At 35.1% G+C, this 108,751-nt stretch overlaps 9 protein-coding genes, 2 non-coding genes and 1 pseudogene across 13 annotated transcripts; 7 read left to right on the top strand and 5 right to left on the bottom strand.

Annotated features, from left to right (window-relative positions):
* The first annotated feature begins 13,451 nt into the window (after positions 1 to 13,451).
* LOC110705506 lies at positions 13,452 to 15,878 on the top strand. The gene is made up of 7 exons (XM_021883394.1): positions 13,452 to 13,505; positions 13,686 to 13,850; positions 14,159 to 14,339; positions 14,463 to 14,591; positions 14,861 to 15,004; positions 15,131 to 15,334; positions 15,623 to 15,878. Exons 2-7 carry the CDS (start codon positions 13,750 to 13,752, stop codon positions 15,749 to 15,751), a joined length of 888 nt encoding a protein of 295 aa, XP_021739086.1. The 5' UTR covers positions 13,452 to 13,505; positions 13,686 to 13,749; the 3' UTR covers positions 15,752 to 15,878.
* A 798-nt stretch (positions 15,879 to 16,676) lies between these two features.
* Positions 16,677 to 21,212, bottom strand: LOC110705496 (protein FAR1-RELATED SEQUENCE 5-like). Its single transcript, XM_021883382.1, has 6 exons — positions 21,057 to 21,212; positions 20,060 to 20,574; positions 19,646 to 19,959; positions 18,506 to 19,069; positions 17,242 to 18,242; positions 16,677 to 16,759 (listed from the first exon to the last, which is right to left on the bottom strand). Exons 1-5 carry the CDS (start codon positions 21,109 to 21,111, stop codon positions 17,246 to 17,248), a joined length of 2,445 nt encoding a protein of 814 aa, XP_021739074.1. The 5' UTR covers positions 21,112 to 21,212; the 3' UTR covers positions 16,677 to 16,759; positions 17,242 to 17,245.
* A 21,726-nt stretch (positions 21,213 to 42,938) lies between these two features.
* Positions 42,939 to 44,103, top strand: LOC110705478. The gene is made up of 2 exons (XM_021883362.1): positions 42,939 to 43,094; positions 43,406 to 44,103. The coding sequence occupies exons 1-2, from the start codon at positions 43,037 to 43,039 to the stop codon at positions 43,729 to 43,731; spliced, it is 384 nt and encodes a 127-aa protein (XP_021739054.1). The 5' UTR covers positions 42,939 to 43,036; the 3' UTR covers positions 43,732 to 44,103.
* A 1,037-nt stretch (positions 44,104 to 45,140) lies between these two features.
* LOC110705487 lies at positions 45,141 to 49,908 on the top strand (annotated as a pseudogene).
* A 1,078-nt stretch (positions 49,909 to 50,986) lies between these two features.
* TRNAS-UGA lies at positions 50,987 to 51,068 on the top strand. Its single transcript has one exon. It is a non-coding gene; the product is annotated as a tRNA-Ser (tRNA).
* A 1,090-nt stretch (positions 51,069 to 52,158) lies between these two features.
* On the top strand, positions 52,159 to 52,240 carry TRNAS-UGA. The gene has a single exon. It is a non-coding gene; the product is annotated as a tRNA-Ser (tRNA).
* A 993-nt stretch (positions 52,241 to 53,233) lies between these two features.
* LOC110705461 (heparanase-like protein 3) lies at positions 53,234 to 59,840 on the top strand. Of its 2 annotated transcripts, none has more exons than XM_021883351.1 (9): positions 53,234 to 54,087; positions 57,228 to 57,264; positions 57,359 to 57,539; positions 57,699 to 57,847; positions 57,950 to 58,180; positions 58,434 to 58,623; positions 58,718 to 58,843; positions 58,956 to 59,055; positions 59,298 to 59,382. In XM_021883351.1, exons 1-9 carry the CDS (start codon positions 53,812 to 53,814, stop codon positions 59,310 to 59,312), a joined length of 1,305 nt encoding a protein of 434 aa, XP_021739043.1. In that variant the 5' UTR covers positions 53,234 to 53,811; the 3' UTR covers positions 59,313 to 59,382. The 2 variants fall into 2 exon arrangements, with proteins under 2 accessions (XP_021739043.1, XP_021739037.1); XM_021883345.1 differs by having other exon boundaries at positions 53,240 to 54,087; positions 59,380 to 59,840.
* A 259-nt stretch (positions 59,841 to 60,099) lies between these two features.
* Positions 60,100 to 64,956, bottom strand: LOC110705451 (cysteine--tRNA ligase, chloroplastic/mitochondrial-like). Of its 2 annotated transcripts, none has more exons than XM_021883325.1 (9): positions 64,357 to 64,956; positions 63,626 to 63,689; positions 63,186 to 63,347; positions 62,788 to 62,958; positions 61,643 to 61,924; positions 61,387 to 61,512; positions 60,840 to 61,043; positions 60,554 to 60,655; positions 60,100 to 60,468 (listed from the first exon to the last, which is right to left on the bottom strand). In XM_021883325.1, the coding sequence occupies exons 1-9, from the start codon at positions 64,722 to 64,724 to the stop codon at positions 60,232 to 60,234; spliced, it is 1,716 nt and encodes a 571-aa protein (XP_021739017.1). In that variant the 5' UTR covers positions 64,725 to 64,956; the 3' UTR covers positions 60,100 to 60,231. The 2 variants fall into 2 exon arrangements, with proteins under 2 accessions (XP_021739017.1, XP_021739026.1); XM_021883334.1 differs by having other exon boundaries at positions 63,186 to 63,380; positions 64,357 to 64,523.
* Positions 64,957 to 66,166: 1,210 nt separating this feature from the next.
* LOC110704732 lies at positions 66,167 to 75,391 on the top strand. The gene is made up of 8 exons (XM_021882543.1): positions 66,167 to 66,340; positions 67,158 to 67,346; positions 69,951 to 70,124; positions 71,188 to 71,372; positions 72,176 to 72,247; positions 72,977 to 73,022; positions 73,351 to 73,457; positions 73,846 to 75,391. Exons 2-8 carry the CDS (start codon positions 67,160 to 67,162, stop codon positions 75,130 to 75,132), a joined length of 2,058 nt encoding a protein of 685 aa, XP_021738235.1. The 5' UTR covers positions 66,167 to 66,340; positions 67,158 to 67,159; the 3' UTR covers positions 75,133 to 75,391.
* Positions 75,392 to 75,602: 211 nt separating this feature from the next.
* LOC110705440 (hydroxyproline O-galactosyltransferase HPGT3-like) lies at positions 75,603 to 80,493 on the bottom strand. Its single transcript, XM_021883313.1, has 12 exons — positions 80,253 to 80,493; positions 79,489 to 79,552; positions 79,229 to 79,278; positions 78,921 to 79,108; positions 78,064 to 78,124; positions 77,844 to 77,916; positions 77,177 to 77,300; positions 76,985 to 77,072; positions 76,781 to 76,831; positions 76,480 to 76,551; positions 75,938 to 76,050; positions 75,603 to 75,861 (listed from the first exon to the last, which is right to left on the bottom strand). The coding sequence occupies exons 1-12, from the start codon at positions 80,414 to 80,416 to the stop codon at positions 75,839 to 75,841; spliced, it is 1,071 nt and encodes a 356-aa protein (XP_021739005.1). The 5' UTR covers positions 80,417 to 80,493; the 3' UTR covers positions 75,603 to 75,838.
* Positions 80,494 to 83,787: 3,294 nt separating this feature from the next.
* LOC110705434 (ER membrane protein complex subunit 7 homolog) lies at positions 83,788 to 87,747 on the bottom strand. Its single transcript, XM_021883303.1, has 7 exons — positions 87,573 to 87,747; positions 87,399 to 87,442; positions 85,290 to 85,398; positions 84,970 to 85,033; positions 84,760 to 84,876; positions 84,562 to 84,670; positions 83,788 to 84,196 (listed from the first exon to the last, which is right to left on the bottom strand). The coding sequence occupies exons 1-7, from the start codon at positions 87,659 to 87,661 to the stop codon at positions 84,102 to 84,104; spliced, it is 627 nt and encodes a 208-aa protein (XP_021738995.1). The 5' UTR covers positions 87,662 to 87,747; the 3' UTR covers positions 83,788 to 84,101.
* A 904-nt stretch (positions 87,748 to 88,651) lies between these two features.
* On the bottom strand, positions 88,652 to 95,257 carry LOC110705425 (uncharacterized vacuolar membrane protein YML018C-like). Its single transcript, XM_021883292.1, has 8 exons — positions 94,687 to 95,257; positions 92,428 to 92,808; positions 91,541 to 91,758; positions 90,556 to 90,626; positions 90,363 to 90,464; positions 90,041 to 90,158; positions 89,819 to 89,954; positions 88,652 to 89,067 (listed from the first exon to the last, which is right to left on the bottom strand). Exons 1-8 carry the CDS (start codon positions 94,765 to 94,767, stop codon positions 89,005 to 89,007), a joined length of 1,170 nt encoding a protein of 389 aa, XP_021738984.1. The 5' UTR covers positions 94,768 to 95,257; the 3' UTR covers positions 88,652 to 89,004.
* Positions 95,258 to 108,751: the final 13,494 nt, after the last annotated feature.

The following is a 108,751-nucleotide window of genomic DNA, read 5'->3' as shown; positions in this document are numbered from 1 at the left end:
AGTGCCATGATTTCGTCTGATTGTTGGTTTGACACCAGTTTGTGGAGTTTCTGAAATACATGGAGGTTCGGCGCAAGACCATAAAAGAGGCACACCCAGAGGAACGTCATCATCCTTCGGATGCTGGCAGGGGTTAATTGGCACAATGAGATGTTGTACCCGTATAGAACTTCAAAAATAAAGGAGTGCGGAGGGAACCGAAGCCCAAACTGCAACTGTCGAGTATACACCCCGATGTACCAAGGTGGAGGATGGTGAATCCTATCTGGAGTTGGGCAATCGGCACCACTATCCATCTGCCTCCATTATGCCGTAAAAAATTTCAATTTGCTCGGCAAAGCGGTAAAGGGGACTCTTGTCCACCCACCAGTCATAAGGAGGGGTGGTCATCAACCCAAAATTCTCGGGGACGTTGCCCCACTCTCTTGCTCCAGGAGGCGAATCCCAAGGTCTGGGCATCCAGCTCCTGCATTGTTCGGAGGTGCTAGCCTCCCCCGAATCTCGAGGAGGCGCGAATGACAGCCCCACTCCACTAGAAGAAGCTGTTGTCCCAACGCTGGGACGAGGGTTGCGGTCACTCAGAGGCAGCATCATCTCTAGCGAACGACTGTCGCGGAACCAGCTGAGGAACTTCCTCCTCCTCATCGACCACCATAGGTCTCTTTCCTCGGTCTCGAGCCATTCTCGTCAGTGGAAGTTCGAGAAATCGAGAAAGAGGGGGGTGTTCTAAAAATCAAAGAAATCCGAAGAAATTTCGAAGGAAATTACCTTTATCAGAAGCAGAAGTCGCTAATCTGCGAGTTAGGAGCAACGAACTTCGGTTTCAGGTTTCGAATTGCTGAGAATATAAGGAAAAAGGAAAGCGATTTAACAGTGGTGATTAGCGAAGACCGGAAGAGAATTAGCAAAGAAATGAGGAGAGAGAGTGGGATGAATGGATTAAAAAGACTTTTCGGAAGCCGAATTCTGGGAGTTTGCGCCACTAAAACCCCCACTAACTCCATTTCAATGCAACTGTTAAACACTTCCCTAATTAACTACCCACTAAACCTTCCAACTTCCCTAATTACTCTCTAAATAACTGTTATTGCCTCAATAACTACCCAAATTCAAACTCTAATTAAATCATTTACTTCCCTCCATTTTGCAAGTCAAAACCCAGCCCGTCATGCTTCTGAATCGGGTCTGGGGGGAAAGTTGTTTGGGTCCATTTTACTTCAATTGGGCCGGTCCATAAATGATCTAGTTACAAAGCCCAAAGCAAGGTTCAACTCTCCAAACAATTGTCAAGTCAGTCAAGGCCCAGTTGATGTGAATCGAGTCTCCTTTCTTATAACTATTTTTGTTGCTGTATTTAGGTACTCTCTTGGTTTTACCTTACTCTTAAAGTAGGGGTTTTACAAGTGAGTTTTTAATAATGTTTTTATTATTTTCTTCGTAGTAGTTATGGGGCCTTGGGCTTCCAAAGTTGTGTTAATTAATTAGTGGGCTCTCTTGGTTCATTAATTAATTAATTATTAGGGCTTTTATTTAGTTTGCTTGCAGGGAAAGTAGGATAGATTTGCTTATCCTATATATACTAGTTGTATGTCAATTATTTGAGGAGGGCGTTTATGAATTAAAAAGTTGAAATTATTGAGCTTTTGCTTGAAAAAAACTTTGTTAAGGTTCAAACTAGTTGTTAACTAGGGTTTTGGGATCGTAGCTCCTAAGATCAAACTTAGAAGTCGTTACCTTCTAAGACTATTTTTCAAATTTCCACCAATTAAAATCACTCAATTCCTTCCATTAAATATAAACTGTCAAAAATACGCATCAAATTGGTATCAAGAGCAAGGTTTCGGTTGAACATCAAAGAAACTTGTTCGTGTTTCACGTAATCAAGGTAGGTGAACTTGGTCTTCTTTCTTCATAATTAATTCTTGGCGATTATTTAGAACTACTCAAAGACAGTGCCTTTTGTCTTGATCTTGTTTCCATTATATCAATTTTCACTGATTTGGTTTATTTTGTCTTCTTTGACAATATACATCAACGTAGTATGATTGCGGTTTTGGTTGCCGATTTGCGTGTTGCTTTTTGGTTTGATTTGTTGGAGAAATTTTTGGTGATTATTATTTGCGAATATTTACTGCACATAACTTGTGACGATGGCGACACCCTTGACAAAAGAAGATCTTGATACTATGCTCGCTGATATGATGAAAATTTTTAATATGAGTTGTGAACGAATGAATAAGAAAATTGAGAATGGTACACAGGACATTGCTCAAACCAATCAAAGGGTTGAAACCTTGTCTACTCAAGTGGTTGGGGAAGGAAGAATAATCAACAATGAACAACCTAGGGGAATCATGAGAAATTTTCCAATTGACAATGATCGAGATTTGAAGTTGTTGGAACTTCTGGAATTTACAGGTGATGGGGATGCTGAAGACTTTTTAGATTGGGTTCGTTAGATGGAAAAGGTCTTTGACTATAAAGGTTTTGATGAGCAAAAAGCGTACAAGGTTGCAAACCTAAAACTGACGAGATACGCTTCTTTATGGTTTGAGAATTTACTTGCCAAGAGACTGAGAGAAGATGAGCCACGAATTACTACTTGGAGTTAGTTGAAGAGACAATTAATGAAACGGTTCCTACCACGGGTATTTATCCAAGATCAATTCTTGAAGTTGAATCATCTTGAACAAAAGAATCTTAGTGTTGCTGAATACACTAAAGAGTTTAAGAAATTGTGCATGCTTTGTGATTTGCAGGAAAAAGAGGAGATGAAGATTGGACGATACATAAAGGGGTTGACACCTTCGATTTCTCACAAGGTGGAAACATCAAATTATGTGTTCTTTGATGATGTCTTAAGGTTGACAGAGAGATTTGAGAAACAGGAGAAAGAAAAGAAAACTTCTTATTTCAAGGAGAGGAAGTCATTCTTTAATGGTGAGGGTTCGAATATCAACTCTAACAATTCAAACAATGAAAGGAAGATGATTGTTGTTACTCCCGAACAAGCTGCATTGGCGAAAAAAGTTTGTTTCAAGTGCCAAGGCATGGGACACATTGCTAGATATTGTGGTAACAAAGTGACGGTATCCAAGAAGGAACATAGAATGTTGTTGGCTTATCTTGACCAAGAAGAGAAAGAGAAGAAAAGTACATGTTTGCTCAATACAGAGGAAGAGTTTGATTTTGAAGAGTTTGACGGTCAAGAAAAGATTACTCTTGAACCTGAACATCACCATATCGGTATCTTAAGGAGAGTTTTGCATGCTGATTTTGTTCCTCCTACTACACATGAGCAAAGGGAAAATTTGTTCCATACTATATGCAAAGTAGGTGATAGGAGTTGCTCGTTGATCATACGAAATCGTGTACCAATGTTGCATCTACTAAGTTGGTTAACACTATGAATCTTTCTACTAGGGACCATCCCACTCCTTACAAGCTTAATTGGTTACATGATGGAGATGTACTGCAAGTTAAAAGGCAAGCTTTGGTGAACTTTTCCATGGGTTCATATTCTGATAGTGTGTGGTGTGATATTTTACCTATGACTGCTTGTTCTATACTTTTGGGTCGTCCTTGGCAATATGACAGAGGGGTGTTATTTAACGGTGTTACAAATGTTTATTCAGTGAAGGTTGGGGACAAGAGAGTCTCAATTACATCCTTCACCCCCTAAAGCGCCACCTATTCAAGCTCCTACTAGAGAGTTGTTGATTATGCCTAAACTTGACAAAAAGGAAAGAAAGGCTAATATGTTGTCATTGAGAAACCAACATCCTTTTGAGATTGGTGACTATGTTTTCTTATCTTTAAATGCTCAAAAAATCTTTAATAATTCTAGAGGTAAGAATGAACCATTAGAGGAAGGACCTTTCAAGATTGTGCATAGGGAGAATTATGATACTTTTCAAGTACTTCTTGGAGCGGGAATTTGCGCTACTACGAGGGCTAGTGACTTGGTACCTTGTCTTCCGAACGAAACTTGAGGGCAAGGTTTTTTTTAAGAGGGAGGGAATGATGTGAATCGAGTCCCCTTTCTTATAACTATTTTTACTGCTTTATTTAGGTACTATATTGGTTTTACCTTACTCTTAAAGTAGGGGTTTTACAAGTGAGTTTTAATAATGTTTTTATCATTTTCTTCGTAGTAGTTATGGGGCCTTGGGCTCCAAAGTTGTGTTAATTAATTAGTGAGCTCTCTTAGCTTGGTTCATTAATTTGGTTCATTAATTAATTATTAGGGCTTTTTTTAGTTTGCTTGCAGGGCAAGTAGGATAGATTTTCTTTTCCTATATATACTAGTTGTATGTCAATTATTTGAGAAGGACGTTTATGAATTAAAAAGTTGAGATTATTGAGTTTTTGCTTGAAAAGAACTTTGTTAAGGTTCAAACTAGTTGTTAACTAGGGTTTTGGGATCGTAGCTCCTAAGATCAAACTTAGAAGTTGTTGTCTTCTAAGACTATCTTTCAAATTTCCACCAATTAAAATCACTCAAATCCTTCCATTAAATATAAACCGTCAAAAATACGCATCACCAGTCAACGTGGCAAGCCTACTTGATTTAAGGTCCATTTATCTATTGAGCAAAGGTATAAAAGCCTTTAATCTTCTCTCTCTACATTTGTTCAATTCAAGCCTCAAGCAATTGATACTCTTGCATAGCTTTCTCTCTCTAAACACTGTATTGACTTCGGCATCGGAGTCCTCGTACAACCCCCGAGACCAGTTTACATGTTGTTTGTTGTGCAGGAAACCCTCGGCCCAGTCATCACTTAGACCGAGATTAGTCTTCAACCCACAGAAAAGGACCTCGCCGAAGGTCCAATTGTTTTTACCCGAAACAATCTTGATTTTTAATCTCATGATATCAACATCTTAAAACGTTATTCCCAATGTTTTTAATAAGTGTTACACTTTGACCGTCAAATAATTTTAAAAATTTGTAAAAAAATATAATGTGGTTAATAGTTTATTGAAAATTTATGAATGTGAGAGGAAATCAATAATAAAAAAATAGTATTGAGTTTGAGTGAAGACCATGAGAGAAGAAAGATATAGTATTTAAATGTAGCTTTTGCCAAAAAAAAAAGTGTAACTTATTATAACACGGCCGCATATAGTAAGTACAACACTTATTAAAACACGGAGGGAGTATACTAAGTATCATACTAATTAAAGATCTTTTTGAACAAATATAAAATGATACGGAGTAACTAATAAAAGGCTTAAAAGCAAATGTATAGGACACTCTTTTTGAAACATAGGCAATTAAGTTGTGCATGCATGTAAAAATTTGATTTTCACCAATCTGATATCAAAAAAAATCTACAAATATCTACATTCTAGCTTGTATACATACCTTCTTTAATTTCTAATTTTCCATTGCTAAAAGAGAAATTTTTTTTTTTTTTTTTTTTTTTTTTTTTTTTTTTTTTGGAAGGGAAATTTGAATATGTGATATTATCTTACACAAACCTTCATCAAGAAAATAAAACCAAATCAAGGTTTGAATAGCACTTCAAAAGCTCATCATCCTCCCATGATCTCTTTCAAACAACATGTTGGTGACGTAAATAGAGATAGAATTCAATTGAAACAATTCATCATTCTCTTTTACCAAAGTAGGAATTCTTCTCTTTGCCTTTCTATTATCTTTACAAGTTAAGGTCGAAATCGTGGCCGAACTTGCCCTATTATTAGCTTCAAAATAATCCTTAGATTGTAAGGCTTTAAGCCCTCCTTCTAAATCCACAATGACATCCAAATATTGCTCCAAAAATAGTTTCAAAACCCGGATAGTACGCGGGTCGGTATGTGGATTATCCCTTAGGAGATTTTCTATCCTAGATTTTGTAGCAGTGGCTTTTGATATGCCCAAATTAAAGGAAATAGAACCTAGTTGCTCGATTGTGATTGTTGCTTCGGAGCTCCGAATGTTTGACCCGAATACCCGTAAGCAGAAATCATACCTTACATCCGGATCATCCTTTGAAATTTTTTTGCAAGTATCCTGGATTATGCTTGTAGCATTTGTTGAAGAATGTAGTAATAAGGAAAATAAAACAAAAAAGATGAACATTGATGATAATTTGCAAGAATAATGATTCATTTTCTTTTAGAGTAAAACTAATTTAGGCTTTCAAATTTTGATGAATAATATTATAATTATAATTTTTCCTTGTATGTGAATGGTATAGGTATGTTGAATGGTTTAAAAAATTCCAACCTGTCAAAGAGATTAAAATTTTTTCATGGTTCTGTTTTTTTTTGTTTGCTTATTATTATCTCCTTTGGAACACTAACTTATTTTCTTGTTACCAAAAGCAAAATTAGGTAAATTATGTTTGGAATATGAAAAATTGACTTATATAATAGATAAACTAGTATCTGAATTGGGTCAGGTGTTAGTTTAGCTAGGTTCAAATCGTTATCTTTCAAGTCAAATTGTTTAATTAGTCATCTATTAATATCAAGTAGGGTGCAGATTTGTATTTAGGTCATAAAATATTGGGTCAAATAAGTTGTCGGTTAATTTTGGGCCAGGTGATAAGTTATGAATATCTCCTATGTTTGGTTACATGTCAATTCGAATCATTGCCGCTTCAAGTTGATTTTTTGGGTCAGGCCTACTTTTGACATCTCTATGCTCTCTCTAGTATAATAGTACTCACACATATGTTGGTATAAAGTAAAGGCACAAAAGATTAATACTCGATGTAGAGGAGATTTTACGCTAGAATTCGAATATTACCTATATTAACCTACTAATCTAATTGATATACAAAAATGAAGTTTATCATATCATAGTATCATACCAATATACCATACATGTACTAGGTGATAATATATATATATATATATATATATATATATATATATAGGGGAGGGATCCGGTAAGAACCCCTCCTTATATAAGAACCCTAGTTATATAAGAACCAATCTCAGCCGTAGGATTAAGGTAATTTAGACGGTTAAGATTAAAACACGTATTTTTCCTCATACCCCCTACGGCCCTACCACCCGATCAAAATTTTCTCTCTCCTCTAACTTTCTCTCTCTTCGTGCTCATCTCATTCTCTTTTGCAAACCCCCAAAAATCTCCATAGAAATTGCAATTTGAAGGATTTTCGACTCAAGTATGTTTTTTTTTCGATTTTGTTCAAATTTCCATGAACTTAGCATGTTGTTCAAGTAGATTTTGCGATTTTTCGGTTTGCTTTTTGCGATTTTATGTTTTCCGATTTTTTGATTTGATTTTGCGTTTTTTTTTTCGATTTTGTTCAAATTTCCATGAACTTAGCATGTTGTTCAAGTACATTTTGCGATTTATTGTTTTGATTTTTGCGATTTTATGTTTTCCGACTATTTGATTTGATTTTGCGATTTCGTGATTTGATATTTGCGTTTTTATGTTTTTTTAGTTCGATTTTTCGATGATTTTTTCGATTTTAATGGTTTTTCTGTTTTCGATTTTTATGGTTTTTTTGATTTGTTTTTGATATTTCGTGAGTTGATATTTGCGTTTTTTTTAAAATGTCTGCTAAATGCTCGATTTCGTTAGTAAGCGAAATTATAGCTATGAATATGAATGTCCAGTATTTCTTAAAATCACTGTTTTTTTTCTTGTTGATGGATATGTATCTGGTATTTGTTGTTGATGGATATGTGTGATAACACTCTTCCGTCAATGTTATTTAATGGCTTGAAATCGACTTTGAGTTTGATGAGTAGTGAGTCTGAGTCATCTTTTGGATTACCAATGGACACAATACGAGTGACCGGGATTGCTGTACATGTTGCCTTGATTTGGTGGTTGTTGTTGTCATTGAGAGGAGAAGCCATGTTTGTATGAAGATTTTGTTGCATATGGTGGTATGGATGGTGGCTATTGTTGTCATATGGTGGTATGAAGATTAATGAGCAAGCATAGCTTGAACAACTTGGCATTACTTATTCTGCTTGCATCAATTAGTTAGGGGTTGAACAAATTGGTGATGTTGGTGCGATTGCCCCTGTTTGTAGGGGTTGTAGTGTGGTGGTTGATTTATGCAGCAGCAGCTAATTGGTTAGGGGTTGTTGGTAGTGAACTTGTGATTGCAGGGCTGAAAATAAACTTTAGAACATAGGTAGAAAAATTTGGAACATAGGAAAAAATTATAACATAGGTTGAAATAATTTAGAACATGGGCTGAAAATAAACTCAATCAAACCTTATCATGTTTCTGTTTCATTTGTCTTTTAAATTTCTAGTTTACTCATTCTATTTTGGGTTTTTCACTCTCCAGCATGTTCTAAACTCTTTTTTAGCATGTTCTAAACTATTTTTCAGCATATTTTAAATTATTCCTATGTTCAAAAATATAATAATAATGTTGGAATGTTACTAATGTTTTTTATTTCTTAAAATTGCAGCAAAATGCAAGGCCAAAATGAAGAAAAATCAGAAGGAGGAGTTACTAATATACAAGAAGAAGAAATTACTTATGTAAGAAAAAGGTAACTAAACTAATGTTCTAAACTTTACCTATTATGTTTTAAATTTTTTTCTAAAGTTTTTCATTATTTTCTAAAGTTTTCCCTTAAGTTCTAAAGATTTGTATTATGTTCTAAAGTTTTCCATTATGTTCTAAAGTTTTCCATTATGTTCTAAAGTTTTCTCTTATGTTCTGAAGATTTGTATTATGTTCTAAAATGTATCCATTATAGTTTATGTTTATCTTATCCCTTTATATTTGCACTCTATTTAATGTTAATAATATTCTAATTATTTTTGATTGTTTTTAAAGGAAAGTTGAAAACGTTGAAGCGGAAGTAATTGATAGATCGGAATTTGAGAAGCATATTGAAAGTAAAAGTGTTGCTATAAGACATAGAAAACTTCCAACAAGGCTTCAACCACCTCGAAAATTGCAAAAAAAGGAAGGAAGAGAAAAAGATCAAGAAGAAGGAAAAGATCAAAAAGAAGAAGAGGGTAATAATGTAGAGGATGATGACAAGAATAATGATAGTAAAGATGATGGTGAGGATGATAATAAGGGTGATGTAAAGATGAAAGAGAAAGATGAAAAAGAGGAGATGGAAGATGATAGTGAGGAGGAACAAAAAATCAATAAAAAAAAATCAAACTCAGGTAATAATACTCTTTAATCTTTACAATCTTTATTTTTATGTTCTAAAGTGCACGCTTATGTTCTAATTTTGCTTATCTATGTTCTAATTATGTTTATCTATTCATGGTGAGGATGTGAAGAAGAAGAAAAGAAAGATTGAAAAAGAAGAAGATGGTGAGGATGTCCAAGTAGTAGAAGCTAATGAGCAAGATAAACTAGTTAAGAGGCAACCTTATCAAAGAGTACCTCCTACTCAATTCATGAAGGATGTGTTGATAAATCTTTCGGAAAAACAAAAGCAAGCTATTCGGAACATTGGTTTTGGAGGCTTTTTGGAATTGGATTTACCAATCCATATTAATTCTACGTAAGTAGTAGAATGTTATGTTCTAAAATCATATTCTAAAATCATAAGTATTATCAATGTTATGTTCAAAATTATGATTTGTCATGTTTGAATTGCTATACACTAATGTTCTAAATTATAAGATTATGTTCTAAATTAGTTATGCTCTAAATTTTGTGCATATGTTCTAAATAATATGATTATGTTCGAAATTAGCTATGTTCTAAATTATGTGCATATGTTGTAAATTGTATGATTATGTTCTACATTATGTGCATATGTTCTAAATAATATGATTATGTTGTAAATTACTTATGTTTTAAAGTTACTTCTTGTATTCTAAAATTATGAACTCTCATGTTTGAATTGCTATACACTAATGTTCTAAATTAATTTTTTGTTATGTTCTAATGTATGTTTATTATGTTCTAAAATAGACTTTTTTTATTATATAATGTTCTAAATTATGTTCAAAAGTTTAAATATTATACTAAATGTTTTAATCTTCTATGTTCTAAAGATTGACTATTATATTCTAAATATAGCTGTATTGTGCTTTAAATCTTACATTTTTCATTATAATTCTAGGTTGACAGAAAACTTGGTTACGAATTTTGACACGGAGAGATGTTGTTTGATGTTACCAAAGACAAAACAAGAAATCTTTTTGGAGGCAATTGATGTTCATTTGGCTTATGGGTTGCCATTGGGAGGCAAAAGGATTGAGCAACCAAATGATGAGTCAAATCTGAAATGGAGCAAGTTTCTAAAAGCTTGGAGAAGCAAGTTTGGCCTCAAAAAAGTATGATGATATAATGTGGTTATGTTTTAAATTTTATGTTCTAAAGTATGAATTTTATGTTATAAATTGTATGTTTTAAAGTGCTTTGCTTATGTTCTAAAGTGTTTTTTGCTTTAAAATAGATCTATTATCTCCATAGGTTTTAATTTATATGTTTTTTTTTACCTCTAAAAGGGAAGTCCAACCAACAAGAGATTGATTGACAGAATTCAAGAATTGAAGAAGGAAAAATCAGTTTCTGATGAATTTCTTTGGAACTTTGTGGTATGTGTTGTCAATTGTTGCATTCGATCAACAAACAACCCACAACTATACATTAAATTCTTGTATAGTTGTATGGATGTAAAGAAAATTGCTGAATTGGATTGGTGCACATTTGTGATTGAGCACTTGAAAGATTCTGTAAGTGTATGGAAGAAGGGAAATTCTTACTTTACAGGTCCTTTACCTTTTCTAATGGTAAGTTTTAAATTCTTACCATTATGTATATATATTATTCTTGTTATGTTGAAAATGTGTGAAAAATATTCTAATTAATTCTTAACATGTACTAAATAGGTATTTTATTTTGATCGTCTACAAAGAGGAGGGTTAGAAAAACCAAGAAAATGTCCACTAATTTCGGTGTGGACAAAGGAAAGGATTCAAGTGAGATATAAGTTTGAAAAAGATCATGGATTTGGATATGGAAAACTCTTGGAAAGAATGGAATCAATTGTGGTATGATATTTGTATATGTTTATGTTTAAACACTACACTTTATGTTGTTGTTTTCTAAATTTTATAATTTATATACTAGAAGGCACCAAAAGGAAAAAAGAGACAACCAAAACAAAAGGAAAAAGAGAAGAGAATGGAAAAATCATCAATAGGTTCTAGTTCTACAACTTCTCGAAATGACATGATGGTATGATTTAGTTTATATTGTAAATTATATTTTATGCTCCATTTAATCCTTTTCTGTTAAATTATCCATGTTATGTCCTTTATGTTCTAAAATATTTTTGTGTTCTAATGAAGGGCTTTTTGAGCAAATTTGGAGATTTGGCAAAAACACTTGCCTCGAATGTTAAAGAGATGTATGGCATGTTAGAACAAGCAAAAGATCTTTTTGTTGAGGAAGAAACAACAGGAAAAATGCAACATCTCATAGACAACATATGGTGCAAGTACACAACAAAGGTATTATAATTATGTTCTAAAGTATTTTCTGGTTGTGTTCTAAAGTATTTTCAGCTTATGTTCTAAAGTATAATAAATTTATATAAATATTATGCATATTATGTTCTAAATTATAATTTCTTATTTTATAGACATTCGTGAACCAAGAAGAAAAGAAAAGCCCTTCTATACTCAGCCAAGATCAACATGTCTTCGATGAACCGGCATTTATTGAAGAATTGGATATGGTTATGGATAAGGCATGGAAGAAATTCGAGGAAACAAGGTCACCAAAGTCACCGACAGTTGGTAATTTCACATGTACATGCTTAATTTCCAAATTATACTTATGTTCTATATTAGATGCTTATGTTTTAAAGTACTTTTTTATGTTCTAAAACATGCGCTTAAATCACATGCTTATGTTCTAAATTATATGATTATGTTCTAAATTAGTTATGTTCTAAATTAGTTATGTACTAAATTAGTTATGTTCTAATTGTTAAGCAGATTTGAGATCAAAGGAAGAGGAAAAAGATAAGAACAAAGAAGAGAGAAATGAAGAGAATAAAGAAAAAAACTTGTTGATTCCCTCACCAGTAGTTGGTAATTTCACATTATTTTCAAATTCATTTTTTATGTACTAATATTTACTAGATATGTTCTAATATTACTTCTTATGCTCTAAATTTTTTCTGGTTATGCTTTAAAGTTAATTCTTAATTTTTTATATTCTAACTATTTCTAGGTTGTCTCCTAATTGTATATATTTCTTATGTTCTAAAGTTACTTTTTATTTTCTAATTATTTTTTGCTATTTGCTATAATACTTAATTTTTATGGTGTAATTGCTATGAAGATTTGGGATCAAAAGAAGAAGAAAAAGAGCAGTACAGAAAAGAGAGAAACGAGGAGGAAAAAATTGAGAAGAAAGAGAAAAGGAATGAGGAGTCACCAAAAACCCCAATTCCTCCAAAAAAGAAGCAACCTTTTGATATAACTCCTCCAAGTTTCAAGTTATTGACCCCCTCACCAGCAGTTGGTAGTTTTACATTATTTTCAAACTTTTTTCTTTTGAAATAATATTACTAGATTTGTTTTAAAATTACTTCTTATGTTATAAATTTTTTCTGTTATGTTCTAAAGTTATTTCTGATGTTCTAAATTTTTTCTAAATCAGATGCTTATGTTTTAAACTACTTTCTTATGTTCTAAATTATGTGCATATGCTCTAAATTATATGATTATGTACTAAATTATGTGCATATGCTCTAATAATATGATTATGTTCTAAATTATGTGCATATGTTCTAAATAATATGATTATGTTCTAAATTAGTTATGCTCTAAATTATGTGCATATTTTCTAAATAATATGATTATGTTTGAAATTAGTTATGCTCTAAATTATGTGCATATGTTCTAAATTGTATGATTATGTTCTAAATTATGTGCATATGTTCTAAATAATATAATTATGTTGTAAATTAGTTATGTTCTAAAGTTACTTCTTGTGTTCTAAATTTTTCTGGTTATATTCTAGTTATTTCTAATGTTCTAAATTTTTTCCAACTATTTCTATGTTGTGTCCTTATTGTTTCTACTTATGGTTTGATGTCCCAGAAAATCAAGAAGATAATGAAGCAGAACTCACTTACGAAGAAGTGACAGCAAATGTTCTAAATTGTGCTTTTCTAAATCCAGATCATCCACCTACATTGGATGAAGAGGAGAAGCAAGAAGAGGAAAAAGAGGAGAAGAAAGAAGAGGAAAAAGAGGAGAAGAAAGAAGAAAAGGAGAAGAAGAAAGAAGAGGAAAAAGAAGAGAAGCAAGAGGAGAAGAAAGAAGAAAAGGGGAAGAAGAAAGAGGAGGAAAAAAAGGAGATCCAAGAGGAGAAGAGAGAAGAAAAGGGGAAGAAGAAAAAGGAGGAAAAAGAGGAGATCCAAGAGGAGAAGAGAGAAGAAAAGGGGAAGAAGAAAAAGGAGGAAAAAGAGGAGAATCAAGAGGAGAAGAAAGAAAATGAAGGAAGCAAGAATGAAGAGAAGAACAAAGAAGAAAAAAATGAGAACAAGAAAGGGTAATCATTTTGTAAACTTTAAAACAAATGTTGGTTATGGTTTAGTTAAATTTTAATTTAGAACTTGGTAATAATAAATTTTGGTTTGATTTGGTTATGGTTTTTGTTATCAATAAATTTTCGTTTGATTTAGTTATGGTTTTTGTTATCTATGTGATATTTTTTAATTGAATTAAGTAGGAAACAAGGAGAAGAAAAAGGAGAAGAAAAGACACGGAAAAAAAGAGGAAAGGATAAGCTTCCAATGTACTTGCGTTCACCTTTCATGGTTGAACATGAAAAACTTTTCAAGAATGTGGACAATAGAAAGGTAGCTGAGTATGCGTTTGCTCAAGGAGATAATAAGTAAGACTTTAAAACTTTAAAATTATATGCTTATATTCGAAGCTATATGCTTATGTTCTAAGCTATATGCTTATGATCTAAGCTATAAATTATGTTCTAAACTTCATTCTTATGTTCTAAACTGCGTGTTCTAAGCTACGAGATTATGTTATAAAGTACATGTGTAAAACTATATGCTTATGTTCTAAAATAGGTACTTATGTTCTAAACTATATTCTTATGTTTTAAATTATGTGTTTATGTTCTAAACTACATGCTTATGTTCTAAACTACATGCTTATGTTCTGATTTTATTGTTCTGATTTTAGGGAGCTTTTGTATGCTGATAACATGGGGACAACGATTACGAGAGATGAGATTCATAGTCTCATAGAAGATAAGCACATGTTGAACAATGTTGTGGATGCTTATGTTTGCCTATTGAATTTTGAAAATAAAAGACGTGGTGTAGACAAGAAGAGTAGATTCTTTTTCAGTACTGAATGCTATGTATGTTTTCGAACTTAAAATTATAACTATGTTCTAAGAGTAGATTCTTTTTGTTTCTCATATAGATTATACTATGCACCTATGTTCTAATTACTTATGTTTTAATTTCTTTTTCTTTTTCAGCTCATACGTTGTACAGAAAAATACTTCAAATCAAATGAAAGGCAAGATGATAGAATGAAGGCTTTGTTTGATAGAATGCAACAAGAAATGACAACGACCGAAGTAACAAGCTTCAAAAGCATTCAATTGGTAATTTGGTATCTTATTATGTTGTACTTTTTTCTTATTATATGTTCTAATTATTGGTTTTGTTTATGTTCTAATTATTTTTATCTATGTTTTAAAGTATCTACTTATGTTCTAAACTACTTATTTATCTTCTAAACTACTTACTTATGTTCTAAACTACATGTTATAAAAATTATATGCTTGTGTTCTAATCTATATGCTTATGTTCTAAAATGCATGCTTATGTTCTAATTTTGCTTATCTATGTTCTAATTCTGTTTATCTATTAGGTTTTCTTCCCGGTCGTTTTACCAGATCACTACTATTTGCTGTGTGTCAACTTTGTGGAAGGAACATTTGATTTGATTGACAACAGATTTCTTCCACCAAATATTCCTTTTCACAATAAATATGGAAATTACCATAGATTAATGGTAAGACATCAAGTTTACATTTTTTTAATTATACTTTTGTTCTAACTTTTGCCTTATATGTTCTACAGTTTTTCTTTATGTTCTAAAGTTTACCTTATATGTTCTAAAGTTTATCCAATTTTTCAGTTGAATGCATTTGCTGATTTCGTTCACTCAATTGACTCAAATATAAAGAGTGACTTTGTATCCTCCTTCAAAACAAGAAACTTGAGTATGTCATGGAAGAGCAATAAGAACAAACATGATTGTGGAGTGTTCCTGTTGAAGCACATGGAAACATATGAAGGAGAATCTGTAAAACAATGGAATTCGGGACTAGAATTAGACAATGTAAGTTTAAAACATAAGATACATGTTTTAAATTAGTTTCGTTCATGGTTTTGGTGTTATGGTTTTAGTGTTGTGGTTTGGTTTGGTTTGGTTATTGTTTAGATATATTATGGTTTATTATATTTATTTATACTTATATGCTAAATTATATTCATGTTCTAAATTATATGCTTATGTTCTAAAGTATTTCTGTTTATGTTCTAAAAGTTACTCTTTTTTTTTTTTTGCAGTTTGACCAAATGTTTATGTTTATGTTCTAAAAGTTACTCTTTTTTTTTTTTTTTGCAGTTTGACCAAATGAAAAAATTAAGAGTGGAGTATTGTGGGAAGATAATAACAGCAGAAGTAAATGAAGAACGGAACAAAGTGATTAGGAGATCAAAAAAGTGGTCAAAGGAGAACAAAATGGATATATGATTGTTAAGATCTTAAGTTTATATTTGTAGAGAGATATTTGCAAAGAATATAACAGTAATTTTTTATGTTCTATGTATTTACCTGTTACAAGAAATATATTGTTGAATCATATTAAATGCTAAAATTTTAATATAAAATATATCATATAAACTTATATGCTAAATTATATTCATGTTCTAAATTATATGGGTATGTTCTAAAGTATTTTTGATTATGTTTTAATAATTATATGCTTATAAAGTTAGGATATTAGAATATATTATTATATATTAATTTTGACTTAAAACTTAAAGTGTAGAACATTAGAACATAAGAAAATTAAAAAAAAGTAACAAGAAATGACAACAGCCAAAGTAACAAGATTCCAAAGCATTCAATTGGTAACTTGATTCTAATTATATCTTATTATGTTGTACTTTTTTCTTATTACATGTCCAAATTATTGATTTTGCTAATCTTCTAATTATTTTTATCTATGTTCTAAAGTATTTGCTTATGTTCTAAACTGGCTGCTTCTAATCCATTACTTTTGCTTTATTTTTCCTTTTGAATACAATGCATACACTCTTTAGTGCATATCTAAGAAGGCATATGTAAATCAATGTTAAGAAACTTGAATAAATAAAAGTTGATTAAAGCAAGATTCAACTAAATGTTGTTTAATAAAGGTATCTAAAATGCTTGTACTATCATTACTCGTAGTTCAAATTGACTTAATAAAACAACTTATAATTACGAAAAGGGGGGAAGATGAAAAGACAGGAGATGTTATAAAACATTATAATCAACTTTAATTAACATAAAAATTGATAAGAAAAACACTAGTAGAGATACTCTGAATAATAATTGGACAAAAAAGAAATAAAAATATATTGTTTCTAAAAGTAAATAAATTGAGTTCTTATATTTTAAGAATTACATGAATAATATTTTACGTGCTAGTAAATGAGATATTGTTTCTAAATATATAACATCTCATGCAACTGGATTAATAGTATATTCACCAACCTGTAAAGAAAAAAAAATAAAACAATATTAGAACATAAGCACATAATTTAGCATTAAAAAATGTTATAACATGCCATTTCTATTAGTTTAGAACACATGATATTATATAGAGTAAAAACTTTAGAACATTTAAAGAAACCTTTAAAACATATAAAGAAAACTTTAGAACATATAAAGAAAATATTTTGAACATAAAGAGAAAAGTTAAAATATAAAGGAAAACTTTAGAACAAAATGAATAACTTTATATTCTAAACATTAGAGCATATTAAATTACACTAAAACAGAAAGAATAAACATTAGAACATAGAGAAAACACTTTAGAACATAGAAAAGTAACTTTAGAACAAAGAGAAAACACTTTAGAACATATTGAATTACTTTAGAACATATATGAATAACTTTATGTTCTAAACTTGCTTAAAACATAATTACTTTAGAACAAAATAAATATAAGAAAATTAAAAATAAAGTTTACTTACAATATCACTTGACTTTTCCAGGGCAATTACGACTATCATGATAACCAAGCTCCCCACATGCTCTACATAATCTCTTCTTCTTTTGACTTTGTTCAATAGACTTTTCTCTGTCACTCTTCATTCTTTTGTCACTATTTGGAACATGAACCTCATTTGGAACATGGACATCATTTGGAACATGGACATCATTTGGAACATTTACCTGATTTGGAACATGAACCTGATTTGGAACATGGACATCATTTGGAACATTGACCTGATTTGGAACATGAACCCCCGTGCCTTTGTTCTTCGAAATTTTAGGAGGTTTGATTAAAACATTAGAAGGTAGACTAGCTCCAATAAGCATTTCAATGTCTTTAACTTTGCTCGAAAGATTGTTGCTTCCATTTGTTTTCTTCTGTTCCAAATCTGCCCTCATGGCTCGAAGTTTTTTGACAAGATCACTAAGATCATCTTCATTGTTTTGCACTAAACTCACACAAGCATGAATTTCAGACCACAAATCATTTAATAACATTTTCTTATCTACTGCATTAATACATTCCTCCAACACATTACCCTCTAAATCAAAAATGGGCTTCTTATAAGCCATTGTACACCATCTATTTAGAATGTAGGCCTTGGGAATTTTTTCTAACATCCTTGCCTTCCACACCCAAATCATATGCCTACAAGGCACACCATCACGTTCAAATTTTTTACAAAAACACTTGGTATCAAAGGTAGTTGGATCAAAAACAACATCAAAAGTCCTCCTTCTAGTTCCTTCCCTCAAATTGAAAATGTAAAGCTCATTGTCCTTCTTCATCTCCTCAACACCACAATTAAAACATCCAATTTCAAGCTCATATTGAAATTCATAGAAAATTGTTGTTGTAAACAATTCAGAAGCATCTTTCTCTAAAGGAATTGGAGTCTTACACTCCGGACGCTTATTCTTCGAATCATTATCCATTTTATTTTGAGTGTGCCTTTGAGCATCCAATGCACATTCAAACCTATAGAAAATAGAAATTTACTTTAAAACATAGAAGATAATTGTAGAACATAGAGTGAATTACATTAGAACATATAAATATACATGACATGTTTATTATGATCTAAATATTATTAAAACATAAAGAGAAAAAGAAAACATAAAAGAGAATTATAAAATAAATAGTAAAACTATAAAGCATAAAAAGAAAACTTTAGAGCATACAAGGAAAACTTTAGAACATAAAGAGTAACTTTAGAACATATATAGACAATTACTTATTACCTCATGTAGAACTCAATCAAAGTGAGATGGGGATTTGTGAACATAGTGAAAAAATTATTTTCACTTTCTGATCTAGATGTGGTTCTCATAATGCCACCCAAAAATAAATCTCTGAAATACGCTGGAATCCACATATCACGTATGTTGTACATGTATGTCAACCATTCATGATCGTTCAAATGGAATTCTGAAATAACTTTGTTCCACTTTTCTTCAAATTCTGCCGGCTCAATCTCTAAATGCCAAACACATGAACACAGTTTTTTCAAGAAATCAGTGTCTTGGGCAATCGCCCGACCTACTTTTTCAGGCACCTTTTTCATAATATGCCACATACAAAACCTATGTTCTGTAGTTTGAAAAACATTACGAACAGCAACTTTCATTGCAGGGTCTTGATCGGTAATCAAACACACAGGCTCGTTATTTCCCATTGCTTTAAGAAAAGTTTTGAAAACCCATTCAAAAGATGATATATCCTCATGAGCTACAAAAGAAGCCGCAAAAGTAACACATTTTTTATGATGATCAACTCCAGTAAATGGACCAAAGATCATATTATATCTGTAACATACACAAATTATTTATGCAGAAAATAGAGGTAAACTTTAGAACATAGAGGTAAATTGTAGAACATAGTGGTATACTGTAGAACATTAAGGATAAACTTTAGAGGATAGTAATTTAATTTAATTATTAAACGTGGCAGTAATATAGTTGTTTTAAAACATAATGAATTACTCTAAAACATAAACACTAAACTAAAAATATACAATGTAGTTTTAAAAACTTATAAGTAAACTTTAGAACATATAGACATAATGTTTAGAACATGATGGATATTAGTTTAGAACACAAAGAATAAAGTGTAAAACACAAAAGCATAATGTTTAAAGCATAAAAGCATGATGGATATATTTTAAAGCATAAGGTAGAACATTAGCAATATATGTTTAGAACATAAGGCATACATAGTTTAGAACATAAAGAATATTTGTTTAGAACATCAAAACATGATGGATATTTGTTTAGGAACACAAGGCATGATATTTAGAATATAAGAACATATGTTTAAAAAATTAATATGTAAAAGTAAAATATTAATTACATTATGAAAGAAATTTATATTTAAAACATCACCTGTTTGTTTTGAATGTGGTATCAAAAGAAACCATATCACCAAAAAGTGCATAATTTTTTCGACAGATTGGATCAGCCCATAAAGCTCTACAAAGTCTATCTTCTTCATCAACATCATAGGAAAAAAAAAATGCACTCCAGAGCAATTTCTTATTTTGAAAATTATCCACAAACATTTGGGCATCTGATCCATCAATAAAAGCCTTCAAATCTCTATAAAAATTTTTGAAATCTTGTTTAGATGCACCAACATTATCATGTGATCCAGCTAATTCTTTCATCATAGTATAAGACCTCACAGGACCAACATTTACCTGTTAGAAAAAAAAAATATTACTAAGATTAAGAATTAACTTTAGAACATAGTAAATCAAAACAAAAAAAAACATTATTTAGTACATAAAAATAAATCACCTTTGAATTATCAACAATCAACTTTTTATGCATAATATGCATTTTTCTATTATCCTTCTGAAATTTTGCACAACTTGGAGTATATAAAGGATGATTATGTTCTTCTTTGAAATGAGTTACAACATACTTTCCAGCATCATATCTCATACATATGTGAGCATTGCATCCTACACGAGTGACTAAACGTTTCCTAGTAATACGAACTTTTCCTTCTTCATAAACTGTTTGTTGAGCAATAGGTTTTCTTATTGCCCTAAAACCTTCCTTATTGCAAACTCCATATTGAAAAGCAATTATATCTTTGTTATTCTTCTTCCTTTTAGTAGTAGATTTCCTAGAAGTAAACCCAGCGGCATTTGCATATGCTTTATAAAAACTAAGACCCTCTTCAGGATCTTTAAATATCATCCCCAAACTAGGTTTTAACTCCTCGGGAACACTTGGAATCCATTCCTTAGTGGTACCACCAGGGCTAAATGATCCAACAACCTCTAGAGTACGATAAATATCACCAACTGCATTAGAACATGAAAGTAAACATTAGAACATAAAAATAAACTTTATAATATAAAGAGAAAGATACATAAAAAAACTTTAGAACATACAGAGAAAACTTTAGAACATCAAAGATAAACTTTATAACATCAAGGATAAACTTTAGAACATATAAAATCAGGGACATACTTATAACATAGTGAATTACTTTATAACATACATAATAAAATTTACAATAAAGTGAAAAAATTAAACTAGAAGGTTAACTTTAGAACATACAATGAAAGTAAACATTAGAACATAAAAAGTAAAATTTAAAATTAGAAGGTAAACTTTAGAACATAGAATGAAAGTTTTAGAATATAAAGAGAGAGATATATAGAAAACTTCAGAACATACAGAGAAAACTTCAGAACATTACAGATAAATGTTAGAACATAGTAAAGAAACTTTAGAACATGTAAGTAAATTGAAATTAAAACATTGAAAACAATAAAATTACCTGAATGAGTAACACAGGAAGAAGGATAATTAGGTTGCACACCATCTAAATCCATCAATATGCATAAACCTATTTTGAAAAACACAAATTGTAGCAAAAAAGCAACCAGAAATTAAAATCCATTAAAAATCAAAAATCTGGAAAACAAAATAGGATAAAATCGAAAAAGATGTTGAAAAACTCAAGCAAAGGAAAAAAACAGAAAAATCTGGAAATAAAAAATCTGGAAATAAGCAAAGGAAATAAAATCTAGAAATAAAATTTGGAAAAATCTGGAAATTGAAGAAGAAAAAGAAAACTAGAAAACGAAATTGATGAAATTAATGAAAAAACTCAAACAATGCTCTACCCGTTGAGCTAGTAGGCTAATGTATATAAAACACTTGAACTAGAGGAAAAACTACTAACAACTATATGAGATAATCACAAAAGTAATTTTTTTTTGTTTAATCATATCCTTTTGCACTTCTAAACACTATCTTTAGCATCGTTTATTGTAATTTGATGATCGATTACTTGCATTAAGGTGGGTTCATTATATTGGCTATATAATCAATCTATCATTAGTAGTCCTTTAAAGCAAAAGTTATCCCAAGTTAAGACTAGTGCTAATTAAACAAGCTTTGACAAACATGCTAAGATTGTCTACTTTAGAACACAATGAATTACTTTAGAACATAAAGAGTAAACTTAATATATGCTAAATAAAAGTTTAGAACATGCTAAGATAGTTAAATAATAGTTTAGAATATAATGAATTACTTTAGAACACAGTGAATTACTTTAGAACACAAAGAGTAAACTTTATAACATAGATGGAAAATTTTAGAACATAGAAGGAAAACTTTAGAACATCTTGAATTATTTTAGAACATAATGAATTACTTTATGTTCTAAATTTCCTTATAACATAGTGAATTATGTTCTAAATTTGATTTGCTTAGAACGTAGTAAATTACTTTATGTTCTAAATTTGTTTAGAACATAGCTATGTTCTAAATTTGCTTTTGCTTAGAACATAGTGAACTATATAAAATCTAGAAATAATAAAATTAAAAAAAAAAAAGGAAAAGGAAAAACCACCACCACCCTTTTCCTCTTCCCAGCCACCAAATTCGCCGCCGTCGCTACCCTAGCCGCCACCTAACCTTTCTCTACCCAGCCAACCCTAACCTCGCCGGTGAACAGATCCCCTGTGCCGGAAAATTTTGAGAAAAAATCAAAATAAGAACAAACAATTCGAACAATCAAACAATCGAATTGATAAATAATCGAGCAAAATAAATATACATCGAATAGAAAATCGCCAAAAACAAAATCGAATAGAAAATTCGCAAAAAATCGCAAAAATATTGACGAAAACATGAATTAATCAGTAAAAATCGAACATAAATCGCAGCAAAAATTGAGAAATAAACGCATCAAAATCGCAGCATACAAATCGCAAAAATCAGGGAAATATTTGAGAAAAAATCGCATAAAAACGCAACAAAATCACATCAAATTGCAGCAAAAAATCGCATCAAAATCGCATAAAATTCGTAGCAAAATCGCAGCAAAATATTCGCTAAACAATATTGAGAACAATTACATAGAAAATGCTCAAAATAATCGCATGAAATTAATCGCATCAAAATTGCATGAAAAATCATTAAATTTAAAACAAATCTGATTATAAAATTAATAAACTTACAATAATTAATCCAAAATCTGTGAAAATATCGTGATGAATTTGATGAACTTTCGCCAATCTGTTGAACTGAGGAGAGGGAGAAAGCTGAGAATTTTAGAGAGAGAAAAAGAATTTGAAGGAAGAGGAAAAAGAATTTGAATAAACTCCTTCAAATTACAAAAATGTCATTACTAATCATTCATTTTGAGCGGTCAGATCAAGCTAATTCCACGGTCCAGATTAGTTCTTATATATAATGGGTTCTTATATAGAGGAGGGTTCTTATATGAGCCTTCCTCTATATATATATATATATATATATATATATATATATATATATATATATATATATATATATATATATATATATTACTAAAATAGTGTTCACTTTAAAATATTTCTCAAAATAGTTTTCATGTAGGATTGGAAAACTCTAAACCTAATTTTTATTGCTTCGTATTTAAAGTCTCAATAAAAAAATTATTGGAGTCTCAAAACTATTCTCTAAGGGTTTTAATTCACCATTGTTCCAAACGTTGATGTTTCATGTTACATATTTTTTTGACAACTTATATCCATAACAAATATGCTAGAAACGGACTGCAGCAATCTATTCACTTATTTGAAGCAGAGGAAGCAGTAAATGTCTAGCTTTGGTCGTATCATTGTTAGGGACATCCTTAAGCTACTTGCTTTGTGCTCCTTTATTGATTACTCGCAACTCAGCAGATGTGGGAATGTGGCTGCCCACAAACTTGCTCAAAATAGTAGAGGCTATGAGGATTTTAGAGTTTGGGTATTAGCTCTGCTATTTTGCTAGATATTTTTAGCTTAGCTTAATAAAATTCTTAGTTACTAGCTCTGCTATATAGCCTATTTTACTAGATATTTCTAGCTTAGCTTAATAAGAGCAATTCCAATGGCAAGCTAATTTGACATATAGCTTGGCATGCCACATAAGCTTTTAAGCTAATTGTCATTGTAGCTACTTTGAGCTCCAATGACTAGCAATTAACTTAAAATTTAAATGAATCCACAAGAACGGCCACACCACCACTACTTTGACCGTCAACACCCGACCACCATTTTCCTCATCAACCGTCACTGTCGCCTATACCCACACTAAAATTAATCAGACCTACCCCGAAACCACCCTTACCTCTCACTCAAAACAACCCCTACCCACCGAAAAACCACCCTTACCCACCCAAAAACCACCCTTAGAATTCAACCATAAAACCTTAAATTTAACAATGGTAGTGATAGAATAGCTAGAGGAGAAAGGAGGAGAAATGGGGACGGCAGTGCGGTGGTAAAAAGTGTAGCGGCGAGGTGGCTGAATGGGGAGGGGGATGACCACGGAAGGGGAAGTTGAGGGGAAGGGGCTGAACGTGAAAGGGGAAAGGTGGATGGGGAGGGGATTTTTTTTAATTAAGGTTTTTGTTTTTTAATTAAAATTAAAATCATTTATTTTTAAAAGAAAAATGTTAACAGTAGGCAACACATGTCCAGTTTAACCTATAAAACAGGTTACCAGTTTTTTATTCTATTTATGAAGGATGTGTGTCAAAGGTCATTTTATTCTGGAATAATTAAAAGGTCGTTTTATTTTTGGAAAACTGGTGAAAGGTCGTATTATTCTTGACAATTTTTTCTAATAAAATAAAGGAAGTATATACTATGTATAACGATATTTTAGGCAATTTAGGTTACAATAATATACTCCATATATATTTAAATTCGTGATTTAGAAATATAGATTCTAGAATACCAGTCCTATTTAAAAAGGAAAGAAGACAGCACGACATCAACTTGGAGTCTTATTGTACAAAAAAAGCGATAAAACTTACGTACATATCTTTTCCTAGCCTCTATCTAATCTATATATATTCATATCTATCCTATGACAATTCTCACAATATAATTGACCTCTCTTATATCTTAATTCCTAAAATTTTGCACGAAAAATAAAACATCACATACACACTTCAATATATAAACATGTCATCAAGTTTACACCCACAAACAAAGCTCATAAATTTAAGACTCTTTCAATGGAACGACGTCGCTACTAAGAAGCACAAAGCTGTTAGGCATGATGAACGTTTGTTTGCCTTCAACTTCACCGTGAATTCTCAAAGAAAAATCATCAATGTACCATGACCTTTCTCCTATAATCAAAATTTTAAGCTTTGTTATCTTTTTAAAGATAATATACACAATTTAGCAAAACAAATAATTAGTAAGGCTTATGTCTTTGACCCTAAGACAACTAAGTTACTTGCTCAACAAGTCGCCGATTATATGATGAGTTGCTATAGATTTCGCCCTTCGAGGACTAATCCTCGTCGTCCTAGGCTTGTTTTTGTCACGGATCTTGATCTTGATGTTGATGGTGACGAGCAACTCGAAGAGGAGACTATTAAAAATCATAAGGAGGTTGTTCTTAATGGTCTTCATCGTTTGGTTGAACCTTTTATACGAGTTGAACAAGACAATAATATGAATACTAATCATGGATGGCTTTTGCAAGACGTTTCGGTTGAAGAGGTAAAACGACAAGAAGTGAATAGTCATCAAGTGTTGGAAAGCTTAGTTGATAGCTTTAGTCAACCTCATCCATATCTCCGATTCGAGCCGTTTATTAGACCTACTAGGGTTGCACCACCCCGGTTGTTTGTAGAGCCTACTAGCGATGGTTTTCGACCACACACCTTAAATATAGATGTTAATTACACCTTTATTGAAGAACAACCTTGTAACGAGGGTGATGGTAACATAATGTGCACATATTCGGATGTAGAGGAGGTTGATGATAACAATTTAGAAGAATTCAATCATGTTCTTAATATTTTAAAGGTGTAGATTCGAGTAGAAGACGAGAATAGTTGTTCTAATGAGGATGGGAAACGAGCATCCAAACGTGCTAAGAAAGTTGTGCAAAATCATACAACATTATTGAAGAGTTTATCAAAGATCAAACCAACACTAGTAAAATTATTAGCAAAAGAAGAGGAATTAAGTGAAGATAGTATGTGCTCGATTTGCTTTGAGAAGATGTCAAGTGAAGAGGAAATCATAAAGATAATTCGTTGTAAACATGTATTTCACCGTGAATGTTGATTTAATTGGCTTCCGAAGAAACATTCTTGTCCTTATTGTAGATCGAGTAGCTTAGTAGATGTTTATTATTGATTAATTAGGTAATAATTTATTATAGGTTTATTTAAATATATTACCAATTTCCTAGCATAGGTTTCAATAATTAGTATATAGCAATATTCTTCTAATGATTTTTTGGGTGTTATTTTTAGGTTTTGTCATTTCAAAGTATATTAAATTTATTGTTCATATCTATGTCATTAAATTTGTGTATAAGTGAGTATTTTGCATTGCTCTTGAACCATAATCATTCGTATTGCCTGCTATGTTAATAAGGCATAGCATATATATTTCTTTAATTACCCTTGCTTGTTAAATTAATTAAGTTAAAACACAATAACCCTCAGTACCAGATTGTATAAGCTATGAGGTCTTAATCTTGATATATGTTAGGCTAATGATGTAATACGATCATTTTATGAAAAATTACATGTAGTGTAAGATGGAAGAGAAACCTTAATCAATCAAACTAAAAGAGTCAAGGAGATCGAGATAAAAGTAATGATATGATTTATTCAATCAGCAAATGTACGTTTTACATTTTCAAGTGTAAGATATAATCTTGTTCTTTCTAAGAACAAGCAATTTGAGCACTCTTCAAGATGAAGTCAAAAGATTTGTCCCAAGCATAATTGAAACTTAGGGCAGAATTTGGAGTGATAGGATTCCCACCATTGATTGTACAATCTCCACCACCTTGTTTCAAAATCGACTGATCGATAGGTTCTTGAGTTTGAAATCCGTCACAAGCTAATATTATACCCACAAACACACAATCACAAGTGTTTGTAAGGCTGAATTTAAACTCAGGCTACGTTTCCTCCGGTTGGCGCTTGATCAAGTTTCAAGTCTGCATTTGTGCAATCGCTACTTCCTATACGAAAAAATTTCATGTTATAATAAAGGGGGTATTATTTGTGAGATATAAAAAACAGAGGTAGTATATAATAAATTAATGATCATAATTATTAATCGTCATATAATATAAATTTTGCAAGAAAAAAAAGTAATTGTAATGCTTACCTGATAAGTCTATTATATATATATATATATATATATATATATATATATATATATATATATATATATATATATATATATATATATTCCCCGTCCCAATAGTCATAATTATGTTTATTTGAGCTTTACGGAGCTATTTTTATTACTAATATACGTTTTCTAGTGTTTTTGTAGAGTTGGTATTATTTTGTAAGTCGAAGACCTGAGAAGCGTGGTAAATGGATGGGCTCAATCTCCTTGGGTTTTACTCCAGTTGACCGAATTTTGCGCATCATGATATTTTTAATGATTGTGTTTTGCTGGAGATAGGAAGTTGATTTTTAATTAAACTACTTTTCTTTTCCTATATTAGGGGGGAGTAGTAGTACGTAGCAGGGAGTCTTACTTTTAGTTTTTTTTAGTTTTAGTTCAATTTAGTTTTTCCATTAGTTTAGGTTTACGTTTATGATTGCTTTAGTATTAAAATACTTATGTTTACTTCTGTTTAATCTTTTGTTATTATTTTTATTATGCTTAATTTAATTGCTTTGCTTAGTTTAGTTTTAATCATGTACAAGTAGTTTTATTTCTAGGGTTGTGGGGATCCATGAATAATACGAAGGGGTAATTTATTATTGTTAATTATTGATGATTGATTAATTTCCTATTGATTGATTTGATGCTATGCAATTAGATTAGGCATGGTTTAATTGTATGAGTTTTGCAATATTGATTCGAGATTCAAGAGATAAGAATTGATGTTTAGGCTTAGTTTCAATAGGCATGTTAATCTATAAATGGTTAAGTCAAGATTCGAGAGATGCGATTTAATACCGGTAGATTAATTATGTGATTATAATACGTAGCGTCAACCCTTTATAATCTGGTTAATTTATGCATTAATGATTGATTGTTATTTTTACCCTGGAGTATTATTTATTGGTGAACCTATACCCTACATCTTTTATTATTGATTATTCCTGTTTCGGGGTTTTTTGATGTGTCCTGCGGGAGAGTTACAATTCCAAGAATGCCCTTCGACGCCTGTGCCTGCAAAATCACGAAGACTCCTGGGGGTAGGAGCTCCGCCTCCGACGATCAAGTTAGTAAAGATACGGGAGGTAGAATGCACGTAATGTGGAAGTTACTTCTCGCGTAATGGGAGAATTCTGCAATTAATATTGCTCGGGGTAAGTGTTTTTCTTTTTGAGGAGTATTCAATGTGAACAACAAAATGATCCAGCCCCCATAATGAGGGTCCTTCCACTATTTATAGTGGGGAAGGGATGGTTCCCCTTTTAGGGTTTAGAGGACACGTGTCAGCAGAGGATTGGAGCCCTGCTGACCAACGGCTGGATGCCACGTGTCACTAGGCCATTGGGCCATGTGTTTAGGGTATTTTTACCCCAAACATTTGCCCCTCACTGGTGCTGACGTGGCAGGGTGCCACGTGGCGCCGGTGAAAGGTTTTTTTTTTTTTTTTTTTTTTTTTTTTACTCTTCAGATTCCTTTTGAAGGATGGAAAAGCAGAAGGCGAAGAGTCACGACTTTTCACCTTCTGGGAAAAATTCTATAAATAGGAGAAGATGTCCCCCGAGCTCTCATTTACAAACTTTGCCAAATTTCTGAAGATTTGAGAGCAGCCGGCAATTTGAGAGTTGAGAGCATTCAGAGTTGAGATTCGTTGAGAGCAACCGGTCTACAGACCGTCTGGGTCGTTGCAAGCTAGCCAAAGGTTTTCGAGAGGGTAATCAGAGAAACCCAGCCGGATTTTGAACCGCCTGCGTCTTCGCAAGCATCCCAGAGAATTTCCAGATTTTCTTCTAGGTACCGTCTCTATTCTTTCTAGCTTTTTCATGTATTTCCGTTTGAGTCTTTTACTCGCATTTTTGTTCATTGGTCCCATAAGTAGATGGACCCCTTATACCCATACCCGGAACCTAGCTGTGAACTCAGCCGGTTTATTAGTACGGCTGAGTCTAGAACTGGGTCTGCCGCCTCTGTTCTTTGGGACAACCCTTTTTCAACACCCATATCGACCGACTCTGTGTCTGTGCAGGACACAATGGCCAGAATCCGGTCTACTGCCAGAGATCCCAACTACAGAAGTGGGAGCTCAGATGAGCAGCCGCCTGAGGTCCCAGCTTCAGGCGGTGAAGTAGAGCATGGAGAGGTAGAGCAGAGAGGCTCACCCGGGGGCGCTCCTAGCACCCCGGGTGATAGCATTTTAAACGAAGAGAGTGCTCCCCTCCAGGAGACCAGAGAGCAGGTAGGCTCTGATAAGGAGGTCTCCAACTCCCCAGCCGGCTCTGATGCCGGTCACGTTCAAAGTAGCAGTAGCAGCTACTTAACCGAATCTGAGGATAGCGAGGAGGCGGAGAGGCCTTCTTGGGATAATAGGAACGATCCTCTCATGATCGCCGTCTCCTCCAAGGACCGCGAGCTCATGCGGGCTGCGCTGCCAGATTTTATCAAACGGCGGCCGCTGGGTGGTGACTATACAATAAAAGTACCGGTTGCTCTGGGAACAATATGGTGGGAGGATGGACAACCGAACGCGAACGCTTGGTTCGGGTGCTACGAGGCGGCCTTCGTGGCCGGAGTCCGCTTCCCTCTCCACGACACAATAAAAGCCATACTTAGGGGGTATGGCCTAGGTCTCTGACAATTAACCCCCAACTCATGGGTAAATATTTTAGGGTATATCGCCGCCTGCGAGATGCAGGGCCTCAACCCCGGCTGGGAGGCGTTTGCCCACATGCATTACTTGAGTAGGAGCCCAGGCGGCTGGAGAGCCTGGTATACCTTGACCACCCAGCCCAAATACCTTATGACCTTGGACAAGCCATCCAAATGGTCGGACTGGAAGCACCGGTTCTACTTGGTTAAGGCCCCAACTACGGCAGAGAACAGAGAATTCCGGATCTACAACCGGAAACCAGAACTCTTGGGGACCAAGTGCTGCCTGCCCCCTGTCCCGGAGGATGATAGAGAGACCATCCTTGACTCCGGGTTTTTTGAGTTAATTCCTGACACCCTCTCATCCGGAGAGATAGTAAGGGTACCTAGAAACTGGGTGCCCAAACATGAATTTTTTAGGGACGAATGCTTCTTGTCCGCTTGTGGCCTAAGCAGCATGTTTAAAAAACGTATGTATTCGGAACTCAGCCGGTTTCTTTCGTACCGGATGCTTTTATTTCCTTGCTTATTTATTATTCTAACCGTGTGCCTTCCTCTACAGAAGAAGCCAAGAAAATGCTGCCCACCGAGAAGACACCGGCTACGTCGACTGCCGACATTCGGAAAGCAAATCTCGAGAAAAAACTTGCTGCCCAGGCGACGAAGAAGGTATAACCGTCTGATCCTTCTCGTTTACTTCAATCCTTTTATCCCAACTTATATTTTTCTCGTTTACAGGACGGGAAGCAGATGCCCCGGTCCCTTCAAAAACAGGTCAGGCCTCCGCCGACCCAACAAGAGTCTGCATCCAAGGTGCAGAAGACAGCCGACCGGCAAACTACCGGCGGCAAATCAATAAGGGTCCCAGACGGGCCTGGATCTGCGGATGTGCTTTCTGCCATCCCATTGAGGACCGCAACCGGTCCCTCTGAAGGCCGTTCGGGCCGCCAAGGTAACTTCGACCTTACACTACTTGATCTGCCCATGCGGGTCAAGTCTTATTCACAGTCTCGATCGCAGCCGGGGGATTCTCCAATCAGCCGGCAATCTATAGGCAGAGCATATGCGAGTTTCTCACCGTCTGTTTCTGGTGCAGATAATTCTCCCCGCTGGCCGGACGGGGCACAATATGCCCGGGCCATGCTGAAAGCCGTCCCCAGGGACGAGAAGGAGGCGATCCCTGGGATCAACTCCTTTAATGCCGACCGGGTGCTGGTCGACCTGGCCGACGTATGCTCCAACAACCATGCGGTAATTTTCTTGACGTGCATTTTTAAGTATGCAGTATTAACCGGCTGTATTTTTGCAGGCTATGCTGCGCGTAGAGGGGCTCAAACGAGCTTATACCCGCAAGTCTGAGGAGGTAAGGAGAAGCAAACGGGCTGTTGATGACGCCCATAATGTTGCTGACTACTCTTTGTACATGCATGGCTTAGAATCTAAATCTATACGCATGGAACAGGCGGAGAAGACCAAAGCCCTCCAACAGCAGATTGATCAGCTGAAAAACCAAGTTGACCAACTGCAGGCGTCCCTGGATGATGCCAATAAAAAGTTGGAGGAACAGACAGAGCCCCTCCAACGGCTGAGCAAGGCGGAGACTGAAAATGGCCGCCTTGCCAAAGAGAATGAGCGCCTGCGCAAAGAGGCGGCTGCTGCCAATGAGAACTTCAAGGCCACCTTGGAGTCGGAGCAGGAGAGGCTCATTGAAGAGAATGAGCATGACTGTGCAAACCGGATGCAACGGGCGTTTTCCCTCATCCACCCGGAGGCGGACTTCACCGTCTGGGAACTCGCCTTCAAATATTCTGATCTTGCCATTCTGGCCGAGGAGGCGAATGAGCCGGAGCCCGGACCCTATGACGCTTGGGTTAGGGATGAGATTGCGCGACGGCAGGCGGAGGCTGCTGAAGAGGAAGAAGTCGTTCCTGAAGCCGACGCAGCCGCTCACCCTGATCCAACCCAGAACCAACCGGAATAGGACCGGCTCACTGTTCGCCTGGAGTAGCAACTACTTCCCGGCCTGCGTGCCTAGCATTATCTTGTAATAGCGCCGGATGAGATGGGCTAAGCTGTAATAATTTTTATTTTGAATATAAACATTTTCACCGACTGAGCCGGCTTTTGAATGCTTTTTATGTTTCTGCACTTCAATATTAGAATTCTTGTTATTTTTTATACATATTTCTGCGAGGATAACCAAAAGAACCCCGCCGGTAACACTACCGCTTGGGTCTGCGCAAACAGCAAAGAAATTTGCAAAGGTTGCCAAGAAGACCCCACCGGTAACACCGCCGTCTGGGTCTTCGCAAACTAGGCGAAGAAATTTGCAAGGGTTGCCAAGAAGACCCCACCGGTAACACTGCCGTCTGGGTCTTCGCAAACTAGGCGAAGAAATTTGCAAGGGTTGCCAAGAAGACCCCACCGGTAACACTGCCGTCTGGGTCTACGCAAACTAGGCGAAGAAATTTGCAAGGGTTGCCAAGAAGACCCCACCGGTAACATTGCCGTCTGGGTCTTCGCAAACTAGGCGAAGAAATTTGCAAGGGTTGCCAAGACGACCCCACCGGAAACACTGCCGTCTGGGTCTTCGCAAACTAGGCGAAGAAATTTGCAAGGGTTGCCAAGAAGACCCCACCGGTAACACTGCCGTCTGGGTCTTCGCAAACTAGGCGAAGAAATTTCGACCAAAAACCAAACCGGATGGCGTCTGGGTAATTGCCCCTGGATAGCGGTCTGGGTCTTTGCAAGCCAGGCGACTATCCAAATGATATAGCTCGAATATACACTAAGTGCCAACATTAGATTCGGGAGCCAGTCGGTTTATACTGAATTACCGGTCGGGACTTCGCAAAAGAATCACGCCAGATTAGGATGTCCATTCACCGGTTGGGCTTTTGCAAGCATACCCCTGAATGAATTATGGCCTAGACCAAATGTTTAGGCCTGCTCTTAGAGAGTCAGGCGGCGGTACTGAGTACCGGCTGTCCTTCCAAAAAGTGAGTCGGCTGCAAGTTTGGGGTTGCTAGCCTGGCCTTCTTTTTTTTTTGGTGCGAAGGATCGTCAGGCGGATTTGACCGCCTGTGTGATCGCTTAGAACAATTTACCACCCAAATGGGAGATGTTCTCTTCGATGAATTCACCCGTATGGGTGTCACCGGATGATTTTAGGCCTGCTCTTAGAGAGTCAGGCGGCGGTATGATTTTAGGCCTGCTCTTAGAGAGTCAGGCTGCCCTTCCAAAAAGTGAGCCGACTGCAAGTTTGGGGTTGCTAGCCTGGCCTTTTTTTTTTTGGTGCGAAGGATCGTCAGGCGGATTTGTCCGCCTGTGTGATCGCTTAGAACAATTTACCACCCAAATGGGAGATGTTCTCTTCGATGAATTCACCCGTATGGGTGTCACCGGATGAAAAAATTAGTTACTGGTGCCGCTTGTGGTGGGCACAAGACATGGCGGCTGTATACAAAATTGAATGTAATTCTCATTAATCATTTGAAAATTTTCAAAAGATGTACAATACTTAGAAGTAGTATTTTTTGAGGTTATCTACATTCCAAGTTCTAGGCAACTTTCTTCCGTCTGGAGTTTCCAGGCGGTAAGTGTCGTCTCGTACTTCTTCAAAGATCCGGTAGGGTCCCTCCCAATTTGGGGTTAATTTGCCTTGTTCATTGGCCCTACTGGTTGCCTCCATTTTGCGAAGCACAAAATCTCCTTCTTTCAAAGGTCTTTTACGAACCCGCTTGTTGTAGGCTCTAGTCATACGCAGACGGTAGATCTCATGACGCAAGGCAGCATTCCCCCTTCGCTCTGGAAGAGCGTCTAATGCCAACCGCATGGCTTCCCAGTTAGCCTCCTCATCATATAACATAATGCGTAGAGTAGGCTCATAATGTTCAATGGGAAGAACTGCTTCAGTGCCGTATGTCATGAGAAATGGGGTCTCACCGGTTGCCCCCTTTTCGGTTGTCCGGATAGCCCAAAGGACATGAGGTAATTCCTCTGCCCATAGTCCACCGGCTCTTTCTACTTTCTTCTTTATCCCGTCTGAGATCAACTTGTTAAAAGCCTCAACTTGACCGTTTGCCTGAGGACGGCCAACGGATGCAAAACAATGGGAAATTCCTTGGTCTCCCAACCAGGTCTTCAGGACAGGCGTTTCGAACTGCGGTCCGTTGTCGAAAACCATGGACATTGGAACCCCGAACCGGGTGATGACATTTCTCCAGATGAAAGAAATCACGTCTTTCGTTTTAATCCCTTTTACCGCCTCTGCCTCAACCCATTTGGTGAAGTAGTCTACTGCTACAAGAATGTAGCGGCGGCCGCCTGACGCAGGCGTATAAGGTCCCAAAATGTCCATGCCCCATTTAGCAAACGGAACCGGACTATGGATTGCCGTGAGTTCTGTTGCCGGTTGATGTATCAACTTAGCGAATTTTTGGCACTTGTCGCATCTCTTTACTAGATCCATGGCATCCGCTTCAAGAGTGGGCCAGAAGTACCCTTGCCGTCTGGTTCTTCTGGCCAGGGACCTGCCGCCAATATGCGAGGCACAAAACCCCGCGTGCAGATCTTCCAAAACTTCTCTCCCCCTATCCGGGGTTACACATTTCAAAAACGGCTGCAGGTATCCCTTTCGGAGGAGTTCCCCTTGATGCATAACAAAACTTGAAGCACGCTTCTTGAGCGCTGATGCTTCTGAAGGGTCATCCGGCAAGGTACCATCCGTCAAAAAGGACCGGATGGGATCCATCCAGGTAGCAGTTCTGTCCAAGACTCCAATGGGATCATTCTGAATACTTCGTTTTTCAATGACTTCCCAAAAGACCGTCCTAGGAGCATCACCGGAGGCTGATGATGCCAACTTTGAGAGGGCATCCGCCTGATTGTTTTCAGACCGGGGCACCTGTCGCAGATGAAATTCATCGAAGGACCCAGCCTCCTCTTTGACCGCCTGCAAATATTTGATCATAGCCGGATGGGTGGCTTCGTAGTCACCAAGGTATTGGCTAACGATCAGCTGTGAATCTGAGCAGGCGTCGACCTTTCTTGCACCGGCTGCCTTACACATGCGCAATCCGGCTAGCAGGGCTTCATACTCTGCCTCATTGTTGGAGGCTTGGAACTTAAACCGTAGTGAATATTCAAACTTATCCCCTTCCGGGGAATGACAGATAACACCTGCACCACAGCCGTTCACCGTAGAGATGCCGTCTACAAATAACTTCCAGACCTGATCAGGGTTTTCCGGGTGCACCGGCCTAGTCATCTCGACAATAAAGTCGGCAAACGCCTGACCTTTCACTGCCCGCCTGGGTTCAAAAGTTATCTCAAGGCCTTGTATTTCAACAGCCATCGTACGCTTGAGCAGTCATCGTACGCTTGAGCAGCTGATCTGTGTATACCACAACCGGATGTGCCAAAAAATAAGGCTTCAACCGCTTGACTGCTACGAATAAGGCCAACCCAAATTTTTCGATCATGGGGTACCGGAGCTCAGCATTTTTTAAGACATGGCTGATGAAGTACACCGGCAGCTGAATGCCGTCTCTCTCAGCGAGGAGAACGGCACTAAGGGCGTGATCAGAGACGGCTAGGTACATGTACAGAACCTCCCGGGGTAGGGGGCTCACTAGCCTTGGAAAAGAATGCAAGTGCTGCTTAAGCCTCTGGAATGCCGCCTCTGCTTCTTCACCCCATTCAAACCTTGACCTCTTCCTGATTGCCTGAAAGAAATAGAGGCACTTGTCACCTAACCGGCTGAGGAACCTCCCCAATGCCGCCAGACAACCGGTCAACTTCTGGACTTCTTTTACAGTGCGGGGAGACTTCATGTCAATTACCGCCTGTATTTTTTCCGGATTAGCTTCGATGCCTCTTTGGTCAATCAAGAATCCGAGAAACTTCCCAGACTCAACACCAAATACGCATTTCTTTGGGTTAAGCATGACCCGGTGCCGCCTGAGTGTGGTGAAGGTTTCTTGCAGGTCTGCTAGGTGATCCGTCTGTAGCTTGGATTTGACTATCATGTCATCGATATACGCCTCTACATTCCTGCCAATCTGGTTGATAAAAACGGTGTTTATCATGCGCTGGAATGTAGCCGGTGCATTCTTCAACCCAAACGGCATCACCGTATAGCAGAATAACCCCTGATCAGTGACAAAAGCCATCTTCTCCTGATCTTTCTTCCAGAGAGGTATTTTATGGAAGCCGGAATAAGCATCCATAAAGCTCATTAACGCATGGCCGGCTGTTGAGTCGACTAGGCTGTCAATCTTTGGAAGCGGGTAGCTATCTTTTGGGCATGCTTTGTTCAGATCTGTGTAATCCACACACATCCGCCAAGTACCGTTCGGCTTCTTTACTAGAACGACATTTGCCACCCAATCCGGGTAGTAGCATTGCCTAATGAATCCAGCATCCAACAGCTTTTTGACCTCAGCCGCTGCCGCTTGAGATCTTTCTCCACCATGATCCCTCTTTTTCTGCCTAACCGGCTGCTTTTTGGGATCTACGGCTAGCTTGTGGACAGCAAGATCCGGGCTGACGCCTGGCATCTCTCCCACTTCAAAGGCAAAGATGTCTTTGAATTCCTTCAGCAGCTGAAGCAAACCTTCTCCCAACCGTTCGAAGGCTACCGTCCCGACCTTGACTGTTCTTTCAGGACGGCTGTCATCTAGGATGACATCAAGGCAGTCACCAGCCGGCTGAGGTCGTTGGTCATCTGACCTTTCCCCGGCTAGTGATTGCTATTTCTCCTTTTTGACGGGTGCCAGTTGGTCCGCCTTTCTTTTCATACCGGCTGCCCTTGGAGCCGGGACTGCTGGGTCGCAGTTATCAATATCTATGGGCTCGCCCTGGCCGGCTGCACCCATAGTTGTCTTGACGTCAGAGAGATAGCACTCTCTTGCCGTCTTCTGGTCCCCGCTTAGGGCACCGACTGTACCATCATCCTTTTGAAATTTGACCAACATGAGGGACGGGATGATGACAGCCTTAGATGCGTTGAGGGTAGGACGGCCAAATATCATGTTGTAGGCGGACAGCTCCTCCACAACTAAAAACTTGACTATCATGTGGCGTCCTTGCCCCTTTTCACCCAGCCGGATCGGAAGATCTATGCTTCCGACCGGATGCACTACTCCACCCCCAAAACCGACTAGTGGGTGAGGAGCCTGGTGCATGTTACCGGATGTGTACTTGAGCTTGGTCAAGCACTGATAACTGATTAGGTCAGATGAGCTCCCGGTGTCTATTAGGATCCGGCCAACCTTCTGGTTGGCAACCTTGCATTCGATGACGATGGGGTCATCATGAGGCCGCCTGACCTTGCCCCGGTCCTTTTCAGAAATAAGGACCTCAGGGAAGATGTCTTTCGACGCCTGGCCCTCATTCACTGAGTTGACCAGCTTCCTGATGTTGTCTTTGGTGCCCCGGATGGTGGGACCCCCTCCGGCAAAACCGCCTGCTATGGTGAAGATGGTCTCTTCATCCGTCTCGGAGTTTACTGGGCCGGTTTTTGCCGCCTGCCCTTTCTTGGCCTGGGTATTACCCTTAGCCTTGGGTAGATAGGATTTTAGGGCCCCCTCATCTGCCAGACGGTCCAATAGCCGCCTGAGGCTATAGCAGCCATGGGTGTCGTGGCCAACATCCTCGTGGTATTGGCAATACTTGCTCTTGTCCCGTTTATTCACGGGGCTTTTCATTTCAGCCGGTTTGTCGAGAGACATCCGGTCTTTGATTTCCAGGAGGATGGTGGAGCAATCTTTTGTGAACTCGTATTTGGGGACATATGGTTCTGACTTCCGCCTGATCTTCTGGGCCGGCTGTCCTGATCGGTCAGCTGCCCAGACCCCTTTTCTCTTTTCTTCCTTTCTTGCCGGTTGATGCTGTTGCCGGCTCTCTTTTTTGTCAGACTTTTTATAATCTGACGACTGCTTGACAGCACAAAGCTCCGTCGCCTGTATATAGGCTTCAGCTTCAATTAACGCCTCTTGGAGGGTAGCAACCCTCTTCCGGACGAGGTCAAACTTAAAGGTCAACCCCTCCTTCAGACCTCGAAAGAAGTCTGTATAGGCCACTTCGTCTGATAGTCCTGGAATCTGAATTCTCATCAGATTGAACCGTCTGACGTACGACCGGAGGCCCTCCCGGTCGCCCTGCTGTATTGCCCCTAGGTCGAGGCTAGTCTTTTTGGCAGGAATATTCATTGAGAAATTTGACGTAAACAAGTACGCCAAAGTTCGAAAGCTGTTGATGCAACCGGCTGGTAGGTTACCAAACCACCGCTGGGCTATGCCCTTGAGGGTAGCCGGGAAGCATCGACACCAGACGGCATCATCTAACCCCTGGAGGTACATGAGGTTAGAGTAGGCCATTAGATGGTCTTCTGGGTTGGTGGTGCCATCATAGGCCCCCACCAAAACATTCTTGATCTTAGGCGGCTGTGCCGCCTGGGTTATCTCTGGTGAGAACGCCGTTGGCTGTTCCCCCAAATTTAGCAGGCGCAGCTGCCAGTCCGTGGGTTGGAACGGCTGCTGCGCTTGCCCACCGAAAAGACCCGGTGACATGAAAGGGGATCCACCCAACCCATTCGGTGTGCCGAATAGGCAAGGCTGGATCACTTTGGGTCCAGACCGAGCAGAAGCTTCGCCCGTCTGGCTCCTAAGGTTCGTTCCCGTACGCCTGTGTGAGACGTCATGGAAACTGTCCGGGAAGGTCGACGTTGAGGCCGACGCAGACGCCTGACCTCGCTTCTCTTGGAGAAATGTGCGGGCGTCTGAAAATGTTTTCTTGGAGCCATCCGGCTGTACGTGCCGGATGGCCTTTCGCAGCTCCCCTTGAGGAAAACGGAGTCTGCTTGGATCAAACCTTAAGCCCTCCCCCTCCTTTGGCTTGGGATGAGGGGTAGGAACTCGTTCTTTGACCGCCTTCTTTCCAGAAGGCTTCTTGGCCGGCTGACCCTTCTTTGGAGTAGCTGACCGGATGAGGCTCTTGATCTCACCCTTGAAACTATTCATGAAAGACATGAGTTCGTTTCTTGTAACGGGGGCTGAGCCCTCCACCGTTTGGGCAATTCCAGCCGGTTGCCCGGCTGGGTTGTTGGGAGCAGCTTGGCTGATTTCCCGTTCTCTTCTATCTTTAGCACGAGGGTGCTTCGTTCTGAAAGACCCATCCGGGGCCACATATGTTTCAATTTCGTCGCCACTTTCATGGTCCGTCTGGACCTCAGGCTCGACCACAGGCCGTTTGCCCTGATTCGATGACACAGTATCAGAAGTCATCTTAGAAGTACTCTCCCCACAGACGGCGCCAAATGTTTCGGGGTTTTTTGATGTGTCCTGCGGGAGAGTTACAATTCCAAGAATGCCCTTCGACGCCTGTGCCTGCAAAATCACGAAGACTCCTGGGGGTAGGAGCTCCGCCTCCGACGATCAAGTTAGTAAAGATACGGGAGGTAGAATGCACGTAATGTGGAAGTTACTTCTCGCGTAATGGGAGAATTCTGCAATTAATATTGCTCGGGGTAAGTGTTTTTCTTTTTGAGGAGTATTCAATGTGAACAACAAAATGATCCAGCCCCCATTAATGAGGGTCCTTCCACTATTTATAGTGGGGAAGGGATGGTTCCCCTTTTAGGGTTTAGAGGACACGTGTCAGCAGAGGATTGGAGCCCTGCTGACCAACGACTGGATGCCACGTGTCACTAGGCCATTGGGCCATGTGTTTAGGGTATTTTTACCCCAAACAATTCCCTCGTTTAATTTGCTTAGTTTAATCATTAGTATAATTCACACATTAAAAATTGGTTACTCTATAATTTAGATTATAATAATTAATTAGGAGTAAAAGAACATTGTTTCCCTGTGGATTCGACCCTACTTCCCTATCTACTGTAGTTAGAGGACTTAGGAATTATTTTTGATTAGGTGATACGACTAGAGCCTGTCATTACCTCCATGAATTAGAGATACGAAAACGAGAATTGCACCATGGAAATTGACGTATGAAGCCATTAGGAAGAATTTAAACGAGAATTTAAATATAGATGTTTTGTAAATTGTGTTTTCTCTTTGAAAGGGGTTTATGGTTTTGGCTAATGGTGCATGTGTCCTATTTATAGTGAAGCATGCATGCATTGGAATGAGATTTTTTTTTAGAAAATGTTTTTAATTTATTACACAATCCTTATTTGTTTTATTGTAATTAATAGAGAATAAAAATATTTATCCTAAACATAAATTCTATCGATATTCTTTACACTAATTATCATGGAAAAAGATATGGGGATTTAATTCAGAAAGTGTATAATATGATATCTTTCGATGTGTTGGTATCAAAGAAATAATTCTCCGTCTGTTCATAAGATTCCTAACCATACATTCTATTTACATAGTTACACTACCGCAATAAACCAAAATAAAAGCAAAAAACAAATCAATTCAAATACACTACACACCATGTTCCCCCTATTAAAGATATTATCTAGTACTCCGTATCTCATATGATATTATCTCATACATACACTCTCCTGTTTTAGCTACTGTATTGACTATCTTTTATTCTTTGTAATATTTAATTAAGACATTATTTTCTCTTAGCTGTACATAATAGTCTTCTATTGATGATTATTATTATTTTCCTAAGTTAGATTATTTTGTGCACATACTTAGGCTAATCTTGTACTATATATAATGTAAAGGCCTTTATTGAATAATAGCTTAGATCCCGTGCAATGCACGGATTTAACATACAAAATATGTGATGAATTACAACCTTTAGGTTTATAGTTATACAACAATTTTCTGAAAAAAGAAAGAGTTAGGCCCTGTTCAGTTCACCTTAAAAAAATAATATCAAGTAAAATTAATTTCATTACAGTAAAATAATTTTTTAGTTCTGCAAAAATAATTTCAGTTCAGTAAAAATAAGTGCAGTTCAGTAAAAATAATTTCAGTTCACTAAAAATCAGTAAATATAAAGAAGAAATATAACAGAGAATAAGTAAAAATAATTTAGGTTCAGCAAAAATAATTTAAGTTCAGTAAAATTAATGTAAGTTCATTAAAAATAATTTCACTTCAGCAAAAATAATTTCACTTCAGAAAAAATAATTTCAATTCAGCAAAATTAAGGTGAAGTGAACAAGGCCTTATATTTTTTTTAAACAACTTGAATTTTATACTTGTATTTAACAAAGACACCAGGTTGGTATCCATGCAATAACATCTCCTAATTACAATCTTAAGTTAGTTATATGATAATTTAAATAATAATTAAAGATAGGGATGAATTATAAATTTTATAATACACATAAAATAACTTTTGTGACTAAGCTATACTATAACATAGAAATATAGTTTAATACTCATTGTATCTATTTAGTTGACACACTTTGATTAGCACATGATTTAGCTTAGGCAATAATATAATTGAGTTTTTTATATATAACAAATGCACTTAAGAACATTTGAAAAAACCCATTTGGGTAGCTTAACTAAGCTTTATTAGTTTTTAATTAAAAAAGAAGATTTGAAATATATATATATATATATATATATATATATATATATATATATATATATATATATATATAAGAAAAAAAATTGGAGGGAAAATGTTTAACTAGAAAATGTTTAACTAGAAAGTGACACGTGTCATTACTGGTATATGTTATTGTAATATGTTATTGATTGATATACAAAATATTCCTTCTTTTACCCCCTTTGATCTCAAAGATAATTATATACATGTAATACACCCGAATACACGACGTAATTACTCAAATTAACTATTTCATCCTTGGTCGGTGCATCTACCATGCGCATGTGTATAAAAAAATTTATACCCCTCCCTACTCCTATTTATAGTAAAATAAAATTAGTGCATACCAATATACCATCCATACCATCAATGTCTAAATTTAACTGTTATCTAATTAATTGGATTGATTGAATAGATAAAAAAAAATCCTTGAGATTATCCTCCTTTAAAATTTTGAAAGATTCTTTTACTATGAGCTAGCTAGAAAATTTTGATGAAAAAAAAAAGTTTACTGAGTTTATGAATTAGTGTCAATTCAAATACTCAATAGACATCGTTATTTGGTTGGTAATAATTTGAATGTTTAATACTTTATGTAATTATAACAATTTACTCCGTATTAGCTTTCCTTATTCATAAATTCATAATCAAGATTTAAATTACTCTGTAATTAAATCTTAAAAGTAATCAAGTAATGTCTATAATGTTTAAATCGTTTAAAATATAACAAATATAACCATTTAATCATTTTTTTGAAGGAATATCCATTTAATCATTTAGAGAAACAAGATCCTTGAAATTATTATCCTACTATTTATCTAGGATGCACGGACACTTCGTCCAACAACCGTGTCCGTGTCCGATACCGACACTTGTTCGACATACATAAAAACTGCATCCAGTTTTTAAATATATTTAGACACTTTGAGACGAATTGTATCCTACTATGATACGATCCGATTTGCATTTTGATATATCACCTCATCTTTTTAACTTTTTTAATTAGAAAGTTAAGGTAAAGTATGAGAGAAAAAGGTAAGAGTTATAATACGAGCGCCTTCAAAACACATTTCATAGCACATTATTGTATGTGAATTAGGAGAATATTATTTAGCTACGGTAAATGACTTGTTTTAAGGTTAATTGTTTAGTGTTTTGTTGAATCGGTTGTCAAAATCTCGTTTTTTTGATATATTATTTGTCTTGTTATTTGCCGTACCCGTGTCCCCTATTTTTGGATTGCCGTTTTTCCGTGTCCGTATCGTACCCGTGTTCGTGTTCGTGTCCGTATCGGTGCAACCTAGCTATTTACTAGGAATATTTGTAAGACCTTTTTTTTTTTCTTTTTTTTTTTGCTTGAGCTAGAAGTGTAAGACGGCATTTGATCGCAGATTGATATAGGTTTAATATCACCGGTTTTTTTTTTCATGCTTCTCAAGATGCAACTTTATCCCAGTGTTTATTGCATGTGATAGCGGAAATTATAAACGACACATAGTCAAAACAGGCAGCACAAAGCCATAACCAATCAGGTAAAACAGTCGACAATCAACCGCAAATAACTGATTGCCAACAACACTCACTCCAAATTCAACCTAAGTTTCCAAAAGAAGAACAGTAAATTCCAATAATTTTTGAAAGGCTCTAGATTCATCCATTGTCCTTGATTTTTGGCAATTAGTCTATGAGTACATAGTAGAGCTGCTTTCATAATTAAAATCTATCCTCCTTTTTCTTTTGGGATCAAGGATCAATAGACAAGTGTCCCTGTAAAAATATTAGAAATAAAGCATTAGTCTTAGGAGGTCCACTTATTGTTTGTCTCAATAAATTCTCATTAAGTTTTTGTCCATCTATTTTTACATCTATATAGTTCCAAGTTATATTTTCCATTCATCAGAAACAAAGGAAAAGAAAAAATATGGAAGAAAAAGTTAATTTCCTCTTCATTGTTATAATTTTCAGCCTGTTGGTCCAAGGTATGTTTAATTAATGGCATGTATACACATTTTAAATTGCACAATGTAGTTATATTTATGTCGCAATTGTTATGTAATTTGTCGTGCATACATTTTCGATTAAGTTGCTTGAATATTAATGGTACTTACAGCTATTTATATGGAGTACAAGTTAAGTTCGTGTTATATTATGAGTGTTTGGTAGTGGATATCAACTAATTTTAGTACATTTTAAAAGGGTAGTAATGCAGGTGTGGATATCAACTAATCTTGTACGGCATTATTTGTTATAACCCGTTAGAACTAACATTATTGGTTATTTGGTTTTACAGGTATGGGGCAGTGCTCATTGAAGGATATGAGCTTAAAACAAACCAAGGTGAATAAGTTTGTGAAGAATAATAATAGTAATAGGCCAGTATGGAAAGTGACAATTACCAATAATTGTTACTGCTCTCAATCAAACATCAAAATTGCTTGTACCGGGGTTCGAACCCTGAAAGAAGCTGTTGATCCCCCTATTTTGAAGATGGAAAAGGGTAGAGGAGTGGTGAAAAATGGGGAGCCAATTTATCCATATACTTCTGTGAAGTTTACCTATGCTTCTAGTTCACCACTTCAGTTCAAGCTACTTTCTTCTCAAGTTGCATGTTCTTAATTATTTTGGTCATATGGTTTTAAGTTATCTATGTAGGGAGTATTGTTGTTTTCAAGAAAATAGAAGGCTAGTGCAGTTGGCTAGCTCACCGACTACCATGCGTGACTCGTGAGGTTAGGGATCTCACCAAGCTCGACTTTCTTGGATCCTTTATTCCGATGATAGGCCTTCTCATTACCCCCAAAAAAAAATGTATGTTTAGGCTTAGGTAATTAGGTTTCTCTTCCTTGTATTTAATGATTGATACTCGTTTGTGAGTTTCAATTCTACTCGTGTTTGTACTTTGATGTAGGTGATGTACATGTTCATCAATGAATGTTCTTTCCTTTGTTTTTCTTTTAATTTGAGTTAGTGGATATGAACTTTGTTGCATATTGATATATTAGTTGATCAATTGGTAAAGAGCTTGCACATAAAAAAAAATAAAAAAAAAAAATAGAAAAAATTGATGCTAATAATCCCACTCTTTTAACCGGTTCGCTGTTAATAATCCCACCTTTTGATTATTATCTAATAACCACATCTTAATGGTCCCTTATGACCGGTAACTTGTTGTTTGGGTAGGTTTTGTTTTTATTTATTATTTATTTTTTTTTAAATTCCTTGGCCACCAGGAGGTAAGAAATTTTTTTTTTTTTTTTTTTTAAAACGATAAGGAAGAAGGAAAGGGAAAAAAAAATAGTTTTTAAATTTTTTTTTAAAAGAAAAATAAAAAAAAATTGACGAATCACAAAGTGACACGTGGCATGTTAACCCATTATACAGGTTACCAACAGGTTAGGAACCATCAGAAGCGAATGCCCCCTAAAGATGGGATTATTAGCAGAATAGCAGTGAACCGGCCAAAAATGAGATTATTAGAATCATTTTTTCCTAAATTTTATTAGTTGCATTATTTAAATTTTTTAAATAATTAGTTGATCAGGAAAAATTTCAATTCACACGTGTTACCTTGTACACATTACTAGATAGAGGGAAATAATAAGTTTATTGCTCCTTAATAACAACTTAACAAGTACGTATAATATAGTAATCGAGCTCGATGGGCTGGAGACATGGAATGCTTGTGGATGGGTTACATTTGAGAGCATCTACATCTTTTCACGTTTTTTTTTTTTTTGACAAGCTTTTTACGGTTTCTTATAACTCTTCAAATGAGAAAAAACAATTCAAATAAAAAAAATAATTAAGAAAATATATTTGAATAGACTTAATTTTAGATCGATATACTTGGATTGGAAATTAGATATAAGTAGATTTCTTAAAGAAGGCCGCTACAAAGTTGTTTGTAGGGCTAGGTTTCATTGCAAATTACTTCTTCCATTACATATTAATTGCAACTTAGGGTTTTTTTATGTATCACACATAACATCTTAAAGTTGTAACTAATAAGTAACGGAGGAAGTAGATGAACCCAACAAGCAAGTTCCAGCATATCTCTCTATTTTGATACACGAAACATGCAAATCAATTTAATTAAAACCGCTAGCTAAGTGTTGTGTAGGAGAAAGAAAGCAATGGTGGGGTATTGAAAAAGTAAGAGAGAGAGAGTGGTGGGCAAGCATTTTTTTGCTCACCATTGGGAGAGAATTCGTGAAAACAAATTGCCCTTATTGAGAGAGAAAGTGAGTAGAGAGATAGTGGGCAAACATTTTTTTTCTCACTATTGAAAGTGGTCTTAGCGGTAGTATCCAACTAATTTTCTCTAACTTTATCTCTATTTGACTCCTCGAGTCTTTGACTTTACCAAAGTAATAGGGTCTAACTACCCATCTACCAGAAAGTACAGAACTCGGTAGTAGAACCCCAACCAATTTTGGAAATAACGCCCGCCATTGAAGCAAACCTTCAAGAAAACTTCTTCAATTTTCTCTCTCCTCAATTTAGAGAGAGAAGATGAGCATTAATTGGGATGATTGGGTTGAAGCAGCGCTTTCCAAGTTAGAAACTTTGAAATTGTTACGTTCCCTTAGACCCATCTATGTCCAACAATTCATCCATTTTTGATGGGCATGCATACCAAGTGTTCGACGATTTGCGTCAATGGGATCGTTCCTCTGTAGAAGTCATGATTTCTGAGTCTACTTTTCGCAATTGGCTTAATGATATTCCTAGTTGTGGTATTTTCTCTTTTCCCTTTTGATTGTTCTTGGATTTTGTAGCTTATTTTTTTTCTAATTTTTGTGGGTATTTCATGTTTTGGTTGTTTTTTCTGTTAATTGTTTAAATTAATTGAGTAATTTTGGTACTTGAAATTGAACACATTGTACATTGTGTATATTGGAGGGGAAGAATTGCATAATTTGCGTTACTTCGGAAGTTGATATCAATGTGTATCTAAGATTAACGTGATTTTGAAAATGATTGGAGAATGATTGCATAAATGGGTGTTTAAAATTGAATTTAGTGAGCTTGAATGTCATAGGATTGAGGATTGCATTATTTGAGGGAGCTGCTTTTCTTTCAAAAGATTTTGTAGTTCTGAAAAGGAGGGACCTTGGAAGTTGGAAATGTCTGTATTGATCATTCGTAAGAGAAATAGTTGTATATATCAATTGAGGGAGGGGTTGATAGGGGATTCCAACCTGGGATATGATAAATGTAAACCTCGGTGTTACGGGTTAACAGCTAGAGTGCTAGACTAAGACCTTATTGACTTGAATTATTGTTGCTAAATTGCTTAGGATCAACTGAAGTGCCTAAAGGTGAAGAGGCCAATGAAGGAGATTTATGTTCTTGCAGTGGCAGGAAGCTACTGCTGTTCTCTGGAAATGATTACTTGGGCTTGAGTGCACATCCCACAATTAGAATGGCTGCTGCTAAGGTGATTTTTGCTTGTTATCTATTCATGTGTAATTCTTTTTAAGAAAATACTGTGCTAAAATTTTGACATTAGAGGTGATTTTGACTGCTTGTGCTAGGCAGCCCAAGAGCACGGGATGGGTCCAAGAGGCTCTGCATTGATACGTGGTTATACAGATTATCATGGGCATTTGGAGGCAAGTTTAGCAAAGTTGAAGAAGAAAGAGGTTTGTTTTGTTCATAGACCTCTATTAGTGTTTTTGTCTAGTCAACTATCTTAGTTGTTTTATTGTAGACTTAATACCAAACCCTGACAGTGTTGTACTCAAAGTTCTGCCTTTTATTTGTCAATGCTGTTTTTAAGGATGCTAGGTTTATAAATTCAGTTGCTTATGGTTGACCATTGAACATGAACTATAGGTGTTAGGGTAGATAATCAGACCACTTTAGGCACAATGGGTTTGCTATATGTATGATAAAAGATATTAGAGACAGAGAGGGCAGAGACTAATATTCTTCATGATAACTATGTGATGCAGGATTGTCTTCTTTGCCCTACTGGTTTTGCTGCAAATATGGCCTTCATAGTTGCAGCAGGAAGCATTGCCTCTCTCTTGGCTTCTGGCAGAATACCTCATAGAACTGAAAAAGTTGCTATCTTCTCTGATGCCCTTAACCATGCATCAATCATTGATGGTCTCCGCCTTGGTGAACGACTAAATTGTGTAGAGACCTTTGTCTACCAACATTGTGACATGTCCCATCTTGATGCACTTCTGTATGTCTTTTTCAACTTTATATATGTCTAAGAAGTAGGCTTGCAACTACAAATGTGTGCGTGACTCCTATGATTTGACTTCCTGAATATTGTCTCTCAGATCAGATTGTACAATTTCTAAGAAGGTGGTTGTGACGGATAGGTCAGTCCTACGTGTTAATCCCTATTTACCTTGTCCTTTAGTTACATAACTTTTTCATCATTGGTTATGTTGTAATGGCAGCTTATTTAGTATGGATGGAGACTTCGCACCTATGACTGAGCTTGCAAAACTTCGGACGAAGCATAGATTTTTGTTGGTTATTGATGATGTAAGTGCTCCCTTTTTGTTTATGGAATAGTGTCCAGCAAATATATATACAATGAATGATGCCTAAATTTTCATCACTCTGTTGTAATTATGTAAATTCAAGCTCATGGAACATTTACCTGTGGTAAAGGTGGTGGGGGAGTGGCTCAAGAGTTTGATTGTGAAAGTGATGTTGATATATGTATTGGCACATTAAGTAAGGCTGCAGGTTGCACCGGAGGTTTCATACCATGCAGGTATCAACTTTAGACAAAGGATTTGTTTTGCTAATTTTGTGGTCACATTGTAGCAAGTCAAGTGAGTGAATATGTCTGTTCACTTCTAGATAAGCACTACAACCACCATCCAGGGTATGTTTTAAAGGGAGGTCTATAATTTGATTTGTGCCATATCCTTGCCAAAAAAAATATGTTGCTACTACAACTTTTTGAAGTGTTAAGACTCATTACAAGTATCCAAGTATTCCGATAGATATGCATAATTTTTTTTTTCTTATTGTATTTCACGGATACATCAAGTATCCTTATCCATTAGAGTTGTTGGATGGGTGTATTGGCTCTAGTATAGCAAGATAATTGAAGGTCTTGAGCAACAAAGTAACTAGTTTAGGCCAGTAGGAGACTATTGCTTGATATGCCATGTTAGAAAAATGGAAAACCTGCTGATTCTGAAGGAACTTTTTTCATTTTTCTGCAAGTTGATGCTTCTCATTGGCAGACAAAAGCTTTGTCGTTTAAGGAATTAGAGTACATATTCATTCAGCACTCATGAGATTTTTTTTTTTTTTTTTTTTTTTTTTTTTTTTTTTTTTTTGGGGGGGGGGGGGGGACTTATTCCTTGTACTCATAGAAGTCAGCTTCATATGGTATTATGTACCACTTGGCATCTTCTTAGTAGTCATACTGTTATCTACTCTCTTTTTGATTTTCCTGTTCTTTTCCATTGCGTTTTTAGAAATTACTTACACATTTCATCAATTTTTTGATGGCAGTAAAAGGTGGAAACAACTTATTATGTCCAGGGGTCGTTCTTTTATATTTTCCACTGCTATGCCGATACCAATGGCTGCTGCTGCCCATGGTAAAGTGACTTTAATTATCTATCTGGACAACTTATTGTATGAAGCAGTTCCTAGTCAAAAAAGAAGTTTATAGTATTAGTTTAATTAAAGCGGGGCCCGGGGGGGGGGGTGTGGTGGGTGTTGTGGTATACTTCCTCCACGTCTCTGCTCCTTTAACAACTTGTACGTTTTGCATGGAGATAAGGAGAGTAAAAAATAGAGATTAGAGTGGGTGAGTGGATCCTGGATGCAGGGGTCCAACTCAAAGAAAATGTAGAGAGGACAAACTTACAAATGTTAACTTGTTAACTTGGAAGATGCTAGCTTGTTAGTAGGATAGGAGAGTAATTTCAAGGTATTGCAATGTGTGTACATATATATCGGTATATGCTGTATATATATAAATGCATAGCATTCTCTCTACATTGACAAGCAATCTAATGACATTACATACCAGCTGCTACTTTTGTTGCTGAGAAAGAAACCTGGTGTAGAAAAGCAATCCAAGAACGGGTGCAAGACTTCCGAGACTTCACTGGAATCCCCATTACAAGTCACATTGTCTCAATTATAGTGGGAAGTGAAGAGAATTCCTTGCTAGCCAGTCGGTAAGTACTCTTTTGCCCTTCTATTTTCCATAGTTACAAGCAGTTTTGACTTTTCTTAAGCCTTGTCATCCTGCAGGTATATGCTGAAATCTGGATTTCATGTCACTGCAATTAGACCACCAACAGTCCCTCCTAATTCTTGCAGGTTTTTCAGATTTCACTTCCGCCCTTTAGTTTCTTCCTGCCATTCGATATACAGATATACTGTGGTTATTTTTTCTGTTTGAGTTGGCTTACTCATATGTTGTGTTCTTTATTTGTAGACTGAGAATAACTTTGAGCGCTGCACATACAAGGAAGGATGTAAAGAAGCTTGCTGTTGCGTTGTCTCACTGCATAAACTTCCAAGATGTACATTTTGAGACTCCTGAATTACTGGCAAAGCTCTAGAATTCATTTTTTTTTTATATAAGCTAGTATCTTTTGGTTCTTCTTAATTACAGTATTTATAATAGTACTTAGGTCAGGCTAGATTTGGTCCTTGATATTCTTTGACAGACAACTTTGTTTTGCAATTTATTTAAGGGAGTAATGAGACATGGTTCATAACAATTTGCTACCTTGGTCAAAATGTAAAACTGTGAATTTATTAAGGTATGCTATATAATCTGATATTCCACAAATCCAGTGTTTGACCCCCTACAGTCCGATGGATTTTGACATCTCGTCTCAAACACAGTCTGGCACAGATAGGTAGTTTTCTGTACATAGGAAGTCAGGCACTGATAAGTAGTTTTCTGTACATCGAAAGGTGGCATTTCACCATGTATGCCATATTTTTTCCATTTTATGTAAATTACAGACTCGCCCTTCTTTTGTTTCAACTGTCTTTGTTTCAAATGGCATTTCAAGTTTGCATGATCTTAATCATAGGAATTCACTAGGCTACTCAAGGCAACTCCTTTACATCACAATGCGAGGGAAGTTTCCGTAAACCTTGTCCTAGAATCATAGCCTCACATTGCGAGGGATGGATCAAGGTCCTCAAGGCGACAAGACAAGGAGGGGGCGAGAAGAAGAGGGAAGAGAGGAATAGACCCTTGACTCTTCCTCTCCTTTCCCCTCCAAATACACCGCACCAAATACGAAATCTATCCATTTTCTGCAAGTCTTCTTCAATTCTAAGAGTAAATAACTATAGAGCTAAATTAATAGCGTGGGAATAGAAAAATGAAAATGTACACCTTCAATTGTAAAATAGACTCTTTACAAAAGTTTCTTAAGAGTATAATCTTTAATTAAGAGAAATTGATCCAGTAAAATAATACTCCGTAATTTATGATTATAAGAATTAACACTCCATATTAGATTACCATAAGACTATTTTTTGTATTGTTTATTAACAAGACATCTTGTAATTGATATTGTACTAACAATTTATATGTACTACCTCCATTTCTGAAAGTTTGACTCACTTACTATTCATGTGGTCAAAATAAAATAACTTGACCACATTTTATGAGCTGTACAATATAAATAAATTAGCATGTGATATCATATTAGATTTCCCTTATTATATAAATAATCCAAAAATCAACTTTTTACAAATTTCACTTATACACAACCGGAGTTATTCATGGTAAAAAATGTTCATTGAAAACCACACAATTGCAAAGTGAGTTGAACTTTTAGGAACTGAGTAATACATCATGTTGAATAATATAAATATTATTAAACACACTTAATTCATAAGTGATGTCGATATGTCCGAGTGGTTAAGGAGACAGACTTGAAATCTGTTGGGCTTCGCCCGCGCAGGTTCGAACCCTGCTGTCGACGTGTTTTTTTAGAAGTCGGCACCTTTTATAATATCCAAAATTCAAAAGTAGGAGACATGATTCCAAATCCAAAGATGGCTCGTGCTGTCAGTGTACCCATGTGAGTCCAAGTAAAGAAGTAACAAATTCCCACATCGGCCATTTAGAGAAAAAATTGCATGTTTATAATCCAAATCAGTAGATAAACTAGCACGACCTTACTTGAACAGGATCTGTTCTATAGGATCGTACCTCTGTATCCTTGAGTTCTAAGGAGACAGAAAACCAAGTCTGGTGGATGAACTATGACCGTGTGGTCAGAGCGTGATTAACAGCTGCCTTTGGTTCTTGGACCACTGGTGCCGTAGATGATCGTTCCCCAGCTCCACTGTGTGAGCTTGGGATGATCACACGGTTGTCTGACAGACACTCTTTTTGTTTGAATTATATAGATTCATTTCATACGCTTCTTTATTATCTAGTTTCAGAGATTTTGTGACTGCTCCCAAGTCCCAAAGAGACATACATACTAATATTAGTGATAAATTTTTGTCCCACATCGGTCACTAATATGTGTCATAGGCTCATAGCAGATTATAGTATATCTACCCTTGCAAGGCATGCTTTTAGATAAATCTGTTCTATAGGCAAGTCCAATGTGTCGTTGTGCTTGTAGCAGACTAGCAACTAGTTGAACCTACAGTCTGCTACGACTGCTACGCCGCTTCTGGCCATTTTAACATCGTGGCATTCACTATAAATGTAAAATGGTGTAATGTGACGAACAAATCTGAAATGTAATAGATGTCATGTTCCGATCAGAAACTTGGAAACTTGAGGGTTAACGCAATGAACAACTACTTAACGTTGTCTATGGATCTATGCGATGAAGTGATGAACTACTTAAGTCCATGAATCTTCACGGATATGTACGTCAGAGCTCAAATTCTTAATCTTGCAAAAATGTTAGTCACTAGTCATTACGTCTAGTACAGTTCAATTCAATGATTAAAACTTAATTTTGTGTAATGGTTTGAATTTGACTACTGTATACGTGTTTGTTAATAAAGACTTAGTATAAATAATTTATATCTTAATTAGTTGCCAGATTAGTCAATATGTCCGAGTGGTTAAGGAGACAGACTTGAAATCTGTTGGGCTTCGCCCGCGCAGGTTCGAACCCTGCTGTTGACGATGTTTGCTTTTTATTTTTTATTTTTAATTCAATTGCTGTTACAGTGCTTTGGACTTAATTGACACTTTTGATAGTTGAATATGAGAGAGCTATCAAAGAAGACTTGACTCCACAAAATCAGTCTTCAGAAACCAAAGTTTAAGGCATGGATTTGTCAAATTTATTAGAATGTGTAACTGTATCATTGTCATATTTGTCAATGGACTTGGATATTTTGGATCATTGCATGAAGGTTACTTCATTCACAAAAACCAAATGTTATTAATGCACTTTGATGCATATTTTGACGACTAATTTATGGATGGAACAATTTAAGTGATTTTATTGGTGGAAATTCAAAAGATAATCTTAGGATATGAGGCAAAGACTTTTAAATTTGATCTTGGAAGCAACGATCCCAAATTCCTAGTCATTGTACACTGTACTTATAACCTAGTAGTCTTTAATCACTAGATTCAACTATACAAGAATAATACAACAAATAATACATCAAAGCTTTGAAAATCCAAAGTTAAAGTTACAACAATCACGATTTGTGAATGATGCTTGGGATCAATTCGTTTCATGTCGTTTTTGACCAGTTATTAGAAGTTTGGAACATTTGAAAATTCACCTTTGTGTCCCATTGGACGGTTGTAGCCATCAGCAAACAATTTGGTGTCTTAGTTCTTAACTAGTCAGGGAATCATTAAAACTAGCTTAACAAGTGGACTTCAAAAGTTTTCCACCTTTTTTAAACTCTATATTATCCTACTTTGTATAGTAATACAATGCATTAATACAAGTATTTATCAAAAGCATATATTATAAATTAATATATATTCATGTTTACATCCATATAAAAATGTGCTTAATCTTAATGCTCAACTTGCAACTTTATTTGTATTGTACCTTTATAGGATATGATAATGCTACTTTGCCTAAATAGCCTTATTATATATATTCTTGGCTCTTGATATACACCAACAATAACATTGATATTATTAACTCATGCAACTTTATGTAGAGCTTGTTAATTTTTGACCCGAAGCTCAACCCTAACTCCCGAGATTAAAACAATCTATTTTTCGGCCCAAATTCTAGCACAACCCTTGATCAAGTTCCTACCATTTGATTTGTGGATTATGCCCATCAAAATTTACGCACAAAATAAAGAGAAAAGTATTTCTTACCAACCAAAGTGGGTCCTCAATCCTAAACCTTGTTCATGTAATTTGGATAGCCACCAATACCATTGACCCCTAAATACATACTAATAGAAAAATCTAAAGTAGGAAAAAGTGAAGAAGGATCAATTGTTCTATTACTTAGACCAAACCGTCAATTCTTCTATTTTCTTTCCACTTATGAAAAGTATACTCTTTCACCATTCTTTCATTATTCTCATGTCAACTTTCTTTTCACTTTTTTTCACCATCAAATCTAACAAGAAAAATCATAACACCCATCAAAATTTTATTTCTTAATCCCATCATGTATTCTATATAATATGCACCAACTAATACATAAAAATATCACACTATATTCTATATATACAACAATAACATACATATAAAGTTATAAGAATGATATGAAAATTATGACATACCTGAAAATAAGAGGTGGGTTATGGTGTAAAATGGTGTTTTCTATCATCTCTCTTTTGGGCTTGGCTTGCATCTTGTATTTCATATTAAACCATTCAGTTGAATCACCAAAGCATCAGACGGTGGATGTTTACTTTAATTCGACGGCTGAGATTGCTCGGACTGACGATGATTATATCTGCGCCACACTGGATTGGTGGCCTATTGATAAGTGTGACTATGATTCTTGTAGTTGGGGTGAAACCTCTCTTCTCAATCTGGTATTGTTTTTAACTTTTTTTTTTTTTTTTTTTTTTTTTTTTTTTTTTTTTTTTTTTTTTTTTTGTCATCTAGTTTCATTGTTATGATTATGTTGTGGTGAATGAATGCATGAAGTATAGTGTTTTTGTATACTTCTATTCTCTCTATAGACCTTCTGCTTTCATGTTTTCATAAATAACATGGTTTGTTTTATGTTTTAAATATGAGTCTCATCTGTCTTTTGTATGAAAATAAGAAAGTAATAAACTTATAAAATTTGAATAAAAAAGAAAGAGAGTGCGGTTTTGTTGAATTTATTTATTTATTTTATTTTATTTGGTTAATTAAAAAAGATTGCTTAGTAAAAAATGCGATTGCTTGATTGAAAGGTGAACATAAAATTTTAACGAAGAAATTAATATATTAAGTGAGATACAACTATGATTTGGAGATAGAGGGGGGAGTACACTTGACAAAAGATTTTCATGACAAAATGCTTTGAATGTTAATAAAGTTGTATTTGACAAGTACCCAACTTTAATTAAGCTTTAGTTGGTTAACTCATCACCTAGATATGACTGAAATAGAATTCTTCCCTCTAAATCAAAATGCTAAGTTAGAAGAGGAAAGCACTTAAAATCTAGAATAGCTTATTACAGAATCAAAATTGATTAAAGAAAACTTAAAAACAAAAAAAATATAGATACAAATAGTATGAACCGAATGTAAAAAGTATGGCTAAAGCGATACATAAGGATGATTGGATGAGAGAGTAGTAGTACAACACTATTAGTCATTTATCAGCTTTAGTCAAGAATTATTTGTTTTAACAAAATAAGCAATAAAGCATTAAGGAATAATTTTGCACTACAGTATTATTGGCTTTATTTCCATTTGAAGTTCACATTGGTTGGTCCATTCAATGAGGCCAACAATACGAACGTGGAAAATGACTTACATCCACTTAGGAAAAACAAACTAAATTTCTTCCTCACAAACACAAAAGTGTTCAAAGATTATGTCAAAAATACTCATTTGGGAAAATTTTCTCTTCTTTCTTGTTGGGAGAGAATAACCCTTTTTAAAAAATTACTCGTAATGTGCATGGTGCATCCATGAACTCATTTTACTGTTAAAAGAACGGTACTCCTATATGGCACATGAAGGATATAGGCCTCATGTGACCGAGACATGCTAACAGGAGCACCATTTTCGGTACTTATTAGGTGCGTGAAATACTTTGCTTTTGTATTGTAAACGATACATAATCATTTCTATAAAAATGGGAAATCATGACCACTTGAGTTTGCTATGTGCTTTGTATATGGCCTATTTGCAATGACTATGATGAAGCACGCTGATTATTACTACTTGTGACAAAAGTAATACGCAATTATATTACTATCAATGATAATCAAATGACTAGGCAAATTGGATTAAAAGTTACAAGTAAATGATTTTAGTTTTTATTGTTTTTCTTTTTAATTGCATTTATCTTTTATTACTATAATAATAATCAGCTCGCTTTCTCAATCGTATAAGTCATTGCATTGGTTTAATGACATTAGAATCTTTACCATTCGCCTAAGTGCCTAACAACTTTAGTCCGATTCCAACTAGGTTAGGTGCTCTGTTGCTTTGTATATGGCCTATATGTTCATGCATGAACGAGCCCAACCTAAATATGACAAAAATGTATAGGCCCATTTATACCATTCCAACCCAATTACTTACTTGGTCCAAGCCCAGGCCCATTACTGGCCAAGCTTTGGACTGGGCCAAGCCCACCTCTACTGACAGTAGTTAGTTGATTAATTATCTTAAGCATGGTACCCAAAACTTCAGATCAAATCTTGTTCATATTATATTACTAGATGAAAGCTCGTGCGATGCATGATTTCTCATACATATATCTCAAGAAAGATATTTTCCTATATACTCTAAGTTTTTTTTTTTTAAAATAATTATTTGATTTAATTTACAATTTAATAATTTCAGACCAAAAAAAAATTAAAATAAAAAATAATTTAATTAAAATGATATTGCCAATTACAAAAGTATAATTTTTTTAATGTAATTTATAATGCGACTTAATTTATTGTTGTTTTGTATTTTATTCGTTGTTGTTAGTTATATGACAATAATATGATATCTTTAAAAAAAAAAAATTTGTAATAAGATCTTTAATATGAAAATATAATAATTTTTTATTTTTAAAATAATTTAAATCCTAAATCATTATTCGTTGCTTTTTACACTTGAAATTAAACTCTCAAATCTATATATCATTTCGTATATTTCTTGTGAACTCTTGATCTCTAACAAATTATCTGTCTTTTCAATTTTTTAGACATAAAATGTTTGAAGAAGGTAAAGTTTTTTATTGCGTTATAAGTTTCAAATTTTTTTATGAAAAAAACATCTTATTGATCGGGTATTTAGATAAAACCATTAATTTCATAAGATAATTTTATTTTTTTTAATAATTTAAATCCTAATATCCCACGGTTTTTTATACATAAAATCTCATAAAAATAATTTTTGTAATTAGATCATACTCATAATATTTTTGATTACTTTGCTATTGTTTGTTAAGGATAATTTTTTATTAATTTTATGTAATTTATTCCCCTAATAAATATTTTGATAAGAACATTAAAAATAATAGTTATTAGATGTAATAATTCGATGTAAAAAAATTTCGTATTAATTATAATTAAGGAATAATTTTTATTTCTTATCATAAACACTATCAAAATTTATCTTATAATAGTAGGTATATAAATCCAATATCTAAAGATGATTATTTTAAAAGATGATTATTTTAAAAGATAATTTTTAGTTTTTTAAATAAATTAAATCCTAATAAATCAATATTCGTTGTTTTTACTTATGTGGCAAAATTCTAAAATCTCATTCCGTCATTCGTCACTTTTGTTTAGGTGGCAAACGAATTTTTTAATTCCAAAGTAAAATAGAAATCTAATTTTAATTGGTCGAAAATATACATTTACTTATGTGGCGCGCCGAATGCTTTCCAAAAATGCCTACTTTATTTATATATATATTAGATTAGATTAGATTACCTTTTGTAGCTCTCTACATCTAAACAAGAATGCACGTATTTTCTTCTAATATGTGTCTTTGCTAACGACTGTAGGATCTGAACAACACAATTTTGTCGAATGCTGTAAAGGGTAAGCTCAGTGCTCTACACTGTACCGGTCTCCAGCATATGGACATATGTAATAATGTTTTCATAAGATTTATGTGATCGTCGTGATATTGCAGCATTTTCTCCCCTGAAAATCAGAATGGGTGGAACATTGCAGGATAGACTAATCTACCAAACGAACGAGCAACAACACTGCAACCCATTCGTCAAGAAATCCTCTCAATTTCTTGGTTTCTCACAAGGCTGTTTGCCCATGACGCGATGGGATGACCTTAACAGATTCTTCGAAGAGACGGGGTATGTACACTAGATTATTAACACATTTCCTTGCTAATAAGCATATGCTGTACATATCAAAACAAATGTATCTTTCAAGTCTTCTACATAAACTTGATCAAAATCCAAGTAAAAAAAAATCGGAATTCTTAAAAGGTTATATGGCATTTGTATGACTAGGGCTGTGGTCACTTTCGGGTTGAATGCACTGACAGGAAGAACTATAAACCCAGATGGGTCAGCTAAAGGAGCTTGGGATCCCAGCAATGCAGAATCACTTTTAAGATACACAGTCAACAAGGGATACAGTATCTATGGATGGGAACTTGGTAAGTAGCTCTTTAAGTATGAATTGCTCACAAGATTTCAAGCGAACCAAAGTACTCGTTCCAAAATTATGACATATTGTTAATGTTCTGAACTACTGATAGGAAATGAACTCAGTGGAAGGGGAATTGGTGCAAGAGTAACAGCTCACCAGTATGCTTCAGATGTGAACACCCTGCAAAATCTTATTGAAAAGGTGTATGTAGGCTCTGAGACAAAGCCTCTAATACTTGGCCCTGGAGGATTTTTTGATGCTACGTGGTTCGCGGAGTTTATTGGCAAAACAACCAAGTCTCTCCAAGCAATCACCCACCATGTCTATAATCTTGGTGCAGGTAAACCAACCCACTCTTTCAAAACTATCGACTCATAGTTTTAAGAAAATCAGCACGATCTTCCAGAAACAGTCTCCCTATCAGATGAAATTGGCAAAGGATTAGTAAAACTAAAGGCATTACCGCTATGTACATCTTGACCAGTAGGAATAACACAAAATAAATAATCGAGTACTCAGGATGAAGGTAGCACTATATAGATAATTCGATAGCAAATATAACCTTACCATGAACCCTTTTTTCTGATTTGCAGGTAACTACAATGGCCTTGTGGGTAATATATTAGATCCATCCCACCTTGACTGTGAAGCAAGAGTATTCAAAAAACTCCAACAGGACATAAGGAACTCGGGGACCTCAGCTGTTGCTTGGGTTGGTGAAGCAGGTGGTGCTTTTAACAGTGGTCGAAATCATGTTACAAACACTTTTGTGATGAGCTTCTGGTAAACTTTCCACTTAATTAGCCACTGCAACTCAGCTAAATTTTCAATGAATTTCCTTGGCTTAAGCTTCCAGGCTTTAAATAAACAAAAACAGGTACTTAGATCAGCTTGGAATGGCAGCAACATATAATACCAAAACTTATTGCAGACAAACTTTGATAGGTGGAAATTATGGGCTTCTCGACAGATCTAATTTTGTGCCAAACCCTGATTATTACAGGTACTATAACAAAAAGTTCTATAGCTATAATTGCTATGCAAGCAGAGGCACAGAGCATAATATTTGAAATTGCAGCAAATTTGTATTATTATTGACTTGTGAATATTTGTAGCGCTCTTCTTTGGCATCGTTTGATGGGAAAAAAAGTTCTCTCTACAAGCGTTTCTGGGACGAATAATTTACGAGCATACACTCATTGCTCGAAACAATCTGTGAGTACTACCAATTTCCCATATCAAGTTCTTAATTTCTTATTACATATGGATTTGAAATACACTCAATATTTTAGCCACTTCTGCTAAAACAATAAGAAGCATTTCCTAAAACAATAATATATCTTCTTCAACAAGGGAAAAAAAAAATATACATATATATATATACACCTACTTTAAGAAGTATATATATGCCTAATCCTCAATTTAAGATTTTTTTAATTTATAAATTACATTGAAAGGTGAAAATTCAGTAGAGGAAAGACAAGAAGTTGTATTTGACAAGGCTAAACTTGATCTGACATACCGTATTTATCCATTCAGCAAGGGATCACATTGCTCTTAATCAACCTTGACGCTGAGGCGACCCTTAGAGTCAACATATCTACAGAAACAGGCAGCATTACAGCAGAAAACAGCGAACCATTTGCTAGGAAGTCCAAATTTGGTAAAATGCCAATATTTACTCAGAATATAAGAGAAGAGTACCACCTGACAGCCCCAGATAGAGACTTGAGCAGCAAAAAAATGCTCCTAAATGGGAGAGTTTTGACTGTTGATTCCTCCGGAGGCATCCCAATACTGAAACCTGCAATTGTACATATAAATGATCCGATAACTATTGCCCCATTTTCCATTGCATTTGTCCATATACCAAGCATTGTTTCAAACGTTTGTAAATAGAAACAGATACAAATCATTATAGATTACAAATACTAGGGAAACACAACATAAATGTACCAAACTTAAATGTTTCAAAAAGAAAAAAAATTACCGAACTTAAATCAATTCAGATATCAAGGTGAAGCTTCATCCTGAAACTGTCTCGTCTCAACTGTATTTGTTAAAATCCAGATCTGACTTCCATGTTAAAAAGCAAGGCAAGGGTCAACAGAGTACTGAGGCAAGAAATCATATACGAAGTAGTATATTGGAAACAATATGGTGAGTCATTCACACTTTAATAAACACAAGAAGAGTACTCGTAAGCTGATAAACACAAAAAATGTTTCCAGTAATAGCATTAGATTATTAAGCCGCATATCTTATGATCATCCTCAATTTTTTTCACTAGAAAACTCAAAATAATCTACAGAAAACTTCAAAATGTTATAAATAATGTCTCCTTGACTTTGAATCTCTGATATGGTATGAAAACAATCATGTTACATAGACTCAGCTAGCCATTGTTGGCTCTTGTTGTAGTGCGGTGGGAACCACAGGTCTCCAGGTCGTTTCTTCTGGGCTGTCCATCAGAGTAATTCCCACTGCAGCCAGTTCTTTCCTTATTGCATCTGACTTCTCATATTCTTTGTTCTTCCTTGATGTGTCTCTCTCTTCAATCTTTTGCTGAACTTCAGCTTCTGAGAGCTTGGCACGTTTCAAAGCCTTCTCTTTGAGCTGATGTAAAGCCTGCACCACCACATGTCGACATTAGTTATCGGACATTTCCCCTTTTTTTGGCTGCATTGGATCTAAAAACATCAAAAAAGTTTACCTCTGAGTAATTTGATGGCATCAACCCAAGAGCAACCAGCACATTTCTGATTGCCTTCTCTAAGGCTACAAGTGATTCAATTCGCAGGTCACGCTTCTTTCCCTGTAGTGCCAAATGTTAGAAATTGATCAAAAGCTATATTTTCCCTTTATGATACAGTACCAAACTAGAAAATCCGTTCTGGGACATAGTCAAATAATAGTTTAGCCAATTAAACTAACATAATGGCCTCATATTTGAACCAGGTAAAAAATATAAATTTGGGGACCAGTCAGAATTTACATACCTTACGGGTATGAAGAAGATCATTCATGGTCTTCAACGGATCAGACAGTCCAGCAAGAACAACTGGAGTGAGGAGATCATCTGACATGGAATTCACAAAACTATTTTGGAAATCATTGATGCAACTTGCAATATCCTGGGGAATGGAATTTTTTAAACTAGCCTTTTCATGCTTGCCCAGAAGAGCTTGACTATCATATAATGTCTGCATACAGATCGCACTAGAAATTAGAAACAAAGCCAGTAGGAGCAACAGAACCACCTAAGTTTTGCCCATATCATAAGCAAAAAACTACATCACAAGTGCATAGATAGGAGCTCAAAAAGAGAAGCAGCAAGTTTAAAGGCACAAGAATTCATGCCATAATTTTAACATTCCATAACCATGCAAGGAGTACAGGCTATTTCATTTTACTTCACATTAAAGGAGTGAAGAACCCGTAAGTTTATGATAAGAGGGCATTATAAATACCATATAGAATAGTTTGAATGTGTGTCTTAAGATTAAAACACCATTTTCAAATAATAGAAATTATTGCCAGACATACCTGGTATATGTAGAAAATACGTTCAGACGCATACTCTAATAAGGCATCAGAATAATTTATTGGAGAACGATAGTGGGTTCCCATGAGGAAGAGTCTCAAGGCAAGTGGGTGATAAAGTTCTATAACCTGCGAAGACCAAGAGCTTACTAGATTCAGTACAACACCCAGAAACGAAAAGGTTATGAGCATGAGGTGAACCAAAGATCACAATTCACAATAATGGAACTGAAAATCTTATACAGCTAAATCTTTTTACCTGCCGTATTGTGAAGAAGTTACCAAGAGATTTGGACATTTTTTCCGAATTAATAGTGACAAATCCATTATGCACCCAGTAGCTTATATTACTTTCACGACATGCAGCACAGCTCTGAACAATTTCATTTTCATGGTGAGGAAACATAAGGTCCATCCCACCACCATGTATGTCAAAAGAGTAGCCCAAATAAACAGCACTCATAGCACTGCATTCAATATGCCAACCAGGTCTTCCAGGACCCCATGGACTCTCCCAAAAGGGCTCTCCTTCTTTGGCAGACTGTAAAAATAGCATAGTTTTGTAAAAGGTCGTATATCAAAAGCAACCAAACAGCAAAGCAAAGTAAAAGTAAATGTTACCACTTTCATCAGCAACAAACAGTCAAAAACCAGCTTGCTGCATGCATTTTTTAAGGGGAGATAAATGTACAATTAAAATCTTTTGCATTCTTTTAGATGTGAAGTTGTGAACAGTGAGAAGTAAGACAAGGAATAAAAAACATTGATACGACAAGGCTCAGATAAAAGAATCACATATGACACTATGGCTGGATATCCTAAAAAGTCTAAGCAGTGTATACTTTGAAGTGTACAAGTATCATGTTACATTCAATATTGAGGTGTCAATATATTATACCTATTTATTCCCAATTGGAATTAGAATTGAAGTAGAACATAGGAGAGAACAAACCACAACACAAGGAACAGAACACGTAATGAAACATTAGCTACTACAGAGTACAGACTCACCTCACTCTCCAATTCTATCTGATACAATTAAATGACTACACTTCACTTTTATTTAAAACCAAGGAAATCATTGGAAGTTCAGAGATAGAAATGGAAAAGGTGGAATCTTGAAAGAGTAAACAAAAAGTTAAAGAATTAGAGTGGGTCCAAAAGAGTAAATACATGTACAAAAAGGGTAAGGAAATGAATTTTTTACTAAAATTGTAGAAAACATCTCAAAATGGAAAAAGGTAAAGTGTAACCATTATCCAATATAGGAAAGCATAACCATTGATTTGAATTGGGGGGAGTAGTAACAACCTAGATATAACCAATGATGAATTCTGCTTTAATGATTTCCAGAGAAATATGGAAAGATAATAAAAAATTCATTAAAAAAAAAAAAACACTTACTTTCCATAATGCAAAATCAGCTGGATGTCTCTTTCTCGAGTCAATAGCTACTCGCTCACCAGCTCGATTGTCTTCCAATTTTCGTCCAGACAGTTGTCCATAATCAGGGACCTTTGCCACCGAGAAGTAGACATCCCCATCCACACTGTAGGCAAAGCCATTATCAACAATCTGCCAAGAGAAAGAGAGAATATATAACAAAAAAAGAAGTAAAATGAAGAACTTATTCTACAAAAAGTTCAAGTCATCCCGAAAGTCCCTTCCCGAATTTGTGCAATATAGTCCTCAACATAAAACAATTTTATGTAAAAAGAATCTTTTCAGCCAACAACTATATATGGAATCACAACATGACCTTATGAATGAGCATATCCTGATAAAATAATTCAAAAAAATACCTGCTTAATCATGTCTATAATTTGTGGTATGTGATCGGAGACACGAGGTTCTACAGATGGAGGCAAACAATGTAGATAGGCCATGTCTTGGAGGAATTCGTCACAAAAACGTTTGCTAAGAGATATTGGATTCTCCCCCAGTTCGTTAGCTCTGGCAATTATCTACAGAATTCGAAAATTCCATACTCAGGTATCCTGTCAGACAAGTATAAGAAAGTCGGTACATGACATTCATATCAACTCAAAGCCAATATTACATTGAAGCACAAATATGTTGATTGCCTTGGCGTGACAAAATTTCTAGCTTTAAGACAAATCGATCAGAAACAAATTGCAGAGTTGAGAGAAAGTTTAGGATAGGTAAATAGATCCAATTTACAATCATGACAGCCAAAAGGAAAGTGTTCATTAGCACTTGACATTGCAGCTTGTTAACCAACCTTGTCATCAACATCCGTAAAGTTGCGAACATAACAGACTTCATAACCTATATGCTTGAGATGCCTGCCAAATCATCAGATTAAGCAGAAACAGCACTAATCAGCAGATACAATGATAATTAAAAACACACATAACCAGTTCAAAAGTTCAGTTTATCTAATACTTCGTATCTATTAGTAGTCAGCCTGCCAACCTTCCATCTTCCTAGACCGTAGAGACAGTTTTTTCTGTTTCATCACATATGGCCAGTAAATTAAGTTCCCTAATCCATTAGAAAAGATATAAGTCAAACAGTTACATGAAAGTCTGATTACCATTCTAACTACAGCATATAGCATCAAATTATTGAACAAATCCTTTTTTATTTTTATTTTTGGTGAACTACACCAAAGCTTTTAACTTTCCATAATCAAACCAACAACTAAACAAAAAAATTCTCAATACATTATAAACAATTAACAATTGATAACATCCATCCAAACAAAACAAATTAACAAAAAGGCATTTATACGTCAACAAACCATAAATGTAAACAAAAAAAACAGAAAATTCATAGCAATAAAACCAAATTTACAACATTATAGAGCAGGACAACTAGCTCAGTTGGTTAAAGGGTACTCAAAACCCGGGATCAAATCCCGTCTACATCGTTGCCTTTCGTCGAATCTCTCTACACCAAAACAAAGATTACAACATTAAAATGATCAAGAAAGAGGGAGAAAGAGTGAACCTGTAGAGAATATCAAAGGTAACATAAGCTCTAGCATGACCAATATGGCTGAAATCATAAGCAGTAACCCCACAAACATACATTCCCACTTTACCATCAATTTTAGGCTTAAACAACTCCTTTTGCCTACTCATTGTATTATATAGCCACAATCCTTTCTTGATTCCACCCTCTAATTTCTCGTTATTTGAATCAATAATCGAATTATTAATGGTATTTTTACCATTAATTGAAGGGGAAGAACATAAGGACCGAACCCTTTTGTTAATGGAGAATTGCAAACGGAATTGAAGTGGGGTTTTGGAGAGAGAAAGAGGGGTTAGATATGGCGGGAGGAAGGGTTTACAGCACCTTACTAGCGCTACCATTTTCGGCTATTTTGGAGATAATCTTGATGTGGTTTCGTCAATTTGGGTTTATGTACCATCACTTACTAAAGATGGTTGATTTTTGAGACCGGTGATTTAACATGTTCGACACTCGGTTTAACTCGTTAAAACCCTGTTGCTTTATACGGAGTAATTTTTTTGTTTAGAGTATTTCAATCATTTTAACTTTTTTTAATTACTCAATCTTGTGTTATTTTGAGTTTTGAGTACGATTTTCATAGTTATATACTCCTTCTGTCTCATAATATATAACACAGTCAACATTGCACATATGCTAATGCACTATTTTAACTTTATTTTTATATATATATTTGAATATTAATGAAAATTATTTAAAAAAATTATATTATGAAACTTTATATTAATACATATCTAACAACATATTTAAAGTTAACATATATTATTATGTTAGTGAAAATTATGGTCAAACCTAATGCATGAACAGTGGAAAAAAGTCAAATGTCTCATGTATTATGGGACGGAGGGAGTAAATAATTAAGGTTATTACTCAATGTTGTAGGATTACTATAGATGCTAAGTATTAAGATTGTGTATGTTACACGTAAGCTCAATGTGTGTGAACAAATCCATGTTAAAATTACAATACGTTGTATAATACGTTCATGCATCTCTCTCTCTCTTTTACGTTACGTTCATGCATCTCTTTACAAACCAAAATTGAAAATAAGATGAATTATAACCTCAACCAATCTTATACAAAGCCGATAAATGTAACCCTAATCCTCAATAATATATACCATGAATTCTTAGGTTATGCTATGTTTCACCAATTATTTATTGCAATTTCAATACCTTTATTAGTTTACTTCTAAATTAGTTGTTGTAGTTTGACAAAAATATATCACTCTTTTAGGCATATTGTTACAACTAAAAGTGAATAGAAAAAGTATTGGACAATGTAATGGTCAAATTGTCAATTAGGTTAGGTTCAATTCAACTTATTTAATAAAATATTTGTTTATTTCATAAATGATTCGATCAAACTAGGTGTTTTTTTTATTAGCATTTACTTATTTATCTCCATAATTTAAAAAAAAACATTCATATGAAATTTTCACATTTGGAAAATAAAGTTTTATGCGAATTTAATGATATCCCATTTGATTATATCTTGTTTTAAGAAATATGAACTAGTTTACAAATAAGGTAAAAGTTTAAACAAATTTAAAAATTATTAAATCAAATTTTCTTAAAAAATCAAATCAGATTAAGTAAACTAAATATATTTAGTCACGTCGATGACACGTTTTTTTGTCAAACTTCTATTCCCAAGTCCCAAACGTCTTGCTAGTTTTAATCGATTATGATTACTTTTAAATTTTAATGTCTCACGAGTCACAATCTATCTCATCATAGAATTTGCCTAATAGAGCAAGATAAAGTACAAAACGGTGAATACTGAATAGTCCTTGGACTCCTTGTGCACCGTACTTGACAAAAATCGTAGCGTCATAGGAGCCCCTTAAAATTCCCCGCCCTCCATCTTTTGACCGACTGCAACTGCTGGTGCTTTCATTCCATCCTCTTCCAATCTCTCTCCCTCTCTCCTCTTCTCAGGCGCTTTCAATTCCGAGGTATCTTCTAATCCTAATTTTATCAATCTAATTCATTTTCTTCTTGCAATTCAACTTCAATTCTTCAGTAGGTTTATTGCTTCCAAATCACGTTTTCCTTTCAATTTCTTCTCTCCACCTTAATAAGTATGAATATTCGGATTTTTTTTGGTTAAACTGCTTTTCCTTGGCAGTTAATTGAAGTCGATAAATTCAATTTTTTTGGTGATTTTTTCATCTAATTCAGCTTAAAGATATTGTAAATTTGTCATGATCATATGAATTGATATTTCGAGTTGTTTTGCGAATTAGTGATGGAGTAATTGATTTCAGTGGTTGGTGATGATGATGATCTTATGCACTAATTTATTGTATATTTAAGTTAATCTTGTGAGTAAGTAATGCAAATGTGCATAATTCAAATGATTAGTAGTTTGTGCCGATAATCATATCATGCTTCCTCCGTTTAGATGCATCGGTTTGATTTTTTTTCACTATTAACTTTGATCTCGGTTTTTTTACTACGATTGATATGTAAAGATAAATGTCATCATACGAATTGTTATTGTGTTAATCTCAATGTATATTTTCTGAATATCAATTTTTATAATTTTTTCTAGTAAATGATTAGAGATTTTGTTTAAGTTAAGGTACAAACAGTGTAAAAGTTAAAGCGATGTATCTATCGAGTTACTGACGAAGTATTTCTCTTACATGTTAAGAAGTTTGTATGAGCCATGTATCCGATGTCCCTCTTGACTCTTGTTGTTGTTATCCCTAGAAGCAAATCTAAAATAGGTTAATCTAATGAGTTAGTTTGGTTTGGCAATTGTTTCAGGCATGTTGATGACTACTAAGAGACAGGAGATTTTGGGATTGCAGAAGAACAAGGATTTGCTTTCTCAATTATCTTCTTTTCAGACCCTGCTGGATGATGTTTATGGATCTACCTGTCCCAGCATTGACGACTATGCCAATAGAAGAGATTTGATTCGTATTTTTAATGATATCGTTAGGGAAATGTATGGTAAGCTTTCTTTTATGTACACGAGGAACTATATCACCATATGCTAGTGGGTGTCCCCTTATAATTTCATGTTAAACTTGGATCAATAGAAGAGGAGAGATAGTCTATTGTTATTATGGTATTTGGTACTGCTCGCAATGTTGTTAGATATTCTGTTGTTAAATAGTTTATCTTGGGAAAGTCTTGCAATTTCTAAATAGTGCTTCTTAAATGTTTGAAAGGTGAAATTTGACACATTGTTCATTGTGAAGTGCATATTTTTTTGTGTGTGGATGTAACATTGACTGTGTAAAGCTACAGGATTTTTACTACCTATTGCACAAAACCTATTGCCTGTGAGTGAATGTATAAATTCCTCATTTTTAAACTGTATTTCTGGTTTTATGCACATGTTCCTTGACAAGCTTTGCTTTTTTATCCATTGAAATTTTTATTGTGCAGAGATGCCCAATAAATAAGCTAGTCTGAATCATGTTGTTTGCCCTTGAACATGAAGAAGTGTTTCAAATGTCTGAATTTGCACAAGTAGTCTTGGTACAAGACCTTATATTAGACAGTCATATCTTAACCTGTTATAGATCTTGCTGAGCAGTAGCTGCTGCACCAGAGCTGATTGCAACATCAATGCAAGGGCACATATACCGAATGAAACTAAGTTCTCAGTCATGACACACATAATAAACTACACCAATTAAGAAATGTAGAATGATTAGCTCTTATGTTACCTTTTTTATAGCCTCTCAATAAGTAGTGGCATACTGCCGCTTTCCTTATCTGATAAAATTGTGATTTTATAGATTCAAAAGATTGAATAGGAATATACTTTGTAGAAGGTACTTTAAGAACTTTCAGAAGTACAATCTGCAATATAGTATTGGGAAGAGAATCTTGTTTTGTTGATTGTTTATTGTATAGCAAAGTACATTGCTGAGCAAGAGCAAGTGATAGAGTGCAGATTGCAAAATTTCTATTATTTTATTATTTTTAGCAATTTAGTCTAATCCTTTATGAATTTACAAATGAGAAATATTTGTATGATGATCTTTAAAGCACAAAGCATCCGCTATGCATATATAGTCTGCTGATGATAGCATTTATGATACCACCTTATATTTAGATACTAGAGTATTTGGGCTACTTTTCATGTTTCTTGCTTTTATCTTCTTTAGGATGACTAAAAATAGTAGTGAAAACCGTTAAAGAATTTAGCCCAGCTTGCTGGTGGTTTGTGATTACCTAAAAAAGATATTTTCCGGCCTTTCGGTATAGTTGTTTTGGCCCCTAGGTTTTTTCTTTTTTTTTTTTTTTTTTTTTTTTGTGTGTGTGTGTGTGGTTGAAGGGGGGGTGTAGATTTTATCTGGATTTTTGTTTTTTGTAATGAGATTCAGGAGGTGCCCCTAAAAAAGTCATAACCAGAAGCTAAAGTACAAAATATAATAAACAAAAAAACCCTTGTCAACTTATTAACTAGAACTAATCATTCTTAAACTTTCCACCATTTACTTTAATCATTTGTTTTTTTGTTTAGGGAGGGGGAGGGTCAATCTTACTGTTAGGGTTGGTGAGTGCACAGCGCAAGCGAAGATGTGTTTGATTGAGAAGTGTAAATTGAATTGATAATTAGCAAGATAATGAATATAAATGAACACACAATTTTGTGTAACAACGAGCACTTTTATTCCACTATTTAGAAGTAGGAGAATACAAGAACCCTTGAGGGTGATTATTACCAGAGAACTCTCACTATAAGAAACTCACAAGGAGTATTATGATAGTAGTAGAATATTACAAGGAGAGAAGATATTTTGTAGAAAGGCTTGTGTTTGGTATGGCTTCTTGTGTTGTGTTTTGTATTGTTTTGTTATTGTTTTTTGTTGATGTTTTTGATTGAATGCCCTTGACCCATATTTATAGGTGAGGATGGAGGTTTCTAGATTCTTATGGGAATTTTCCCATAATTATGGCTCTTATTCTAGAGGCTTCTACTTTTAATATTCTCTAGAATATTCTAGGAGATATTAAAGTTGTAGATAACTCTAGAAAAATCAAGTGCAATCTTCTCTTGATTTTTCAGGAACCTTTTAGATTATACTCCATCAATATAATGGGCTTATAAAATTTGGGCCATACCCAACACTTACCTTTTTTTTCCCCTTGTCTTTTTATTCAGGAAAATGGCTGGAAGAATACCAAGTTTCACTTACAACTTTACAAGTTAAATTTAAATTTACCTTTGATTATTAAAAATTAATTTATAGTTTGGAGGTTATATTCACAAAAGAGTATGATCTGCTATTTATCTTGTTCTATTGTCTGTTGTATATAGGAAGACCAGTACTCCAAAATAGTTTGAAAAGGTACCCACAAGACCGCACATTAATCCTATATTACCAAAATTCCATAAAGTGTGATTAATTTAAAAGGACGAGTGAAATTAGGGATTATTCATGTCAATTGTCACCCCCTTCCCCCCTTTTTTCTTTGGAAAAAAAGCCATTTATGTCATCATTCTTTTTAATGCTCGTGTTATAGATTTATTTTATTTATGTATCTATGAGGGAAAAAATAAAACCCCTCTAATGAATCCATTCTTATGAATCTCAGGAAATGAAGAATGCCCTGTAGTGGAGAATTTTGGATCATTCTTGATGAATATGTTCAATGCTAAAAGTGACCTCGATTTATCAATTAATTTTAGTGATAAGTTGTTTGAAGCTGATCGTATTGCAAAAATCAAGACCCTCCGCAAGTTTGCAAAGAAATTCTATGCCCTTCGAAGTAAGTAACCTACAAAAATCTCCTCACTTAACGTTTGTTAAGTTATGGCTCTCTTTTGATACTTCTTTTACTTAACCTTATAGAGGTTATTCCTCTGTTGAACTTTTAAATGTATTGCATTTATTAATAGTTTCCTCAGTGCTGAAATCTGCTTCAAAATTTTTGGTTTTGTGGTGGATAAATCATTGTTTGTGTAAGATAATTATTTTATAGCTATGTATAAAATATAAAGTAGCATCCTTCATTTGTGGTATCAAGTAGATGAACTAACTGATTTTTTTGTTAACTTATTCAATTGAATGACTCAACCGATATATAAATGCTTAGGCACTTTCTTAAGTGCTAATTTTATAGAGGTAAGTAACTAAGTATGCATGCAAGTAGTGCCTTAGATGGAAGCATGGTGTATATGAACTGATGCTTTAACATGCATAAAGGAAATATATAAGGCTTTAATCAAAGAAGTTACTCCCTCAGTCCCATGTATAATGTGAATGAGGAATAATGCTTAGATTAACATGCATTAATCAAAGCAAAAGGACAATAAATTGGACATAATAATACGCATATGGGAATTCTATAATTTGAGATTATGAGAATATTATAATTTGATATTACAGTGATTATTGCCTTATAAGCTTATTTGTGATGTAGAAAGTTCGTCTTGACTCTTGGTATAGTACTTAAATTATGCGGGCATGTAATTGTCAGTCGTAGGAATAATGCAGAGTTTTTGTTTTTTTTTGGGTTAGTTGCAATGTTAGCATGTCCTAGGTTTTTGTGAAACTTAGCAAAGTGGAGTTTGAATATAAAATTCCACTTCACTGCATTATGTGGCAGAGCAGAATAGGCTGTCTCTATAAACTCTAAGTCAATAACTGGTGTATCTGAACAAGAGGTAGTTCATTACCTCCCTGTCTGGCCTTTATCTTGTTCAAAATGTGACTTTTCATTTTGCTCAATTGATAAAGTTTCCAAGTTCTGTGGCTGTTAGTCACTCACTATAGAGTTGGATCCTTTCTTCCTTGCTCCAAGCTCAGTTGACCCTGTTATATATTTGCAGAGAAAGGACATGTTACAACTGTGGAGCTGATCATGTCGGCTAGGGTGCCTGTATTAAAAGTTACTGATTCTGGATCTGGAATTGAATGTGATTTTTCAGTTGGAAATAGAGACGGTATTGCTAAATCCCACATTGTGCTCTTGATTTCGGCTATCGATGAAAGGTTTCAAAAGCTAAGTTTTATGGTAAGTAAAAGGAGAAGCAAAAGCCAATCAGCTGTAGTTGGTAATACCTTGTAAGGACTTGATTGAACTTATGTTAGTTTTCCCTTTCATTTGCTCCGCATTTAGAGATGGGTGAAAGTCTTTCAATAAGATGGGTGAAAGATAGAATTGTTTCACTTTCTTGGAGGAAGTCACTACTTATAAGATTGTGGATGATACCAACTTATAGAAGCTAGCCACTCACATCACATAGGACACATATACACACTATTCTATACTCTCTCTGTTCTTTTATACTCTACTGTAAAAAAAATATTAAAAAAGATGATGGGATGTAAGATAAAGTAGGGGAGAAAAAGTAAAAAAGGTTGGTGGGTGTAAGGATAAGGTGTTATTAAGTAAGAGAGTGTGGAAAGTTGTAATTATTGTGGGATAGAAGGGGTAAGCTTGTAAAGGGGGTATGCCTAAGATAGAATGAGCAAATTGAGTAGAACAAAAAAGAACGAAGGGCATACTGCGTATTTTATTTGGTGCTTTGCCTTTGTTTTAGTGTGTTTTTCTTTTTTATTTTTGGGTTGGCAATAGCAACTTTCAAATAAGGCCTGTAATTGAGAAAACATGATTTGGTTTTTGAATAAATGTACTGTATGAAAATATGATTGGGGCTTGTAGTTCAATGAGAGCTCCATTTGCTATTTGGGTTGTGTTTTCTACTGAGTACTGACTTTGTCACTGTATTAAAAACCCAAAATAAAAAGGAACTGAACTATTGATCTGTGGAATCGTATTTGTGTAAACCTTTTCATTTGCAATCGATTTTGCAGTTGAAAGCATGGGCTAAGGCACAAGATATCAACAGCTCTAAAGATGGTACACTGAATTCTCTATCACTGATATAACTGGCGGCATTTCATTTGCAGGTATGACACTTGGATCAACCTATTATCTTTATTTTTGTTGTTTTCTTGTGTCTTAGAATTTTACCAATGTCCTAAATCATAGAGGATCAAGATTATAGAAAAAGATGTTAATTAGAGTGAATATTACGCACTGCAGTTTTATACTGTATGGTTGGGAATATCACCATGTAATTTGTGCACATTAATGCGCGTATAAATGTTTTATTAGCATTTATTACCATTGATTTTTCTCCAAGGGCCATCTGAATAGTCATTTTGTTGGCTGATGCTTGTTGCAAGTTTCCCTGCCTCAATTCTGGTGATCAGACTTGCATGGATACTTGTTGCCAAATTTGTGCTAATTTCGTGACCATTGAACTGCTTCAGATTTTTAATGTGTATTTATTTCCAGTTTTCAGACAATCTTTCTTTCCAGAATGTTAAAATATCCGCACCATAAAATGACTGAGTCTATATTGAATGCTTCTTGGCAGAGTTTTGTACAAGTTTTGAAGACTTGAAGCATATAATCGTCTTGATTTTATAAATGTGTTTAGTATCTTAAAAAGTAAAATCATCAAGTCTTTCTTCTATTTATTATATTGGCATTTGGCAATGACATAGGTTATTAATGATTGGGGTTCATAAATAAAGTTGGGACATTTTTTTATCATTGACTTGACTTTTCTTCAATGATTTCTGGTGACTCTATGTTGATTGATGCAGACTCGGGACATCCCAATATTACCTCCATTTTCTGACATATTGAAAGGTATTTTTTTTTTTTCCTTATCACGAGTATAAACATTAGATGGATCCTCTTTTTTTTCTTTTTTTTTTTTTTTTTATTGTTGTTTGCTTCTGCACTTGAGAGAAGTAGAGCTTAATTTTTCTAATAGTCAGTCTCATATTAGTTGCAATACTTGCGAACCTCTGTTTTTCCTGTAGACAAAATGATACCCTGGGGTAATTTGTGCACACGTCATTTCTGAATTTGCCATTGGTTTTATTGAATATTATGCTGGGAATAGTCGTATAGAGATGATCTCGAATTTTCAGCATTTTTGTTTTGACTACTGATTTTACGTCACGCGCTCCAGATGGAACAGACCCGGAGGCTGTGAAGAAAATAATTCCTAGATTTTTGAAATATGGAAAACGAAATAAAGAATCTCTTGCTGAGCTCTTTGTATCTCTGTTGGTTAAGGTAATCATTTTAATTATTATGATATTATCTCGGTTTCAAAATATGGGGTAGGTTTATGGAGTTATGTAAGTTTTTGATAATTTCTCTCATATTACGGTTGCTCTAAATTGATTGATTGATTGATTACGGTTGCTCTAAGTTTCCATTATGTCATTTTATGCAGTTCTTAAGAAGTACATAATGACATAATAGTCAATTAATTTACTCTCTTCTAAATTTAAATGCTCGCTGTTTTATGTGCTACATCTTAAAAACACATTTAAGTTCTGTATCAAAAAAGGGAGTTACATAATATGGTTGGTTTAGAACCTGTTTTTATCTATGTCAGCAGTTCTGTACAATTCCCACTGGTTTTGATATCTTCCATTGATTTTTCTTGCCATTATAGATTGAATCAGTGGAATCACTGTGGTCGAAGGGAATTTGTGTTAGTACTTATGAGGGATCATGGATATATAAAAACTGGAAAGCAACGGGTTTGATAAGAGTAAGCTGCCCGACTTTATTAACTGAAATGTATGCCTGTAAATTTTTATTCAATTTTTTTTTTTTTGAACATATTGGTCCTATAGCTTCCTGCCTGAAAATCTTGCAGATCGAGGATTTTACTGACAGGTCCCAGAATACTGCAAGAGCAGTGAAGTCTGCTAAAATTACCAAGATATATTCATGTATACGGCGCTCTGTGGAACAGATTCAGCTCTTTACCGAGGGAATAATTAGTGCTGACAATTTAAAGAGTCTTTTATTTGGTAAAGTTCCTCCTCCGACCAAGAAGATAATTGCAAATGCCTATGATTCAAAACTATCAAAGTCCGTCCCTCGAAAAAGAAAGAAGAAGTGCCCGACACAGGGGGCTCCTGCTGAGGAGCAAAGACCTGGAAAACAAGGTAAGCATTGTCATAGTCTTACCAGCACAAAAGTCCCAACACCCTCTAGGACAGGCAGGGTAAAAAAGAAGTTCAGAAAAAAAAGAAAATCTGTCCAAGGCTCTGGAGTAATTTTACCTCCACATTTTATGGATGGCCAACCGCCTCCCTATTCTAACCCTTATGCTCAAGGTTCTGCAGGATTTATACCCGATAGAACTCATGTTGAGACTTTGAGACATGCTTTACCGAACTGTCCTCCACACCAACCTATTTCCTTTTCAGGTTATGGAGGACTTAGACCAGAGAGAAATCATGAAATAATGAAATATGCTGATTCCAATTTTCCACAGCACCAACTGCCCTCTCATTCTAATCATCTACATATCCAAGGTCATAGTAGGTTTAGATCAGAGAGAAGTCATGTTCATAATTTAGGACATGCTCCAAATTTCCCGGCAGGTCCATTTTCTGTTTTAAATCCACCAGTACAAGGTTTTGGAAGATATATGCATGATAGCATGCATGTTGATACACCGATCTACTCCGGCTCAATGAGCCGACCACATCCCCTTGCCAATCTTGCTGCAGGATTTGGACCTGAGGCTCATGCTGAAACTATATACCATCCTGCTACTAGTTTTCAAACATCTCTTCCGTATACTTCATCCTATAGACCAAGTAATAGTGCAATGCCTCCCCATCAGCCTTACATTCCTACTGCTCCTTATACAGATCCTGCTGGATTGCAAAGACGGCATGATACTCGCCAATCTTTCCCACATGTACCTTACTACCCTTATTAAGATTTGGCCTTAATGTATTTGATGGATCAATAGTCCATGGACATGGTATAATGCTAGCACAGTAGATGCGCAAGCGATAGTTGTTGCATTGTAGACAAAAAAACACTTTTGTCGTTCACATTAGTATCATCAACTTCCATGATTTTCTTTTCAAAACAGACTCGAGTAAGATTTGAAATCTGAATTTTTTTTTTTTTTTTTTTTTGAAACCTAATCTGAATTTGTTTACTCTTGAGAGAAGATAGCTTTAGGCTTGTTAAACTATTACGCTTTTTATAAAATAAAACCAAATATAATTTTATTGATGGAACGAATCACAAATGTAATCAAATCAATATTTGTGTGTTAATATCAAGGGAAATGCATTAAGAGGTGATCAAAGTCAAATTAGGGAAAAATAAAGGCAAGTAGAACCTTGTGAATCTGAGTTTATGAAGAAATTAAAATGAAAATGAAATAGATGAGACATGTGATAATGATCAGCACTCATCACAATATATCTCCATATCGGACTCATAAATTTTGGCATTCATGAGCTTAATATAAGCTGTGTGAACAAGGCCTGTATTATAATCAATAATAATGGATGTACTGATAATAATTTTCTTGGTATGGCTTATGGAGGCCTCACGTTCTTTCTATACAGCTCCTACTTAACCCCCGACCCCCCGAATGCTCCTGGTTCCTCTCTCTACCTTCACCGGGATCATGCCATAGAGCAAACTTTGTCTGCAAGAAAATAGAATAAATTAAAATTGAACCTTTGAGATTTTGACAGAAAAATTGTCTAAAAATACAATAATACCTTGTCGGTTGGTACTACAACAAAGACGGTTATCATCTATGTAAGTGGCTTGCAATCCCATCATCCATGAACCAACTGATGTATCATCATGTGCATACGTCTTTAAAGATACACTACAGGAAGGAACAAATAAAGTATTAGGAGCTAGAAAATCCTAAAATGCTTGCCCAATTCGAAATTAATACGGAGTAATAGACAAAACATTTTAGTGAGAAAACACTTCTAAAAATCAACCTAACAACCTTGAATGCCCAATTCAAAATACGAGCATAGTAAAAAGCCTCCCAACTCTCAAGTCCCAACTACTAGGCTGGAAGTATGATCCTGTTACTAGTGCGATTCTGTTTTTTTATCACGATAGGGGGAAGTTAGGGGGATTTCAGATATCCTTATTGGTTGCAAACTTGCAAATCAATATTTAGCTTATTCTAAAAATGCCATTTCCAGCTCAGCAAGAAAACTTTAAAGGACTGCAACCACCCAATAGTTCAATTTGATTATAATCATGTTATCTGGGTAAAAACAGTATAGGCAAAAACTACCTGTTCACAAAAATGTACTCTGATAAACTTTTGGACAGTATTACAAGTGAACTGGCAGCATGTCGGAAGTACCTGATGCAAACAATGGAAAAATATAAAGGTGTCAATAGCTGACATAAAATAAGTTCATATTCTACAATTGAAGACAATATGCCGTGGATAAGCATATTATGAGTGCAAAAGATTGAGTACACCATAACTTAGCTAGTTATTGCATAACAATCAGCAGATTAACCTCACACAAGCATATTACAACTACAAGAGATACCAAAAGATCGAATTTGTAAAAGGTCTAACTTACGATTTCTGATCACCAAACTTCCACCACTCAGGCTCGTACCATTGTTTTCCCCTGGAAAATAATGAACATCATAAAATTCCAGACATAGTATTCAAATTGTTATTTGATGAAGTGATAAGCTACAATAAGAGCTCAAACCCATGTTAAAGCTTACACACACACACACACATATAAGCTAAATCTAGTAAAAGACATAAGATTTACTCTTCTGCTATCACGTCTCCGGACTTCATACATCCAATATATGCACTCTGCTGACCACGACGGCTCTCGAGAAGTCCAATTAACCCATCTGATAAATAAAAGGAAAGCAAATGATGAGCTAAAAACATTAGAAGACACTTAAGTCGTGTATAAATCACACATATGAATAAGAGTTGACTTTCACGGATTTACCGAGGTCAAGGTCTATACTATCATCAACTTTTACATAAAATTCAGCATCCCAATTTTGTACAGCAGTACTGAAGAAGAACTTCGCTTTCTTTGGCAATTCTTCTTGAGCCTCCTCATGCCCTTCCTAGAAAATGCATGCATTACATGAGTAAAGCCAACCAGATTTTGGCAAGTTACAAGCACATCCTTTAGACATAATTTGCCATACTAGCACTTCGCAGAACCAAATAAATAGCATATACCTAATATCCAGATACAAAGGTGAAAACTAATACTTAGTTAAGGGAAAACAAATATTTTGTTTTACCCCTTCACTTAGCACATAGCCACAAATAATGATTAAAGCCGAAATCAGAAATAAACAAACATCTGCGAATATTTATATATCTAAGCTATTCACAAGGAAGGTATTCAAGATAAACAAAAAAATATGATATGAATCAAGATACAAGAATGAAAATCATTCAAATTACAAGGAGCAGTTAAAAATCACGGGAAACATATAATTGTTTATTTGAGTGCAGTCTTTCAAGAACACGGTCAAGTAAGCACTTAGCCAAAGCAACATCAGCAATCAGTAAAAAAACATAAAAATAAAATAAAAATAAAAACAAAAACAAAAACAAAAAAACAATCAAGGTCTTTCATTGAGCTAACAGTCACTCACAAGAATCAAGAAATCTTTAGTTTGGCGGTTTTCCTCATCAATGCCACGATCCAAGCTATCACCTCGATTTGGACTGCATTTCAGAAAGTCAATGAATGAGTAATGTCTAAGAAAGTATCAAGAGAGTAATAATAGGAAAGCAAAAAATGATAGCAATGTTCAGCATCTTGCAAAGTGCCAACTACAAAGACCAGAAAAGGTGTTGAGCAGCAGAAAAAACCTCCGACCAATAACAAATCGTATGACAATTCCTTTCTCCTCCAGTTTTTTCAAGTTGTCACCTGAAACAGTAATCATGGAGCTTGTGATACACATGCTAAGTTGCAGATACAGAGTTTTAATAATTCACAAAACCATACAGTCATACACATCGGCAACTTATAAATAAAAATCAAAGGAATTGCAAACCAAGCAGGCAGCAAAATTTTAGTGGAACATATTTTGCTGAAGGTACTAAATCCCACATTAAAAGAAATTAAGGTCAAAGGGCTTCTCCACCGATAAGTCAAACATCTCTAGTAAATCAGTAATGATTTATCACAGGCCCATCACCCAGGCTTCATCAATTGATAAAAATACTAGTACAACAGCAGACAATGCCAAATAAATAACCGAGACTCTTAGAGACCATTCATAAATTGCATATGATAAGCCATGCAAGTTATGGAATACCAGAGAGCCAAAAGTATGACTTTGCAATAGGGATAAATGGCCACACAAATTAAGAACAACGTTCAATTCAATTGAGGATATGAGAGAAGGAAGAGGAAGGGAAACTGGAGATGAGAAAACAGACACAAGATCATTGATTACAAAGTAAAAAGAGTTCTCCAACCAATTTTACTTGTATGAGGAAAAAAAAAAAAAAAAAAGGAAGATATCATGAGATTATGTAAAACAAAAGGCTAGATGCATAGTACTCTAGTAACTAGTAATAAAGGGTAGATATCATGAAATTATGTCAGTGATCCAAATTTCTATGAAAGACATTAGCATAAAGTAGTATAATGGGTGACAATTGTACGTGCTAAGATTGTTAGCATGACACTAAATAAAGAGAATGTGATGGACATTAACCTCTAGGCATCCATGAGCCTCGAAAAGTATTGCGCTTTAAGCGGCTTCCAAATCCGGTGTAAACTCCAATAACAGCAAGAAGCTTCCTATCCACAGAACCATCTTGTTTCCGCTGATTTCTTAGATATCCTTGACTCTTAGCCAGTGTCAAGTCCATCTCTGCCTCGGCAATCCTTTTCTCCAAATCTCTTAAACAACCAACATTGTAAATATCAGTGAAAATGACCAATGCAACACAAAAGCATCCACAAGCTGTAAGCATTTGGACCAAAGAAGGTACAGATACAAAAAAAGGATGGGAGCAGTACTTGCATCCTAGCACCATAAGCTTATCGTCTACAGTAAGAACCTTTGGTCTCTGCAAAGAGAATGGAAACAAAATAAGGACACGAGTATTATAATCAACCAGAACTGAAGAAACCAAAATCACTAATGGAAAATTATCAGTCATTGCTAGCTCAACAACACGGAAAGACCTATATAATCTTATCGTGTCCTTCCTGCATCAACTGTTTTGTGTAAATACGATACAAATCCAAATTTCCAATCCAGTTATAGCACAACAAACCTGGTCTGAGTTTTTCTGGAGAAGATTGACCAGTAAAGTTCGGTTCTCAGCATCCTGCCACAATCTAATTATGTGACACGGAAGTTTAAAGACAGGAAGAGCACACATTAACAAACACGCACACATATCTTCCACACATGTAAAAGCATATCTTCTTCTCGAAATCATTATTAGACACTACAGTGCTGGAGTACAACCATAAGGAGCTAACATCCGACACGACAAATAACTGAATTCGATCTAAAACCTACAAAAATTTCACTCAGAAATGCCAAATCCAAACCTATGGACGTTTAACTAAATTGAAGGAAAAGGACGCTAATAACTTAATTAACACAGTTCCAGATTGATTGGCTACTGATTGATGATGAAAACAGATCAAAAACCAATGAAATTAGATCAGGAAGTTCAAGTAGTAAAATAAATACAGATGATCAATCAACAAAAGTTCAAAATGATCATTAATTCGTAATAACAATGAGAAGATGTCATCAATCCGATCTGAAAACACCAGAAATTGATCTAATTACAGCCTCTAACATCAATCAAATGAACAGCCTAATTCTTCAATTAGGTCAAAATAATCTAAAAATAATCAAAAATTGAGAATTCACTCTAATTTCTCACATAATAAAAGCGCTGAATTCTACATAAATTACAGCCAAAATTCTCCCAAAATCATACAATTTCTCCAGTTTGATCGAAAAATCAACAAATTACGAAAAATTCGAAACGAAACAAAAGTAAGAGAGAGAATGATTGACCTGCCGGCGACGTAGAGACAAGCGACGCAAGAGAGGAACGCCAAGAGAAGAGAAGGTTTAGCGGAAGAAGAAGACGAAGAAGAATTGTGAGCAGATGATCTTCCGACGCCTCTTCTCTCTCCTCCGCCTTTCGCCGCCGTCGTCAATGGCAGTGAACCCTCCATTTCTGCCGATCAGAGCACTTCAAGGTTGGGAGCTTCGACTTAAAGTTTAGTGAAAAGCAGTAATTTAAGAGGGAATTCAATCAAAATAGAACGTTGTCGTTTAAGTACTCCGTAAGAGGTTTTTTTTTTAGCTGTTACCTGATCAAGTGAACAAGTACGAGTGAGGTGTCAATTCGGATGTTCAAGTCGAGTTTGGTGAAATCGGATTGGTCCGGAGCAATTTTTAAATTTGATTCACGCAAATTTATTGTATCCATACTATGGGTGCTTATGATGCGAGTCAAGTTTGAGTTTGGGGTATGTAGCTCGACTCAACTCGTTAGCATATCGAGTCGAGCTTAATCGAGTCAAGTTTTGACTGGGCTTTGACCAAGTCGAGGTTTGACAGAGTCGAGTTTTGACCGAGTCAATCTCGAGTAGCTTGCTAATTGATTTGGTCTTAGTAGAATGCTAGAATCCCGTATTTAGTGTAACATTTGTTCCTTCTCTTTAATTCTATATCATAAGAAATATGTCTATGATGATATATAGAGTACATAAATATTACATATAAAAAAAAAGTTATTGAATCAAAATATTTTTATTTTTAAATATAACAATGTATAAAGGAATTCGAGTTTCTCACGAGCTTTTGAGTCGATTATTAAGCTAGTCGAGTCGACTCATTAACATTTCGAGTCAATCTCGAGCTCGAGTAGCGTGCGAGTTGTCGTGTCACACAAGCACCCCTACTCCATACAGTTTTAAATCTGAATCGAGTTTTATTCAAATCAGTTTCGAATCTGGTTTATCAGGTCAGTTTTGGGGCATGGTATAGAAGTGGCTTTTTTTTTTTTTGACAACATAAATTCACAAATTCTTTTTATTTTTTTTGAAAGAATAAATTCACAAATTGTTGATTAAGGTTTTCTCATTATTATTACTACGTATTATTTTTCAAATACAAATTATTGAACAAACATAAGTACAAAAATGGTGCTACAAGATTACTATTTCATGGTTAACCACTAGAACAAAGATAAAGCATAATACTTATCTTGCAATTAAGAAAGAAAAGAAAGTCTGTACAAAAACAAGCATAATCTAAAAGTTGGGCATAAACCATATCGGAGCAAAGTACATGTGGAAATTATATCACCACCTTCATAGAATGATCTGATTTCTCCGGATGTTATGTCAAACATACCCATATCATGTCCACGGACGTCGGTTCCCATTGAAACACCCCAATGCATTCTTTGTTCATCGTCAATATAGTATACAGCGTTCTTTTGGCAATTTGGAGCCTTTGATATATGAACAGCAGTAGCATAGTTATCACCAACAAATAACAAGAAATTACCCAAATCCTCAACTTTTTCCCACGACGAAGATGTTGTGTCACGAACATGCTTATAGACCTTGAAATAAATGGTACGGTAGCAATGTTTATTGTCCCAAAGGTATACAACCTCATCAATCTTTAGCCATAACAGGATTAGAAGAATTAGCCGCAATACTAGCTATATCACAATATGCAATCCCTCCATTACCTGATCCTTCAATATGACTACACAAGATTTTACTACTTTTCCATCCCAAACCATGGCATGATGAATAATAGGGCGGTGTGGATTTCGTGGCCATGGTTCGATTACTTCGGTCCATGCTTTATCAATTGGGTAAATGGATCACAAACACAACCAACTCATCAGTGTTGTTGCTTCCAGGAATCTTTAATACAACGAATTTTTCATAGCCCAGGGATATCTCTCCATCATATCGTCTGATGATCCGTCTTCATCATCTGACGATCCGTATCCTTGATCAGGGACGTAGTATGTGTAAGTTTCTGACTAAGCTGGCAAATCATACAGCGAAGGGAGGCTTAATTCAGCTTTAGTAATAGGATTAAATAACTTAACATTCTTGTTAAAGTCTTGCATCACAATCCACCCATAAGACAGAACCCCAACATCTTTCCTCAGTTATCTCAGGAAGCACGATGTCGTAGCACTTGTTTTTGCTGATGCTGAATATTTTCCTACGACTCGAATCCTCGTGAGTAGTGTCATTATTGCCCAGCTCCGGCTCTGCAAGCAGCAACCAAGGTGTAGTTGGTTTATCTGCACGACTCCACTCGGGTTTAACCATTGAGGAAACACGGTTCCATGAATGACATACCAAAGAGACATAGATGAAATTTTCAATGGTATTCAATTTCAATGCAATTACACCGAGGATATCAGAGGGCAACATAGACCAATCAGCCGTCTACGCCAGCCACATTAAACAACATAAATACTCAGAAAATTCAAACAAGAAAGATTTAAAATTGATTAATCACAACTCAATTATGCCTAATTAAAAAAAGTCCAGTAGAGTTCTTACTTCTATAATCTTATTCAATTGCACCAAAAAAAATAAAAAAAAATCTTATTCAAGGGAAGATGACAATTTAAAAATTGAGTTTGGGAATAACAATTAAGCAATTAATTAGTCTCAAAATCAAAGACCGAAAACCTTACCTTATTATTCTGTCTCATGGAATTCCCCTGCTTTGTAGTTTGTACGGAAAACTCTTTATTCTCTGAAAATTGGATTTTATAGGAGACAAAAACTATCCAAATACAAAAGATAATTTTTCCTAAATCCTAATAATATTCCAAACAATTATTAATTCCAATTACTTTTGACTTTCCTATTTCCTAATAACTTTCCGTATTTTTCATACTACTAGTAAATTCAAAACGGAGTACCACATAATGTTAAGTATTTTTCATAAAACTTGTAGAAAAAGAAATGTTTTTATACAAGTATATAATTGAGAGAGGTGCCTTTTGTTGTAGCTCGAAGGATGAGGGCTCGATGGGATCCTCTAGTTGCTGAATGCAGGACTGCCCTTTTCGGTTGTAAAAAAGCGAAGGAACATGGATTTGCAAATGCATGAATATTATTCATGAATTCTACTCCCAGTCTTTACTTGACCTACTTTGACTGGTCAAGTTAAGAACCAATATGGAGGAAGTATATCCCTTAATGTACAAGTATATTTTCACATTTAGATTTAAGTGGTAACTGACTAACTGGTTAACCCAAAATCCAACTTACCTGACCCCTGTTATTAGGTGTACAAGTTGATCTCGAGTTAGGATAGAGTAATGAATTAGGGTAACATAGGTCTGCAGGATTGATTTGTTCATTCAGCTAACTTCACATTTTATCCTATTGATCTTAAGATCAACTTAAAACAGTTGGTTGATTCAAAAAAAAAAAAAAAAAAAAATTAAACAGGTGACAGCCTAACTAGCACGTTCCATTACAAAATAAAAGGGCCACTCATTTGCGCTGCAAAAGTACTATTGAAATTTCTAAAAATTAAAAAGGTAATATCCTAGAGAGCTTAACAAACGTTTTCATTGATTGGTGCAATTAATGTTTAAATTATTGAACCTATGAAAAATTACATATACCGCAAAAAAATCTGAACAACTTTAGAATTACTTTAAAGTTTAGACCACCAAAATTACCTTTTCCCAATCCTTGAAAAGTTTAGACCTATAGTAGAGCTTTGATATGAATCAATAAAAATTTAAATCTTCAACCTTGACCCATGCGGCCATGCCCTACCCTCAAAGGCGCAAAATTTTATGCTAGTATTGTCTAATATGTAAGATTGAGTCCCACGAGTCTAAACCTTGGCACGTCAGTTTCTCGGAGCAGCAGCACCACCTAACAAGCTTGCCAATGGTCCACCTTGACTCCTCATTTGCTCTTGAGCTTGTCTCATTTCCTCAGGATCTGTCAGGGATACACATACATTATATACTTAAAGATCTCCATAAAGCAAAAGCCAAACTTAAAGTAGAGTCAAAGTATATGACAAGTTCAATATATACTATTAAGGAGATGCATTTACACATTTATACAGGTTGCTCATAAGAAAAAAAAATTAAGTTGGTAAGGAAGAAGTTTTCTGGCTATATAGCAAATGGTGGCATAAATTCTCCTCAATGATCCTTTCCAGGATACTACTATTAGGTATTTGCTTCCGTTATTTCTTGGATACACAATATAAGCAGATGGTGCAGTCACAATTCACAAATAGATGCAATTCTATGTAAGCAAGAAGAGTGTTAAATAATTTAAGAGTTCAGAGCAGTTACCCATGTTTTCCATTAGTTTGGGCATCACGAAAACAACTATAAGCATGAAGCCAACCATAAGACCCATAGGGCTCTTCACTAGAGACAGGGGTGAGAAGGGTTCCCTTTTCTGTGGTTAGCAAAGCATGAGCAATTGTGTGAAATTTACTGTTGGATAGAATGATACTCCATGATAAACAAGACTAGTTCATGGTTTACCTCATAATAGTATTCCTCCCTCAAAGGCTCCAAAGCCAACTCAGATAACCCTCTTCTGGTTTCCGTCAATGCAGCCTGGACTTTTCCAGGGTTTCTAGCACTAACATCAACACGAACCTACACAAAGAACATGGAAAATACTAAACAGTAATTACCTGACCTCCCAACATTTTTTTTTTTAAAAAAAAAAAACCCATAAAACAGACATACCGGTGAAAAGAAATAACCAGTTGCAGCCACTTCAATTAGATGTGTGCCAGCTGGAACGTTATGGCTTTAAGCATAGTCAAGGAATAATTAATAGAGCAAGAGACAATCAAGAAGTAAATGATATTTATTCTTCAGCCATTAGCATATGTATAAATCACAATATCAGCAAGTCATTGAGGATTGGCAAAAGGTTGTCAGATTAAGACCATTCAAAAGGAATGGCCCTATCCCTACAGATTTATACAAAGTATTAAAATGAAATAAACTGTAGGCAAAATAAACAAAAAATTTAAAATTCTAGGATCTACATGGAAGGATACAATGAAAAATATCCATCAGGCCTCAAAAGTGTAACCCTTTGACCGCCATTGAGTATCACTTTGATATTTGAAGTCTTTGCTGGTAAACCAAAATCTCTAGTCCCAAAATCTGCAAGGAAAGATATAATTCAGTTTATTGGATTTTTTCGTCAACATGAACTATGAAATTATGCAAAGGGAGCATCATCATCAGCAAAAGTAATAGGATATGGGGATGCGATCCTGGTGCATAAAGTTGAAATCAATAATGTTAGTTATTGACATATCTACGTATACTACAACATAGCTTTCACATACAAGCAACAATGTGTGTCATGTCACTCACCCATTTTAAATCAGGAAAGCTCAATCGCGATGTCCAATTACAAATGAAAATGACAGAATAATGACCAATAACTTCCCAGATTTGATGAATATAATGCCCACGTAACTTCTCCTTATATCCAGTTCTGAGTTAGTTTCACACTTTCACAGCGATATAGTACATTTATGCATGGGTTGTAATCTAAACTATCCATCGAGAATAATAATCACATATACCATTGCAAAATGTTTTAACAAAATTGTCACCTTTTCTAGAATAGTACTCCGTAGTAGTTTGTGATTGAATTTCCGAAATATCCTCACTAGAATTTTAGTAATGTGAGGAAATGGGAATAGCCCAAAGTATAATAGAAGGCTTTTTAGCAGAATTGTATGATACGAAGTAGATCACATCCTTAATTATGAGGGGTTTGAGCTATGTGAATTATATCTGGACTAATGATTAGTTCATACAGATTATCACAATGTAACGTAGTCACTCACTGTCTGCCATTGAGTTATTCATACTAGTCATTTTGTAATTATTTATATCTCTTAGAACATCTATTTCATCTTTGCCTACAAATTTGCTCCCTAAAATACAGTTTTGAAACCATCATGGAAGTAGTGTTAGGTAGTTGAAAGCAAGAGCATTGCGCAGATTTCATATGCTACTTAATTAGCAGCGATTATAATCTAGCTGATATCAGAAGGCTTAGTTTGTGTTGGTTTGGGAACTATAAATTGGTGATCATTCTAATGCAAATCTCTCTTCTTTACACCTAATTATAGCGTTATTGGTTAATCACCTTCTATAACCCAACTAACTTTGATATCTCTTGAGTCAAACTATTAAGCTGTAGCTTGGTTCAATGTTTTGTCTACTCCTGTGTAAATTCACCATGATGGATGATTGAAATACAAATTCTGCATGCTAAGAATATGTGTACCATTGTTGAAGACCAAAGAACTGATAACGGAGCTTCTACTCAGACCTTTAAAGCTGAGTTCTTCATCACTTTAAACCAAAACCCTATATAGGATTGATCAATCACTTTATTTTTCTGGCAGTGCCCTTAGTATTAGCACCAATTAAAACACCTTTCACAGTTCATACATATTCCACATTACATTCCTTTACCGAATCATACATACTTTTTTTTATACCTATCACCAAGTACAAACTATTCCAAAGAAAGCTACTATCGAGAACTCTTTCTTATTCTTGAATCTCAAACTCTCTTCACAATATGTATCAATATTGCCACAAAAACCATAGCTAGTTTGGTTATCATTTCACTAGATTTCATCAAAAGACGAGAGTTACCAGCCTTATACATCAACCCAATGCTAACAGTCTAACACCCATCAACAAGACACTGACCTACCGCGAGATATGAGATGTCAAATTAATCCAAAGAGACTAACTCCAACCAAATAGGCTACCCAGTTAGCCCCCCAGCCCACGGCCACACTACACAATACATGGAGGGATTCGAGTGATGTTGAATGGATCAGTAAAACCTATAGACAAAACTATCTCATCTTACAATATTCAAAGGCTTCAAGTAATTCAAAAATCAACAACAATGTCTTCAATTATAATTCATTTAGGTCAACCTATAATCTGTTGTGCTATGATTGTTTCCATAATCAGATTCAAACTCACATAAAACCCAGTCTCCCAATTCAAGAACTAGCAAACTGCACACTAATTCTTGACATAAATTCTCAATTTAAATTATTCAGAACAGAAAGCATATATCTAACAACTAATTGAAAAAAAAAGGGTCAGAATAATCGTACTTGGGATTTTTACTCGACCATTGATAGTGAAACCATCATTCAGCCTGAAAAATCAAAGTAATCAACAAATTCCCAGAAATTAAAATGATGTAGATCTCAATAATTTGCCAATTTAGTCGAAAAATGAAGAAAATAACTGTCAAATAATAAAATTGAAAGGATAATTAGAAATACCCAGATGAAAAAGCGAGTGTTGTTGGCAGATGAACGCAGAAACAAAGCGTTAGAGAAAGAAGAAGATTGGATCTGCTTATCGTCGCCATAGCAGAAGAGTTCGAAGCAGTCAATCCGCTTTTAGTTTAAGTCTATATGCTCATTTTAAAACCTTTGGTGAAGACTGAATAGGTAAAGGGTTGTATAGTAAGTAGTTTAGTGATTGGCACTTAGGTGTCATTGCGCAACTGTGGTTACATGAGTAACCTCTTTTAGTAAATTAAATATACATAGTAATATTTCAAAAATGTACACTACAAATGATAATTTAACGATGTTTTATCTAATTTGATTAATATTTTGTTGAAGACATGATAAATGGTGTAAATGTCAACATGTTGTGATTAATCGGAAACATAGGGAGTCCCATGCATCCTCTACTCCTCTGTTACCTCGAAATTACAACATTTTGATTAGTACATTTGTCAATGCACATATATAACAATATATTTGATTTTACATAACTCACTACTAAAACTTTCATACAAATGAAAGTATACTTTGATAAACTATTGAAATTGATCAAAATTATTATATAAATAGTGTAAAAATCAAACTATTGCAATTTTTGAGATATAGAGGAAATTTATAGAAAAGTGATATATACAACCTAACGACTTTTAATAAGAAACTAGAAAAGGATAAAATAAACATAGTTAAGGATTAATAATACTGATGTTGTACAAGGTTTGTATTCCATATCACACTAGGAAATGCATTAAAAACGTTTGTACAAGGTTTGTATATATCATTAGTTCATTACCCAATTTTCTAACTTTCTAACGTTGGTAAAAAAAAAAAAAAAAAAAAAAAAAAAAAAAAAAAAAACTTTGGTTTTTGATGTCCTTTTTATGTTGTGAATCTTGTGAGTTGTGATAGTGATCACGCTTTTTTAGGGTTTACTCTTACTGTTAAGATAATTAGGGACTAATAGGGAGGGTCGGAGGGGTCTTTTTGGCCCATAGATTGTGCTTGGGATGCCAAATTTGGACCCTTCCTAGCCAGAAAAAGGAAGGAAAAAAAAAACTGAAACTGGGAGGTGAAAATCAAACTTCACAGTGACTTTGAAACAAAATTGACTTGAATTTTTATTTCAGATTAATACAGTATCAAACTATATACACAGAGGGTGCGACTGCAAGACGCCAAGACCCATACAAAAACTGAATTATTCTTTCTTTCCTGTTGGTAACTAACCTTCTGACTATATATCATTATTCATATATCACCAAGACATGATTAGATTACATTGTTTTGCTCTTTTATATTCTGTGCAAATGTCGATTACCCCTTGTGGGATCACGATCCTGTTTTTATGACACTTCTCGCCAAAGAGCAAAGCTGATGACGAGAAAAAAGAATATGATACTCAGCAAGTGTAGTTCCGGCAATGCTATAAACCCAGCTTCTTTGAGCACCAATCTGAAAGATTAGCAATTACAAATCCGCCAAATACCTGAAATGTTGAGCATTCCCATGAACATATGTTAAAGCAATATTGATTGAAAATTGTAAACCCTCAAAAACAATGCATGCCTACAAGTGTTTTTAACAGGACATCTGGAATCCCAACATGAAGGAGAAAGAAGTATGAATATTTGAATATCACTAAGTCATCTAAGCCTAGGCATTTAAGGTTTGATTTGGACAAATTAATGATTAGCAGCATGACAATAAAATTATGTTCTGGCACAAATTATCCTACATAAATGTCCATGATAAAGCATCTCCACTTGTAAATTTAATTTTTTTTGCCAAAGAAGCTCGTATTTTGACTTTTGAGGTGATAGTAACTCTAGTAAGTAATGAAGGAAAACTGCATCTATGTAAGCGGAGATGCATAAACTGGGCATTCAGATGAGGCATTTATGTCAAATTAACACCGAAAGGGCTGTCAGTGGAAATAATTGTCAGAACATCGGCCAGATTATAGTAAGGGTATCATCCAACAGTATACTACTATACTCTTAGTAGTACCACAAACAAGACCATGAGAAAAAAGAGGAAGGCATTAAGAAACACAACCACCATTTCAGTAGAGAATAGGAAGTGTGAGACTCAACTCATAAGGACTTTATGCAAACTCAATAAGTAAAGAAAGCAGAAACAACTCTCTTTGTCAGTAATTGGAAATGGAAATTATCTTGTCAATCATATTTCTTACTATATACAATAAATTAAATTTGAATCTAAATTGATGAAGTTACCTGGATAGAGCCAAGAACATAGACTATGGAATAATGCCGACCGTGTATAATCATATCAGCCAACATTGCAAGAGGGATCGTAAGCGACATACCCAAAGTTGCAACCAGAGGAGTTGTCCATACAACAGATAATGCCCTGATAAGAATAGGTGAATTAGTATGTTAAGAGTTAACTGAAAAGATGAACCATTTATTAGAAGGATTTGGAAAAGGACTAAATACCAAAAGTAATCAGATAGAACGCTTCCAATCAGTCCATTTGCAAGAACAACCTCGTCTGTTTTAGCAGAGTGAGGAATAGTGAACTTTGGTTCAATCCCTAAAATCGTCAATGGCCACACTGAAAGACAAATAGCAGAATAACTGTCATTCAACCAAACAGGCAAATAAAATATAGCTCCTCACAAGGCACATGGAAGAAAATCACATACTTCAGCAAGCAAAGAGAATCAGAAACAGTTAATCAGCACTGCACTAGCATTTTTATCACAATTTTTACCCTTTGTTCCAGATTCACTTGAAAAATCAAAGAAAGATCACTTACCAAGCCACCAAAGGGCTATTAGAGTAAAGAAACCAATGTATCCAAAAAGTTTCTGAACATCCACTTTTCCTTCTTCCTCACCGGCAAACTTTTTCAGTAGCACTGCAAAATTAATAGGATCTTAAGCATTGCAGGGGGCGTCGCTGCAGGGTGCTAACGATAACAAATTGAAGTTTTAAATGTAGCATCTTACCAGTGAAAAGCCCATATGACATAGCTGAGAGAAGCCCAAAAAGATCCCCCACGAGTGAACGTTGACCATCGCTGGAAAAAATTTAAAAAATTTGAATTGTCAAACAGTAACCTAAATCACAAACATTGAGAAGAACACCAGAAGCAGCATGAGGTATCCTAGTAGATGCCAGAATGTGAATAGCATACTTTGGGCTTCAGCTAAAGAGATGTTACATCATAACCTATGCAAATGCCTGCTTATTGCTATGCCAAACTAGCATCTAAACTAGAATTTCTATATAAGGCTATGCTTGGAATGAAAGGAATGAAATACGGCCATATGGGGTTACAAGAATCAATTAGGCGGCTTCTAAAAGGTGGTGATGGAGGTTGTTAAAACTTGGTGGAGGAACCAAAAGCCCACATAAAGGAGTATACGCCACTCCAATTTGGCAGGTGACATAATTACCTCCCTAACTAATTTACATGCTAGCTTACGCTCCACACCAGCTTGGGATTCAATTCTTAAATTGATTCTCCACATTTCTATGGCCTAAATGTGATAACATTAATTGCACAGTTTACTATATAGTCACAATGATTAAGGAAAAGCTTATGAGGAAATAATGGCAAGTCAACTATTGACAAAGTAAAATGGTCCATAAACAACAATGGAACAATTAGTCTTAAATTAAAGTATGCTACTTGTAGCATTAAATTCTAAACTGATGAATGGCAATGAACATGCAAGACAATAACTTGTGTAAACAGTTGCTAATTTATATAAATTGCAACCAAATATTGTGCAACCAAAACAATACTAACTTGACATAATGGATTTTTCAAAGATAAGTAATCTTTTATTGTGCTCCTATATTTGCACTAGAAAAATGGGGATGGGGCTGAAACAGAAGTAAAGTGGATCATCCTGTAGCATACCACCTGACACATTACCGATGTACTTAATAGAAATGACAAAATCACAGACACTTCAGAAGATTTACCTTGAACTACTAAGTTCCGACTCATCTGAGGCCCAAGTTTTCCCCAAAGTAGTCATGACGACACCGGCCATGCTAACAAATACAGCAACAACCTTAGCCATGTTCAGTGAATCCTCTCCAAGGAGCACTCCAATGAAAAGAGTAAAAAGTCCAGAGGTTGAGGATAAGACTGTCGTACTTGCAACACTGGTACGTGCCAAGGCAGCATTTGAGAGATACTACAGGAAATTAAATTTTCATGTCATAAATTTTGCTGTACAAAGCAGATCAAGGGAACAGATGAGATGTATTAGCAAACAGGATTCCCTTCCACAGTGCAACCTCAACCTGCTGAGTTTCAAGCTTTCAACGGCAAATTCAAATCTACCAGAACTTTTGATATAGTTCTTGTCCAAAGAAAATCATCTGTAACCTAAAACAAGACTTTTTAAAAGAAATTCCTTCTCTACATAAAACATTATTCCTGAACCATTTAGCCATTAAACCACCACTTCTCCATACTCCACATACAATCAGACTAATTAATTTGTTAAGCATGCTTTTGGAACACCAATTACTTGTAAGTTGTAACCAATTGTGGAACTTGAACATAAATATCATGAACAATTGTCAAGGTTTGGATCTTTAATCACTCATTATATTAAAGCATAACCAGTTAACCAAAATCAGCAGAATATATATGATTGAATGCAAAACACAAACAGAATTCAAAGCACCTCAAGAAAAGAAAGACTTGAAGAAGCACAAATAACAGAGAAAAAGCAAAAGATTTAACTGTTCAAACAACAAACTTATAACAATTAAATGGATGAACAAAAAAGTAGACAAGAATAGATTATCCAAACAGAAAAGAAATATTAATAGACAAAAATCTGAAGTTTAGTTACCTCAACTGCAAACCAAAGAGGGGCAAGGTATAATCCATATCTAACAATTTCCCATTTGCTGAGCTCCCTCTCAGGCTTCCTCAAACCGTCGTCAAGAAAAGGTTTTTCTTCTCCCACAGAAAGGTTCAAGTCACAGTTTTTTTTAATGGGAGTCCCTTCCAGTTCCATTGCACAGATTTTCTGCTCAACGTATTTAAGAGGAGAATCAAGTATGTCCGCAGAATCTTTCACAGTTTCAGCAAGTTTCCCATTCCTTGATGAGCAATTCTTCATTTTCCGATAAATCCAATCTTTAATATAGGATATGGGAAGGTAAACCACCATTAGAGATGCCCCAAGATATGTCACTGCAAATGGCTGTCTATATGCATTATATATGTCCTGCATGGCAGATATTTGCAGGCGTCAGACAAGGTATGGAAGACTATGGACAAACATATGCCTCAATCATGTTGGCACACAATAAAAAAAAAAAGTAATTTTGAAGCAAAAAATAGATACAACTTTGCAAAGCTGAAAAATATTCATAGATGTAAGCTGTATCTTCACATGTAAAACTTCAATTTAGAGCATAAACCTTGAATACATCACTTGAATACACTCTCAGGGCAAGGAATATGAATTAGTTGAGGCTGCTGAGATAGTTTATCGCAATATAACAAATTGAACAGAGTACACCTCCTTCACACTTATCAGTAAGGTGTCTCTGTAATTTGCTTTAGTCTTGTAACGGTCTATTAAGCACCAAGGTTTTTCTACGGTCATTCCATCCTCTTCCTTCACTCAAGGCATTGCACCAGCCCCTCTCCCCCCAAGGCTCAACAACCCTGTAGTTTCCAATAGTGATGCTCTCTTCATCTTTATCAGAAATATCACAATGATCGGTAACGCTCAACATGAAATCCAAAACTAAATCATTGAACTCGTGTGGTCACAAGCTCTCATTTCCAACGCCCAGTTTACATCGTGTAATGATCATATACATACAGTATATATATTTTGTTGCTACTTGCTAACTGTTTCCCTATTCCTAAGCACTCCTCAGATTGTTCACAAATTTGCAAAAAACTATCTCAGATACCAGAATGAAATCATAAAGCTATTTAATCTCCAGATCCATCTAAGTGGGGTTGCTGACTCTGTTACCCAATAACTGATCTTTCACCCACCCTATACGAAAGTCGTGTGTTTCCACCTGTGATATACTATTCAATACATGCAAGTTGCTACTTCATTGATTAGATAACTTTATCTAAGTGACAAATTCACATAAAATATACACCCTGGTCTAGGAAGAATTGACATACTGTGCCACCTCCCATAGTAAACAATATGACATGTTCATACTTAAACACCCATTATAATACATTCATACTCTCACATTCTCCTTTTTCTTCACTTTAAGCTAAGGAGTAAAGGAATCTTCTGAATACCATATTCACCAAACTATTATTTGAAAGAGGAGAGTGTTTTCCTGACATCCCAAAATAGCACGTGATTATTATTTTTAGACAGAGTGACTATATCCAAATGGACAAATAAGTAGAACAGTCCTCTCCAGCCTAGCTGAAGGATTATATCCACTTCTACATGACCACAGCTATGCAGTCTAAATGGATGGAAGATATAAAATATATTTCAGGTAAATTGTAATTGTATTGGGATTCGAAAGAGTTCATCAGACCCCGATACGACACAACGCTGGGACTCGAACAATTGACTGATATCAACCTGATTCTCTCCAATTTCAACAGTCAATCTTTGGTCAATTACCATCCCTTGTTGTATACTTGGAACTCCATCTTAATAAAGTCATCATCTCATCAAACATATTTTATGTTATACATCTATTTAAATGAAGCATTTGGGTGAGCCATTACTGCACAAATGCAAAATTTTCCCTAATCTTCTATTATAAACCCCATTTCCAGTAAATAAAAATTATAACAAATGTACCATTTGCAAATTATAACAACGAAAAATTATCAAAATATCAACTCCAATTCCCAAATTTTCAACAGAAGTTCTACTAAAATTAACACACACGCATCCAAAAAAAATGCAACAGTAGCTTCCAACTTTGAACTATTAGATACAGACGCACATCAAAATTTGAACCAAATATCACTAACCAGTAAAACCAATTTCAAATTACCAAAATAAAAACAACCCATGATTATATTTAGCAATTCAGCCAAAATTTGTAATAAAATCCTAAAAAAGAGCAAATTATTCAATTGAACAAAATTAATTACTAACCTGGGTAACTTCTGCAGAAGAGACCCAAATGATAACAACAGTTCCAATGAGAAACAAACCAGCATTATACTTGATATTCATCTCAAAAAATCAATGGAAACCCCCCAAAATCACTAAAACTTAATCAATAAGAAAAACCCAAAGAGATCTATTTGAGCTGGGATTTTTTGAGAAAATTTATGGGGCAAATTTGGTTGCTGAAATTCACAGAAAAGGGTATGAGATCTGAGAATTTGATTAGTCTATTATTGTTGAGGATGAGTTGGGTTGCTTCAAGCAGAATTGTGGGGAATTTTTTTTTTTTTTCCTTTGTAGGAAAGAGGAAGAATAAAAGAGACTGAAGAGGAGGGAAACACTAAAAAAAAAAAAATTTTGGTTGTTACTAGTTAGTTTTCTCTCTTGTTATGTGTAAGATTTTTTTGACTTAGTTGACTATAATGTCTATAATCCATTTTGATAGAGGTAATAAATGACAGTAATAAATAAAGAGAAAAAAAAAAAAAAATTACTGTAACATTTTACTGTAGGTCGCTAAACAATTTTCTCATTCATCCTCAAAAAGTCAAAAAATGGACTCATTTTCCCTAATTTTCTCGTTTCCATGGTAATAATTTTTAACTTTTAAGGTGTAAGAGCATGTGTTCTCAAAAAAAAATGTAAGAGCATGTCACCTAAACTAAAATTTAAAAATAAATAAAATATTATTAGAATAACAATGGTAACATTATTGGAGCTTAAATTATACAAGTATTAGATATTACTCATCTCAATACTTATGTATTATATAAATTAACGAGTATTATAAAATACTAATATTCATATCATCATATTTTTGTATTGAAAACAATACTTTACAATTAAATCTATTAATAATTACAATAATTTTTTTTATTAGTATTTCATCATTCATTTTTTCGATTCACAATTTTCAAAGTGTTACGCTTGTTGGTAATGGTTTAGGAGAGTCATTAATCACACTTTCATAATGAGTTACCTCTCCTACATACTAAACTTTTCTTGATACTCCCTCAGTCACTAATATTTTGCCTCATTTGACTTTTCACTGCACAATTTTCATGACGTGTATTAAAATGGTTTTATCACTATTTTCATACTTGTAAAAAGTATAAAAACTAGATATTAATAAAATATACAATAAAACGAATCAAACAAGATTGCACGTGAATGATTATATTATTTCTTATGGATTAAATCCCTTCAAAAATAAAAAAATAAAATGAAAATAAAAATTAAAATTCTTATGGATTCAGAGTATTTCATTATGGTCAAATATTTTAAAGTTTGACTCATATTCTTATAATAGGGTAAAAAAACTATGGACAAAAGAAATAGGTTTTAGAGTTATAGATGACAATCGATCACATATGGATCGGATAGATATTCACCTGCAAAAGTATATTGTTTAAACATTAAATGAAGTATAAAAAATTAAAAAAAAAAAATATCGTGAAAATTAGTTAATTTAGGTTGGTGCGTGGGGTGTGGGGATATTAATAAATTGTTCTATATTGCATAAAAAAATAAATGAACCGACAGATTTGGCAATGGTATTCTTCATAATTTCGCTGGCTAATCTCTGATGAATGATGATAGTGTGTAATTATCCACTGCTAATCAACAATTGATCTGCTAATTAAGAATTGAAAATTATGATATCAACATCACCAGATCGACCACATGCGTTCATCTTCTAGGTTTGTTTCAATTTAACCCTAACTAATTTTGTTAGGAATATAAAAAAAAAAATAATAATAAAAAATTAATGTGATATACTTTTTACATACTCGTAAATCTTATCATATTATTTATATTTATAATAATAATAATATATCTTAGACAAATTTTATTTTTTTTAAAAGATAACAGGCTGACGTTCATACAAATTAGTTGTGAATTAACCCTGTTGTTTCATGAATTACGGCTGCTAACTTCCTCTCCTATTTAAACAAGGATCAATTATAATCAATAAAAATTCCATAAAATTATAACTTTCCTTTTTCTTCTAGTGCCGCTTTACATATACTTGGTATTTCAGAAAAACTTAACATAACCCATCTCCACATCTTCTCTTTCAAAAAAACACAATGAAGACCTCAACCATCTCTAACGCTCGTTCAGCCGAACGAAAGCGGCAACATCGAAAGCAAGTTGAGAAGGAGAACAAGTCCAACAATGATCGAAAGCAAGTTGAGAAGGAGAACAAGTCTAATAATGATTTTACCGTGCAACTCGATAGTAAGCAAAGATCATTAATTAAGGGAAAATACACTAACATCGTTAGTTCACTAGCTTCTTACCTTCAAACGCGAGTCACGAATTTGTTGATAAGAATTACGTCACACTAATTCACCGTTGCCTACATCGCCTTACTTTTAAGAAGATTGGGTCTAGTAAATTTTCTAGGACTGAGATTCTCCTCGCTGTTCGTACCATATCTCTCGTTGTCATTAATCTTGTCAACGAGGATAAATCTTCCGACGTCTTTCATCAGTGCTTTCCTAAACTTGCTAACGCGTTGGTTATTTTGGAGTATGAAGTTGACGTGCTTTTAGAGTTGATAGGGTGTTTAGGAATGGTTGGATTCTTTGGTTCGAGGAGTTCGATGGAAGTAGAGAAGGTAATGCGGGTCGTTTGGGATTTAATTATGGTTGGATTCTTTGGACTGAGTCAGCGTTTTTAGTGTTTAACTTTTTTTTTTTTTTTTTTTTTTTTTTTTAATTTTTGTATCGATTCCATTCTCATCTTTCACAGGGTTAGCCTTGCATCTGCCACGATACACTGCGCAGCTCCTCTCGTAGTTATGAACATGTCCACACATCACCATATCAACCTATATAACACTTTATAGGTCAGCATTTATTCAACTATAATTAAAACTTTAATTTGATTGATGTAAATTATTTACCAAAAAAATTAATTAGAACCTCATTTTTGAGTAGCAGTGGCTCCAAATGTTTAGCATAGTTGCCATCAACACTGAAGAACGATAGAAAACCGGAACTATACATCGGTCTGTGCCTGAAACATTCAATTTCAAACTACTGTAATATTCAAGGTAAGGGATGGAAAACCATGTAGGGGATTCAGGCTTGAACACAAACTTCGTTCTTGCATGAAACTCACTATTACTAATTTCTTGATACTTGAACATACAGTTGAAATGCTGAATGTGGCATAAATTTGACATCTTTGCTTTTTAGTTAAAATTCAGGGGAAGGGGTTGGGTGGTTATGGGGGAAGGGAGACGCGGCAGGGGGATAGTTGGGTGGTTACCAATTATTTTTTTAAGAAAAAAAATTTACACTAAAAACGCTGAAAATTAAGAATTTTAAAAAAAAAAAATTTACACTAAAATCGCTGACTGACTAAGGAAGCGTATTACATATTGATTTTTTTAAAAAAAAAATCAGTGATAAAACGTTGTCCGAGACAGCGCTTTACCCTAAAAGCTTAGTTTGGTAAATAATTTGGCCATGCGTCTTTTTTGGTAATTAGTTTGGAAAATTGTACGTAGAAGTACATGATGTACTAAGTACTGCAACTATAAACAAGCTATGACTGACAGTAAGATGCTAATTTAATACGCCAAGATACCTTGTAAAACATGAAATTTACATTGTACACCAGAGAACATTATTTATATTTACCGAACATGTTAAAACAAAATTCAAAGAACATTTCACAATAAGTAATGAACATTGTGTGACAATAAAGGTACATTAAAATTGCAATCAAAGAACATGGACATTTAAAAATCATATAATGAACCTCATAATAAATACACATGACCAAGATGAATATCATAACAAAATATTAAAAAATATAATTGCTTATTTAGAGAATTGTTTCAAAAAAGAAATAGAACAAAATAAAAAATTTAGGGATTTGAAATTTTGAAAATGAATTTCAAATTTTAAAATTTGAAATTTGAAAATGAAATCTTGATGAAAATAATTTTAGAGATAGAAATTATTAAAAAATTGAATATTTTGAAATGATTTGACATTAAATACAAGTAAAAAATCAATTGGTAATTTATCATTTACCTTTTTAAAAACTGATTCACCAAAATTATCACGTTCTTTATATTTCAATGTAGTGTTCTTTTATAAAACTATGATGTGTACCATGCGCATGATACACCCAGGTGTACCAGCCAACGATTATGTAAAACATAGATTGTAATACCCGTATATTTTACGATTTGATAAAATATAAAATTAGAGTTTTTATATAGATGTATATATTATTTTGATAAAATTTATATTTTATTAAGGATTTTTAATCTTTTTTATGAGAGAGTATAAATACCCCCTCACCCTAATAATCTTCACTAAGAAGTGTTTAGCCGTAAGTTTGGATTTAACCCATAAATCTTTTGACAAAACTTTGCTTAACTTTATTTTTCTCATAGTGTTGTCATGCGTAATAAGCCTACATGTATGATCATATTTTTGGTTTGCTCGATCATCAATCGCACCCATCGTTTATTATACTTGAAGCTATAGCATACTTCGTTGTTTCATGGATCTTTGACCGTGTTTCAATGTCTGAGCATCAATCATAAGGTAATCACACGAATTTATTAATCTTGGAGTTGTATGTTTATAATTTTATTGTCTCGTAATCACACAAGTTTATTTTTTCTTGGAACTGACTATGTTATAATTCGTATTATTATGCATAAGTTTTACAATTTGTTATTTATATGATCAAGTTTCATATATATATTGGTTAATATGTCGTGATATATAATTTAATTGTTGTATTATTGATTGCGTTCTTATGCTAGGATTTTTAATGGTGTTGCTTTAGGGAGTATTGTTTTATCGAGGTTTTAGGGTTACTAGTATTGTTTTTGGGTAGTGAGTTAATTATATTTGGGTATTAGTTTTATTTCCCTATATAAGAGTTGAGATATACTATGATTGAATCGAGTTCGATGGTTATGTTATTTGGGAACCCGTGCCATTATTGAGATATTGATTACGAGTCTGTAAATGATTATTTGATCAAGTGTGAGATCAAAAGGGTTGAGAATTATTATTTTGTTCTTGGTTTGAGGCTCAGTGTTATATACCTTAGTTCTTGGCATATTGGTAAGGAGATGATAATCATGAGTTAAGAATGAGATACAATCTTTATTTATATTTTTCTATGACCCCCTATAGTGGGATTTGACCCATATGTGGTCTGGTTCAAGGTGTTTTTCTGATTATTGAGAGTCTTCAAATTATTCATGTCCAAGGCTAGCTATAAAACAAAGAGCGTGACACACTTATGGGATAAATGAGTTAATTGAGTAAAGTTCCATATTATTATTCGAGGTTGAGTTTGACAAAGGTTATTTCCAGAGTACAATGTGTAATGTAGTTTTAAACTACATTGTTTAAGTGAGTTAATTACGTTAATTATTCTATTGTTCTTTGTATTTTGACCAATAGTGATTACTCAGCTTTTTGCTGACGTGTGTGTTGTTTGTTTGCTTTGCTACTTGTGTTTGCGGCCATGTCTTTTTCTTATGGTGGCCCTGCAACGATTATTTTGGAATTTATCCTTAATGGTGAGCAGTCAAGATTGTAACAGGTTAATCAAGTGATCGTAGCTAAAGGAGTTCAAGTGTTTCGATTAGTATTTTATAACGAGTTTGTAAAGGTTTATTAATAGCTCACTTAAATTATTGAGTTGTAATTATTGGGATTTTGTAAGCCTTAGCACTTGACAAGTTGTTGAGTGTGGCGGTAATACCTCCAATTTAGGTGTATGCTTCCGCAATTTTATTTAAAGGTTGTTTATTTTTCTTTAATTCTTGTTTATTATTAGTTAGTAAATCGGGGGTGTTACATAGATTATCATAGCATTATTAACATTGTACTACTTAATTACATTGGTCATAGTAAAAATGTAGATTTTAGTAATTCTTCCATCAAAGCTATCAAGGATGAGATCCCCATAAAACTTTAGCAATAACAGTAGCAGCTTCTGCCTCAGAAACACAGGCTGCCTTAACTCTCCTCAGTATCATCATCTTAATTTCCTTCTTTTCACTCTTCTCCATCCCTTCTCCTATCTCCACTTGCGCGACGAACCATGCAATGCACCCTGAAAATGGATTACTCGACGAAGATTCACCCTTTTCACTTCCCAATTCATCATCACCTACACATAAATGTTTTTTCTTTCCTCCATCTAAACCACTACTTCACTTAAATCACTCCTAAACTCTTTTCTTTGAAACAACACCAGCTTCTCAACCAATCCAGCATTAATCACAGAGTCGAGTACTTCCTTTGTACTGTAATACCCCATTTTGATGAGGCAGTGCATTGCCATTAATCTAACCTGTAAATCTTTTGAGCTTAATAGCCAAATAATGTTTAAAATTGTGTCATTAAACAACTTCTCATTAACCAAATGGCCTTCACATGATTTCACAGGAGTTAAGAGAATCTTAAGTGATCTGCTAGAACCATAAAATACAAGAGCATGCATTGTAAGACCCATCAACAAATAATCAACAAACATATTCCGATTGAACCGAGTCAAAGCACCTATCGCGCACCCGACTTTTTCTTGAACACTTAGTGGGTAATAATCATCATCACAAAGCACCGTCCCGAAAAATACCGGAAACAATTTATCTTCAAGGATCAAATTCTGCAATTCTGAATCAAACCCAGTTAAGATTCGACCCATAAATTGATGACGTAGGAAGATTAGCTGCTCGTTTCGACGAAAAAGTTCACCGTCGGAAAGTTTGATTTCAGTTTTTAGGGGTCATGATTTCTAATAGTCGAGCTCCCGGAGTCAGATTGCTTAATAAAATATATTTTCGGAAATAGAAACGGGCCAACGGGTTGCCATGAGCAACAGATTTTTTAAGCCATCCGAGTTCGTTTAAGGCCCGAAAACAGCATCTAAACATTTTTCGGATTTTATTTTTTACTTTTTTTTGTATTAGGGCTTTGTTTAGACTATTTAAACGTTTTAGCCATCTTTATTATTTAGTTTTTGACATTTTAATATTATTCTTAAGAGTTTTACTCTTTTTGGTGGATTCTGGAGTTTTTACAGATTTATCGCTTGTAAATCAGGTTTTTTGTATTAGGAACTGCGCTTGCTTTTCCACCGATCATTCCGACTGCATTAATTGATCAAGAGCTCTCAATTTCTCCTCATCATCACATGGTTCTTGGAGAATTTTTATCAAGTTTCTGACATTTTCTTTGTCAACATAGAGCTGAATCTCCTTCTGAATTATTAAACCAATGCTAGAGATTTGGAACGAAATTATGCGGCGTTGAATGAATGATTGAGGGGTGTAACTTTGACATGATCTGAGATTGTTAATGAGGGTTTTGAGGTGATTAAGGTTGGAATAGATTGAATCTTGAGGAGAAAAAAAAGGTGGATGCTCAGTTTTCAAGCTCCAAAAGAGAGATGATTTGGGGTGAATTAATATCTATAACACCTAAATATTTAAGGGATTTGGTTAGAAGAAGTTCTAATTCTGTGTTTCGCTCTTGTAAAAACGATATGATTGTTAGGTTTTCAAATAATTCTAGAACAAGAACTACTTTAACAATTGTGGGAACAAAACCTAACTGTGTATAATCAATATCAAATTATACAATAATCCAAATACAAACCAATGTATTTCAACCAAACACCAAATTACCAAAGTATTACAGAAAGTACAACGGAAACCACTAGTGTGAAAGATAATATACTTGCCTCTACTCCAAGCCTTAATAAACGCACATGAACATGAGAAATTCAATGACCACTTGAGTCTCAATCCTTGATGCACTGTCTTAGGCGTGTAGACACTTTCCTAAAGAGCTTAATTTCCCCCACAATGGTGCTTGGGTTTGATCCGGAAATACTCTTTGAGATACAAAAGACAACCAATTGTTCTTTTCACTAAGAATCGAATTGATGATGAATAATTCACAAAGAAGGCTAAAATCAGGAAGATTTCTCACAAAAGTTTGCAAGATTTTTTAGAGAAATTATGGAGAATTTCTTAGGGAGAGAATGAGAGAAAAATCTGTATCTTTTCCTTAACGAAAAAAACCAAACCTTTTAAAAAAAGACTTAACCGTCAAAAAATTCGCGAAAAACAGATGGCGCGGGCGCTCCTCAAGGTGGAGCGGGCGCTCCTCTTCTGGAATCCCAACTTTCTGATTTTCCAGAAAGTTGTCGCGATTTAGGCGCGGGCCGCGCCTTATAGTGGCGCGCTGGAGGAGCGGGCGCTCCTCCAAAGAATTGCCAGATTTCCAGAAACTCTTCACGGTTTAGGAGCGGTTTCATCGCGGGTCGCGCCTAGCTAGCGCGAGCGCGATCAATCAGTAGAGCACGCTCCACTCCGACACTCTAAATATTCCAACAATCCTCCCCCATTTAGAGTGTCCCTTTAAACATTCTCCAATTCTATCATTTAGCCACATCTCATGCATCAATGTTAATGTCCCTTCGGATTGAATTAACACCTAGTACAACACACTTAACGATGATCATATCCCATGATTTTCATATGGATTGAATCACACGGATATATCCAACCATTCGAAGGTGAAGTACACATAAGATAAATCGAATCATTCAACACTGACACTTTTAAACAGCCTTGTGTCCGTATCTTTCATAAGTTCATCAAAGTCTATATGTCCATCTAGACTTCTTGAAGCGGCTAAACTTCAAACTTATATAGGTAGGTTCTCATATACGTAAATGTGCCCTTGTGACAAGACACTTACATTTAGAGCTTCTCAACTCTAAACCTTTGAGAACTTTTAAATGACGCTACCTTACACATCACAAGTACCATAGCAATATGGGTCATCAAATATTGCTAACAAACATCAAAAATGCAATTCAACCACATTGAATCTAAGACTTGATGTTTCTTCAAGCGTTAGATTGGGTTTCACAAATTTGTGTTTTCGGACATAACCCCATTCCATTTATAGCAAATATGATGGAATGTCTTGGCATTGCCTTTGTAAAGCAATCCGCCAAATTCATCTTTGTTGGAACATAGTCATGACTTATGACCCCATCATGGATAAGCTCTTTCACTAGGCTATGCCTTAGTGAAATATGCCGAGACATACCATTATACACTTGACTATAAGCCTTTATCAACGCCGAATTGGAATCACAATGGATTGCCACCGGTGGCATTGGCTTAGACAATAAAGGCAACTCTATCATGAGATTTCTCAACCACTCAGCTTCTTTACTAGCTGATGCAAGAGCTATATACTCTGTTGCCATAGTGGAATCAGCGATGCAAGTTTGTTTCTTGGAAGACCATGAAATGGCACCTCCTCCAAACATAAATACCCAACCACTTACAGAAGAGTCATCCTCTTTGTAAGTGATCCAACTAGCATTCGAAAATCCTTCTAAAATCGAAGGAAATCCACTATAAGATAGACCATAGTCTAACGTACCCTTAAGGTACCTCAAGACCCTCCTAATTGCAAACCAATGTTGTGCACCTGGGTTACTAGTAAATCTACTTAGTTTTCCCACAGCTAATGCAATTTCCGGTCTTGTACTAGTCATGGCATACATCAAGGATCCAATTATCCTTGAATATTCCAATTGGGAAATTGTTTTCCCCGAATTCTTAACCAATTTGACATTTGGTTCCATGGGGGTATTCACGGGACACTTATCAAACATATTGAACCGTTTGATCATTTTCTCAACATAGTGAGATTGACTTAAAATAAGTCTTCCATTGTCCCGAATTATCTTGATGCCTAAAATGACATCCGCCTCCCCTAAATCCTTCATCTGAAAAGATGAGGATAAGAATTCCTTGGTCAATTCTACTTGTTGTAGACTTGTACCAAAGATAAGCATATCATCAACATATAGACAAATGATGACACCATGACCTTTGTCATCAAATTTGCTATATATACACTTATCAGCTTGATTCACCTTGAATCCAAAAGACAAAATTGTGTCATCAAATTTCGATGCCACTGTTTTGGTGCTTGTTTAAGTCCATACAAGGACTTAACCAATTTACACACCTTATCTTCTTGTCCTTCCAAAACAAACCCTTCGGGTTGTTTCATGTATACTTCTTCCTCTAGATCTCCATAAAGGAATGCCATTTTGACATCCATTTGATGAATCACTAGATTATATACCGAAGCCATTGCAATTAACAACCTTATCGAGGTTATTCTTGCAACCGGTGCATAGGTGTCAAAATAATCAACACCATGATTTTGCCTAAAGCCTTGGATAACCAATCTGGCTTTAAATTTCACTGTGGAGCCATCCGGTTTCCTTTTCCTAGTGAAAATCCACTTGCAACCAAGAGGTTTGCAACCGGAAGGTAAATCCTCTAAGACCCAAGTGTTATTTCCTATGATGGAATCCATCTAATCATTTATAACCTCTTTCCAAAATGCACTATCTTGGGAAGAAATTGCTTCACTATAAGTTTTTGGGTCACTATCCACATTGAAACAATATGGAGTAGTAGAACTAAGGGTATCCCGAGAACCTTCAACTAGGTAGATTATAAAATCATCACCATAGTTCTTAGGTCTCCTATCCCTAGTACTCCTCCTAACTTGAGGAGGTTCAACATTCTCTTCATTGAATGTTTCTTCATGAGGAGGTTCAAGTTGTACATCCAACTCTACTATCTCCCTATCATTGGCACTAATTTGTAGATCTTTAGGTCTACTCATTGATGAAAATCGGTTTTCATCAAAAATTGCATCTCTTGACTCTATAACCGAATGAACGGAAATATAGTCATTTTGTTCTATTACATAGAACCTAAAAGTTTTTCTAAACTCAGCATAACCTATTAATATGCATTCCAAGCCCCTTTCACCGAGCTTTCTCTTCTTGTTGTCGGGCACTCTTACGACTGCCCTACAACCCCAAACCTTGAGATACTTCAAGTTTGGCTTTCTCTTGTACCAAAGTTCATAAGGAGTAGATTCTTTTCCCTTAGTGGGAACCCGGTTAAGAATGTGACATGCTGTCAACATTGCTTCACCCCAGAACCCTTCACTCAAATCTGAGTAAGATAACATGGAATTAACCATTTCTTCAAGGGTCCTGTTTTTCTTTTCAGCTACACCATTCGATTGTGGTGCATAACCAGCTGTAGTCTCATGAATTATACCCAAAGATTGGAAATAACTTGGATCATAGTATTCCCCTCCCTTATCAGTTCTAACTCTCTTAATAAATGAATCTACTTGCAGTTCTACTTCCTTTTTATAAATATCAAACTTGGTTAAAGCTTCATCTTTGGAATGCAAAAGATACACGTAACAAAACCTAGAATAATCATCTATAAAAGTGACCATGTATCTTTTGTTCCCCAAAGAAGGTGTACTATGAAAATCACACAAGTCACTATGGATTAGTTCTAAAATATTAGAACTTCTCTCAACTCTCTTAAATGGAGTTCTAGTGATCTTGTTCAACATGCAAGTAGAACACTTATTAGGAGAAATATCACAACAAGGAATCAATTCTTGTTTGGACATAAAAAGCATTTTATTATAATTAACATGTCCTAATCTAGAATGCCACAAGTCAAATAAACTTAAATCAACATGATTATAACTTGCATCAACATTCAAACAAACATCATCAAATCCATACTTGTCTTTCAAAGAAAGCTTAAATAATCCATTACATAAATAACAACGACCTATGAAATTTATTCCTCTAGTAATAATACACCTATTAGCTTCAAACACTAGTTTATAGCCAAGACTATTCAGGGAAGGCCCCGATACAAGATTCCTACTAATGTCCGGAGCATACAACACATCCCTAAGAATGATTGCATTCCCCGAACTAAACATTAGTTCTACTTGTCCTCTACCAAGGACCTTGATGGTTGAATTGTTCCCCATAAAGAGATCTTCTCCATCACCAACCTTGTGAAAGGTTTTGAACCAATGCCTCGTCTTGCATACATGCCTTGAAGCCCCCGAATCAATCCACCATGAGTCATCATCCTGCACCATAAATATGTTAGGATCCGTTGCATTTAAATCCAAACCGGAATTAAATTCAACCTCATGAATTGGATTACCTTTGGTGGGTTGGTCCTTGCTAGTGCTAGCATGGCCCTCCTTGGCTTTTTCCATCCTTTTCTTGTAAGAAAAGCAGTCCTTCTTGCGGTGACCAACTTTACCGCATTCCCAACAAGCAAACTTTTTATTGTTTGCTTGCTTCTTGGACTTTCCCTTGAAAGAGGTATTATTCTTCCTCTTTCCACTAGTGGAAGCACCAGTTTTTCCTTCCTCCACCAAATTAATGGTAGATGAGCTAGGATTCCCATCCTTAGCATTTTCCATGGCTCTTATCCCTTCTTCAACTTGAAGATGGGTGGCCAACTCGGACAAAGACATGTCCTCTTTCTTGTGTTTAAGCTCATGCTTAACACTTTTCCAACTAGCAGGTAACTTGTCAATTATACTTGAAACAACAAACAATTCATCCATAGAAATACCATGTTGTTTCAAGTTCCCATAGATTCGTTGTAATTCATGAAATTGGTCCATTATGGACCGACCATCAACAAACTTAAAATTATTAAAGTTACTTACTAAAAACTTCTTACTTGAAGCATCTTTAGCCATATACTTCCCCTCCAAAGACTCCCAAAGCTCCTTGGCCGACTCCACATTTTGATAAAAATCAAAAAGATCATCCTCCATACCATTCAAAATATGGCCACGACAAATAAAGTCATCGTTGTCCCATTTCGACCTTTCCCGAACATTTTCCAAGGATTCATTCTCATGTTCACTAAGCCTTTGAGTACTAATGACATAGGCTACATTCAAAGATGTAAGAAGAAAGTACATCTTCTTCTTCCATCTACGATACTCCACACCGTCAAACTTCTTGAGTTTGACAAAGTTTGTGGTCAATTCTTTCACACTAGACATGCTTGCTAAGTTTGCTTAAACTCTTTAGATTGTTAGGTTTTCAAATAATTCTAGAACAAGAACTACTTTAACAACTGTGGGAACAAAACCTAACTGTGTATTGATTAGGGGATTTTTCCCCACCAATCACCATCTGACAAGTGGACCAATCAGGTTCCGCCATGTGTCCGTCACATGGGCCAATAGGAGCCTGCCACGTGTCAAGCAATGATCCGTCCACCATGGACCAATTACGACACGACACGTGTCCTTCCCATGACACCTGGGATAACCGGTCACCTAGGCCCAACTCCCGAGGGAAGCCCAATCAGCCCAAGGTTAACCTAAACCTAGATTGACACGTTTCCCGAGGTTATAAATACCTCCCTTAATCCTCATTAAGGGAGAGAACATGCTAAAAAAGCATATTACACACATTAAACACTCTCACCTAGAGAGACCCAATCATTTTAATTTCCGCATTAATTACTCCTTAATCAAGTACTAACTTGACCGTCGGAGGCGGATCTCCAACCGTCCAGAGCATCCGTTTGTTTTGCAGGTACAGGCGTCCGGTTCCAGTCTCAGAATTGTAACTCTCCCGCAGGACATCAGAAAACCCCGAAACATTTGGCGCCGTCTGTGGGGAGAGTACTTCTGAGATGGCATCCACGTCTGTACCGACTTCTGAAGAGAGGCGTCCCCTAGACGACCCTCAAGTTCAGTCGGACCACGATACTGAGAATGAATTTGAAGTTGAAGCTCACACAGCTTCAGACGGGACCCTAAGGGCCCGACGTACCCGTCATACCGAAAGGAGGGAACGGGAAAATCTTCAAACTGGTAGTGAGCCAGCAGGCGCACCGCCTGTTCGGCAACAGCCGACTGATGGGTCTGCTCCCATCACAAGGAACGAACTCATGACCTTCATGAGGGACTTCAAGGGAGAAATTCAAGAGTTGATCAACAAGAAGCCGCCTGCTCTGGACAAGGAGCAGTCGGCTAAGAAACCCTCCACTTCACAGAAGAGGAAGCCAGTTCAAGGGCGAGAGGCGACTCCACATCCTAAATCTAGGAAGCGGGAGCCGACTGCCCTTGATTTCACA

Source organism: Chenopodium quinoa, unplaced genomic scaffold, assembly GCF_001683475.1.
Source record: "Chenopodium quinoa cultivar QQ74 unplaced genomic scaffold, ASM168347v1, whole genome shotgun sequence".
NCBI classification, from domain to species: domain Eukaryota; kingdom Viridiplantae; phylum Streptophyta; class Magnoliopsida; order Caryophyllales; family Amaranthaceae; genus Chenopodium; species Chenopodium quinoa.
Note: the sequence above shows the minus strand (reverse complement) of the source record. Positions and strands in the feature narration are given on the sequence as shown.

Bases quoted from the DNA above. Each gene is read 5' to 3' on its own strand.
- LOC110705440 (XM_021883313.1), bottom strand. From the start codon at position 80,416: ATGGAGGGTTCACTGCCATTGACGACGGCGGCGAAAGGCGGAGGAGAG. The intron at 79,279-79,488 runs GTTTGTTGTGCT...TTCTCTTTGCAG, and splicing joins TCCAGAAAAACTCAGACCAG to AGACCAAAGGTTCTTACTGT. The intron at 77,073-77,176 runs GTAAATCCGTGA...TTTATTTATCAG, and splicing joins TAGTATAGACCTTGACCTCG to ATGGGTTAATTGGACTTCTC.
- LOC110705434 (XM_021883303.1), bottom strand. From the start codon at position 87,661: ATGGCGACGATAAGCAGATCCAATCTTCTTCTTTCTCTAACGCTTTGT. The intron at 85,399-87,398 runs GTACGATTATTC...CTTTCCTTGCAG, and splicing joins TGGTCGAGTAAAAATCCCAA to ATTTTGGGACTAGAGATTTT. The intron at 84,197-84,561 runs GTAACTGCTCTG...TATCCCTGACAG, and splicing joins CAAACTAATGGAAAACATGG to ATCCTGAGGAAATGAGACAA.
- LOC110705451 (XM_021883325.1), bottom strand. From the start codon at position 64,724: ATGGTAGCGCTAGTAAGGTGCTGTAAACCCTTCCTCCCGCCATATCTA. The intron at 63,690-64,356 runs GTTCACTCTTTC...ATGATTTGGCAG, and splicing joins ACCTTTGATATTCTCTACAG to GCATCTCAAGCATATAGGTT. The intron at 62,959-63,185 runs GTATTTTTTTGA...TTCTCTTGGCAG, and splicing joins TTATAGACATGATTAAGCAG to ATTGTTGATAATGGCTTTGC.
- LOC110705506 (XM_021883394.1), top strand. From the start codon at position 13,750: ATGTACTTGCGTTCACCTTTCATGGTTGAACATGAAAAACTTTTCAAG. The intron at 14,592-14,860 runs GTAATTTGGTAT...TTTATCTATTAG, and splicing joins GCTTCAAAAGCATTCAATTG to GTTTTCTTCCCGGTCGTTTT. The intron at 15,005-15,130 runs GTAAGACATCAA...CCAATTTTTCAG, and splicing joins GAAATTACCATAGATTAATG to TTGAATGCATTTGCTGATTT.
- LOC110705461 (XM_021883345.1), top strand. From the start codon at position 53,812: ATGAAAATTATGACATACCTGAAAATAAGAGGTGGGTTATGGTGTAAA. The intron at 57,848-57,949 runs GTAAGTAGCTCT...AACTACTGATAG, and splicing joins TATCTATGGATGGGAACTTG to GAAATGAACTCAGTGGAAGG. The intron at 58,181-58,433 runs GTAAACCAACCC...TCTGATTTGCAG, and splicing joins TGTCTATAATCTTGGTGCAG to GTAACTACAATGGCCTTGTG.
- LOC110705496 (XM_021883382.1), bottom strand. From the start codon at position 21,111: ATGGATTTAGATGGTGTGCAACCTAATTATCCTTCTTCCTGTGTTACT. The intron at 19,960-20,059 runs GTGATTTATTTT...TTTTTCTAACAG, and splicing joins TGATTGTTGATAATTCAAAG to GTAAATGTTGGTCCTGTGAG. The intron at 18,243-18,505 runs GTAATAAGTAAT...TATTTTCTATAG, and splicing joins TTGATTGAGTTCTACATGAG to GTTTGAATGTGCATTGGATG.
- LOC110704732 (XM_021882543.1), top strand. From the start codon at position 67,160: ATGTTGATGACTACTAAGAGACAGGAGATTTTGGGATTGCAGAAGAAC. The intron at 67,347-69,950 runs GTAAGCTTTCTT...TATGAATCTCAG, and splicing joins TATCGTTAGGGAAATGTATG to GAAATGAAGAATGCCCTGTA. The intron at 73,023-73,350 runs GTATTTTTTTTT...CACGCGCTCCAG, and splicing joins ATTTTCTGACATATTGAAAG to ATGGAACAGACCCGGAGGCT.
- LOC110705478 (XM_021883362.1), top strand. From the start codon at position 43,037: ATGGAAGAAAAAGTTAATTTCCTCTTCATTGTTATAATTTTCAGCCTG. The intron at 43,095-43,405 runs GTATGTTTAATT...TTGGTTTTACAG, and splicing joins TTTCAGCCTGTTGGTCCAAG to GTATGGGGCAGTGCTCATTG.
- LOC110705425 (XM_021883292.1), bottom strand. From the start codon at position 94,767: ATGAATATCAAGTATAATGCTGGTTTGTTTCTCATTGGAACTGTTGTT. The intron at 92,809-94,686 runs GTTAGTAATTAA...TCTGCCATGCAG, and splicing joins CTTCTGCAGAAGTTACCCAG to GACATATATAATGCATATAG. The intron at 91,759-92,427 runs GTAACTAAACTT...AATTTCCTGTAG, and splicing joins CTCTTTGGTTTGCAGTTGAG to TATCTCTCAAATGCTGCCTT.